At 41.9% G+C, this 144,179-nt stretch overlaps 3 protein-coding genes across 4 annotated transcripts; 2 read left to right on the top strand and 1 right to left on the bottom strand.

The window, feature by feature from the left end:
- The first annotated feature begins 21,414 nt into the window (after nucleotides 1–21,414).
- Nucleotides 21,415–43,101, top strand: GTPBP4 (GTP binding protein 4). Its single transcript, XM_065398576.1, has 17 exons — nucleotides 21,415–21,506; nucleotides 24,368–24,538; nucleotides 25,930–26,033; nucleotides 26,113–26,249; nucleotides 27,642–27,742; nucleotides 28,107–28,199; nucleotides 30,577–30,768; nucleotides 30,858–30,923; nucleotides 31,675–31,764; nucleotides 33,377–33,487; nucleotides 36,153–36,230; nucleotides 36,351–36,402; nucleotides 37,012–37,112; nucleotides 39,021–39,218; nucleotides 40,524–40,589; nucleotides 42,021–42,164; nucleotides 42,931–43,101. Exons 1-17 carry the CDS (start codon nucleotides 21,459–21,461, stop codon nucleotides 43,081–43,083), a joined length of 1,905 nt encoding a protein of 634 aa, XP_065254648.1. The 5' UTR covers nucleotides 21,415–21,458; the 3' UTR covers nucleotides 43,084–43,101.
- Nucleotides 43,102–47,406: 4,305 nt separating this feature from the next.
- On the bottom strand, nucleotides 47,407–57,594 carry IDI1 (isopentenyl-diphosphate delta isomerase 1). 2 transcript variants are annotated; one of them, XM_065399143.1, is made up of 6 exons: nucleotides 57,444–57,594; nucleotides 56,422–56,508; nucleotides 54,015–54,178; nucleotides 52,868–52,960; nucleotides 48,627–48,757; nucleotides 47,407–47,738 (listed from the first exon to the last, which is right to left on the bottom strand). In XM_065399143.1, exons 1-6 carry the CDS (start codon nucleotides 57,524–57,526, stop codon nucleotides 47,421–47,423), a joined length of 876 nt encoding a protein of 291 aa, XP_065255215.1. In that variant the 5' UTR covers nucleotides 57,527–57,594; the 3' UTR covers nucleotides 47,407–47,420. The 2 variants fall into 2 exon arrangements, with proteins under 2 accessions (XP_065255215.1, XP_065255214.1); XM_065399142.1 differs by lacking the exon at nucleotides 56,422–56,508.
- A 20,664-nt stretch (nucleotides 57,595–78,258) lies between these two features.
- WDR37 (WD repeat domain 37) lies at nucleotides 78,259–140,723 on the top strand. Its single transcript, XM_065398947.1, has 14 exons — nucleotides 78,259–78,450; nucleotides 88,226–88,403; nucleotides 95,747–95,843; nucleotides 99,542–99,637; nucleotides 99,800–99,864; nucleotides 104,983–105,118; nucleotides 106,742–106,813; nucleotides 108,933–108,977; nucleotides 112,001–112,077; nucleotides 116,998–117,235; nucleotides 117,814–117,955; nucleotides 135,991–136,125; nucleotides 136,488–136,602; nucleotides 140,101–140,723. Exons 2-14 carry the CDS (start codon nucleotides 88,266–88,268, stop codon nucleotides 140,230–140,232), a joined length of 1,488 nt encoding a protein of 495 aa, XP_065255019.1. The 5' UTR covers nucleotides 78,259–78,450; nucleotides 88,226–88,265; the 3' UTR covers nucleotides 140,233–140,723.
- Nucleotides 140,724–144,179: the final 3,456 nt, after the last annotated feature.

Raw genomic sequence — 144,179 nt, 5'->3', positions numbered from 1 at the left:
CTCTGCCAGCCCTGGGAGTGAGCAACCATCTGTGGAAATGGGAACCATGTGCCCCTTTCCTCACCTCAAATAATAATAACTACAGGGCTACTCGACCAGCCCCAGTGTTGCTTTTATATGGGGAGCAAAAAAGCAAGTAAATTTTAGGACTTAACAGCCAATCTTCCAGAATTTGTTTTAGGCTTGAGATATATATATATATATATATAAATTTTTTTTTTTAAAAAACTCTGTCCATGCTCCACTTAGATTGTGTGTGGGTTGGAGGAAGGAGAGGGTGGCTGGAAGCTTGCCCAGCCCTTGCTCAAGGTAGGGTCGTACAATGACTTACACCAGTGGTCAGGGCCGTCCCTAGCCATTTGGGTGCCCTACGTAACTCCCCGCGGGGAGTCTGTGTGGGGCCCCAGGCCTCCCCCCCCCATGGTCTGGGAGGCAGGAGCTGTGGGGGGCCACTTTTGGGGGCCCCACAGACCCAGAGTGGCCCGGAGGATTAGTGGGGTGCTGGGAGCAGCCCACTCCGCTTCCCTTGCCCCGGCCCCAGCGTGTCGCTTGGGGGAGGGGACTTGGGGGAAGGGATCCCCCACTCACCGGCAGCGGCAGGAAGCAGAGCAGCCCAGCCCCAGCCCACTCTACTCAGCCAGCTCCCAGCCGTGGCGCTCCGCTTCCCGCCGCAGGTGAGAGCCGGGGGCGGTCCTTTCCCCAACCTGAGCAACATGGCTGGGGCAAGGGAAGCGGAGCGGGCTGGGGCTGCGTGTCTCTGCTTCCCACCGCCTGTGAGTGCAGGGGGCAATGGGGGAAGAGGTGGAATGGGAGTGGGGCGGAGCAGGGGGGAAGGGTAAGAGGCAGGGCGGAGGGAGTTGTCCGGGGCCCCACACCTCCCTAGGGATGGCCTTGTCCCTTGCAGGGTGGGCTGGCCGAGAGATAGGGCTGGTCGCCAGGGCTGGTGCTGCCACATATGCAGCACGTAGCTGCCTAGGGCACCGTGAAATTGGGGGCAATTTGGTGGGACAGCCCTGCCAGTGGTGTAATGTCCCTCAAAGGCCTTATGCCAGCAAAGGACTGGGTATAGGAGAGCTTGGCTCCGCCATGCTCCATTTCATCTCTGTCCTGACCTGACCTCTAATGCATTTCTGACTGGGATAAGGACACTTTGTGCTGCATAGGAGAATCATGTAGCAGACTGGAGAATCCAGCCTTTCACCACTTTTGTTCAGCCCATCTGTTTTCTCCAGTGCTCTTACAGTGAAATAACTGCTGGGGAGACAACACAGGGCACAATATATCTTTATTACGTTGCTTGAACAAACTGAAAAGTTTTCCCAGGACTAGGCTGTAACTGCAATAAACTCATGTTAACGTGTTATACTGCATTAGTGAGAATGATCCTAAAGGTATCTCCGACATGTTACCATCAAAGAGATTAGAATGCATTACCTATTTACTGGCATTCTTCATAACTTTATGATCCATTATGGTGCCTGCCCTTTGTAATAATTTAATGACTAAGATATTGAGAATCAAACTCTATCTTGACACCTTCTTCCTGCCCTCTGTGTGTACTTATGTGAACTGGCATTTGACAGTACTTTGAAATAAAATCATGAGCACAAAAACATTTCAGATACAACATGGACGCAACTCATGTACTAATGCCTGGCTATGGCTTTATTTTACTTAAGGAATTAATGAAACAGTGCTGGACTGGCAGCCCTTAGACTGATGTTATCTAGTTAACCACAGAACTGTTACAATAGAGGAAGCAATAGGCAGTTTGGGAAGCTTGTGCTGTCAGGACCCAGGGCCTGCAGCAGAGCCAGTCTCTGGGCAATGTAACGAGCACAGCAGGACTGTAATAGGCTGTCAGGCTACACTGCATGACTGGTAGGGTTGCCAACTTTCCAATTTCTGGAAACTGGACAGCCTTGCTCCACCCACTCCCCCTGAGGCCCTGCCCCTGCTCCACCCCATCCCCCAAGGTCCTGCTCTCTGCTCACTCCTCTTCCCCGCCACCCCTTGCATAGGGTTGTCAACTTTCTAATCACACAAAACCAAACACCCTTGCCTCGCCCCCTTCCCCCGAGGCCCTACCCTGCCCCTTATCTGAGGCACCCCCTCCATCCCCCCCTCCCTCCATCACTCGCTCTACCCCACCCTCACTCACTTTCACTGGGCTGGGCCCACGGCGTTGAGGTGCGGAAGGGGGTGAAGGCTACGGCAGAGGGTGCAGGCTCCAGGCTGGGGCCAGAAATGACAGGTTCAGGGTGTAGGAGAGGGCTCCAGACTGGGGTAGGGGGTTGGGGTGAGGAAGGTGGTGAGGGGCTTGAGCTGGGGGTGCAGGCTCTGGGGTCAGGCCAGGGATGAGAAGTTTGGGTGTGGGATGGGGCTTAGGGCTGGGGTTGGGCTTCAGGAGGTGGTGTGGGCTCCAGGAGGGAGTTTGGGTGAAGGAGGGGGCTGGGACAGGGGGTTGGGATGTGGGAGGAGGTGTGGGGAGCAGGCTCTGGGCAGCGCTTACTTTGGGGGGGCTCCCTGGAAGTGGCGACATGTTCCTCAACTCCTAAGTCCAGGGGTGGCCAGGCAGCTCTGTGCTGTGCATGCCGCAGGTGCCACCCCTGCAGCTCCCATTAGCTGCGTTTCCCAGCCAATGGGAGCTATGGAGCCGATGGGCTGGGGCAGCGCGTGGAGCTTCCCTGATTGCCCCTGCACCTAAGGGCCACAGGGACATTCTGGCTGCTTCCGGGAGCCACGCAGAGCCAGGGTAGGCAGGGAGTCTGCCTTAGCCCCACTGCACCACTGATCGGACTTTTAACGGCTTGGTCAGCAAAGCTGAGCGGAGCTGCCAGGGTCCCTTTTTGACCAGGCGTTCTGGTCTAAAACCGGATGCCTGCCGCCACCCCCCACAGCCAGGCTCTCTCTCAGGCAGCGCAGCCGCCACACTGGCTCTCACGTCGACTCAGAGCAGCTTGTGGGAGAAGTGTGTGGTCCACCCCGCCCTTTTGCTCCCCAGCACGTTTCCGGCTCACTCAGCCTCTGACTCTGGCAGCTGGGTGCAGGTGGGGAGTGGAAAGGGCGGGACCACCTACTTCTCCCTCCGGACACTCTCTGCTCTGGGTCATTGTGAGAGCCCAGCCAGCGCAGCGGCTGCCTGCAAGAGAGAGACCCTGGCTGCGGGCGATGGCGGCAGCAGTGGGAGAAGGACAGAGCCCCTCTCCCTGCCCTGGTAGGCCAATCTGGGGGGGCACTTGCCCCTGCATGTTCCCCCTATGCGTCGCCCCTGCTCCTGCAGGCAGCAACCGGACTTTTGGTGTCCGGTCAGTGTTTCTGACCGGACACTGTCAGGTGCTGTTTTCGACCAGACTTTCTGGTCGAAAACCGGACACCTGGCAACTCTACTGACTGGTGGGAAGAATCAGCAGACGAGCTCTTAAGCCCTTCAGCTGCTCAAAGTATTTGTCCAGGGCTGTGATAATTCCTCTTTGCCCTCTGCCTGGGACCTATCCCTGCCTCGCAACAGGTAACCAGCTGAGCTCTGACCCTTGTTTCCTATTCCTGACTTTGGCTCTGCCTCAGACTCTAACCCTGGGTTCCTATTCTTGGCTACTGACTCTGTCTAACCACTGGGCCTGACCACTCAAGTCCTGGTCTCTGACACTGCAAGGGCCTCAGGAGTAAGACTGAAACAACACTGCCAACTTGTGTGATGGCTTCTGTGATCTGATCATTCATAATCTGACTGGCAGCACAAATCTCTTTTTGTCTCTTCTGATCATTAATTCTGAGTTTGAGTCAGACTGGTGACACCTTAGGGAGCCTTTCATACTTTACATTGCCACTCTTCTGAGTCTCCTTATTTTATCAATTGAATGGGGTTCAAGTGCCCTCTTCTGATAAAGAAATGCAGGACTAGGACTTTCATGCAGGTAAAGTTCATTGCAGTCAGTGTTTATAGGTTAGCTTAAATATTTTGACACAAACTAATGAAATGAAACCAATGTCTTGCCTACATGCACAGGGGCTGATTCTGACACCTGCTAAACCATTTTTATTCTGGTGAAGTTGGAGCCACTCCTGATTAGACTGAGGTATCTGAATTTAGATCAGGCCTCCTAGAATCAAAGAGACCTATAAGGCCATTAAGTCTTTTCCATCTGCTGGGGCAGGATGGCCAAAATTTTCTGAGGTGGTGATGATTTTGGATATCCTACTGAGACACTTTGGGCCTCTTCCTTCATACTTGCTGAGCACCTACAATTTCCATTTCCATCAATGGGACAGACAGGTGCTAAGCACCTCAGACAATCAGACTCAAGGGCATGGATCCATAAAGATACTTAAGGGCCTAAATCCCATTTTTATGCACCACCATGATCCACAAAACTCCCAGTTGGCTGCTGCCTAACTCTGTAGGTGCCTAAAGTCATTCACTGCCTATGTTTTTGCAGTAAAAAGTTCCCTAGGTGCCCATGTTACTGCCTCTGGTCATGTGCACTGCTGCCTCACTCTAGGTGCCCAGATGCCTATCTCCTGCCTAAGTGTCAAAGCAATCTACAAGTTGGGGTGGAAAGATAGGTGTTGGGCCCGTATCCAGTAAACCTGTTCAGAGGCTACTTAATTCAGAACAGCCATTGGGGAGGGAGGAGGAGGCGGCCCGCCTGTATAACCTTTAACCTAGTGGAGAGGGTACTCTGCCAAGTCCCAGGTACTGATTCAAGTCCCCCTTCTGCCGGATGAACAGAAGGGATTTCAACAAGGATCTGTAAGTCTCAGGTGAGTGCTCTAACCATTAGGCTATAGAGGGAATCTTACATTGTTTTGGCTCAATTAAGATTTAATTATTCAATTAAAGTGGAACAACTTGAATAGGGGAGATTTGATGGAGCCCCACGTCAGGCTATTCTCTTGCCTAGTGGTTAGAGCACTCAGCTGAGAGGTGGCTGAGTCCTGTACTCATCTCTTCTCATCAGGCAGAAGGGAAACTTGAACTGGTCATCTCTCACACCTCAAGTAAATACCTGAACCATTGGGCTAAAGGCTATAAGGCAGCTCAGCCTCTTCTCCTCCCCCCTGCTGTTTTGTGTGGAGTTAGGTGGCCTCTAAGCATGCTTACTGGATCAGGTCCCACATCCAAGTTAGGTGGTGATGCGCTCATCTCCCCCCAGTTTATGGATCACAAGCAGAAATAGGCACCTCCCTGCAGCCCAAACTTAGGTGCCTGGCTCCATCAGAGGGAGGGGGCACATACATATCATTGGTCTATCCCATCGCCTAGCTTAGGTGGCTCCCTGCCTTTTGTGGATCACGGTCAGAGGCATCTGTCTCTTCCCATTCTCTGTATAGGGGGTCTAGGCACCTAACTCAGGCTGTGTAGATTGCAGTGTTGTTCCAGTGATATATATATATATTTTTAGGTGCCTAAAATTAAGCATTGCAAAGCTCAGTGTTGCAATTCTTAAGTCCCTTTTGTAGATCCAGCCAAGATGTCCCAAATTGGGCACCTGTAACCTAAGGCATTTCCAGTGGCTGCTTTTGAAATCTTCAGCTGACATCTTAGAGAATGTATTGGGTATTAAATCGATGCCACCTCCAATTTAGTCCAAGGGCTCAGAAAATGAAATCTCTGTAGATCCATTCTCTTCATAAACACAGACAAAACAACTGCTGTTGTGGAAATAACACACATGCCTGCAAGTCTTTCTGGAGCTAAAACCATTAATAAGCCATGAATAGTTCCCAGGAAATGGCAGCATCAGTCTCAAAATAAAGCAGCACCACTGACAGGTGTTCATTTGACAGGAATGCACAGAGATGTTGGGCTGTTACGAGTTTCTTTTGAGAAGCTACATTTCACAGATGCTGCAGTCTCAGGAGTTGTCAGTCATCTCCTCAGTGCTTGCAATGGTTTTATAAGGGGCCACGTTTAAAAAACAATATATATACTGGTACTTCAGGTTTCTTGCACTAGATTTATTGCATTTAGGAAGGATTAGGTTTTTGTCGTAAATGACTTCACTGTACAAATACAAACCAACAAAAAAAAATTCCATTGCTTGAAATTTACAGATAAGCAAAGTAAGAAAAATGCTGTGTGAGAACTTACAAGAGTTTGATTTAAGGATATTTACTTTGTATATTTTGACATGGGATGTTGACAACTTGTGATTTAATGGTTATTGTTTTAACTTTTTGAATCTCAATATCTATTGTTAAACAATTGTCTGATCCTCTCCATAACTTTAAATTGATGATTTTTAAGCTTTTAAAAATTTTAATGCTATATGTTAATTTGTGGGGCGGAGGGTATTGAATTCTGCCAAGCACACACAGGTCATTCCACTGTTTTAAAATATTGTGCAAGACTTCTTTCTATCATTATTGTGAATTATGACATGCATAATAATAGAGCTATTAGTTGGGCAGATAGGAAAATGTCTTTGCCCTACATTCTGGGAACTGTGGTTATCATTCAGTCTTTCTAAGAAAGACAGTAAAACTGTACCTGAGACAACCTTGGAGGTCCCTTAATATAATGGCTCCTTATGAGGGAAGCACTGAAAAGCTGGGATATCATGGCATCAGAGAGGAATTTGTAACATAAAAAAATTGTAAAGACTGTATCCACTAAAAAAACTAAAACCTCTTCTTTGGATGGCTGCTGTGGATGGGAGAAGATGACTCTCACTCTTCAAACACAAACATTTGTGTTTTGTTTAAACTTTGCTATTTAGTGGTCATCTGCAAATTTATCTTCATTATAAAATGTAACTGATTAATCTTAAAGTGCATGTATATGTAACTCTGCTTTTAATTATTAAAAGCAGAAAAGACTCTTTCCAGCTGCCAATCTCTGGGATTCTGAGAAAAGATCTTGATAAACCAAGTTAGAAATTCTACAAACACAGGCTTTGTCAGAAAGTGAATTCCAGAACTAAGGTTCTCCAGTGAGAACACCCATTGTCCTCTCTCTTTTCAAGCAAATATGCCGCCTTTCTCATGAAAGGCGATGTGATTTGTTCATGACAGTGAGCTGCTTCACCTCACAATGATGTAACCTGTACATAAATCTGCAAATGTTCAGTGGCATTACACCACTGTAAGTGACAGATCTTGAGACTTATCTTTATTTACCTATTTACTCACCATCTTGTTCACTTTGTATGCATGATATAGAGAACAACTTATATGCATTCCATCAAGATAATTAAAAATGTTCTTGCACCCAGAACTACATATAAATAAAAATGGCCACTTGAACCTTCTCACCACTTCAAGAACACATGAAGTACTTGCATTAAAATGTTTATGAAGCAGCATGCTTCAAGATAGATAGAAAGATATCCTGATTGTACAAGGAGATTGGAATGTTAAAGTGGGTACTGACGCACAGGCAGATTGGCGAGATTATTGTGGCCCTTTCTGTAATGCGGTAACCAATGAGAGAGGATTGAGACTTTTGGAGTTTGCCAGCTATAACAATGTGGTTCTTGCAAACACGTTAGGAGTACATAAAGCATCCAGTCGATCAACATGGTGTGCACCTAATGGTCCACATCACAGCCAGTTCAACTACATCATGATGCAAAACCGATTTCGTTCTGGGATTAACAGAGCTAAAACAAGGAGCTTCCCCGGTGCTGATATTGGAAGTGATCATGCCCTTGCGATGCTAAATTTTTGGCTGCAGCTAAGGAAAATCGTCAGCCCAAAGTTCACCAGAACCAAGTTTGACTTAGAAGGACTCAGAGACTGAAACTTTGCAGAGTCATTCCAAGCAATGATCAGCTGAAAATTTGCCCCGCTGCTTGCTCTAGAGGAAGACATAGAAACAATGACCAGCAATTTCAACGCTGTAATGAATGAGGAAGCAATGGACATCCTTGGGAAACATCATAAAAAGACAAAACCAGGGGTCACAAATGAAATACTACAAATGTGTGACATTAGAAGGGAACTTAAGAGAGACAAGAACATCACTGAGGGAGCTGATAAATACAGAGTGATTAGCAGAAAGATCAAGAAAGGAATGAAGTGGCCAAGGAGATATGGATTGAACAACAATGCCCTAAAATGGAAGAAGGTATCAATAATAAAAATAGCAAATGAGCCTTCAAGGTCATAAAAGATCTGATGATGGAAAGATGGACCAAAGCTAACGCAATTCAAGACAAAGAAGGGAACAGTCTTACAGAAGAAAGGGACATCATCAATATGTCAATAGATCAAACTACTGCTCTGATCTATACAACCACCAGACAAATGGACATCTTAGTGTCTTAGAGAAGGATGACTTTCCAATACTATGTGAAGAAGTGGAGACAGCTGTGAAATCACTCAAGAATGGAAAGGCTACAGGTATTGACATCATCCCAGCTGAACTGATGAAATTCGGAGGAGAAATAGTAATAGATGTACTCACCAAGATCTGCAACAAGATCTGGCAGACCGGTGAGTGGCCCTCCACATGGACCCCGTCACTAATCATCACTCTGCCAAAGAGAGGTAACCTGCAATTGTGTCAAAATTACCAGACCATAAGCTTAATTAGCCATCCCAGCAAAGTAAGATTGAAGCCACAAGCAGAGAATATCATTGCTGAAGAACAGACTCGCTTTCGTGCTGGAAGAAGTACCACAGAACAGATTTTCAACCTTCATGTTCTGTGTGAGAAGTACTTACAACACCAGCAGGACATCTACCATGTCTTTGACTTCAAGAAGGCATTTGACAGAGTAAGGCATGAAGCTCTCTGGGCAACCATGAAGAAGTACAATGTTGGTCGTAAGCTTATTCTAACCATTAAGCAACTGTACGCCAAGGCCAGCACTGCAGTTCTCGTCAATGGCACAATAGGAGAGTGGTTTCACACCACTGTTGGAGTCCGGCAAGGCTGCTTTCTTTTGCCCACGCTGTTCAACATCTACTTGGAGCACATAATGACTGATGCCCTAGAAGATCAAATATGCACAGTCAGCACTGTGGGGCGAACAATCTCAAATCTTTGGTTCGCTGATGACATTGATGGCCTGGCAGGCAGCAAAGATGAACTTGCCAACCTTGTGAAATGATTGGATGAAACCGCCGCAAAATATGGCATGGAAATCAGTGCAGAGAAAACCAAGCTGATGACAAACAAACGTGATGGGATCAGCTCACATATCACTGTCAGTGGACAAGAGCTGGAGACAGTGAAATAGTTAAAGTATTTGGGGATAGTCATCACTGATGAAGGATCCAAGGCAGAAATTTGGGCAAGAACTGCACAAACAACCGTAGCAGTGGCAAAGCTAAAGCCAATTTGTAGGAATAAGAACATTTCCCTAGAATCCAAACTGAAACTGCTGCACACATTGGTCATCTCCATTTTTCTGTATGTGTGCGAGACATGGAGCCTTATGGCAGAACTTGAATGGAAAATAAAGGTAGCAGAGATGCGATACTTCCATAAAATCATGGGCATCTCCTACTTCAACCACATCACTAATGAAGAGGTCTGCAACATCATCACTCAATGCGCTGGGTCATATGAAGACCTCCCGACGACCGTGAAGAAGTGCAAGCTGAAGTGGTACGGCCATTTAACAAGATAATCTGGCCTATCCAAGATCATCCTTCAAGGGACAGTTCAGGGGAAGAGAAGAAGAGATGGATTGACAACATAAGAGTGGACAGGAATGGACTTCACGGAGACTCAAGCACTGACACACAATCGTCGGGTGGAGACAATTGGTTGATAGCTCATCAATGACGGTGCCCCAATGACCAATGCGTTATGGGAGTGATGCTGCTGCTGTTGATGCCTCAAGATAATAGGGCAACTGTAAAATAGTCTTGAGTGGTTTTATTAGCATGTTTGCAATAAGTGGTGTTCATATATTCATTACTGAAGTTAACTTGTGGAAAAGATTAACTGGTGACTCGACAGATTCGATGGATTATTATTGCTGAAATACCTTGAAAATTCCCAGTTCATTGACATCTGCTTGGAGCATCCTAGCAAAACCAGTAAGACAAACAAGGTGAGGAAAATGCAGAAGGAATAATTTATTTAAAAACCAACCCTTAGCATTGTAGAAAAATGTGCATTCTGACAGAATATTACACACCATGGCTATACACCCAGGTGGAAGGCTTCACTTTCTGTATGATACAGGGAACAAAAACAAACAATATTTTTCATCTTTAGTCTAGTTTTCATTGTCCAAATATCCCAGAAAAATTGTAATTTATTTAAAACAAATGTATTTTAGTGGCAAGTATGATGGTTTCCTCTGGGAATACAGAACCATGTGTGAGAGAGAGCTATGCTGGGCTTTAAACCATCAGCTCTTTGCCACACCAGTCTGTTCACCACAGTCTTATCCTTGCCTTGCAGATAACAATTAGTGAATTAGTTCCTGAGTTTCCCCCAGAGACTTCTCTCTATAGCATCCAGTCCCTCTCAAGGGATGCACACACAAATTAAGTTTGCTGTCTCCAAAGAGACCATGCATACACCAGCTTGTTAGGTTAACTGAGGACTCACTCTTTGCTTCAATATAACAGCACTGAGCTGGTCTATAGTAAAACCAAGGATAAGTTTATCAACAAAGACCAGCAATTTAAGTGATATTAAGCAAGAGAAAAAGACAGTTGGGTTACAAACAAAACAAAACATGCTTTCTAGTGACTAAAACTTAATTTTAGCAAGTTACAATCTTCGTTTAAGCAGTTTTCTCAGTTACATCAAGTTACTGGCATCTCCAGCTCTCCAGGCTTGAGGATCCAACTGTCACAAAATCTTGTGAGACTTCTGCTTAACATTCTTTCAAACATCCATCCATTCTAGGTATATATTTTTTCAAATATCAATTGATTTTCTTTTTTTCCTGCACTGTTATGTATGGGAAAGGAAACATGAAAGGGGGGGGGGGGGAGATGAGGAATAGTGGCAAGAAGTACAGACCATTAAATGTCTACAACGTGTCCTTTAGCTGCACCAGGATGGGTAAAAGGTGCTGATATGAAGTGCAAGCTCTGATATCAGGGTACCTGCCAGTTCGCATTGCTGCCCGGGGCTCCTGGGGGAGCAGAGGCTTTCAGCTTCCACTCAAGGAGCTAGTGGCCATATAATAGCCTCAGGATGAGTGGCGAGCGTCTGCAGGCTTGATGTTTGCTCTTTGTAGGCTTGTTCTGTATCTGTCATTTTCTCTTTGCTTTTCTTGATTTTCCACTCTGAGGCCTGCCTAGATTAAAAAAATGAGCAGTGTTTAGCAAAACGTGTTCATTAACCCCTGTGTTGGATGATATTTAAATCAGCTCACTGCTCCCATCCAGAGTCCTCATTCTCCCAAATCAGTGCCCCAACTCACTGCTTCCCACCCACAGCCCCCCTCCATTCTCCAGAACCTGGGGGAAACAGGATGGTGTGCTGTGTTACCAGAGCCAAGACACGAGACACCTCCCTAAGACAGGATAGGCTTCTTACGTTGATGGACTAGGATCCACGGGTGATGGTGCATATCCATACTAATGACACTGCATCATGAAATATCTCTCAGATTACTGAGAGACTACTTCAGGGAACTCAGAAGGGTGCTGAGATAGAAGAATATTCAAGTGATTTTCTTGGAGATCATTCCTGTCCCATGAGCAAAGGAAGAAAGGAGGCAGAACGTTCTGGAAGTGAAAAGCTGGCTAGGTAAGTGGTGTAAGGTAGAGAGGTTTTGAAAGGCCTCAAACTAACAACAAAAGGAGAGAGTAAAAAGAGGGAAGAAATGAGCACTTATTTAACACACAACTCAGGTGGTGAGAACAAAAATAATCAAGAAACCAAAGGACGTAATGAGAAGAAATTATTTAATTGCCTATATACCAGTGCTAGGAGCCTGAGTGACAGACAAGAATTGGAGTTGCTCACTTGAGCATAAATTTGATCTAGCTGGAATGACTGAAACCTCGTGGGATGATTCACATGATTGGAATGTGAACAATCAATGGTTTATAGCTAAGGCTAAGATTTGTCATGGATATTTTTAGTACAAGTCATGGACATGTCATGGGCAATAAACAAAAATTCACAGAAGCTGTGACCTGTCTGTGACTTTTGCTGTTGCAGCTCCATGGTTTCCCCCACCACCATGGTGGCTGGAAGCTGTGGGGTTCTCCCTCCAGCCACGGCGGCTGGGAGCTGCAGAGTGACCATATTTCCCAAAGAGAAAATGGGACACCCCTAGCCACTTGCCCAAGGCGTCGTCCTCCCCCTGCGCAAGGTTGTCGCCTGTCGCTGAAACCCTGAGAAAGGCCCCCTCAGGAGTCTGTCACCCGTCGCTGTAACTTTGCAGGGCCCCCCCTGTTGCTTGTAACTGTTGTTGCCTGTCACTGGAAACCCGCCAGGGCCCGACTGGCTGTCAGCTCCAGAGTCCTGCAGCCCCTGGGACTGAAGCAGAGAATGTCAGGGAGGTCTCTGGAAGTCACGGGATTCCATGACTTTCATAACCTCCGTGACAAACTTAGCCTTAGTTATAGCCTATTTACGAAGGCTCAAGTGGGCAAGAGGGGAGGAATGGCACTCTGTCAAACATGGCATAATCTGTTTCTGAGTCACTGTTAATTCCGAAGAAAATGATCTTGAATCCTTATGGATCAATGTTGTAACAGATAAAGCACAAGATGGGGGTATTAGCTGGTGTTTGCTACCGCCCACCAAATTTCACTGGGGAACAGGATGACAAGCTCCTTAAGCACTTCTCTCTCATGGGTAGGGCAAAAAAAGCTGCATAATCACGGAGGACTTCAGTCTGAGTGACACATGCTGGAGGTCTCATGCTGCCAGTACTAAAACATCCTGAGAATTTCTAAATATTATAGATGACAGTTTCCTAACTCAAAGTGTTGCATCCCATGTACAGGAGTTCTATATTAGACCTTGTCTTGATAGATAAAGAGAAACTGATCACAGAAACTAAAAATTAGTAGTAGCTTAGGTACAAGTAATCACGACCTGATCACATTTGTTACGTACAATAGAATAAAGTCCAAATCAATAATGGTGACCCTAAGAGCACCTCAGTGCCAGCTGGTAGAGGGCACACTGTTCTGTAAACTCCTAACATATTGCTGACATACTATTTATCTGTAAAGCATGTTGTATGAAGTATCAAATGAAAGCTGGTGACACACCAGTCACTAATATTATAGGAAGTTATATACAGATGGTGTGTAAAGAGTTATGTATGTATGCTGGAAATATGTTCATAAAATACATTTTGGGGGCATACAAGTTTGTCTTAAACAGTGGAATGTTTTGCCTGTTTCTCTAATGTAAATTGAGCACGGAGATGCCAGAGACAATGGACAGTTAATTTGCATATGAGGTAAACACCAGTTATCAGGAGGAGGAGGAAACTGCATGTGTCAGCACACTGGCGGACACCCTGCAGCCTGAACCGCCAGGGGTCATCCTGACTTTTAAGACTATGACAATGAACTCTGGGAAAAGCAAAAGGACATCTGGTTATCCAGCACTTAGGAGACACAGGGGCCAGCTCTCTAACTTTGAAGAGTGGATCCCCTTCCATGTAGGAAAGTGACACTGAAAGGTTGCTTTAGGTAAGAAGCTTATCTTAGACAAGGATTGTGGCTTGTTGAGTTACTTTTTAATCACCAGAAAGCATGATTATACAAAAACAATGAGGAGTCCTTGTGGCACCTGAGAGACTAATGTGCCATAAGGACTCCTCGTTGTTTTTGCTGATACAGACTAACATGGCTACCACTCTGAAACCTGTCACCATGATTATACAGTAGAACCCTGTTTATCCGACCTTCCATTATCCGGTTCTCCGTATTAACTCAACAACCAGCGCACACACGTCCAGAAGCGGGTGATCTTTCCTGTGCCACTAGATGCACTACAGCCTCACACTTTCCCATTCTCTGGATTAGCTGCATTTTTGATTATCCAATCTGGCCCTGGTTCCAATTAGATTGGATAAACAAGGTTCTGTTGTACTTTTTGTTTTATTTGTAATCATTTTCTGTTTCTATTATCTCTACTTAGAATCACTACAATCTTTGTTCTTTATTAATAAACTTATTATATTAGAAATTCAGTTCAGTCCTCAGCTGAGCCAACAGGCTGGTGTGTATGCTGTCTCTTTAGAGGCAGCAGACTTAGGGTATGTCTACACCCAGCCGCTAGTTCGGCGGCTGGGAATCGAAGTTCTGGGTTCGACTTATCGCGTCTTGTCTGGACGCGATAAGTCGAACCAGGAAGTGATCGCCGTCGACTGCGGTACTCCAGCTAGACGAGAGGAGTACCGCGGCATCGACGGGGGAACCGCGGCGTCGACGGGGGAGCCTGCCTGCTGCGTGTGGACCGAGGTAAGTTCGAACTAAGGTACTTCGAACTTCAGCTACGTTATTCACGTAGCTGAAGTTGCGTACCTTAGTTCGAATTGGGGGGGTAAGTGTAGACCAAGCCGTAGTAATTTCTGTAAGTGTCCAGTGATGGGCTGGATACTGCAGAAGAGTGTTCTTCCATGGCATTCAGTAACTGGAGGCTTCAAGTGTAACCTGCAAGAAAAGGACTGGCAAAATCATGAGGAGTTTGGTGGTGTGACAGATTTTCGTTACCAATGTGCCTGGGCCACAGTTGATCAGGCTGGGCCAGAGGATCTTTTCAGGGAGGAGATGACGAAGCACACCAAGGGTCTAAGTTTTAAAGCTTTATTAATAAAATACAGCAGAGAGTGCTGGGAACGCTCCCACACCACTCAGGGGAAGAAAGAAAGCATTAGAGCCCCAAGCCCTAACCCACTTTCATACTCACACACGCACTACCCCAAACTGGCCAGGCCTGGGTGTAACGTAAAAAGAAGAGGCGGAGGGTGGACGGGAGTTCTTGCCCTGGGCCCAGGTCGTCCGGGGAATCCACTGTAATCTCCTAATTGCTCCAGCTCTCGGGAGGGTTTTTAAGTCCTGGGTTCCTTTGGGGGTGTCGTCATCCAGGGCCCTCTGTGCCTGGTGCTCTTTGTACCAGTCCCAATCGGCTTACTGTGGCCTTCTCGGCTGCCCAAAACACACTGGTTCGGGAGAACTTGTTTTCCCTTCTGTTGGCCTTCACCGTCGCTGCCTCATTCACTCTGTTTTCACTGCTGTCTTTGCAGCTTTGCTCCACTTAGTTCTCCTCTTCTCACGACTGGGCAGCTGTAGATTTCTCATCTGTAGATTTCTCGTTGAGACCATGACCTTGGGCCGGGGCCAGCGTCTTATCTCCACACGGAGCGAGCTAAAGTGCCAAGTTAACCCGTTCTCTGCTTTTTCTTTCTTCCCCCCCCTCTCTTGGCCTCTCGTACTCCTGCAAAGGAATCTTCCATTCCCCACTCACACACCTTTGACCCTCCCCAAAATGCTTTGCAATGCTTGCAACAGCGTTAGCCACATAGAATGCTGATCTGCCTTCCCTGGGGACTCCCTGAGGGAGGGGACCATTGGGGTGTGACAGTGGGCTGGCTAGCAGACTGCAGTCTCAGGGAGCTGACATAGTTTAGCAGCAACAAATCTCTCTCTTGTGGAGGCAGAGGTGTTACAAGATGATTCTCCCAGTTCTGGACACCCCGAGAAAGCATCACAGCAATCTATATTTACTTGGTCCACAAAGCTGAAAACAACTACGAGCCAAATCAGCTGAAAGGAAGAACTTAAACAGAAAAATGTGAATGACAATTGGGCAGTGTTTAAGAACACTTTATGAAATGCCTAGAAAGCCATAATTCCACAACTGAGGGAAGGCCACACTGGTTAAAAAACCCAATTTGGTTTAGAGGGGAAGTGAAGGTGGCTATAAAAACAGTATATAGCAATGGAAGAAAGGGGAAACTGAAGGTAATGAATATGGAACAGAAGCTGGGAACTGTAGAAAATTGATAATAGAAACAATGACTAGAAGAAACCTATGACCAGCATTGTTAAGGACAACGAGTTATTTATATTAGGAACAAAAAGAATCTTAACAGTATTGTCTATTACTATATAGAAACAGTATTATTAGTGCAGAAAAAGCAGAAGTGTACCATAGATATTTCTGTTCTGTGTTTGGGAAAGAAACTGATGTCATATCATGGGCTGTTGATACACTTTCCATTCCCATTTCCCATAACTCAGGAGGATTTTTAAACTGGAGCTGCTAAAGGAACACATGGTTAAATCAGCACATCCCACCAGGGATTTCCCTACAGCCCCCCTGAATTTCCCCAACATCTCCCCCCCCCCCAGTTTTGTGAACTAGTTACATGCAGTGTTGCCAATTTAGTGATTGTTTGGAAATTTGAATTGAAATTGAAACATTAATACACACTTTAAAAGCATATAAAGTGTATGATAAAATATGTATCTGAAAAAGTATAATAGATTTGAAAAGTATGAACATAGACTAGCTTCCTTATACAGCTGTTATTTTTTATGACAATGTCAGTGCATTCATTTCGGTGATGTTGGCCAACCTAATAATTTCAAATTATGATTTGTAAGCAAAGTCTAAATGAGCTCTCCTTGACAGCTAGTGATGAACTGGGGGCTGGGAGGAAAGGCTTCAGGACCAGATTGTATTTACATTCACACCTAATCTACCTAGGTATCCAGCAAACAGAGCTGTGTTGCCCAAGTGATAGATTCTGGCTTGGGTTGGGTTACAAATCACTTGAATGCGGGTGTGTGTGTGTGTAATGAAATGTTAAGTATCAGAGGGGTAGCCGTGTTAGTCTGAAGAAGTTAGAGTTGCATCTGAAGAAGTGAGGTTCTTACCCACGAAAGCTTATGCTCCCAATACTTCTGTTAGTCTTAAAGGTGCCACAGGACCCTCTGTTGCTTTTTAATGAAATGTTGTTATTCTTATTGTATGAGTAAAGGGCAGTAGAACTGTACTTAGACTGGGCTGATTGAGGGCATCAAGAGAAAGGGTGGGGACAGGTGTTTTGCTTGATGGTCTGCCTGAGTCACAAATACTATTTGACCTGCCCCTCTCCACTGTTTAAAGACAGAGCTGATTAGGCTCCATAGATAGTCTTTTGTTTTGTTTAGTGACCACTACACTGAAATCACTGATAATCAGGTCTAAGTGCTTAGACCTGCGGTGGGACAGTGTTTCTGTGGAAGAGATGGCCCAGTCTGCACTAGCAGCGAGGTTCCCCCACTGAGAGCTCAGCTGAAATCACTGAGAGCTGGGTGGAACCTCAAGAGACCAACTGGCAGAGGTCACAGTGGCAGGTGGCAGCAGAAGGTGACTGCGCAGGGCCATTGGCAACAGAGCAATGGAGTGAATGGTGGCACAACAAACAACTGTGGCCAGAGCGAACAGTGAGCAGCTGAAGGAACGAGCAAGATGCCTTCTTGCCCCCCCACCTGGAAGGTGAACTCATGTGAAAGCACCTCTGAATTCTGAGTCTCCACTGACCAAGGACAACACCGGTGGCTGTTAAGAATGCTGGAGATACAACACAGTTCTTGCGAACAAACATGGCTGTGGCATCATACTTTCTATTTAAGTAAGAGATACCATACACTACAAACTGGAAGCCAATGTTAAGTGCATTGTCACTTGTTCATCCTGAAGCTCAACACTGGTTCTGAACAAGACCAGCAAATGCTCACTATCTTTCTGCAAGAAACGCAACTGACTGGCTAGAAGCATGATCGGGTAGAAGGCGACTGTTGTGCAACAGTGAAAGACTCAACAGTTGAAAAAGTGACGAACTCTCTCACCACATTCAAAAAATTTGCATACATGGCTGATGAATGCACCGATGCAAATGGGCATCAAGTATTAAGTCACTGTGTACATTATCTTGATGTCAGTGGTAGGCCAGTAAATGCATTTCTAGATGTTCAAGTTATAGAAGACACATCAGCTGCATCTGTGACAACCCACATCTTAGAAGAGTTGGACCCCAAACAGATGGCTGCTTGTGCATTTGATGGAGCTGCAAACTTCTCTGGAAGATATGGTGGAGTACAAACTTTTCTGAGAGAAAAGTGTAACCCTAATCTCTCCAATACACACTGCAGAGGCCATCTACTCCAACTAGCACTAGTACGAGCTGCAGACTCTTCAAAAGACATTTAAAAAGCTATAAATGTAATGTCTTCATTATATTCTTTTTTCAGCAAGAGTCCAAAAAGACTGAATATCTTGGAAAATATAGAAGATACACTGGACTGAAGTTCAAATCAGTCCAACCTGGGAAAACCCTCTGGCTTTCTCATGAGTGATCCTTGGCTGTTGTCTTAAAATTACTCCAGCCGTTATTACTGGCTTTGGAAAGTATCTACCAAGATGGGATGGATCTAAGTAGTGAGGCTGGCGGATTACTTTTGCTACTACGTTCAGAGAAGACTATTGCCATTTTCTCTCTTGTAAGTCTACTGTTGAAACCACTTGAGTCATTAAACAATGCCATCCAGGCATCTGCTACAACAAGTAGTAGATCTTTGTCCAGCAATAGAAGCTACATTTGGATCAATCAGAGAGCTATCAATTGAAAAAGTACTGGAAGAAGCAAAGACTTCAGTCCAGAAGTTGACTAATGAAGGCATTTATATTGAATCCTTAAGGGAAGAGGACAAGGAGTGTTTGTTAAGACAACTGAAAAAGTACACAGACTTGATTTTTAAAAATCTACAACAGCGACTTCTAGATTCTACTCAACCTCTTTGTAGCTTTTACAGATCCCTGTCTTATAAAACACCAACAGTTGAGTGGAGTGAGGCACTACCAGCAATGGGGCTGCCATGTGCTCAGGACAGAATAGAGAATTTGAATACAAAGTGGAATATCATACGACAAATGAATGAAGATTTGACTTCAACTTCTTTTTTATCATCACTTGTGGCTCGACCCAATCTTTATGCTATGTTTCCTGGGATGAAAGAAGTACAAATTCATCTCTTGCTACTCCCAGTCACAACAGCTACAGTTAAGCATTCTTTTTCATCATTGAATAGAATTTTGTGTTCTGAAAGAAGTCGCCTTCTGCCCGATCATGTGAATGAACTAAAGAACATATCCATTGAAGGAATGGAGGTACTGGACACATGAGAAGCCACCAAAGATGAACGCATTGCATTCAAGAATTTCATTAACAGAGTTGTGCAAAATTATAACAAGAAACCAAGAAGGTTGTAGATGTAGTGCTTCATAGAAGGCTTGTGTAGCCAACTTTAATTTGTGTGATGATTTTAAAACATGAGTTAAATCTAATAAAATGGTCATGAAAAAGTTTTCAGTTTTTACTATCGTGCCGTACAGCCCACCTTCACCCTTACAGTCTCACCCCTCATTGGCCCTGACCTTCCCTCCCCCCGTAAATTTGAACACCCGCACTAATTTCAATTCCTGGGGAAAACACTGCATCCCATTAACTTACATCCAAGAGTTTTAAAAGAGCAGGAGCTTGCTGGACAATCAATGTAATTTTTCAATAAATCTCGGACTACTGCAGAAGTTCCAGAAGACTGGTAGAAAGCTAATGTTGAGCCAGTATTGAAAAAGGGTAAACAGGATGACTTGCATAATTATAAGACTGACACTGATCAAGGGCAAAATAATGGAACAGCTGATATGAAAGGAGAGCAATATAATGCCAGTCAACCTGAGTTTATGGAAAATAGATCTTGTTAGGCTAACTTTATTTTTGATGAGATTACAGGTTTGATTGATAAAGATATTGGTGCTAATGTAATTATATTTAGATTTCTGTAAGGCATTTGACTTAGTGCCATGTGACATTTTTAGCAAAAACCTAGAATGAGCCAAAATGTACATGGCACACATTAAATGGTTTAAAAAATGACTAACTGGTCTCTAAATGTAATTGTAAATGGGGAATTATCAAGGAGCAGGTATGCGTTTAGTGAGGTCCTATAGGTCTTGGTTCTTGGCCCTACACTAATTAACAATTTTATCGATGACCAAGAAGTAAACATAAAATCATCACTGATCAAGTTTGCAGAGGACCCAAACAATGGGAGAAGGGTAAGTTATGAAGATAGGTCACTGATACAGGGCAATCTGGATCAGGGGCGGCTCTAGCTTTTTTGCTGCCCCAAGCACTGCAGTCAGGCAGCTTTCGGCGGCACGCCTGCGGGAGGTCCCCGGTCCCGCAGATTCGGCGGCATGCCTGTGGGAGGTCCGCCAGTCCCGCGGCTTTGGCGTACCCGCTGCCAAATTGCCACCGAATCCACGGGACCGGCGGACCTCCCGCAGGCATGCCGCCGAAGGCCGCCTGACTGCCGCCCTCACGGCGACTGGCAGGGCGCCCCCCACAGCTTGCTGCCCCAGGCATGCGCTTGGAGCGCTGGTGCCTGGAGCCACCGCTGATCTGGATTGCTTGGTAAACCAGGCACAAAGCAACCAAAATATGCCTTTTTATATGGTTAACAGTAAAGTCATTCATCTAGGGAACAAAGAATGTAAGCCCTACATACAGCAGGCGGGACTTCATCGTGGGAAGCTGTCATAGTAGATAATCAGCTGACCATGTCTGTGACCAAAAGTGCACTTAATGCAATCCTTAACTGTTTAAACAGCTGGATCTCGGGTAGGAGTAGAGAGGTTATTTCACCTGGTGTGCTCACTGCTGGAATGCTGTGTCCAAGGCTGGGGTCAGCAGCTGCAGAAGGAGGGTGATCAAGTGGAGAGGGAGCAGAGAAGCACCAGCAGGGTGTGACTAAAGGATTAGAAAACACCTCCGGGCAGGAGCTCGATGGTTAACCCAAGCGAGGGTTCAGACGTGACTGGACCCGCGCTGGCCAAGGGGCTCGCCAGCCCAGGGCCACCCGGGGGGGGGGGCAAGTGGGACAAATTGGCCCGGGCCCCGCAGAGGCCCCCAGGAGAATATAGTATTCTATAGTATTGCAACTTTTTTTTATGGAAGGACCCCCCGAAATTGCTTTGCCCCAGGCCCCCTGAATCCTGTGGGCAGCCCTGCGCTAGCCTGGCAGAGAACGGTGGGACACACGTGGGGGCTGAAGCCAGACCCATGCGGCGTGGCACCCAGGCGCACAGTTAACAGCGGGGTGCTGGGCCCGGGGGGTTGTTTTACACCGGGATGGGGGGCTCCATCCTTCCCAAGGGTTCGAGCCAGCTGGACCGCCTCAGTCGAGGCAGGCGCTGAGACAAGGCGGCTGAGGCCAGCTCTAGGCATCAGGTCAGACTAGATGCTCCTGCAGCTTCTTTCTGCTTCACCGCCCCCGGTCCCGGACCCTTTCGCTCGGGCTCCGTTCCCGGCCGCACAGTCTGGCCGCAGGGCGGCGCTGCAGTTCAGACCGCCACGGCAGGGGGCGCTGTGCCCAAGGCGCGCGGCTGACAAAGGGCTGATATTTTACCTCTTGGCCCGGACTGAGTATCTCGTCGGAAGTCTCGCGAGACTGTACGCGGTTGTTCCGGACCCGGCCAGCCAGGCAGGCAGACACGCGCGGAGGTTGCGGCCATGGCGCTCTACAACTTTAAGAAGATTATGGTGGTTCCTTCCGCCAAGGTGAAACTCTTCTTCCATCCCCCGTCAGCGCCATCGCAGTGGTAGCGGCGGGGGGCGCGCGCCCCTTTTGTCCTACCGGCCGCTGGGCGGCAGCTCTTGCTGAGCTGGAGCCATGTGTGCCGGGAGCGCTGCCCCGTCCCCAGCGCGTGGGACCTTCACTGCCCCGTGCAGCCTCCGGCCGTGTACACGGGGGGCGGAGGGGCCGGGACGGGGGAGGAGTTGAGGGGACCGGCACAGGGCGGGGAGGGGCCAGGGGCCCAGCAGAGGAGTGGGAGCTGGCGGGGGCCTAACAGAGGAGTGGGAGCTGGGCGGGGGAGGAGGCAGGCGGGGGTCTAGCAGAGGAGTGGGAGCTGGGGGGGTGGGGTGACGGGGGCCCAGCAGAGGAGTGGGAGCTGGGCGGGGGAGGAGGCAGGCGGGGGTCTAGCAGAGGAGTGGGAGCTGGGGGGGTGGGGTGACGGGGGCCCAGCAGAGGAGTGGGAGCTGGGGGGGGAGAGGCAGGCGGGGGCCCAGCAGAGGAGTGGGAGCTGGGGGGGTGGGGTGACGGGGGCCCAGCAGAGGAGTGGGAGCTGGGGGGGGGGGGAGAGGCTGGGGGGGGGGAGAGGCAGGCGGGGACCCAGCAGAGGAGTGGGAGCTGGGGGGGGCGGGGGCCCAGCAGAGGAGTGGGAGCTGGGGGGGGGGAGGCAGGAGGGGGCCCAGCAGAGGAGTGGGGTGGAGGAGGAGGAGTGGAGTATTGGGCTGCGTGCATGTCACAGGCACCCCTGCTCTGTGAAACTAACACAAGAGCGGGGTGCCTCTCTGGTGTGGGTAGATCCAGCCCCTCCCTCCCCCCCCCATCCCTGAGTGCAGTTCTATTCCAGTTGTGATAGAAAACCACCTCAGCCCAACAGCCGGTCTAGTCCTTGGCTTGTCGTGGTGGCTTCAGGCTGGTTTCACAGAAGCAGTGTTTGCACTGAACACGTGTGAAATGTACTGGGGAAAGGTGATGGTTATCAAATATCACTGTCTTGTGCTTTTCTAGGGAGCTAGCAAAGTCTTCGTCAAATTTAAACATAAGTACACATTTTCTGTAACAGTCTCTCCTACATAGCAGAAACTTGGAGCTTGTTAGTCTTTAAACCAAACTACAGTTTGACAGGCAGGAATTTTCTAAATTGTAATCCTGACTGTTACTGACTTACTGTCTGGCCTTAAACAAATACTTGTCTGTACCTCAGTTTCCCTTTCTGTAATATTTAGTTACCTGACAAAGATTAATTACTCTATTTAATATTTATATACTGTTTTTAGTATGTAAGTGCTCAGTATTAACTTACAGGGAGAGAAATTAAACAATGAAAATCTGCAACACAAAGGGTAAAGGACTGAACATAAGGTACTATCACAAGTAGTGGTTATAAGAAATTCATTGTTTTATGATAATCTGAGTTATCATCACTGCTATGTGTGTAATCCTGAATATGCAGGAGAACTCCCTTAATGGGACCTATTATTCATGTTTGAAATGTGAATAAAATTGTCCTAGTTAAAAAAAGACTTCAACAAATTTAAGGTTAAAAGAGGTAAATTCTTGTGACTAAACATAGCAAGTCTCTCTCTCTAAAGGCTCTCTGGGGGATAGCAATATAAAGTGGTTACATCCAAGAGAGCTTATAAATTTTGGTTTTCTCAGGACAGTCACCTTTCGTTTTTCTTTCTGGCCATCTCTTTTCTAAATTCAGAACAGAACAGGCCTGCTTTCAATCATTATTTTGAGCTTCAGAAGTTCTGTGCCATTTTCAGAGGCATATGTAAATACCGATGACAATGCTGATGAGTGCCTGCCTCCCTCAGACTTCTGCTGACTCTTCTTCTCCCAACCTTTCATTACCCCTCTTCAGAGACAGTTGCTTAAAATCTGTTAAAATTGTTTGAAATTGGCTTTGGAGTTTCATCAGGCTTCAAAGCCTGAGTGGGGTGGTCAGATTGTTGGAGAAAGGACAGTAATGTGCATATTATAAGGAATTGCCCCAACAGGAAAATATAGAGAAATGTTTATATAAACAATAACTTATTGTTTCATATAGTATCTATTGTGAGAGTATGCAGGTGCTGCACACACATAACTCAGTACACAACTCAGTGTGGGTCAATAAAATACCTGGACAAAAACCAAACAACTCCTCTCCCCCTATTTAACATTGTCAAAAGTCGAGGAGGGGAGGAAATGAAGCCTTTCATTATGATCTGTGCCTCACCAAACTGGGCCTCTGACAGGCCAGCAGAGAGGGAGGGAGCTGTAGAGATTTGGGCCTTCAACTGAACACCTTACTGCCCACCCCAATCAGTTGAGATCTAGCACTGATAGTGGATACATTGCAGTTCCCTGAAAGAATGTAGGAAAAGGAGGCTGTCTCTTAAAATAGCTGAAATGAACACTGGATAAAAGAATGAAAGGTTCTGCTTACAAACTTGTGGGTGGTGCATGGGACTGGAGGTCTGAACTTAATTTAAATGGAAGGACTTGTTTAGATATCTTAAAATTGGAGTGACATGCTATCCATGTTTTTTACTGATGCCTCTGAAGCTCCACAACAGCTTTTTTCTTTCAAAAAACTTGGTTATCCTACACCATGTGCAAAATTCTTTACTTCTACAACAATGATAGAAAGTGGATGCATTGTATTCCATCAGCCTAATTGCAGGTAAAAGTGTGATGTGATATATGAAGTCTGTACTGATTCTTTCAATAACTACTTAGGTGTCATTTTAAAACACTTAACTGCTCTGTTTTCCTTTTCTAAATAACTTTCATATTAGAAGATGGGTTCTTAGTAATAAGTAATACAGTCTTTGCTGATAATTGTACTTTTCTTTAACTTCAGGACTTCATAGATCTGACATTGTCGAAGACTCAGCGAAAGACTCCGACAGTCATTCATAAGCATTATCAAATCCACCGCATTCGACAGTTTTACATGAGAAAAGTTAAATACACCCAGCAAAATTACCATGACAGACTCACCCAAATCTTAACAGATTTCCCAAAATTAGATGTAAGTGACTTTGGCAATTGATAAATGAAAGAAAATGTACCTTAAATTCATCAGATCTAAAGCTGTGACTGTAAATTGTGGTCTTGTGAGGTTTTGTTGGCTATGCAAAATCAGGCTGACTTACTCCTTGGATAGGAGACTTTGGAAGAAAAAATTGTATCTGCAGGAAGAGGTATTGATAACTCAGGTGGCTCTATTTCTTTTGAGTAAAGTTCTGAATCAGGGCTCGAACAGGGTTCTAGGGCAACTTTTTCCAGGAGCTCACGTCTTGTAGACGAGAGGTAAAATCAAAGTCTTAACCGCTAGTGGTGATTAAAGATCTCACAGCACTTTTTCCAGGAGTGGGAGTTTTAGCACTAACTTCTAGATACATTTAAATTTGATAGAAACTTCAGTTGAATGGTGGGTAAAGAAATATAGGCTGTTAAAGGACTTTGACCTCCTATTTCTAGTGAAAGGTGTTAAAGAAACATAAGATATTATTTTCACAGTTATTGCCATCCAAATGTTTTGTAGGAAAGAATGAGCATCCAATATAGGTCTGATCAGTGTGTTTACAGTCTAATGCACTGATCTTGCAGTTGGAGATGTGCAGTCTTCAGTGGGGCTTTGTGTATGCACATGAATCTGCCTGTACTTAATCCGATCCAGAATTGAGACCTTAGTTTGCATGGGGTTTTTTCTGACTTCTATTTCTAATGGCTGATCTCCATTACAAAGTTCTGAAGTACAGCTTCTTTATTTGCTTAACTACTTTGGCATCTATGTCACGTGGTTAAGTTTCTAAAAATAAAGCACGTAGATGGGTAAAATATTCTCTCTGATTCTTTTACACAGAGATGAAGGGATGTGTTGTAAACTCTCTTCAAAAAGAATTGATGTGAAGAAGGTGCACTCTTCATATGCTGATGAGTTTATTCAGGCGTGAAAAATTGTCTGCCTAAAGAGAGATGAATCTTACGGAATTTAGGGTTCAGTGAAAGAGAGGAATTACTTTTCTGTGCTCCCATAATAGCAGAAGTATGTTAGAAAAAAAGCTGGCACTATACAGTATGCTTGCAGTTTCCCTCTATACAATATAATCTTGCATTTTTTTCCTTTTTAACAAAAAATATTCTTACAAAGGAACAGGCACAAGCAGAACTTTAGCTTCAGTCCAATGAAATATAAAGCAGGAAATCAAAGTTATGGAAAAAACATTCAAATGTATTGATAAGCAGATTTTCTTTAGAGAATTTTAGATATGGAGAATGGTCTTCAGTTTGTACTTGTCAGCTGTACCACTGGTTTCTTGTATCTATAAAAAAGTTGAAATTAGTAGTAAGAAGTCTACGTTCATGAAAGAAAACATTCAGAAAAGGTTTTGATTAATTTATTTTATGCTTTTTTAGGATATCCATCCTTTTTATGCAGATTTGATGAATGTTCTCTATGACAAAGATCATTACAAGTTGGCCTTAGGACAGATTAATATTGCCAAGAATCTGATTGACAAGTAAGATATCTTAACTTATTTTTCAGTGGCTTGTTTTTGTCATAACAACAGATTAACCTTTTCTTTCCTCCCGCAATAGTGTTTCTAAAGATTATGTGCGCCTGATGAAATACGGTGATTCCCTTTATCGATGCAAACAGTTGAAACGGGCAGCTCTGGGACGTATGTGTACAATTATCAAAAGGCAGAAGCAAAGTTTAGAATATTTGGAACAAGGTACGTATTGCAAATATGGTAAAATGAAGCATTTTGAAGAGAGAATTTAAAATACAGACTTATGCATGAAGACTTTTTACCAATTGTTTTTATAAATAGCATCTAACCTTACTTTAACTGAAAGAGGTTTGAGGAAAAACATTTTTTCTTTTTTCAATTTATTTACTTTGGGAAATTATCAACATTTTGTGGTTAGTTAGTTTCACTATTTCTCCTGAATAGTCAATCTAATACACTGCTTTTTCTGAGATTTTTTTGCATGGCAAGAGGAGAGGGAAAAATATTTTTAAAAAACAGGAAAATATAATTGGCAAAAATAATTGGTGCAGGAGCCTTCAAAAGATTAAGTACCTTGAAGTATTCTTAGCTTGTTTCTAAAACTGACTAGATTTCTTGTTATTTGCAGTGGTGTTGTAGCCCTGTTGGTCCCGGGATATTAGAGAGGTGAGGTAATATCTTTTATTTGGCCATCTTTTGTTGGTGAGAGAGACAAGCTTTTGAGCTTACTTAGAGCTCTTCAGGTCTAGGAAAGGTACTCGGAGTGTCATAGCTAAATGCAAGGTGGAACAGATTGTTCAGCATAATGATCCCCTGAAATGTGTTAACTACATTTGCTAAACAGTCTGTTCTACCTTTTATTTAGCCGAGACACTCTGAATACATTTCCCAAACCTGAAAGAGAGCTCTGTGTAAGCTCAAAAGCTTGTCTGTCTGCAACAGATGATGGTCCAATAAAAGATATTATCTCACCCACCTTGTTGACCGTGTCTTAAATATTGCATTCACAGTTAATTACGTTTGTACAGTGCATTTTTCCTAGTATTTGATTTACTTTGACTAAATGATATAGGCTGTCATTATTTATCTGTATCAATTCCCTGTGTCTGATTTAATAGAGGCCAAATATTTTTTATACGTTCTTCTCTGTAACCCTCTTTGCCTCTTGTTCACATTATATCTAATTGAGGGGGTGATGTATTAATTAAAACATAACATTTACAAGAAACAGTCACACTTTATATTAAGGTTCCATTTGTAAATAGATTATCCAGGTTAATAAATGTTTTCATAAATGGTTAATTGTTAAAGGTCCAATAGGTTGTTTATAACCATCTAGAACATCTTCTACTGATGTATGTATAACTATAACATATTCAACTCATTCTTGTAACATGCTTTTTTAATAATTTATTAGCACTTTATGAACCACTTACAAACGGAAACTTAATGCAAAAATATGTCCAAATTAAATGTGGTTTCTGAATAATGTTGTTTCTGAATAAAATCAGAAGCTTTCCCATCTACGAAGAAAGATACCTTCCCTTCTATTTTAGTACATTTGAACTTTATTTTATCACCATGTAATTCAGTAAAGCTTTTTAAACTTTTCAGTGCGACAACATTTGTCCCGTTTGCCAACTATTGATCCCAATACACGAACTCTTCTGTTGTGTGGCTACCCAAATGTTGGAAAATCGAGCTTTATAAATAAGGTTTGTGAGTTTGTTGTAAAAAATATTACTTCAAAGTTTAAATAATTTGAAATATTGGGACTCTTCCCAAGGATCTTAGCAAGCAGGTCTCTGTACAAGGTTAGGGATTTAGTATGAATCTCAGGGCTGTAGAAGGAAATGGAAAAACAGATTTATTTTTAAATCAATTTATTGTATCATAAGCTTCCCCAGCGTGGTGAAATCTTTCTCCCAGATAGATCAAAAAGTGTATCAACCTTCTATAGCAAACCATTGAGAATAACCACTTTGATGGAAGTGCATTATAATTGATATGCTGCTGTCAGGAAAATAATTGTCTCGGTAAATGAAAAAATCTTTATTTGGGGATTTTTCTTGTTTTAAGGTGACAAGAGCAGATGTGGAAGTGCAGCCTTATGCCTTTACCACAAAATCCCTCTTTGTGGGACACATGGATTATAGGTATCTGCGTTGGCAGGTAAGAGCTATTGCTAACTTACTGCTCTGTTTCCACAGGACTGAATTGGTTAGGATCCTGTTGCTGTTGAGAATACCATTTTACTTGCTGATGGCTGTTTCTAAAGTACTGTACCTAGAGAACTGCTGTGTAAGAGCTCTCTTTACATAATGTGCTGAGTAAGGTCAGCTATCAGAAGCTATTCTAAAAATGTAGATCCTGGGGTTTTTCAGTTGCTGGGAGGGACAGGGCACTTGAATAACTCCTGAGTAGTAATGGAAAGTGATTCATCTCCAGACTGGATCAGGTCAGGGCAGGTCTCCCTCCCTCTGATTCAGTCCAAGTGAAAATGCACACAAACTACAGGTAGTCTTTCCTTGTATTACTTTTTTTCTCTGACTATAATTTGAAGTACTCAGTCTCATCTTATTTTAACACGAATACTATTGTCTTCTTACTCATTTTTCATGTTCTTACTTCGAATGAATTTACAAACTCGTGGGTGAAAGGAAACAATATGTATAGTTGCTATTGTCAGCGTCTATTCTTTTAGGTTTTTATACCAGTATCTGAGCACCTTCCAGTAGTATATTAAGCCACATAACTACACATCTGTCATACGTTGTTCTCGCATTCTTTCCCCAGAGAGAGAAGCATGTGCAGTAGAATGTCTTGTTTTGGCGGTCTCTCTCTCTCTCTCTCTCTCTCTCTCTCTCAATATACTTGTTGCTATGTGTTTCTGTTAGAGAAGGCAGGTCAAAGAAATGTGCGTTGCACTTGAAGCAGAAAATGGTGAGGTTCCTAAGTCCTTGGGGGTGTTCATTCCACAGTCTCGGACTGCCCCCAGAGAAAGTGCACACTCATGCACATACAAGCGTTACTCTTATTGTTGAGAGTGCCATTGTGCCAGAAGAGCATAGTTTACTCCTGGGGGAATTCTGCGCCACCACTCGTGCGTAGAATTCATGTCCCCTGCAGATTTCTTTGCTTCCCTGCAGAAAATGATGTGGAAGCATAGGTAAGCTGTAAGAGTGGTCACATGCTCCACCCCAGCAGCGCTGATGTGTCATTTTGGGTGCCCGGAGCAGCGGGTGGAGAGGTAAATCACTGCGGGGCTGGGGATGCCCCGGCCGGTGGCTCCTACCCTGCGCCAGGCTCACTTGCTAGTCCCAGCTGGGCTGGGGATGGAGGAGGATGGGACTGTCTCTTCCCCCTGCTAGGAGCGGCTGGGGCTATGTCAGACCCACCCCTAGATCCTTTCCCTGCAGGAAGCTCCGTACCCCCCCTCCCACCATTTCCTGGCCCCATCGCTCCCCAGCCTTGGGGGGACGGGTCACTATGCGGGAAGCTGCTCTCCCATCCGCTCAATCCCATGCATCTGGCCCCCCTATATCCAGACCCTCACCCTGCCAAGCCCCACCCCCCTGCATCCGTACCCCCACCCCTGCACTCAGCCAGCCTGCCCACACTTGAAGCCCCATCCCACTAAGCCCCACTTCCCCAGCACCTGGAACCCCCCTGCTGAACCCCATCTCCCCACACCCAGACTCCTCTGCTGAGCCCCAGCCACCTTCACCTGGACCCCCTGCAGAGTCCTGAACTCCCCACCTAGCTGCCTGCACACAGATTGCCCCACACAGAACCCTCTCATCCCACACCTGGATCCCCCCACATGGAGCCCCTCCACACTTGAATCTTGCTGGGCTGAGCCTGCTTGCCCCACATCTGGATTGGGGGCCAGGGCTGAGTGTGCATGAGAGACTCTATTCCTCTCGCTTACTATCTTGGTGCAGCAGGTGTGGAGGGGCAGGGCCCCGGAGTGTTTTTGGGGCAGGCCCAGCCCTTGTGCTGTGTCAGGGTTGGATGCAGCCTCACCACCAAGTCCATGTCCGGGGGGGGGAAGGGAGAGCTGCAAGGGTGATCCTCCACTTCTGTGCAGCCAATGGCCTGTGCTCCCCACTACCATGCTTGGAGCATCCACATTTATTTATTGACAAATGAAATATGCAGAATTTTAACATACTGTGTGCAGAATTTTTATTTTTTTGGCGCAGAATTCCCTCAGGAGTAATAGTTGTTGATCACGGTCTTTGTCCTGTAGCTTTAGATGATTGTTTAGATATCCTGGGGCCTGGTCATGGGGGGCTGTGAAAATAAGGACTGAGACCTTGCACTTGATTTGATATTCTGTGGGAAGCCAGTGTAGATTGCAGAGGACAGGTTTGATATGTTCCTGCTTTGCTTCTTTCCTAACCAATAAGCACAAACATACTGTGAAAGATTGATTGGTCCATATCACTCCATCTCCCCCCATCTCTAAACCCCACAAGCTTATTACTTCTGTGGCTAATATATGTTATGTTAAGGTGTGAGCTAATTATGTTAATCTAAATTTTAGGTGGTAGATACCCCTGGTATTTTGGATCATCCTTTGGAAGAGAGGAATACCATTGAGATGCAGGCTATAACAGCGCTTGCACATCTTCGTGCTGCTGTGCTTTTTGTAATGGATGTGTCTGAGCAGTGCGGGCATAGTCTGGAGGAGCAGCTAGAACTCTTCAGAAATATTAAACCACTATTCGCTAATAAGGTAGATCTGATTTACAACATTAGTCAAATCTAATTTTTCACAATGTGAATCAGTAAGCTGAATAATATTGTTTACTTTCTTTCTATTAGCCTCTTATAATTGTAGCGAACAAGTGTGATGTGAAGAGGATTTCTGAACTTCCTGAAGAAAATCAGGTTAGAAGGCCTTTTCTTCTTTTCGTAATTTACAAAAGCATTTTATGCCTCTTATCGTGGAATAATATAAGTTTGTTGTATAACTTGTTAATTGGACAGTTTAATAACCCGATGAAGAGTAAGTAGGTCTTTAAGTCTTGATTTTTGTTTTGTTTTTTAAATCATGAATCCTTCCTTGGGGGGGGGGGGGGGGTGTAAGAGAGATTAGCCTGATTTTTTCATAAGTGCAAAGCACCCAGAGCTCCTGTTGATTTCATAGATAGTAAGGCCAGAAAGGGTCATCTGATCCGAACTCTTGCATAACACTGGCCAATGAACCTCACCCAACAGTTTCTGGGTAGAGACAACTGAGTACTAGTGTGAGGCACACTGTCTTGAACTGTCTGAATGGAAGTTATGGATGAAGCAGTATCTGCACACACAGGCCTGATTTTTCATATGCACACAGGTTACCCTGATTTTCACAAGTTCTGAGCACGTATCTAATGTATATATTTTTTCTATTTGTTACTTAACTTATTATTTACATCTGATCTCCATAAAGTATTTATGTGTAAAAGTTAGTCTATGCAAAGTTTCTGTAGTTCCTCTTTAGGAAAACATCAATTAATACAATTTGTTCAATAATGTCAGAAGAAATTTTTATTTTGAGATGAGATTAGACGTTTGACTTTGTTTAATGAGATGGAAACTCTGATCTTTAATAAATAATCAGAACATACTTTATTTTTGTGTTCTGTTTGTTTTTCAGAAAATGTTTGAAAATTTAGAAGCAGAAGGATTTCCTGTCATAGAGACAAGTACTCTAACAGAAGAAGGTGTGATTAAAGTTAAAACAGAGGTGAGTTTCTTCTTTCACTTACACAAATTTTGTTCCAAATAGATATCTAAATTTTGTTTTACTGCTTGTGAATCTAGTCTTTATTAAAGTAGTGGACTGGTGCTCTGGCTTGAGACAGATATAGCAAGTTTTCCTGTGTATCTGAGGAACTATGACACTCGAATGTTCAAGTTTTGGGTCTCCCCGGGGACAGATACTGCCAGATGAGCAAAATTGTTCTAACTTTCTATGATGTGTATAAATGGAGATTAGGATGAGACAAGCAAGCATGATTTTTACTTCTGACATATTTATTGTACAGTTTTGCTTACTGAAATCGCTTTATGAAAATTATTGCATTTTTTGAGGATCCCAGGGGGATGATAGCCACCCTCTCTTATCCCAGCATATAACAAAGCAGTAGAAGTAAAATAGATTGTAGGACACAAAATCTAAAATGGCAGAAAAAACTATACATATTAAAATGAAAACCCTGGATCTAGATTTGGACTGAAGAGTTACTGTTTGAAAATTGTTAACTCCAATCCAGCAGTTCTCAAACTGTGGGTCGGGACCCCAAAGTGGGCTGCGACCCCATTTTAATGGGGTCACCAGGGCCAGCATTAGACTTACTGTGACCCAGGGCTGAAGCCTGAGCTCCACCCCCACCCGAGGTGATGGGGCTCGGGCTCCTCCCCTCCGCTTCTGGGGTCATGTACTAATTTTGTTGTAAGTAGGGGGTCGCGGTGCAATGAAGTTTGAGAACCCCTTCGAATCATTGGTTAGATTTATATAAATTCTATGCAGTGTCTTTAATCATGGTGGAATTGCTATGTACTGGGAACTTCTCCACTGTCTTTCAGATATTAATCTTAAATTTACTACTTGTTCAGATGCTGTTTGGTCATTTTTTAGACCAATGTCTCTCTTGCTACACAGAAATAACACATGAGGAATTCCCATCTACTTTGAACTCTTGTCCCATCAGTCTTTTTGTTAGCAGGGATAAAAAAAGATAGTCATTAATTTGGCCCTGCTTTTGGTCTGGGCAAGCAGAGAATTGTTCTCAGCTAAAAATAAAACACTCCCACTAGATATTACATAATAGCAAAAGCTCAGGTTTGAAAAGGTCCTGTGTATCTCTAGAAATAAATCTGAAGACTGTTTTTTGGGAACCATTTTCCAGACATTACTCATGCTTTACATTGGAAACTATTTTCAAATTCCATTTCCAAGATTGAACAAATATGACAACCAGATCCTTAACTATAATTCATCACACTTCCTTGGCATGATTTTCCAGATCTCTTTAAAATAAAAAAAAATTGACAGATTTTTTTCTTCTATAAGCCTTTGTTGCTCTGATTTTTCTTTCTGTATTGCTTGTAGATTCTCATTGTAGGAGATTTCATTCCCATTTAGTTATGGCTTAAATATGAATATTGTTACATAACTGCTCTTGATATTTTTTTATTTTAAAACTCAATACAAGTATTTTTTGGGGGGTGGGGGGGAGACAGTGTCTTAAAATGGGATTTGAACTGGGTCTCCATAGGTGAAAAGCCAGTGTATTAAATCAGGCTGCCCTCTCTCTGTCCCTGACAATAATTAATGACACTTTGTACATTTTTAGGCCTGTGACAGACTGTTGTCCCATCGTGTTGATACCAAAATGAAAGGAAATAAGGTGAATGAAGTGCTGAACCGACTACATTTAGCTGTACCAAGCAAAAGAGATAATAAGGTAGGATTCGAGATGTGGGCGTACCATCGATTTATATAAGGGCAATAATATATTCTGTTTTATTCTCTATCCCCTTTTTAATGATTCCTAACATCCTGTTTGCTTTTTTGACCGTCTCCGCACACTGCGTGGACATCTTCAGAGAACTATCCATGATGACTCCAAGATCTTTTTCCTGACTTGTTGTAGCTAAATTAGCCCCCATCATATTGTATGTGTAGTTGGGGTTATTTTTTCCGATGTGCATTACTTTACATTTATCCACATTAAATTTGCCATTTTGTTGCCCAGTCACTTAGTTTTGTGAGATCTTTTTGAAGTTCTTCACAGTCTGCTTTGGTCTTAACTATCTTGAGCAGTTTAGTATCATCTGCAAATTTTGCCACCTCACTGTTAACCCCTTTCTCCAGATCATTTATGAATAAGTTGAATAGGATTGGTCCTAGGACTGACCCTTGGGGAACACCACTAGTTACCCCTCTCCATTCTGAGAATTTACCATTAATTCCTACCCTTTGTTCCCTGTCTTTTAACCAGTTCTCAGTCCATGAAAGGACCTTCCCTTTTATCCCATGACAGCTTAATTTACTAAGAGCCTTTGGTGAGGGACCTTGTCAAAGGCTTTCTGGAAATCTAAGTACACTATGTCCACTGGATCCCCCTTGTCCACATGTTTGTTTGACCCCTTCAAAGAACTCTAATAGATTAGTAAGACACGATTTCCCTTTACAGAAACCATGTTGACTATTGCTCAACAGTTTGTTTGTCTATGTGTCTGACCATTTTATTTTTAACTATTGTTTCGACTAATTTGCCCGGTACCGATGTTAGACTTACTGGTCTGTAATTGCCGGGATCACCTCTAGAGCCCTTTTTAAATATCGGCGTTACATTAGCTAACTTCCAGTCATTGGGTACAGAAGCCGATTTTAAAGGACAGTTTACAAACCTTAGTTAATAGTTCCGCAACTTCACATTTGAGTTCTTTCAGAACTCTTGGGTGAATGCCATCTGGTCCCGGTGACTTGTTAATGTTAAGTTTATCAATTAATTCCAAAACCTCCTCTAGTTACACTTCAATCTGTGACAGTTCCTCAGATCTGTCACCTACAAAAGCCGGCTCAGTTTTGGGAATCTCCCTAACATCCTCAGCCGTGAAGACTGAAGCAAAGAATCCATTTAGTCTCACCGCAATGACTTTATCGTCTTTAAAGCGCTCCTTTTGTATCTCGATCATCAAGGGGCCCCACTGGTTGTTTAGCAGGCTTCCTGCTTCTGATGTACTTAAAAAACATTTTGTTATTACCTTTTGGAGTTTTTGGCTAGCCGTTCTTCAAACTCCTCTTTGGCTTTTCTTATTACATTCTTGCACTTAATTTGGCAGTGTTTATGCTCCTTTCTATTTGCCTCACTAGGATTTGACTTCCACTTTTTAAACCTGGGGTGTCTTTTACGCTGCTTTGCTGTAAGAGCAACCACTCCTGGTCTTCTCCCACACAGCCTCCAGCATGTAAATCACTCCCAGCTATACTGTATGAGTGCTATAGCCAGCCACTGATGAATTACACTGCAGGGAAACACCAGCAAACTCCCACTGCCAGACTTTCCCCCCAGAGATGTGCATAGTGTACTGACCAGCACCCTCCTGGACAATACAAATTAATGTAAAGTCCGTCATTTTGTTAATAGAAAATAATATGCACAAATCTTGTTATCCCAAATGAAGTTTTCCAAACACTTCAATCCAAATACATACTGGTTCAAATAAAACAATAAGAAAAGTTTATTAACTACAGAAAGATAGATTTTAAGTGATTACAAGTAATGACGCATAAAAGTCAGTGTTGGTTGCAAAGAAATAAAAGGTAGAACATAATTAACTCCTAACTTAAGCTAAATGAATTCAAGAGAAACCTTTGTTTTACCACATGCTTTCTAAGTCTTACTGTCTGGAATCCTTTCAGGCAGGACCCCTCCCCCAATTCAGTGTTAATTTCCTTGTCCTTCAGGTGGTGTTGATGCCTTGAGTAGAGATGAAGGAAGAGATAATTGGGGGCATCTGTTCCCCTTTTTTCTATCTTTTCATCCTCTTTGAGAATCATCTCCAGCTGGGATTCAAGAGACAAAGTCTGTGGGACGGGAACTTCCAGCTGTTTTGTTTTGTTTTGTTTTTGTTTTGCCAAGATGTAAATTTCTCACTCACACCCTTTTCCCTGCCAAATAATGGCCGCTTCACCAGGGATAGTCCATTTAATTTTGTTGAAACCTGGCTGAGGCATCAGTTTGCCTTTTGATTTTGAGGAAGCAGTTTGTGCCTGCTTTTCTAAACTTGGTATATGTCTCAATATTATGCAGTAGAATCTTATAACTTTACATACAATATTGCCACACACATTTTACCAGGACAAAATGATCGGCACACTGAGTTTTCAAATGATATCTCTCAAGGCATATTTTGTAAAAATCCATTATAGTTTTTGTAAAAAGCGTGAACATAGGGATACAGACTGTCACAATCAGTGAAGATTATTGAAAATTTTTCTTACAGAGAAACGCATAGTGACAATGTTTTATTTGAATTACAGAAAATTTGGGATTCCCGCATTATATTAAAAAAGAAAAGAAACACATGCTTTTGTGATCATGTTTATTGCATTAATTTCAGGAAAGGCCACCTTTCATTCCTGAGGGAGCAATAACACGTAAGAAACGCATGGAAGTAGATGCACCTAAAAAGAGGAGGGTAAGTGGCTTACAGAACAGATCTGACACCCTTGAATTGAGGAATTAGTAGTGAAATTAAAAAAATCAAAACAAAAGAGTGATAATTGAAAAGTACAATATTCTACGTATGTCTTTTCAGGAGAGAGATCTTGAAATGGAAATGGGAGATGATTATGTTTTGGATCTTCAGAGTAAGTGTTATTCAAGTCTCAGTATAATTATTTTAAGAAGTGAAATTGGGCTGAAGTTGTCTTTCTGTGTTTGTAGCAGAAAGTTTCAAGCAGGAAAATCTTATCCTAACTATTTCCACCTTAAGTGTCCTTGCTGATATTTTAGTGAACACTACCAGACTTTTTCTCTAATTCCAAATTTGTAAAAATTGGCTTTCTGCTCTCACTTGTGTTGTGATGTAATTTGGAGTGTCTTCCAGTTTGTAGAATTACTGAAACAGAATGAATGGCTTGATGACTCAGCTCTTCTGTTTCTTTTGTCCTGCTTGGACATATCTGATACATATTCCAGCATGATCCTTGACTTAAGGAAAATAGTTGATTTGTGGAGAGAATAATTTGGTGTGTTGTTTTTCGCTTGTATTACTATTGCTCATTATTTGTGTTCACATGCATCATGACTCTTTGACAAGACTTCCAGTGTGTGTGGCACAGATTCTGTATTCTTACGTTTTAGAGAGAGATTTGTATTTTTTATGATGCAAATCTTTTCTCCCATCACAGATTTTTCTATAAAATGTTTCAATGGGTTAAAGTATTGGTTAATTTTTGCTTAATTTCTTTTTTTAGAATACTGGGATCTAATGAATTCATCTGAAAAATATGATAAGATACCTGAGATCTGGGAAGGACATAATATAGCTGATTATATTGATCCAGATATCATGAGGGTGAGCTTTATGCTGTTTGTTTTACAATGTTGAGGATATTCTCTCCTGTTTTCATTGAATTTAATTTTTCTGTCTTCAAGAGGTATGAATTAAGATTGTATAAAGTTAGTAAAACTTTAGTTTATTTCTCTTCTGTTTTGCATGCATAACTGATACATTTTCTTAAATTCATAAATAACAGACTATAGTTTTGTAACTTTTCTTAGTGTATTCTTGGAAGGAACACAATATTTATCATAGGTCAAGATGATATTTTCATACTGAGTGGCAGTTTTGTCTATAGTGACTCAGCAAATAGTTTGCTTTGCCTTGCCATCAGAATCAGTGTTGTTCTCTTTTTCATTATAACATCTTAAAAAATAAGGTTTGTTAGAGAACTTGCATTCCTTCCACTGTCTGACTCTGCAGTGACAGGAAACAGTCATCATCATTTTTTTAGTGAATTATTACTATTATTATTATGCATTCACTGCCAGAATATACTGTGAAAGTAGTTGGAGTGTTAATCCTAAAGTGTTTGACAGCATCCTTTTAATTTGACTAAGCAGTAGAGAACTCCTGCTGTTTTCATTTCTGTTTCATGATGATCTTGTTTAGCCAAGGAGAAATAACAGGGAACTGACTCTGGAGCTTAGATTGGTTAGAAGGATCATCATATAGTAACATGAGCTGCTCCCTTCTTCAAGAGCTGTGTGTGCTGCCTTCTAGTGCCCTCTGGCCCAGAGGGTGAGACTGACATTTGGAAATTGAATCAGGGTTTTTTTACATCGAAACAGTCTGACCACAAGGTTGTGATAGTGTCCCCCTGTAAACACTATAAACAAGATGTTTCTGATCCTAAATATGGACTGTGACAGACAGGATATCCTATATGCACTCTATATGCATCCGAAGAAGTGGGTTGTAGCCCACGAAAGCTTATGCTCTAATAAATTTGTTAGTCTCTAAGGTGCCACAAGTACTCCTGTTATTTTTGAGGATATCCTGCAGTATCCTGGACAAGCCTTATGGAATTAAGATAAACTTTAATGAATTAAGTTAAACCTTGCTGAATTAGGTTTAATATCTTTTGAGTCCATTGTATTAAAAATGCAAGTGTGTGTGTGTGTGGTTGTGGAATTGTATGTAACTCCTAGAGGAGGAGGAGGAGGATGCTAATATAATTCCTCCAGTTATCAGCCCTTTGAAGTCTACCCCCTTGGACAGGTTCACATATATTAGTTCAAACTGGATACTCCAGGGAACAACAAACAGAGGATGGATTTTTGGATAAATAGCCTAGTTTTAAATAGGCTCATGGCCTTCTTTCTGATCCAGCAAATGGACAAGACCCCTGGTCCACAGAAGGCCCCAATCCTTAGGGAAGGATTGGAAGGACTGCACCTTCTAAGGCTACATAAGATGGTGTGCTTGTTCTGAGCTGAAATGGTGATGAACTTGAAACTACAAGGAAACCCCTTGGGTGGGGTTTGGAAGGGCTGCTTCTGCTGGAGCCAATATTAGGGTGCGGTGATCTCTGATAAGCTTATTAGTATGCATGCAAGTTTTTATTTTTAATGTTTTCTCTGTAGTGCTTGTTACTTTAAGAATAAAATAGACTTGCATTAAAAGAGCTGTGTGGTAACTAACAAACTGTGGCAGTCCCACTTTTAGCCATCTCTGAAGAGAAAGCAAGCAGGTCTGTTTGGACAGCCTGTCTCTGCTGAGATAAAACGATATTGTCGGACTGTGCAGCCTGGAAATATTCTGATCAGACGGGAGTCAGACACAGGCCTCCAGCAATGGCTGGGGAGCTGAAAGCTTGAGAGTGGGTTCCCTTCATGGGTCACTGCAGGGAAATACAGGTGCAGTTGCCTTGAACTGTGACACGAACAACTGGTTTTTCATTTGATCTCTTTACATTTTAAGAAACTGGAAGAGTTGGAGAAAGAGGAAGAGCTGAAGCGAGCTGCTGGGGAATATGACAGTGAACCAGAAAGTGAAGATGAGGAAATGATGGAAATCAGACAACTGGCACAACAGATTCGAGAAAAAAAGAAACTAAAAATTCTGGAATCCAAGGAAAAAGATACTCAGGGTCCAAAAATGCCCAGGACAGCTAGAAGGGTAAGTGTAAAATACCTTCAGTAATATAGTCTTGTTCATGGATAATATGCAAATGGAAAATGATTATTATTAGGTGTGATTTCAGTTACAAGATTCTACCAATCAATGTAGCACTTTCTCCTCTACCCTACCCTACCCTACCCCGCCTTTTCTTGCCAAAAACAGGTTCAGAGAATGCCACTAGAGCTCTAGGAATAGTTACTGTGGTGGTAGGTAAAGAGATGTGGAAATATGAGGGAAAGGGTGGGAGCCTCCATAAGACATGGATCTGGCAAACTATATAATAGAGCTATATAATAGAACTATATAACAGAGCTGTAATTCCATTAAGGGGATCTGGTGATGTCATAACACTGAAAACCTAAAACAGAATTATGGCAGCATAAACCAAAATTTGTCTGTTTTATAACAAGTGGAACTGATCTCCCCCATGGCTTCTTCCCTGTTGTTCTGCCCCCTCTCGCTTCTTTCCTGCTGCTCACTCCCTACCTTCTCTCCTCTATATTACCTCTGGGCCTGTTGTGTCCAAAACTCTACTTAGTGAGTTATGTAGGTCATGCCAAACAAATGCCAGTAGTACCGACACATTATGATATATATATTATAGGAATTTATTTAAAATTTTTGTAGTGGGTTTGGTTTTCCCTCTTCACCTGCAAACCCAGTGTTCTTTAGTTGTCATGAGTCTAACTGTATGTGGCTTAAAGAGAGCCATGAAAACCTCTTGCAATTATATAAAATAGCAATGTATACATAAAAATGTCACTAACTTAAAGTCTATTATTTTAGACCATTCCTGGGCTAGTTCCCTTTAGGAAGTTCGTGAAACTCCCTTTCCAATTATATAAAGCAGCTGTGTCTAGCCCAGCAGGGTAGCAAGAAGTCATATTGTAAAGCTGTGACATTTTTAGAAAACTCTTACTGTCCTACGTTAGAATGTTGCCAATAGTGGGTATGTCATTTTGGTAAAAGAGGGGAATTTTGCACACTTTGGGAAGAGAAGGAAATATTTATGTAACAAGTTGATTTAAAAAACAAACAAACAGCAAAACCTGGCAGCTATTTGAAGTTGCTGTAGAGTTTGGAATATTAAAATAATCCCATGAAGATGCATTAGTGGGCAGAGAGCCAGTAAAGTGATCAAAAGTGCATGATAAATCACGTGGCTCTTCAATTTGTCGTATATGTCCACATCATGGTGTGTGTATGTATAATATATAGACATTTTGTTTGATCAAGAAAACATACGGAAACACCTTTTTAAAAGAAACATTCTCTTTATTATCTTTTTTTTTTTTTTTTTAGGTCCAACGGAAGATACTAGAGAAGGAGATGAGCACTCTTGGTCTTGACATGGCTGGTAAAGATGAAGTAAGACTTTTGCTAATTAAGTATTACAAATGTATGAAGAGTGAGGGTTTGAAAACCCATTGGAGTTGTGTGCTGAACTCCTTTTGTATGCCTTTGAAAATACCCCTAAAATGTCAGTCACATCTGCAGTTGATAAACTGAGTGAACGGAACCATTAATTCATGTTGTTGCTTTATCTGGCTTCAGTGATCTATACAGTTATGCCATGCTAGTTAACTAGAAAAGATTTCTTTGCCATCTTTATTCAGAATGATATACTTGTATTGGCACTGCTGCCTTATACTAGAACACTCCATGTTGATTTGGGTGGGATTCCAGCTCTCCAGAATAAGCTTAATGTACAAGAGTCAACTTTGGGGATACAGAATTAAAGAGCAACAGTTTTTAGTATGTTTAATTTTTGAGGACATAATATTTATTAGGATAAATGCCCATTAAAAATGTGGCTTAAAGACAGTGACAGATTGAACACGCTCATCACACATCAGCACCATAAATTACTGGGTTTTAAGTGAGACAAGGTGGTTAAGGTAATATCTTTCATTGGATCAGTGTGTGCTGGGGAAAGAAGACAAGCTTTCAAGCATACACCAGAGCTCTTCTTCAGGCGTGACGTTAAGTGCCTGACTAGCACTTAGCAGGTAATGCAGTCATGGAGTAAATTATCCATCCCTGGATTTTGGGGTCCACTTTATTGTATCACAAGATCCCACCACCCCTTTTTATACTCCTAACATAGCACAAATATACAGAGGTCTCACGTGAGACCCAAAGCCTTCAGATAATGAGGGGTTGAGATGTTAGGAATAATAAGTGGTGCCATTATACATTTGAAGTAAATACTCATGGTCTGCAGAGCTTGGAATCCAGGTTTATTTAGCAGCCATATTTCCCAAAGGCCTGCGGTCTCAGCCAGACTCTATAGGGGAAGGAGCCTAAGACTTGTGTGGAGTGATGCTGGTCGTAGTGACTTTGAAGCCTTTTCGTGCTCTATCATATAAAGCTACTGGTAGCTACCTTAGTCTGGGTTTCCCCACTGTGTAAAGTTTATTTTTGTTTGTTTTTGCTGAGCTGCTGTAATCTTTAAAATATATCATTCAGAAAAGTGAACAGATAATAAAGTCATCTACCTCAAAAGTCTGATGCAGAAAGCTAGACACCGTGGTATTTTAGGGGAATCAGTATGAGAATGTTGAATGAGTGATACTAAGTGCATGTTGGTGATCTTTTGCATAAGAATTGTTGGAAATACAGCAGAGAACTTTGATCAACAGTTGACTTAAGGACTTATCCAATGGTCTTTACCTTAATGAGGAAGAGCCAAGAGTGCTGTATCACAGGAAGCCACAGGATGTCTTTTTACAATGATTTTTAAATTATTCTATTTGAAATAGACAATAGCATCTCTAGTGCTTACTTTGTGAATTTCAGGCACATTACGTGGTCCAAGCAAGAAGATCCAGGACTGTTACTAGGAAACGTAAACGTGAAGAATCTGAACCCCCTAAGTCTGCAGCACGCAGTCGCAGTTCCTCTCGCACACCACGTGACACTTCCGGTCTGCGAGATGCAAAGGTTTGTTTTAACGTTATCTAAACTTTACAGTAACTGCTACAATACATGGTCACATTTACAGATATTTTTAATAGAATATAGATGAGGATTTACTATTTGTACAAAGTTTCAAATGATCTTCAGTGAAACTTTGCTCTGGTCTCTTTTCAGTATATATTTTGTGGAGGGATATGTATTCTCCATGATTTAAAGTCAGATATTGATCTGATTCCATATGCACACTGAAAAATGACAACATATAAAGATAAAATGTAGTAATACAAAATGGTTTAAAAATGTTTTTCACAAAACATACTTGGTAACGCTCAGATTTTAATAAATTTATTTTTAGACACCTGAGAAGGAGAGGCAATCTAAATTGAAATGGAATTCATTATTAACTTCACACATCTCAGAATCTGACACTTAAATCCTGTGTCTAAATGTTCAGATTCCCAAAGCTATCATTAGGTCACTCTTAATATATTTGGAAATAGGATGCTAGCCTGAGTTTTTCTCACAGAAGGAATTTCTAACTGAACTAACTTTGTTTGGAAAGGAGATTCGTTTCCCTTTTGTCACTTTTTCTTACATGTGGCCTTGAAAACCCTCTCTTTGTCTCTAACTGCGGAGATGATGTTTGTGCTTGGCCTTTGTTTTGATATCTCCTTCCTGACGTTCTGCAATTTGGGTTTGCTAGACTTTTAAATAGAATTTTGTTTCAAGTTTCTTGCTTAGGAGAAGAAAGAAAGAATCTCTCTTAAATGTTTATTTCTGTTTCAAATAGATGGTGAAGAAGGTTAAGACTATCATGAAGAATTCTCAAAAGAAAATGAATCGCTTGGGCAAGAAAGGAGAGGCAGATAGGCATGTGTTTGACCTTAAACCCAAACATTTACTGTCTGGGAAAAGGAAATCTGGTACAACACAGAGAAGATAAAACATTTTTCTGAATTAAAACTACTTTGCTGTCCTGTTTTTTTCCCCCTAATAAAAACTAGACCGTATAATCTGGAAACAAAAATAATTATTAAAGAAATGCAGAAATCTTTCCTTGGGTAACTATTTAGATCTAAATGTACAGTGGGAGAGTTTGACATTTTGGTTCCATAGTCCAAAGTGGGTTAGTAGAACCATGGGAAATTGATATGACTATCACCACTAGAACCAGAGTTTTGAATGGACGTCAGGTTGGCATCAGTCCAGATGAACCGTCTGAATAACTACAGAAGTTGAGGGTATTAAACCCAAATGGACTTGAGATGTTGTCATAAGAAAATAACCGTAACGAGAAACTTCACATTAGCTTGGCCAGTTAAAATGGTCTTAAGGATATTTTACATCACAGTGGTTCCAAAAAATACATTATTAACAATAACAAAATAACAGTAATATTTCGCATTATGCCACATGCACAGTATTACAAATAGCTTGTTATATGAGATTACATACTTATTCAGCACATGCAAAGCTGGAGATTTTAATACTGTCTTAAATTTAAAAAAAAATCCAATGCTATAGAGCACTTAGGTTTTTTTTAATGATCATGATTGAAACATTTGCTTGTTTCTGTACTAATTTGCATACGACTTGTTATAAATGAAAAATAGGAAAGAATACATGTTCTTTAGTAAATCAATAGGATCTGTTATCTTTGTTCTCAGCTCAGCAGGAACTTGTTTCATTTATTGTGTTAGGGCATTTAATTTAATTTACACTGTAAGGTAGAGGTGTTTTTTTTAAAATGAGGTACTTTTTGCAGTAATAGACGTAAAACAAACTATTAAAGACTTCATGTTGGGGAGCTTATGCTTAGACTTTCCAAACTATAGAGGAGCACAGTGCTAATTCTCTACAATCCTAAAATAAAATAGCAAGTATATTTTCTCCTGGCTCTGGGAAAACTGTTGATGGTCAGAAGGGCTGAGTGATACTGGCTATCTCCGTCTGACAACCAAGCCCCTCTTCCCCACCACGTCCCTAAACGCACACACGCTAGCCTCATTATGTATAGTATTAAAGTAAGAAAAAAGCAGATGTTAAAACCTCCAGCACTAATATAAGGAAATATTTTGGCATAAGAATTTGATTAAAAAGTATATAATAATTTAAAACTTGCAAGAGTATAATGTTTAGAAAGGGGAGACTAGAACTTTGCCTTTTACACTCTGGCCAAAATCAGGGCAAGTTTAGCTATAGTACTTTTGTTTCGACATGTTGAAAGTTTGCTCTTTGGCTTTCAGTATTTGTTCCAGGCAAGGTGTACTCTCCCAATTGCTGCATCTGCCACTTTTTATGCCAAAGACATAATCTTGTCTTTAAGTAGTTGACAGTGCCTTTCATCCCTTCATTTGAATTGGGATGTGAATACTCTGTTGTGTGAGTGGGATGTATTTTTTTTAGTCTATTTGTTTAATGAATCAGATAAGCAACATGCACTTTCCATTATTGAACTGTTTTTATAGTCAGCTTATTGTAACATCCCTCTGTTATGGAGTAGAATGGTCTTCCCCATCTTTGGTTTCATTCTGATAATCAGACTTTGTGTAAAATCTTCAAAAGCAGCTAATGGGACAGTTTTAGTGAAATATTCCTTTAGTTTAATGGGGTATTCATTGAAATGTCTCTAGAGGTACACAAATGCAATTTCAGCAGATGTCCTCTACACGGATATTTCAGTTCCTGTTTTAATGTGCAAGAACATGATTAGCTTTCACTGACAATACAGTAGTGAAGCACTAGTTGTGATTGTACTGTTGAATTTCTTCTCCGTTTTTTAATGTTAGTGAGACAAGTTGTGCATTATACATACATAAACGTATTCCTTTCATTTATGAAAAGCAATAGATTTTTTTTTTTGGCAGCTATGTTAATACAGCACTTAAGTGCTTTCCCTAGAAGTGCAGGTTATTGTAAATTGAGTTTAGTTTTGTTTATTAAAAGTGTTTAAGCTGTTTTTGTAACAAAAGCCCTGACCTGTGTTAAAATTAATGGTCTTCTTGGGAATCTGTCTTCTTGCCAATGCTCTGGCAAAACTTCAGAATGGGTAATGCAACTGGCAATTGCATAAACTGTCACTTTTATCCTAGAGTGGTTGCCAAGAGTTTTACCCAATGTGACCATCAGGGTCGGACAGAGAAAAGACAGTGATAACTTGTGAAATTTTATTTTCTTATGCTCCTACAACTGCATTGACTTCATTGAAGCAGAATGGATTTTACAGAAGGTAGAATTTAGTATTCAGTTTTCAATGCCTTCAGAGCTCTTACACTTAAATGTCTCAATTCAGATCACACTGAGCAAAAAAGCTTATTGTCTTCTAGTTTTGGTTTGAAAAAACTAGTACCTGAATAAACAATATTTTGGTACAAACGCTTTTAATATACACATCTTTATAGCAACATGGCTCTATTTTAGTGTACAGTATCAGCCAAAACAGCTGTCCTTAGCACCTCTCAATAATTCAAATCATAAGTGTTTTGATATTCCACCATGATCCACTTGTATGAAGTGTGAGACTTGCGTAACCACAGTAGGCTCAGTTTTGGGGGGTGGCAGTTCCATTTTGGTGTCCACAATGTAAACTGAAGGGGGGAAGAGGAGGAAACTAAAGAACCAGGAAAACACTTGGCTAAAATTAGAAGTGAAGAACAGTGTCAATGGTGGCTTGACCCAAAACACAATCACTCTCAAAGGTTCATGTAAAGGACAATATTTATTTTTGTCATCAGAAGAATTTTAGAAATGAAGCTACTTAATCTTCTACAACACTTCCAGGGTGCTCCATTAACGATAAGGGAAAAGATGTCACGTGGTCACAAGGTGTTACCTTTAACTAAACCTTTCAAGAAAAGGGTAATAGCGCTTTCCTTGTGCTCTGATTCTAATGGAGAACCCTCAACCTATTTTTACTTTCTTCCACTGTACAAGACTCCCATCACATCACCAATAGTAATTTTAAGTGCATTTAAGTTCAAAGAACTTAATGAATTACTAAGGTTCTTATATTTGCATTCTAACAATGGTTACGTTTCACTTCTTTCTGTGCTCCTAAATGTCCTTTTAAGGACTGCAGTTAACAGCCTTGTCATTCACTTTTTTTAGGCAAGAACAAACATTTCCATTTTAGTTGTAGTTGCCTTGTATGAAAACATTTAAGTTGAAATTCCATTTTTTGCTTTATAATACCAATAAAATGTTAAGTTATTAAACTTAGTGGAAGTCTTCACTGATATTAGTATTCTACTTCAAACTTATACAAAAGAGCACAGGAACCAGTCACTCCAGGTGATTTTCATATAACTTAGCTATGAGTTTATGTAACTTACATTTTCAAAGGAACACATACTTTAAATTTTCATGACAACTTCTAAATATTACTGAGACTGGCATAGTTGTGAAGTTTGTGATCTGTTTACTTTGTGCATTTACCTTGTAAATCAGTTTCCCGCCCCCGATGAAAGATGAAGAAATGCTAGTTATGCTGTGTCCTTGAACTAGTATAAATACAAGTTAAAAAAATTCCTTTAATTAACCTAACTACCAAAAGCCTCTGGAAGGAGAAGTCTCAGATTAATTGCCACTGGATGGGTGTTTACATCAGAAGTGGCACTTATTTACAGTCACAATGGAGACAACTAAATGGAGTTAGAGACTAGATTATCCTCCATTCATTGGAGAGAATCACTCCCTGTCAGGTTATAGGCACTGCACTGGAAGGCAATGCAGGGAAGCTTACTTTGCTGTTGCCTATTTGTGTCTATCTCCTTGTACAAAACTCATTTCTGCTAATAAGCCTCATTAAATGTATTTCAGTGCCCCTCAAAATAAAGGTTTACAATTTCTTTTCTACACGGGCTTTCTATCTTATTATTCATTAAGTATTCATTAAGCCCCAAACAAGTTCATACTATATCTACTGTTATTTACTTATAATCATCAAGGTTGGCTTTACACTTGAAACTTTTTTCAGCACTTGGGTAACACCACAGTTTGCCTGCTCTGAAAAGATGACTTAAGTTTCCCATGCTGTCAGGCCAGCACCATTCATCAGCTGTAAATTAACTAAAAAAAAAACCAACCCCCGCCTCCCACCCAAAAAACCCCCAACCCAACTGCCACACCATCACTATGCATAGGTACAGAAATTCCTACAACAGGTACTGCTGATGTACCATTTTTGTCAGTATTCAAAACCTTAAGGATTAAAAGTTACCTTACTGCTTTTAAGACAGCATCCTACTATTACCCCTCACCACTACATTCACTTAGAGCTTTTTACATTCTGTGTATTTTTTCATGATCCACAAATCTATTTAAATTATGCAGGTTATCCCACCATTTAAAAAGAAAAGTCTCTGCAATTAATTTGAACCAAGGAGTAATCTTGATTTCATTTTTTGATGCTTTTTCCAAGAGTTGTTTTAGTTCTTCCTGTGTCACATAACAGTAGCTTTTGATCTCATTTGGATCAGGATTCAGCGTTACATTCTTCTGCACAAACAAGATGTAATCAATTTCATGTTCTCCCCAGATCCCATCAGAGCGGGCCTTGTAGTGAATTCGCGTTAGATAGAAGATTTCTTCTGGAGTTACCTACAACCAAAATCCTTAATTAACTAATCAGTAAGAGATAGGGAGATACAGCCAAGATATTTTAATGAATATATTTTGGAAGTGGAAAAAACAAAACAGTTATGGATCACCTTTCTGAAGGGACACTGTCAGTTTAAAAACTACTCCAACATATATTTTTGGTCTGGAAAAAAGTTTGAAGCTTATTTCTCATACACAAATAGAGAGAAAAATGCATATTTTTTTTTTGTCCAACTTGGTGCACGTGACAGCATGCCTGTTGAGTTGGCTTCACTGTTTCCCTATACAGCAGTATGCTTTCTCGTTTTGTGTGGGTTTTTATACATGGAAACAGAATAAATATTTTTAAATAGTTAAGTAATTACAAAAATCCAACACTGCCATGGGACTCAGGGACAGGTATCCTACTTGTTACTCCTTTTAACTTTCATAATTGAGTAGGTACAGCAGCCCTACCCCTCATTGCCAATTTGTATTTTTAAAATCACTGAAATATTGTTGGTGACTAAGGTTGGTGATTAAATGTCCTTTCCCATGTTAGTAAATATTAGAGGATTTAAACTGAAATGAGGAAGTCTTACTTTGCACCATGTTATTTACTTTTTGCCTTATATTTAGGTTGAAGGAAGAAGTACTCATGAAGGATCCTTTAGTAGGCAGTTAGACAAGACTTTTAGAATCTGGAACACACTTGTGCCAATTGACTCACCAATATTTACATCTATCCCTAACCAACTGGACCTACAAGGTTAAAAAATTCCTCTTCAGTGTAAGCTTTTGCATACAAGTCATAGCTGGTAGTTATTTTGTGCCAAATTCAAAAGTCTATTTACTGTTCAACAATTTTTCTTCAGGTAAATTATAATCTGTAGCAACACCCTCTATTACCTGTTCCAAGGGAATGCCTAACTCTTCTCTTAATCGCCTCTGTGCTGCTCGCCGAACACCATGGGCATTATTTTCTTGCAGTTCTAGTGGGGTGCTCAGTGGATGGCTGCAACAAGTGTTGGTAAAACAATCTGTAAAAAGTTGGTGTACAGTCAATGTTCAGAACAGTAATATATGTTGCAGAAATCCAGTAAAGAACTAATGCATCACCAGTCAGCATGTTTTTAAAAAGATGTCTGCAATACCCTCCACCTTAAACCCTGAGCATCTATTCCTGCTCCCTTTGTTTGTATTTGACAAAAAACAGAAACAGATTTCCCCATATCAACTATTTCTAACAGAAGCTAAAATTAACCTGACTTTGCATGTTAGTGCCTTATTTGTGCTGCAGCATCACCTTGGATAACAAATGTTGTCCCCCCTGAGGATCTCATCCACTGTTGCAAGATCAGCAGGCAAAATCCTGTAGACTTTACCTGGAGTGTTTGAAAGTTTAATAAGCAACAGAATCCAAAGGATACTCTCCAGCAGATGGTGCAAATCAGCTCTGAAGAGGCAGGACAAGTGAGTATGAACTGCAAATGCTGCTTGCTTATTTAGGGCTTTCCTATACAAAACTTAGGGCTTGCTTGTCTTCACTACCGGCTGATCAACGTTGCTGCAATTGATGCAGCAGGTATCGATTTAGCAGGTCTTCACTAGAAGACCTGCTAAATCGACAGCAGCGCACTCTCTGGTCAACTCCTGTACTTCAGCTCCCCGAGAAGACTAAGGTAAATCGACCGGAGAGTGTCTCCTGTCATCACAGCGAAAACACCAAGGTAAGTTATTCATGTACCTGGAGTAGCGTAACTTAGGTCGACTTATCCCAGTAATGAAGACAAGTCCTTAGCTTGCTGCAAGCTGGGGGGTAAATATACCCCATGCTAGCCTGCTGCCGCACACTGAAATTTTCCCAGTGCATTTTAATTTACTCTAGTTTCAAAGTGAGTTAGATCAAGGTGCACCAGGGTCCATATAGATACTTAATCCATGGCAGGAGTAGAGTCACACCCTAGTTTGCTGCAAACTAAGCAGTTGCATAGACAAGCCCTTAGATTGGTAGAAAAGAGCACCCACCCACTGCACTGAATGTTTTCACATTAATTACAGATATTGGAGCATGGTAAATGCTTCTAGTTGACCAAACCAGTCTAAATAATCATTAAAACCCAGGTGCAAAGCACTTAAACACATGCTTAAATCCTACTGACCTGAATGGGATTTAAAGCACATGCCTGAGTGCTTTGACTGAAGCAGCAGTCTCATAATACAATGAGATTTTTCTGGAGCAGACAAGATTTAGACATTTTCAAGTCTAAGATGAGTTTCAGAGTTCTAAATGGAAACAGGCATATTTAGGTTTCTCTGTAAGTTGTCTTGCCTATTGTTTTGACATTAGTAAAGAACTAGACTGTGAGAAAACAGACCAAAGCCGAATTTTTTTAGTAAAAAAGGGAAGCACCAGAGAAGGGTCGCCTTATGAACAGGTATAGAGAGGGAGAGGTGGGAAACAGCCCCTCCCCCCAACAGAGGGAGCAAGGAGAGGCAGCAGAGCCAGAAGGGAAGAGGCGGGGCCAGAGTCTCTCCCCTTCTGGCCACGCTGCTCTGCCCCCAGGCTCCGAAGCAGCTGCAGCTCTGGGGCTGGCAGGCTGCAGCTGTGCTGCTAGGCCCCACCCCCCGGAGCAGGCTGTGGCCGCGCCGCCCAGCCCGCCAGAGCAGCTCCAGCCAGGCCAGAGACATCCTCCCTTGGCCCTCCCCAGATAAGGTGGAAAGAGATGGGATGGGAAGAGTGTGGGGGCTCCGGGCTAGGGGTGGGGTCATGTGGGGGATGATCACTCCCCTGAATCCCAGCTTCTCCCCCCCAAAAAAATTTCCCCACCAGTTGCTGTCCCGGCCCATCAGGGTAAGCAGCTGGCGCGCCAGGACACTTTGTTTACCTAGGTTTACCTCCGTCCCTGTGGACGCTCGAGGTAAACAAACCATCTCGGCCCCCCCAGCGGCTTATCCTGATGGCCCAGGAACCAAAGTCTGCTGACCCCTGAATTATAGGGTCGGCTTATGAACAGGTTATAAAAATTTTCCATTTTTACTTATCCATCTTGGTGCGGAAGGGGGTCAGCTTATAAACGAACTGGCTTCTGATCGAGTATATACGGTATGTTTGCTTGCTTTAACCTGTCAATAATGCTTATTTCTTTTTCCCAGGTAATAAACCTTTACTTAATTTGTTACAGAACTGCCTTCAGGGATTGTCTTTGACATGAGATCTAGAGCAGAGGTCTTAAACACGCGGCCCGCAGGGCTATTTCCTGCGGCCTGCCAAGAGACCCCCCCACCGCCTACCTCCAGGCCAGGGGTGGGCAAACTACAGCCCGTGGGCCGCATCCAGCCCACGGGAATGCCCCCCATGGCCCCGCGCCGCTCCCTGAAGTGGCTGGCATCACGTCCCTGCGGCCGGGGGAGGAGGAGGGGAGAAAGCAGAGGGCTCCGTGGTGCCCTGGCTTCCAGGCACTGCCCCCCCGCAGCTCCCATTGGGCAGGAATAGGGAAGCGAGGTCAACGGGAGCTTTGGGGGAGGTACCTGGAGGAGCGGCAAGCAGCGCGAGGAGCCCTGCGTTCCCCCTCCCCCAGGACATGGTTCCAGCTGCTGCGCGGGGGCAGGGCAGGCAGGCAGCCTGCCCTGGCCCCGGTGTGCGCTGCTGCCACCCCGGAACCCTCCTGCACCCTGCCCCCAACTCCCTGCCCTGAGCCCCCTGCTGCATCCCACACCCCTTCTGCACCCCGAGCCCCCTGCCTGCACCCCAACCCCCTGCTGCACCCCAACTCCCTGCCCTGAGCCCCCTGCCTGAACCCCAACCTTCTGCCACACCCCACACTCCCTCCTGCACCCCCCACCCCAACTCCCTGCCCTGAGCCACCTGCTGCACCCTGCACCCCGACCCCCGCCACACCCCTCACCCCTTCAGCACCCCACACCCAACCCCTGAGCCCCCTGCCACGCCCTGCACCCCGACCCCCTGCCGCACCCTTCCTGCATCCCACACCCCAACTCCCTGCCCTGAGCCCTCTGCCACACCCTGCACACCCTGCCCTGAGCCCCTGCCACACCCCTCCTGCTCCCTCTGGGGGCAGGGAGGGGGCGGAGTTGGGGTGGGGACTTCGGGGAAGGGGTTAGAATGGGAGCAGGGAAGGAGTGGAAAGAGGCGGGGCAGGGGCGGGGCCTCATGGAAGGGGTGGAGTGGGGGCAGGGCCGGGGCAGCAAGGGGTGTGTGTGTGTCAGTGATGCAGCCCTCGGGCCAATGAACTAGTCCTCATGGTCATTTGAGTTTGAGACCCCGAACTAGAGTACCAATTGATCTGGGGCAAGTGACTGGCTTCTTGGAACTGGGAGCAACCTGAATATTTTAGTGTAAGTGACCATTTATCACTAAGTCCAGCTTGTCTGGACGGCAAGATAGACCGAAGAGTCTAAGGGGACTGTGACTCCATGGTAACACCGATACAGTGATTCAGGAGTTCACTTTTGTTACTGGCTTGGTGAAATTATAATTATAATTATAGTACGTACCAACAGTCTGGGTTCTATTTTTGACAATCTGCCCTGAGATAGGCCCTCTCAGTTGTGAGCCACTCTAGACAGTGTGATAGGGGCACTGTACCTTTTGATCAAAAGCAGTATTTTTGCTACCTCGTGAGTGGGGTGGGGTGGAAAGAGAACCACTAAGACAGCAGGGTCAAGTAAAAGGAGTCAGTTTTTAGATTCAACTCAGGATCACCTTCCAACAGCTAAATATTTTTTTTCCTGAGAAACTTCAGTTGCACTTCTTTCCAAGTGGAATCTAAAGGATCAAATTCCATTTGTACAGGTAGTTGCATGGCTTTCCCACTTTGTTTCTTAGCTCTTCTCTACTGAAAAAGTTAGTTACAAGCACTCTCTGCACCTGCACAAACATGTCTGTACATGTCCTAGGACAATCTCTCCCTACAAGCCTCTAATCCATGCTATAATTATTCTCTAATGCAAGAAACTGATGTGCCTATACATTGCCTTCATCCCCTGGAAAAGCCCAAAACTAATTAACTCTCTCTCCTCTCCCCAAGGAAACTGATCTTAAAGTCTGTAGAGGAAGTAATGGTGGGAAATGAGAGAGGGACACAAACACAGCTTTTTACCTTAGCATGAAATGTTTACATACTAACCTGGAAAAGTAATTTTAGCATCTGATCTCTGCTGCAATAGCAACTTATCTTCTGTATTGAATAAAAAAACACTGAAAGCTCGGTGCAATAATCCTAAAACAGACATAAGAACCATGAATATTAGTCTCTGAAATAAAAGATTTAAGAACTGCAAGTAGAATAGCAAAGATCACAGAACCAGAATAGGTTTATCTTTTAAAGGTTTTTTTCTCAATCATATGTGCTAGAAACTTTTCTTAAGTAAGAAGTGGAAAAAAAGAAACACTTTCAATTTTGTATTTTGACTTGTTAAATGTTAACTTTTCCTATTCCCAAACATGCACAAGTCTCTAAGTATCTGCTTCCAATATATTATTGCAATTAAGCTCAACATCGCTGAAGCAAGTTTATCTATGGCATGTTTGGGCAAGTCACTACCGAGGCTTAGTCCTTACCTGAGATTTTATATCAGAGAGAGAGAGAATGTAGAACAGGCTGTTAAAATCCCAAACTTAACTTTGGAAGGCATCCAGCTCTCACAATAATGGGCATGGAATAAGAAGTAGAATTTAAAAATAGAATTTCCCCAAAAATGTTAGCTCTCCGTCCTTCTGCAGGACAAGCTCCTTACTTTTTACTGTGAGTACACAAGAGCAATCTGCAAACCCTTACATGAAATACCATGTATTGGGCCACCAAAAAATATAAGGATAAGCATTCAAGAAGTATACAGACTCATGTTTCCAGTAGACACAAACCAGCATATAAGATTGAGACAAATTCCCTTTTAACACCCCTCTATAAAGTGGTTATATTTTGCCATTTGGGGAAAAAAAAAAAAAAAAACCCTACTAAAATAAAAGTTAATTACTGTCTTCTAAAACTTTTATTTTGTTATAATATATCTATTTGCTTATATTTTATAAGTTAAAATCTAAGTGAGTCAAAAGCATCTAATACAGCACCTTGGCTAACGTTCATGGCCACATGTTCCTAGTACTATTGTCTTTATTCTCCCTTCCTTATTGCCTCCAATTGTTTGTTATTCCCACTGTAGCATCTTGCTTTAAAATTAGATTGTAAACCCTTCAAGGCCAGGTTTGTGGTTTTTATATATATATTGCACACAATTATTGTTAACATGATTTCCTATCAATTTAAACTGTACCTTTATCAATGTTTTCATTCAGATGGCAGTTTTTCTTGGTATCTGCACCAATCTTCTTGTCATTTTCATCAATAAGGATACACATCTCTGCCAAAAGCTTCACCTGCTGCTCATCAAGATTATCTGTATTTACTTCAGGCATAGCTGTGGTACTTCTCTTTCCACTGAAAACAGTGATCAAAAGAGACAGTCACTTGATGAGACTGAGAGCCAGCAAATTTAGAACAAGTTAGAAAGAATACTTCACACATCACATGTTCAGCCTTCAGAATTTGCTGTGGACTCTAATACTGTGGATAGTTTTACAAGAAGTTATATTTATCATTATTTTGTTTAGAGAAGGATAAGCAAACCTTATTCTGCTAAACGTAAATGGATTGGCACAGAGATGAAAGTATTGGCTACCCCACAATATGTACTGTACTGCAATATTAGCTAGATGCTTTATGGATTTTTGTCACTCTCCTCTGAAAGAGCAGGTATTAGCCCTAGAAGGAGGCTGGATATGTGATCTGATATAGGAAATCCCGCATCACATGCTACAGATCAGCTTGCCCAAACCAGGGTCAGTGAACTAATCATATGGCCTGGACCAGATGTACATATATGTATGTGAAGGGGACACAGTTGCTTCCCAGATAAAAACACCCAAGGACATACTTGAAAGACAATGGGGCAATCCATTAGCTTCAAGGACCCAGTCTCCAACAAGTTGCAAAGATTATTTTCAGGGTGGATTTGATTTAAATTTCTCACCTCTATATAGTATTTATTTATTTAAAAACATTTTTGCTGTTAACAAGCAAGTTATCTGTGGAGACACAAATCCACAGTTTGAGAACTGCAAAACTAAGCATCTCTGATGGTATCTTCTAGACTGAGCACTGAGTCCCATTGGGTAGATTGAAAGATTTACCTAAATAATCTATACAGAAGCCCCTGGAGTCCCATAAAATTGGGTTCCTAATCCATGAACTACTGGAACTCATTTACAAAACTTTTCTTAAACATTCCATGAATATATTGTCTCATACTATAGAATTAGAATTTATAATCCCTATTCCATGATGAGATATCTTAGAGCTATAATGTATCTTAATTAAAACTATGTTTAGATAGATTTTTTCCTCAAAAAGCATTACCAAAAAATCTGATTTAAATAAAAAAAAATCTTTTTTAAAATCATTTTTATCCACCCTGATTGTTTTGCCAAAGCTAGAGGTTACCAGATCAAAGGACTATAAACAGCTAAAAAGTTACATGATTCCTGCAAAGGAGGGTGGAGTTGCCAGCCTGCTTAGGGCGTTGTCAGTAAGCTCCGCTAGGGAGACAAATTGAGACAGAGAGAGGCTCAATGGAAGACTCTATAGGAAGTCAGATCTACATGTGAAAGATGGTTAAAAATCTGATAAGCTACACATGTACAATCTGTTTTATTATTTTTTATGATTTTTTTTTCTGACATGCTTGCTTTAAGGAGGTTGTTTGGTCACAGATCTACCATTGTCATTGCCCCACAGAGGGAACAGAATTGCAAAGTCTGGACATAAATCAGATCTGCTGAGATAATCAACCTAGGGTCCCTGTCAGAGTGGGACAATTGCATGATTCCACCCTGAGAGACATGAGACAACTACAGGCCTGAAACCAAGAGGGCGCGTGCTCAGAGTGTACATCTACACTGCGATAAAAATAACTCACAGCATTGGGTCTCCGAGCCAGGGTCAGCTGAGTTGGGCTAACGGGACTTGAGCTGTGGGGCTAAAAATTCCAGTGTAGATGATCAGGCTTGCGCTGGAGCCAGGGCTCTGAGACCACTGTGAGATGTCTTTTATCGCAGTGTAGCAATAATGAGAGAGAGCAGGAGTCTGAGGTGCAGTATGCCCAGAAACTGTAACGTGGGGCAGTGTATTCTAAACCATTTTCTAATTAAACAAATACCTTTTTCATCCTGTTTTTTTCCTATGCCCAAAGTGCTGCAAGATCAGCCCAAGATGTGACAAGTTTATACAGAGACTTTATTCTCGATACAAATCGATTTATACTTTTTAAAAAGGAATTAAAGTTAGTTATAGGTGATTTGTCTTCCCCTATGGCTCCTACAACTGACTGAGGGTTTTGCCCTCACCTTTTGCTATTTTTAAAAACTGTTTCATTTTTGCTTTGTGACAAACCCACACTACCGAGTGGAAACAGTGATGACGACTAGACAACGAGTACCATCAAATGCATCAAGGAAATATTTTCCTTTAATCTCTCTGTTACAGGGACTCTTCAGTATTGCCAGCAACACTGAGAAGCAGGTCTCCGACTGAGGTATGAGTTAAGATGATGGTTAAGAGAGACGATCCGAATTCTCTATGTGAAGGTTAGTTCCACTGCAGCAGTGCCAGCCTCACACACCAACCTACGCAATGGCATGAAAACATCCAGCACAGAAAGATACTCCTGGGCCCTCAGGCTGGGACCAGATGAAATGGATGAGGAGTTACAGCTAAGGAGGAGATTTGCCCGCATTAGAAAGAGCCAGGGGTGTAAAAAGCCCTTCCATGCAAAATCCCCTCAACCCCACCTATATCCTCCAATCCTATGACACCCCCCTAACCTCCTGTTCCCCTTACACTCCCAACGCACCCCAGTCCCCAATACCACCCATCCTCCCTTCCCCGACACCCCATCTCAGACAGCCCAGTAAAAGACCCTATAGAAAGTCAGATATACCAAGGTCTCCCAATCCTTTGACACCCCCCAATCCTCTCCCGACACGCTCATCCTCCTAACTCCTGACACCCTCCATTCCTGTCCCCCTGACATCTCCAATCCTATCCTCCTATCCCGACACACCTACTCCTGTCCCCGACATCCCCACCCAGCTTCCTGTCCCCCCAACATCCCCATCCTCCTATCCCCTGACACCCCCACTCCAGTCCCCTGACATCCCCACCCCCATCCTCCTATCCCCTGACACCCCCACTCCTGTCCCCCTAAATCCCTACCCCCATCCTCCTATCCCCTGACACCCCCACTCCTGTCTCCCCAACATCCCCACCCCCATCCTCCTATCCCCTGACACCCCCACTCCTGTCCCCACAACACCCCCATCCTCTGACACCCCCACTCCAGTCCCCCCAAATCCTCCTAGCCCCTGACACCCCCACTCCTGTCCCCCCCAAATCCCCACCCCCCATCCCCTGACATCCCCACTCCTGTCCCCACAACATCCCCTCACGGCCTCCTATCCCCTGGCGCTCCCAACCCCCGCATCCTCCAACTCCCCCGCATACCCTACATCACCACCCCCCGTCCATACCATGCCCCCGCTCTGCTCCCGTTAGCGCCCCCCCCCTACTGTTCCCCCGCCGCTCCGTTCCCATTACTCCCTCTCCCCGCGCCCGGAGACGGTGCGGCAGGCGCCGCCGCTGCACTTACCCGACGGGCAGTAGCGGGGTGGGAGCGCGTAGGACCAACCTGCCAACCGTAGTCCCCGGAATCGAGCACAGCGCGCGCCACATCGCCCGTCACCCCGCTCCCGCCAATACCACCGCCCCGAAACCCGCACGTCACCGCATCGCCCGATCGCGCCACCGCGCCTCGGCTTCCGGGCTGGGCTCCAGGTAGCCTAGCCAATCACAGCCAGGTACTGACTAACTCGAGTGAGAGTAGACGGAACGGGTACAGCCAATGGCGAGCGAGGGTCAGGCAGCGACTGACCAATGGGGAAGCGAGGATTAGGCTGCGCGTATGGCCGCGGAGAAGTTTGACCCTGTGTCTTTGCCGCAGGAAGGAGCTGCGGAATCTACGGGGTTAATCATTAACCCCTGGCGGTGAAGATGAGCTGGAATGAGTCTGAACTATGAGCAGTGCGGTGCTGGCCTGGCACGGCCTGGGCTGTGGGGCCTGAGACTTTCTTCACAATGGAGCATTAACTCTGAAACCTACAGAGGGTACAGCAAACCTCAGCACTAGGAACCATCATGCCACTAATGGCCATTTTAGCAAAAACATCCAGCGAATGTATTTATTCCCCATAATCCTGATCTGTCCATGCTTTAGGTGTCCCCCTAAAAAAATGCTGTGGGAGCTGGGGAGGTTCTTATTTGCATTGCATTAGCATGTAGGCACCCCCTGTTGTGGACTAGGACCTGGTTGTGTTAGGTACTGTACAAACACAAAACAAAAAGATTGTTCCTACCCCCAAAGAATTTACAGTCTCAGACAAGAGACACCAAGGAGATACAGACATAAGGGGGTGCATAAAGAAATAGTGAAACAATGGGGCTTCCTGCAAAATTTAGTTTGATTTTGCGGCAGCATATGTGAGTTCTTGGTTAGACTAACCCAGGGGCTCTCAAACACGGGGCCCGCGGGTGGAGCTCCCCCCCCGTTACTTCCTGTCACCGCCAAACTCCCCTCACCCCTGCCCCCCCCCGAGTTATTTTCTGTGCCTGTTAAGCTTCCCGTGCGCTGCTCCCCAATGTTTGAGGCACCTGCCACCGCCGGAGTGTCTCCCGGCACCCACTTGCTCCCTCCTCACTAGCCTGGAGCCTGCAGCACACGTTGAATCCGCTCTGCTCTGCAGGCTGCCGGCTTCCAGCAGGTCCTAGTGTCCCTCTTCACTAGGGCCAGGGCAGGCTGCCCTTCCCCTGCCCTTCTGCCCTAGTCCTGAGCCTCTCTCTTCAGTGAGGTGCTGCCACCCTGGAGTCGCTCTAGGTAAGCGGCGCCAGGCCGGAGCCCGCACCCCAACCCCCTGTCCAGAGCCCCCTGCCACATCCCACACCCTCCCGCACCCCAACTCCTTGTCCTGAGCCCCCTGCCACACCCTGCACCCCAACCCCCTGCTGCACCTCTCACCTCTCCTGCACCCCAACTCCCTGCCCTGAGCCCCCTGCCGCACCCCGCACCCCTCCTGCACCCCACAGCCCGATTCCCTGCCCTGAGCCCCCTGCTGCACACCTCCTGCACCTCAACTCCCTGCCCTGAGCCCCCATCACACCCCGCACCCCTCCTGCACCTTAACCCCCTGTCTGGAGCCCCTGCCACATCCCACACCCTCCCGCACCCCAACTCCCTGCTGCACCCCTCACCCCTCCTGCACCCCACACCCTAATTCCCTGCCCTGAGCCCCCGCCGTACCCTACACACCTCCTGCACCTCCACTCCCTGCCCTGAGCCCCCATCACACCCCGCACCCCTCCTGCACCGCCTGAGGGCAGAGAGGGGGCAGAGTTGGGGTGAGGACTTCGGGGAAGGGGTTGGAATGGGGACAGGGAAGAGGTGGGGCAGGGGCGGGGCCTCATGGAAGGGGTGGAGTGGGGGCGGGGCCGGGGGCAGCAAGGGGTGGGTGTCAGTGATGCGGCCCTCGGGCCAATGCACTAGTCCTCATGCGGCCCTCGTGGTCATTTGAGTTTGAGACCCCTGGACTAAGCAATACAATCATCATATGGAGTACTATAAAGCTATGAAATTAAAGCACATATAGGCCTTTGCTTATCAGAATTAGGGTTTAACATGTTTAGTTATGTGAATAGTGTAAAATATGATGTTCTTACTTGCTCAAGTCCTTGTTTTTAAGTGCTTGGATTTGTAAATGACATGCTAAGTAAGTTTACTGTTGCTTAGCGATGTTAAATAATTTTGAAACTAAGAGGGTTTTTTGGGTGGGTTTCCCAGAGGGTTTATTAAATAAAATGTATTCAATAAAATGTAAAACAATTAAATGAGCTGTTCGCCAAATTAAATTAAAGGTGATGCACAAACCTCTAATGGCTTCTGAGTACCATTGTCTCATTCAGTGCACACTCACCAACAAATTCACATAGCTGCTGACATTCCAAAGAGCTCAGCGTGGACAGAGTTCACCACCACCTGTGGGCCTCTCCCCTAATTCTGTAGGTTGGAGTGTCTCACAGCTAATGCCCTGATCCTCCCATAAACTCTGCAGAGATGGACTCCTGCACTGCATGAGCCCTAATACCTTAAGGCACTTGAGACCCCAACACACATCTCTGTGGTACAAGAAGTGTCCTAGTTTTTTCATTTTGAAAATCTGGCCACATTCCTCAGTTGCAAAGTGCTACAAATGGAGTGGATACCCCTTCTTAGCACCTCTCAGTTCTCAGCAAAAAATTACTATTATCTGAGAGTTGCCAATAAGCAAAAGGTAGATTTGCAGGGCTGCAGCCAAGGAAGGAAGCATAGGAATGTGTTAAGGCCTGGCCCATGGTGCCAGGGCAAAGTGCAGGTCAGAGAGCGCAGCAAGAGGTACCACGCAGCCCTACAGGCCCCCATTGCCCTGCTCTCCATGGAAAGGCTCCACTCGCAGGCTGCTGCACCCCGCCCCGCCCCCCGCTGTCCTGCCTGCAGCCTTACCTCCTGTGACATTGCACTCCATATGTTTTATGAAAATATGCTTATGAATGTGAATATAATGTAACTGGAATATGCTTTATGCAAAAGGTCTCTTGTAAGGTATCATAACAAAGGTTATAACCTACTGAACCATACCTATTTGTATGTATGTATCATTCTTGTATCTGAAGCTAGAAATATGAAGTATAACTCTGAGGTCCTATTGTAATTATGCAAAGTATGGGCCATTAATGGTGGTTGAGAATCTTGATGGCTCCCATCCCCTGGCTCCCATCCCCATTGACTAGGACAATTGGTTGTGAATGGGTTTATTTACCTGCAAGCCTTCCTGTGTACCTGTGGGCTAGCCTGTGGGTAATGAAGAATGCGGTCTCACGGGACATGTGACCATGTCACATGATACTGGAATCCATCTTAAATCTGGTACTTGTCCATTTAGAAGGAGGGGTGGGGACCCAGAGAAACAAAAGATTGTGCCAAAGCTATAAAAGGGGGTGGTACAGAACAAAGGGGCAGCCAGTCATGAAAAAACCCCTAGTTTCCACCTAAGATGTCTGCTGGAACTAACAAGGACTGTACCAGGGGAAAAGACTGGGCCCAGACTAGGAAGGAGTCTAGTCTGTGAAAGAAGCTTATTGGAACATCTCTGAGGGTGAGATTTTACCTGTAATCTTAATGTATTAGGTTTAGACTTATGTGTTTTTGCTTTATTTTGCTTGGTGACTTACTTTGTTCTGTCTGTTATTACTTGAAACCACTTAAATCCTGCTTTTTATACTTAATAAAATTACTTTTGTTTATTAATGAACCCAGAGTAAGTGATTAATACCTGGGGGAGCCAACAGCTGTGCATATCTCTGTATCAGTGTTATAGAGGGCGGACAATTTATGAGTTTACCCTGTATAAGCTTTATACAGAGTAAAATGGATTTATTTGGGGTTTGGATCCCATTGGGAGCTGAGGGTCTGGGTGCTGGAGGCAGGTAACCTGCTAAGCTGCTTTCAGTTAAGTCTGCAGCTTTGGAGGTGTGGACCAGACCTGGGTCTGTATTTGCAGCAGGCTAGTGTGTCTGGCTCAACAAGGCAGGGTTCTGGAGTCCCAAACTGGCAGGGAAAACGGGCTGAGACGTAATCTCAGCACGTCAGGTGACAGACCCAAGGGGATCTCTGTGACCAAATCCGTCACACCTCCCAGCTTCTCTTCCTGGCCCTTAGCACCAGGACTCCAGCAGGGCTCCCCCACTGGGTGGGGATGTGGATGCGGATGCCTCAGCATATTGTCTCCTGTGAGGGTGGTGGGTCCCCAAAAACAGACCAGTTAGTGGGACTGCAGCAGGGAAGGAAGCTGTGGAATGTGCTGAGCCTGAGAGCAGGATGCAGCTTAAGAGCACAGGGAGAGGTATTGTGCACATCCCAGCACTTCCTTCCCTAGCTGCAGCCCCGCAAAGCTGTCTGTGGCCAGGGCCCTTTTTCCAAAAAGTTGTCAATAAGCAGCATGCCTGTTGCCAGTAACTGAATGCCATTAACATGACAGTGTGATGGGGTATACAAACCCCACAGTGGCAACAAGGGATTAAGGAACTGCTCTGGACTCAGCCAGCCCCTCCCAGCCACACCTGCAAGAGATGCACAGATTGGGGGAGGAGTTAAAAGGGAGCAGAACAGCTCACTTGGTGATAGACCATGGCAGAGAGTAGACCTGTAATTGCTAAGGGAAGGCAGGCTCTCTCCCATCAGCAGTTGTTCAAAGGTCCCTCCCTGAGAGAAGGGAGGATCTGTTTCAGGTACACCCTGAGAGGGAGGCACTTCCCCATCCCCCCCCTCTCTAGTATGAACTCTGTTTGTGTTAATTCCCATTTGTGGTGTTTACGGACTACCCTGACAGGGGAGAGACTTGGAACTGACTGGGCCAGATGGCCAAGTCACAGGAGGAGGCAGCTACTACCCTGAGAGGGAGTGCTCCCATGCCAAGCCTGGACATGAGGAGGCACCCAGCAGTGAGCTGACCCGCTTCACACCTCCTTGCTGCAGACTGAACTTTGGACAATAGTGAGGTGGTAGGAAGTGCCCAGGAAGGGCAGCCTTAAGGTGCTCCTGGGTGTTAGACCTTTCAGATCTCACAGGGCCCTGGAGGGGAGTGGGAGGGCTTGGGCTCCCCTACCAAAACCCTTACCCCTTAAGTCCTGACCACTAGGCAATGCTCCCCATGAGCACAAACCATCACATACAGGCAATGGGAAGGGATTTGTTCCCAACAAAATGTTGCTGTAAACCAAAAGTTGTTAATAAGCATTTATTTAAGCAGCATCCACTTAACTAGTCCTCTTGAAGGTTGCAGAAATACATGACTGGATCCCCAGTCATAAATTCAGTTTGCTTCCTCTTGTCCAAACATAGTCTATGCTCCACTTCCTTCACCTACCCACCCGAATTATCCATCATAACCCTGCCATCTTTTCCTCATGCCTCAGCACCTCTCTGCTATGCTACTTAACCCCAATTACATGAAGTCATGGTGGTTCGCCCTCCTCTTCTGCCCTAACACTCCTGGTGTTATCACTACCCTGTGGTGTAGCCTGTTAGACTAGCTGAAGACTCACATTTCACTTTAATACACAGCAAGACACATGGTCTTGTGATAAAACAAGAATAAGTTGATTGATAAGGAACAGAGATTTAAGTGCTGCCAAACAAGAAAAAGACAGGTATGGTTCCAAACAACACAAAATACAATATGCTTTCTAGTGTCTAAAGCTTAACAGAGGGCAATGTTTGTCTCAGGCAACTTCGCACGTATAGTCAGTTCCCAGAGACTTCAAACCACATGTTTGAAGGATCCACCTCTCAGATTCCAAGAGCACTAGCCTCTTTTGTGCCTTAAGTGATGTTTTCCCAAAGTCCACTGTCTCTGCCTCAAGAGCCAAGAAGACTTCCTGGGGCGCAGGCTCTGTCCCCCGGTGTGCTCACTAAACTCTCTTGTTAGCTTGATGGCTTTGTTTACCTTCAATGTACTTTCATTGTCCTCTGCCTGTAATCAAGCCAGGCAGACAGGTAAATGTACATTCCTCAGTCTAGGGCAGGCTAGATGTATGCACTGCCTCCCAAACACATTTAAGAACATATTTCCAGCACACATATAACTGTACACAATCTGTACATACCTCACAGTAATTTTCAGAACCAGTGTATCACCAGTTTACATATAATACCTTACAAAATTCTTTTTATATACATATGACAACAATGTTGGGGTAGTGAGTGTGTCAGGCCTGATATGAGTAATAGTATAGTGCAGGCATGACCAAACCGTGGCTCACGAGCTGCATGTGGCTCTTTGACAGGTCAGCTGCAGCTCACGGAGCTTGGGGCTTCACCCCGTGGGTGGGATGAGCTGGTGCTCGTGGCTTCAGCCCTGTGGTGGAAGGGGGTGCCAAGGCTCGGGGCTTCCCTGTGACAGGGGGATGAGCCAGCATTTGTTGCACCAGCCCCGGGTGTGTGTGTGGGGGGGTGCTGAGGCCCGGTGCTTCCTCCAAAGCAAGGCGCTCGCAACTTCAGCCCCGCGGGTGGAGGGGCGCTGACGCTCAGGGCTTCCCCCCGCAGCAGGGTGAGCCAGCGCTTGTGGCTCCAGCCCTGCAGCGGGGGCACCGAGGCTCAGGGACTCTTAAATTAATTTCACGGATAACAATGACATCTTCAAACTGTAAGAAATGCAAGTATGAAGAAGAAAACCGAAGTTTTCAGCCAGAATGGGAGGAAGATTTTGCATTCACTAGTAAAGGTGGCAAACCCCTGCTGTGCCTAATCTGTAATGCATCGCTCTCTCACTATAAAGCAAGCAACTTGAAACGTCACTACGAAACGAATCACAATAACTTTTCGTCTATGTGCCATCCTGGATCAGAATTAAGGAAAAACAAGCTAAGCACATTAAAATACACCTCAACAATCAACAGACACTACTTTCTGCATTCAGTAAGGAAGCTGACACAACGACTGAAGCTAGTTTTGTTATGGCATTGAATATCGCTCGTGCTAAATGTCCATATTGTGATGGAGAATTTGTTAAGAAGAATATTACAGTAGTGGTTGCAATTTTAGATCCAAGTAACACAAAACTTCAACGACTAATACAGCAAATTCCAATTTCGTGCCACACTACAAAGAGGCGGATCTCCCAGATTAGTGGTGATGTTGCAAGGAACATGCAAAATGATCTAAAGAATTCTCTAGCATTCAGCCTAGCTGTTGATGAATCCACAGATATTCAAGATAAACCACAACCAGGAATATTTGTTCGCTATGGTTCCACAGATGTAATTGTGAAAGAAGAAATGTTGGACTTAGTGGTGCTAAAAGGAACAACTGGTGGTGTTGACATAAAGAATGAACTTGACAAAACATTGACAAATGCTGATGTACCACTGGATAAACTTGTCAGTGTTGCAACAGATGGAGCACCTGCAGTGGTGGGGAAAAAAGTAGGCCTTATCGGACTCTTGAAAAGCGAACCCAAATTTCTGGACTTCTCTCTGTTCATTGCATCACCCATCATGAACATCTCACAGGCAGATACTTCAAGTATGAAAACGTTATGAAAATAGTCCTAAAATTGTCAATTTCATCCGCTCGAATGGGAAGACTCATCGACAGTTCAAAAATTTTATTTAAGAGCTGGATCTTGAAGACAAACCTAACGACATCTCTTTCTACTGTATTGTGAGGTGGTTATTAACCAGCAATATCTTAAATAGGTTTGTGGAACTGTTGGAGCCTATTGGTGCTTTCCTTGAAGAAAAGGAAAAGTCCTATCCACAACTGAAAGATGAGCAATGGATGCAGGATCTGATCTTTTTCACTGATATTACGCAGCATCTGCAAACTCTCAATTTGGCACTCCAAGGGAAGGATAAAATTATTTCTGACCTTACTCAGACAGTCTTCAGCTTTCAGAACAAATTAAAGCTTCTGCAAAGAGACATAGCATCAAGAGACTGCAACCACTTTCCCCATCTCAAGAGTAGGGTAAACACATTCCCTGAGATCTAAGTAGAAGATCACAAACTCGAGGAATACAGAGATAAATTACAAGGACTGCTTGATGACTTTCAGGCCAGGTTTTGAAGACTTGCAGAAGGTGAGATCCTGCTTCGCCTTTCTTGCAAACCCATTCATGATTGATGTGATCAATGACGGCTGTCCGATTCCCAAAACCGTGGTTAACAGAACCATCTACTGTAGAAATGGAACTATTGGAACTCCAGGAAGACCAGGCTCTAAAGATGATGCATAAATCACAGTTTACAATTGAGTTCTGGAAGCAAGTGCCAGGAACGAAGTGTCCTCAACTCAAGAAGACTAGTGTGCAACTCATTTCAATTTTTGGCACAACATACTGCTGTGAATCGCTGTACTCTGTGATGAAGTTCGTAAAATTGAAACATCGTGCAGTCCTTACAAATCAGTATCTGACCGAGCTCCTCTGTACCGCCTTGACAATGTATCAACCAGATTTCTAAAGACTTACGACCAGGATGGAGACCAATGAGGCCTCTAGCTCTAGCAGAAATTAGCCGTGATACAGTAAGTAGGATGTTCATATTTTAAAAAATACACATGTAGAGGTTGTGCATGTCCTGTGGCTCTCGAACTTCTAAAGATTATCATATTCAGCTCAGAGGGTCAGTAAGTTTGGCCATGTTGGTATAAGGGCCCACGGCCAGTTGGCAGTGAGGAGCTCTTAGTGTCACCCCTTACTTCTTTTGTCACCTGTTCCCAGCACCTCTGCTGCCCTATGATGCTCCTTCTCAAAAGAGTCTCAGCCCCATACTCCTAGTTCCTTTCCCCTCAGCTGGGTTACTCCTCTCTCTCTCCAAACCACCTCCACTATTTCTACAACCCCTACCCATAATAATATATGGAGATATACCTAGCTCATAGAACTGGAAGGGACCCTGAAAGGTCATTGAGTCCAGCCCCTTGCCTTCACTAGCAGGATCAAGTACTAATTTTGCCCCAGATCCCTAAATGGTCCCCTCAAGGATTGAACTCACCATGTTGGGTTTAGCAGGCCATGCTCAAACCACTGAGCTATCCCTCCCCCCTTCTTTGGGTTCATCTTCTTTGGGCTCTCTGCTCACAATTCTCTCAATCCCTGTTCTCAACCCCTCATGCCCTTTCTACAACCCCTCCCACTATCCCCAAATTCATGCTTCCACTTCTGCCTTTTTTTGAGCCCCCTCTTTCCTTCCTGACCTTCACAAACTCATACTTCCAATTTGTCCACAGCCTCTGACAACTATTAGTTGTGCTGATGGTCTCTTATTTCCCCTAAACTTTGGAAGGGAGAGTGTTATGGTAGATAGCTTCCCCATACGGTGCTCTGTAGTATAACACTATGCTTATATATAGGGCAACCTCTAGAAATTGAGAGACCAGCATGTAGCGGGGGGTGGTTACGCACTCCTGACCCGAAAGGGGTTAAAAGCTAGCCCTTGGAAAAGGCTGGGGCTGGGAGCCTTAGGCTGGGCTGATTGGGAGGCAGCCTCAGCTGTGGCCACGCCCCAAACAGACTCAGCTGGCCCTATAAAGGCAGGGAAGCCAGGGGCAGACACACAGGCTCTCTTTGGTCTGAGAGGGAGCAGGGTCTGGTTGCCTAGCAGAAAAGGTACTGGGAATGAAGCAGGGCTGGGGCAAGCCAGAAGAGCAGGGGAGCTCCTGGCTGGCAACTCCCCAGGCTGCATGGCCTGGTTTAAGGCCTAAAAGGGTACTGGGTGGTAGAGGAAGGCAGCAGGTCTGAACCCCCTTGCCTGTGATGAGTGGCTTATACTGCAGTCTGTCCCAGCGAGTGGGGCTAGATGGTGACTGGCAGTAGCCCAGACTGAGGTGGGGTTAGTGAGCAGCCAGTATGTCCCTCGGCCCGCGCTGCTTCCAGCAGCTCCCATTGGCCTGGAGCAGCGAACCGTGGCCAGTGGGAGCCGTGATTGGCCGGACCTGTGGACGCGGCAGGTAAACAAACCGGCCCGGCCCGCCAGGGGCTTTCCCTACACAAGCGGCGTCCCAAGTTTGGGAAACACTGCTTTAGATAATAGGAAAACCACGACATTGTGATGGGGCTAGGTATAAAGGGAAAAACAAAAGAAGAGCAGCTGTATTATTAGAAGTAATGGTCTGCAGTTACCACATGGTCCAACAGCATGTGGATATGGCAAGGGCAGCAGACAGAGGACCCATGTCAAATCCTAGAAGCACGGCAAAAGCATTGTCAACCCACAAAAAATATCATGTATGAGCTCTGTGTGGCTCAAAAGCTTGTATCTCTCACCAACAGAAGTTGGTCCAATAAAAGCTATTACCTCACCCACCTTGTCTCTCTAATATATGAAAGGTGTCTTTACAAGAAGTGTAATTCGGAATCTGGAGAAATAACACATCAGTATACTGCCAAACTGCACAAAATGGATGACTCATGAGGTTATCGAATCTTAAAAGATAAACTAATTCATTCTAGATTAGTAATAGGAACAAAAGGTGCAAGAACTTGAAGCAGAATGCTTAGACTACCCACATGAGCTCTGCCAAGAGCCATAGACACATGCAAAGCTAGTGAACAAGCTCGCATCCAAATGTACAGTATAAGTGGTGCAGATGCAGAGATAATTCACTGAGTAGCAGAAGGAAACCATGATATTAAAAAGAAGAATACATCTAAATTTATGCAAAAATAACTGCATAAATACAAAGCACAGGAAATAAACAAAATGGAAAGAAAGACTTGTGAGTATTTTGGAGAAAAATATAATGGAAAATGCCCTGCATATGGGGGTCACATGCAATAACTGTGGCAAAATAAATCATTAAGCCAAAGCTTACAGACAAGAAAAACCAAGACAAAAAATGCCCCATATCAAGGAAGCAAGCAATGATGCTGAGGATGAGATTTTGCATATATGACATTAATGAAGTGCAAAACAGAAAAAAAAAATCAAGATTTGTAAAGCTCAGACCAATACCAGATGCAACTACAAGGCACCAGCACACAAACAAACAGGACATTGAATGCTAAATAGGAAAGTCATATTAAAATTATCTTATGGCATGAGCATAACACCTCTAGGACAAAGCAAATTACAAGCATAATACCAAGGAAAAGTACAGGATGAAATTTCTCGTAGTACAAACAACACAGCTCTCAGCTAAAACAAGTGAATGCTTGAACCCTGTGACACTAAACCTGAGACAAAGCATTAATATAACAGACACACAAGCAAAATAAAAAAAAAAACATATCTGGCAGACAATGCATTGTGGCATCAGCAAAGCTGCTGAAAAATTACCAAGATAACTTTGAAGGACTGGGATGTCCTCCAGGCATGTAACACCTGGAAACAGATAAAATAATTCAACCAGTACAACGCCTACCTTGCAGAGTACCCATTGTATTCAAAGAAAAAATAATGGGACCAATAAAGCAAATGGAAAAAGAAGGCATCATTGCTGGAGTCACAGCCCACAAGTTGGATAACCAGCATGGTAACAATGAGAAGCCAGGCACAGGAGTGGCAGAAGCTCCCTAAAAGTAGGGGGGCCACCGGTGCCCAAACCGTGGCCCCATCCCCCTGCACTGCCCCTTCTCCCTGAGTCCCCACCCTCATGCCACCCATTCCTCCAAGGCCCTGTTCTCACCCCACCTCATCTCCCCGAGGCCCCACCCTTGCACTGCCCCTTCCCCGAGGCCCTGCTCCCGTGACGCCTCTTCCCCGCAAAACCCCGCCCTCCACTCGCTCCTGTCCACCGCTTCCCCTTCATCCTTGCCCTTGGGGCCAGTAAAATATGGGAGGATACAGCCTTCCCACTTTTAAAAGTGATGGGGCCCTGCCCCCCCTTGTTCCAGCGTCCCTGGCAAGGCAAGCTGTACATTTACACAGACCTGAGCAATTTAAACAAAGTACTAAAAAGAGCTTACTATCAAATGTTTACTGTTGAAGAAATATCTGACTTGGCAAAAACAAAAATATTCTCAGTACAGTACTTGATGCCAGACATTGGAAAGTGCTACTGGATAAGGTAAGCAGCTAAATCACCACATTTTGGACACCAATAGGTAGACACATATGATTGAGAATGCTGTTTGGAATGAAACCTGAAGTGGAAGAATATCAGTGCCCCTAGCAAGACATACTAAGAGGGCTCACAAGGAGCAGCATCATGGCTGATGGCATTCTGGTGTCTGGATGTGGAGATAATATGGTGGAAGCTGTGGCAGATCTTGACCACAACCTCATCTGCTTGCTAGAAAGGGAAGTAAAGCTAAAAAACAACATGAAATTGAAATTGACTGCAGTAGCATACATTGGACACTCAGGGTATGTCTACACTACGGGATTAATCCGAATTTATATAATTCGAATTTAGGAAACCGATTTTATAAATTCGAATGTATTCGGCCACACTAGGCACCATTAATTCGGTGGTGTGCGTCCAAGCTACCGTAGTAGCATCGATTTCCAGAGCGTTGCATTGTGGGTAGCCAATAACATTGAATTGCCAATAACATCGAATTGCGGCCACACTAACCTTAATTCGGATTAACAATACCGATTTTGATGCTACTCCTCTCGTCGAGGAGGAGTACAGAAATCGAATTAAAGGGCTCTTTAATTCGAATTAAATGGCTTCGTTGTGTGGACGGGTCAAGCGTTAATTCGAATTAAAGCAGCTAAATCCGAATTAAAGTCGTAGTGTAGACCAGGCCTCACCAACCACACACAGGCTATAAAAAGACCCCAAAAAGATACATGTAGTACAACAGATGCCCACAGCTAGGAATATCAAATCAGTTCAGAGACTATTGGGATTTGTAAACTAGCTGACAAAGTTTCATCAGGTCTTTCAGATGTGTGTGAACCCCTGAGGTATGATGCAGTATGGATATGGTTACCTCAACATGATGCAGTCCTCTCATTATCAAGGAGCTGGTGACCAAATATCCCATCCTGAAATACTATGATGTGAATGAAGAGGCAACCAGGGCTTGGGACATCACTCCCACAAAAGGGAAAGATGTTAGCCTTTGCACCAAGGTCACTATCACAAAGGTATCAGCCAAGCTATTTATGTGCCAGTTTCAAGGCTGAAAAGAATCAGTGAACAAATTATACAAGACAATGATTTACAAGTGTTCATATCCGTCATTCTGTCAGGCCGGCCAGACACCAAAGGGGAAACCTCGTCACCTGCCTTTCAAGAATACTGGAGCTGTCAAGATGAGCTCAATATGCAGTATAGCATCATATATAAAGGCAGTCGAATCATAATACCCAGACCACTGAGAACAGAAATTCTCTCCAGAATACATCTGAACCATTCTAACCATTCTGGAATAGAAGCCTGTATCTGGAAAGCTAGAGATGCCATATATTGGTCAAACATGACTAAAGATGAGAAGATGTGATACATGTGGGAAATGCAGGCCAAGCAGCAAAACAAAAACAAAAAGGGTGTGTGTGTGAAAATATACAGCATCCCCCATAGACTTGGAGCAAAGTAGGAATGGACCTTTTCACCACACACCATACAAACTATTTCATTATTGTATATTACTATTCAGACTTCTGGGAACTAGACAAACTGTCAAACACTACCACAGCAACTGTCATAGACAAAGCAATGAAACATTTCAGCAGGCATGGTGTGAAGGAGTGTACCAGCCTTTTAAGGAACAGACTGGAGCCTACAACCAGAACAACCTAAATGTAATCAAGGAGGCTGCCTGCCCTGCCCTGGGCCTGGGGCTGTTGTGACCCTAAGAACCCCATGATGCCAACTGGCAAAGGGTTCACTGTTCGGTAACAGCAACTCCTATCAGGCTTGACAAACTCACTGCATCTAACACTTTGCTGTCATAGTATTTATTTATAAAGACTATTGTGAGTGACCTTAAATGAAAGCTAGGATCACGCTGGTCATTACTATCATTGTGAAATGTATATACTGAGTACATTGAAAAAGCTATGCATACACACTGCAAATAGATAGTTGACAAATGGGTTTTCTGCCAGACAAAGCATGTCTATCCCTGTCTCTGATGTAAATTAGCATTGTAAAGCCAACACAATTAAAGTCCCATTTACATGTGAAAGTCAACAGGAAAAACAGGTCTAACGGGAGATGTGAAAAAACAGGACTATGGAAAGACATCTTGAAGCCACCACTCCTGGAAGGAAACCACAGGCGTCAGCCTGTCTTTGGGGGAGAAATAATGAGTTTTGGGAAATATAAGGTGAAGGAAAAAGCCATTTTATCATCCTTCACTCAGGAAGCAAAAAGGACAGTGCTTTCGGCATTTACGAAAATCGGATCTTGGCCATGTGGTAGGGTTACCATATTTCCACAATCAAAAAAGAGGACACTGGGGGGGGGAGCCCTGCCCTAGCCCCGCCCCCATCCACTCCCTCCCACTTCCCACCCCCTACTGCCCCCCTCAGAACCTCCAACCCCACCCTGCTTCTTGTCCCCTGACTGCCCCCTCCTGAGAACCCCCCATCCTAACTGCCCCCCTAGGACCCTACCTGTCCCCTGACTGCCCCGACCCTTATGGGTGGCAGGTTTGTAGAAATTTTGGTGGTGCCCAGAACCCGCCCCCCCCCACCTGCCTAAGGCTCTGGGAGGGGGGTTGGGTGGGGGGAAGAGGTCTGGGGTGCAGGTCCTGGGCTGGGGATTAGGGTGCAGGAGGGGTGCAGGCTCTGGGATAGAGTTTGGTGCTGGGTGCGGGCTCCGAGCTGGGGCAGGGGGTGGATGTGCAGGAGGGGGTGAGGGGTGCAGGCTCTGGGATGGAATTTGGGGGTGGGAGATGGTGCAAAGGGAGGGGGTGCAGGCTTTGGGAGGGAGTTTGAGGGCAGGAGGGGGTGTGTGGGAAGGGGGAGGGGTTTGGGAGGGAGTTTGGGGATAGGAGGTGGTGCAGGGGTGAGGGCTGTGGGTCTGAGGATGAGGGGTTCATGATGCAGGAGGGGGCTCACGGATGGAGCAGAGGATTAGGGTGCAGGGGGTTGAGGGTTGGGGCTGAGGGGTTCATGATGCAGGAGGGGGCTCAGGGCTGGGGCAGAGGATTAGGGTGCAGGGGGATGAGGGATAGGGCTGAGGATGAGGGGTTTGGGGCATTGGAGAGGCTCAGGGCTAGGGTGGAAGGGCAGGGTAAGGCAGCCTGCCTTGCCATTAGTGGATGGGGGGCACTAGGACCCTGGGGCAGCAGACAGCAGTTGCTGCCGGGAGGGCGTAGGAATGTGCTACTCCGGCAGCACAAGCAGGCACGGGAGAGGGGCGCGCTGCTTTCTTTCGGACAGGGACGGGGGGGGGGGGGGGGACACATGCGTAGAGCGGGGGTGGCAGGTGGAGGCCGGGGCCTGCTCCAGGCAGGGCCGGGGGAGAGACCCAGCTCCAAATATTGCTGGAGTAGGGCCCCCAGCCCTGGATATTACTGGAGCTCGGGCACCACAAAAGAATATAACCTGCCGCCCCCCCACCCCATATTCACACCCCCACTCCCAGACAGGCCCATTCAACCCTCCCCCTGCTCCCTGACTGCCCCCCGGGACTCCCCTTACCATGCCCATGCCGGTCAGATGCTGGCTCCACGTGTAGGCAAAACACGCTGCCATTGGGGCTGTTTGTGTCATTACACCGGGCTGCAGGCAGCAGGGGGGGAGCAGGGGAGGGGCTCTGGCTGCTGGAGGCCAATGGGAGCGGCTCAATCAGGCCCAGCCGCCCAATCAGCTGCGCCGCACTCTGCATGGAAGGGAGGGAGGGAGGGGAGGGGGGAAAATCCCCGACCTTTAAACCTTGTTACCAATTCCTCCCGGACGGCTATTTAAAGACGCAAAAGCCGGACATGTCCGGGGAAATACGGACGGATGGTAACCCTACCATGTGGGCTAGTGGCACTGGGAGGTTTTAGGTGAGAAATTGCTTTCAACAAGGATTTTAGCCTGTTAAAAAGTAAGTTTAGACTTGAAGAAGCGTTACACCTTTTTGTTTTATAAGTAACCTCTTGTTCTTATCCTTGCTGACTATCTCTTAAATCTTAATCTCTGTTAATAAACTTACATTTATTTTCACTGTAATTAGTTTACAGAGTTGTGCTATTGTGAAGGACCTGATCCTGATTTGTACTAATCAAGCTGTGTACACACTGTCCTTTGGGGACAGCTTACCTGGTAATCACCATGAGTGTCCAGTGACAGGGGCTAGATACTGCAAGGAGTGCTCTGGTGTTCATGTGTACTTAGGACTAGCTTGCACAGAGAGGGTGAGGCACCAAAGGCTGTTGGTTTCAGGGAGCTGAAGCACAGCAGGCACAGACAATATTGTTTCACACTAAGGACAGGTAGTGGTGAGTTACTTCACAACCCTGAGTTCCCTTTTGAAGCATCACAGCTATTTAAACAGGAAAGGTGGTGACTAGAAGCTTTGCAGGTTATGGTCTTAGGTTCCAGAGGACTCATCTGACTGGGCCCTGGGGGCTTTGTTTGATGACTCTAAGGTTGGGAGCTGTGAACCAGAGTCTTGAGGTAAGGGCCTTATGAACTTTAAGACTGTTCTTTCCCTGAGATCTTCTTAAAGGAAACATATTAGTTTTGTTTGTTTTTTAGCTTCCCCTTCCTTGAACTGTTAACACCTGGCATCCCAAACTATGTTTGTGCAGTTTACCCAGGAATGGAAATTCGTTCATATCACACCATCACCATAACACAGCCTGTCAAGTGGCAAAGCTGAGCGGGCAGTTAAATTGCCAAGACTCTACTAAAGAAAGCGGAAAAAAACAAAGAAATTTTATGGCAAGCCATTCTTGAATGGAGTAACACGCCCACAGAATAATTTAATAACAATCTGGTACAAAGCTCGATTTCAAGCTGCACATATATCCTGGTTCTTATAACCTCCGCATTACTACAAACAGTAGTGGTGGAAGGAGCAACAGACAAAAAGGAAGAGAGACATGCAAAGGCCAAAGCCTACAAAGCTAAGCTAAGACCTTCCAGAATTACAGCTGGGAGACCCTTTTAGGATCACATTATTTCCTCAGAACAAATCATGCCCTTTGGAAGCAAGCTATGCTTGTTGAACAGATAAATCCTCATTTATATAATGTAGCTATGCATTGGCATGTATTGCACTGAAGTCACAAACGAATACATTTACCCACTATAAACACAAGACAAAAATATGTCCTTGGAGGACGGTGAAATATGCACTCTGCTGACACTTGATCAGCAGGACACGGAAGGGAATACAGGCTAACAAGCAACTGACAGACTCTCAAAACACCACACCACCCGAAGAACCAAATGCAAGGCAGTCTCTTATCATCACAAGACTCGCACTGTTTCTAATATTCAACCACCTGTAAGATGTAGACAAGACCTTGTACGATACTAAGGTGTGAAAGAACAAACCTCCCAAACCCAGAGGAAAATATCTTAGTTGCCAAGCAAGTTAAGAGTTAATCAAAAGAAACCCCCCCACTAATGTTAAATTGTATGATGAGATAGATTTTAAGGGAAAGCAACAGACTATTAACTATTTAAGGAGGTTATGGTATTTGTTTAATTTTGCTATCTCAAATGTGGTAAAGGGGATGTTACAATAGAGAGTACCCCTTGTTGAGAAGCTGTAGTCTGATAATATGCTTATGTGTAGGAACCTAGAGAACACTAGTTTGAGGAAGTGCTTGACGAGAAAGGACTGTACATGTGGAGGAAGGAATAAAGCCTGAAAATTGCACTGTCTTGGCCCTCTCTCTTCCAATGCTTGAACACTGAACAGAGGGGGCTTTGCCTTCTTCCTTTAGCAGGTTTTAAGAACTTGAGCCCAGGAGATGCAGCTCTCCCTCCAGATCCTCTTCTTAGTTTCCTAAGTCCAAAGCCAAGCTACTCCGCAGTGTTAGATGTGGCCATTCGGGAAAAAGGAAAGGAGGGAGTGTCTGCTTTGCCACCTGGTGGCTGAGGCTGAGAAGCAGTAATAGCTGCAGTTCTGCTCCCTAGCAGCTTCTACAGGATGTCCCGTCTCTGGCTCCCAGGTCCCCAAGTACCACAGGGATAGTTGTTACATCCTTTGTCCTCCCCTTATTGCTATAGGGCCTGATTCTGCTTCCATTTACAAATCCTGCATCATCCTGTTGCTGTTGTTCCATAGGAGAGATAGAACACTCTCTAGGCCCCTGCCACAGGACTAAGAGTATTGGCTCAGAGGGGGAGGGATGCACCACATGTCTCCAAAGCCTCCACCAAATATGGAATCTTGTGGTCTGCTTTTTAATTCCTGGATGAATCCATATGCAGGTGGAAATACTTGGGGTGAAGGGGTTATCACGGTGTATGGAGTGGCTCACAACTGAGAGTGCCAACCTCAGGGCAGACTGTCAGAAAACAGGTCAGACACCCCAAACTGGTGGTGTGGTCTATAATTAAATTTCCCAAGCCACTAACAAATGTGAACTCCTGGATCACTATACCAATCTTACCACTGAGTCAGAGACAGTCCCCTTAGACTCCCCAGACTCTTACCACCCAGACAAACTGGACTTTGTGATAAAACCAAAAATCACATCATATCAGGTTGCTCCCAGTTCCAAGAGAACAGTCACTTACCCCAGATCAATTGGTACTCTAGATCTTACACCAAAGACAATGCTGGTAGCCAATTCTATAGTAAACTAACTAAAGGTTTATTAGCTAAGAAGTGAGAGTTATTGAGGTTAAAGCAGGTAAAATATATGCACAGGTGAGTCACAGTCTATAATTCTCAATGGTTGCAGAGATGTAGTAATCTGCCAGTTTTCCAAAAGTCTCTCAGGGCCACCCAGAATAATTCCGGAGATTTCCATCTTCTTGTTCAGTTGTTCTGCCTTGTTAGAATCCAAACAGTCCAGAGATGCAGGATCTTTCCTTGAATCCATACTTATAGCTTCTTCTCACAGAAAACAGCTGTTTCACTACCCACGTGGGCTTTTCCTTTGATGACGGAGTGTGAGGAATGCATTTTGAGTCTTTGACCTCCGATCATCACACACAATGACCACTTGTTTTGAAATTAGCACTTTTCTGTTACAGTTAGGGTGACCAGATGTCCCGATTTTATAGGGACAGTCCCGATTTTTGGGTCTTTTTCTTATATAGGCTCCTATTACCCCTCACCCCCGTCCCGATTTTTCACATTTGCTGTCTGGTCACCCTAGTTACAGTTCTTCAGTTGCATTTCACAAGGCTTCTTTCTTATTTGATGGGTTATTTAGTTAAAGGGGTATTCACAATGTAAATGTTTGCTATTACATTATAATAGGATACAGATAAGTGAAAACAATGCAAGCAACTTCACATTAGTTTTCATGAAGTTTAAACACAAATACACTCTTATACATTTAACAATTACTTTGATCTATACTAATACAAAAGTGAATTGAACTGGGGCTTCGGCCTGAGCTGGCACCTGGTCTGCCAGCATCACAGGGATAATTATAGTATGGTGGTGACTGGGGTAATTGGAGTAGGGTAAGAGAGTCAGGAGTCAAACTGAAAAATGAAGTGATGGGATTCTATTCATGCTTCACTTCGCATGCTCCCTTTCCTGGGGATCCTTGTTGTCTATGCAGTCTCCATTTTTCCTCATATCTTCTTGAAAGGCTGTATCCCCATTTCCCCCGTAAGGTCTGAGGCCGTTTTCTTTAGTAAGCAGCCGCCACATTAGGACAGCAGCAGTCATGAGTTAAGAAGCAGAAAATCACATCTAAATTGCATCAAAAAAATGCAATATTGGGCTTTTAAGAAGGTGCCCCTCTTAATAGTGCCCACCATCACCAGAAAAAGAAACAGCTCTTAAGATGTATAAGGAAAACTTTATTTGATAGCATTCTGTCTGGCAAGGAATCACTTATCAACAGTTGTGATTGTGAAATATATACTTTATTGTTTTTCCTTTATGATCCCTACTTCTCTATTGTTTATCTGTGTGGTTTCTGATTATTTGTTTGTCTGTTGCATAACTAATTTTGCACGATTAAAATTAATTAAGGTGGTGAGGTCTGATGGGTTAAAAATTGTTTTGTAATGGGCTACGATTGGTGAAAAATACTGTTTTGTATTTAGTTTAAAATGATTGGTTAAGGTATAGCTAAGCAGGACTCAAATTTAACTATATAAACTGGGGTCCAAAAGGAAGTTCTTTGCAACCTAACTCCAGGACACAGCCTAAGATCAGAGTTGCCAGATCTCAACACATGCCAATCACATGTGTGACAGAGTGGGGATTCAGCCTGGGCAAAGTCTATACTGCATTTTACCCTAAATGCCTGATCCCTAGTCTCATTTGCCCAGGCTGCTGGTATCACCTGTGTTGGGAGCTACACTGTGATTTTTTTAAAAGTATTGTTACAAAACCTAATACAATTAAAAAAACATGTTTAAATATTTTTAGGAAGTACTTAAACTGTTAAAACATTATGTATGATGTAGTCTCATTTTCATATTTAATTATACAAGAGTTCAAAATAGTTTCCCCTACCTCACCCCCATGGCAGTAATAAACCAGCATTAACTGCTCTCTAAGGTGCCCAACGCATGCATACCCTCTGGCTTGGGGTGTGCACACGCTGCCCCACTGAGCTGTGCAGACACCGACCCCTGACAGCCTGCGGGCCGCTCTGCGTCTGTTGTAACCTGCGGCCCGAACACAGCAGACAACAACCTCCTGGTCACGTGATCTATACTGTGGCTGTCCCTCGGCCCGGCCCGGCCCGCCCCCGCTCTGCCTGCAAGCTACGCTCTGCGCAGTCCCCCCTTTCTCTATGGTGCGGGTGGAGGCGGCGCTTCCGCTCGGAGCCGGATGTTGGCGGGTTTCTCTTGCGAGCGGTTTCTTGGTTCTTCTCAGCTCTGAGACACTTCGGACCCCGGCCCAGCTGTCATCTCCTTCTGCGTGTCCTGTCCCCCTTCCGCGCTAGGCCCCGCCCGTCCTGTTTTCCCGTGTCCGCCACTTCCTCCGCGGCGCTCACTTGCAAGTCGGCCCCGGCCGTTGGTGACAGGTGAGTGCGGGGGCCTCGGTTCCCCCCTCCCCGAACCTCCGCCATTTTCCCGTCCGAGGAGGCTGCCCCCGGAGTGGGGACGGGCGAGGCGGCCGGTGGGGGAGAATCTCAGAGCAGTTCGAACCCCCCCCCCCCGGCTTCCTTTCCCCGGGACATCCTCCCTTCTCTCCCCGTGGGGTGGGGCCCTCGCCGTTCCTCTGCGGCTGTGGGCACAGCCGCCTCCTTTCTCCCCTCGCGGGTGGGTGATGGTGGGGAGGGGTCTGAGCGGGCCCTGGCTGTGGGTGAGGGGCGCGAGAGCGCTCCGTAGCGGGGTGGAGGGGATGTCACTGGGGGGCACAGCTAAGGCGGCACAGGTGATCTGAGCCATGGGTGAGGGATGTTGCCAGGGCCCCAAATGCTGTGACGATTGGGGTTTTAGACAGGTTGAGGATGGGCCCTGGCCGTGTCCTGTGAGCTCTTCACTGTCCGGAGCTATTTGATTTTACAGTTGTTGCCCTGAGCTGCAGCAGAAATAACCTCCCCATTTCCCCTTGCTCAGGGCTGAGTGCTGATCACATGCCCAGTACGTGAGGAACAAGCTGCGTTGAAGAATTTCCGTTATTATATTTTATCTGTTAAATGACGTTACAGACTCCACATGCACAGCACAAGTCAAATGCTGCCACTACTCAGTTAGCATACAGTACAGCAGTGTCATCAGGAAAAAGTTTATGGACCCAGGCAAATCATTACTCTTCCGAAAATGACATAAAGATATTTTAACTGTGTTTATAAATTAAGCTTTTAAAGCTTCACCAGCTATGTTTCTCCCTCTTTCTCTGGAGTGGTCCCTTTGGAAATGAATTTCCAGGAGTTATCAGCATGTTTACACTGTTAAGTGAAAGAAAAGGTGTTTCATTTCCTTCCTAAAATTAGGAAATAGAAAAGCTTTATACAAAGACTAGAATAAGTGTTGTGTTTCAGGAATTAATGCAGGTATTGTATCCCTAATTGTTGTTTGTGGCAAAAACTTTTACATGTTTTATCTTTGACAAATTGGAAAAGCTGTGAAATTCAAAAGTAGACACTTAATTGTAGTCATCGTTTTAATACGTCCATGGAAGGTTTATCTAATGAACTGGCATAGCTCCTTTGAATTTATTTCAACTCCACTGAGTAAACCTTTCAGGGAAACACAAATGTGTGGTGTTAAAAATATTCCTTCATTACAGCAAAATCTCACTTCATTTATATATAACAAGTAAGTTTAGAAAAAATGAGTACCTTTTACTATGTTTGCATGATAAAAACTTGGTTTCATCAGTAACATACTTAGTTTTAGGAAGCTTCCAAACTGCACTCACTTTTCTGTTGTTTTGTGTGCTCTTCTACAGCTTGTTTAGGTAAATGCATCATGCTAGGAAAGGCTTGTGTACAAACTGGAACCAAATTAAATCAGTTTTAATTCACAACTTTAAAGTTGTTTCAATGTAAGTCTGTGTGAAGTCTTATTTCAAATAGTGTCCCATTCTAATTTAATTTAAATTGTTCTTTTCCCAATTTAAATTAAACTGAAATAGGAAACTCTTAATCTGAAATAAGTATCCATATGTAGATTTGCACTAAAACTGGGAATTAAAACTGATTTAGTTACTCTGGTTCCAGTTTGAGTATAGACCAGCCCTTTGTGTCTTAACAAACATTAAATGTAACTTTGTCCTTGATGTGGACGAGGACAGTTGTTTAAAAATATGTTAGCTGGTTATAGTTAACCCTAGAGATTAGTGTTAACCATGACCAGCTAATGTGTTCTTAAAGATCACTTGTCCATGTCTACACTAGTTACTAAATTATTTATCATGTTAAGTAAAACATATTAGTACTGTCTAATATAATGTACTTTCCCAGTGGAGCTGTGGCCTAATGCTGCACTTCATTTTAAAACTTAGGTTTCAGAGTAGCAGCCGTGTTAGTCTGTATCCGCAAAAAGAACAGGAGTACTTGTGGCACCTTGGAGACTAACAAATTTGTTAGTCTCTAAGGTGCCACAAGTACTCCTGTTCTTTTTTAAAACTTAGTTTGCTTAAATAGATTGTGTGTACTGAAACTGTTTTCTTGAACATGGGATGAAGTGGTTAGTTTGGAACAGAATACTTTATTCACATGGTAATACTTGCATAGCTTGCCAAAGTGTAAAAATGACAGAATCCTAGGATTGTTGTAATAATACAGAAATATTCTGTTCATCGGTAGATCTCAAAGTGCTTTGTAAAGGAGGTAAGTGTCAGATGGGAAAACTGAGGCACAGAGAGGTATATTGACTTGTTCAAGGTCTCCCAGCAAGTCAATGGCAAAGCTGGGAGTAGCCCCAGTAAGGTGCTCTATCCACTAGGCCACCTTCTCAAGCATTTGTTAGGAGAGACTCACAGTATGCTAGGGGTTCTTCCAGTAACCATTGGTCATTGTTGTCTATTCCTGATTCATTGACAGATGCTACATTATGTGGTGTTGAGTCTACAGTTTTTTCATAATTTAAAGAGCAGTGCTCAGTTTGGATGTTCTCTGGGTTATGTTTGACCAGTTTTAGAGTTTCACTTAATGTTTGAAGTTGGGAGGATTGGGCATTGCAGTGTTTGTGTGTGCCATTTGAATAGCGTTTGAGTTTTTGTGATGCATAGTGGATATGTTAGAGCGCTTACAAATGCTTTGAGACAAGGTGTTGTATAAATGTTGGATTATTCTTGCTAGTACTTGAGTGAGCTTACTGAGAAGTATTAACCCTTGGAGAGTCCTTGCTATGTGTTTTTTGTTAACTGTTTAACCAATAAAGCACAGTAATCCAATAGCCAAGTAATGTACATAAGAGGTTTATTGCTGTTAGAGATTAGTCTATTTTAAAAAAATAAAGCTTAATAGCATAATAGCAATTTAGCTACTGAGGGTTTTCAACACCCAGATACACCTCTGCCTCGATATAACACTGTCCTCGGGAGCCAAAAAATCTTACCGCATTGTAGGTGAAACCGCGTTATATCGAACTTGCTTTAATCCACCGGAGTGCGCAGCCCCGCCCCCCCGGAGCACTGCTTTACCGCATTATATCCGAATTTGTGTTATATCGGGTCGCGTTATATCGGGGTAGAGGTGCACTGTTTATCCAGTACTTAACACAGTGAGGTCTTGGCCCATGAATGAGATGCCTAAGTTCTACCCAATAAGAATAATAACTCCTCAAATACTGATAGCGTTTGTATTCACCTGGATTCCTCATTGCTTCTTGATGATCAAATAGCTGTAGCCATAAAAAAAAAAAAAGAAGCCCTTTTCCGTTTGATTTACAAGAAGACTGCACCCTACTGTTAGATTTGCATTGTGATGCATGAATTTGAGACATCCAGAATTGTTTGGAGGGAGGTAGTTTGTATCTTTCTAAGAAATTAAAATCTGTTGAAATAGCATGGAGGCCACTTAAACATATCTTACTGGAATATCAGGCAACGATTCACTGAAGAAATGTTGTTCCTTCAAAACTCTTGGATAAAGCTATCAGGTCACTGTCATTAATATGAACTAGTGTGCTGTTGGATAGCCAGTGTTGTACCTAGAGAGGTGAGCTTTATTTCCAGGGCTTTGGAGCGGAGCCCGGAGCTGGAGCGCGGAGCAGCAGGTTTTTGCCTGGAGCTGGAGCGGAGCCGGAGCACAGCGCCAAAGCCCTATATTCTGTCAGTTAAATTGAAGCAATAAAGATGTGCTATGAATTTGTCTACTGGGTAGATTTAGAGATTTGTCCAGCTTCAGTATATCAAAATTTTACATTTTCTAGGTCTAGCTGTTGTCAGAGGCTAGATATTGCACTGTGAGACCATATTTAAAAAAAAAAAAAGCCTTCAACACTTCTGTATTACTATTCCAGGTGAAAAATAATCCCTTGAGAGAGAATAAATTCATACATTTAAAAGGATGGTGTCACTTTGCTTTACAGTGGGAGGCACTGAGTCGGTATCATGTGAGGTAGAGCATTAGACTGAATCTCAAGAGACCTACGTTCAATTCCTAGCGCAGTCATAGACTTGCTGTGTGAGAGACCTTGGGCAAATAATTTAATCTACCATTTGTGTCAGTTCTCCATCTATGAAATAGGGATAATAAGTCCTTGCCTTCCATATAATTATGAAGCACTTGGATACTATGATGATGAGATCCACATAATTGTTATTGGATGATAAATATATGCTTCAGATTTCAGATAGGCTAATGAAAGTTGGAGCCCTGAGATGGGTCTGGGGCAGTATTTACTGCCTCTTCAGCACATGGGAATGAGGTCTGGGCTTTTCACCAGTACATTGCACTTGCACTTCACGGGTGGGTTCTCTTCCTGTCTTTCACATTGGCCTTTGTCTAGTTGGCTGAGTCCTCTGGCTAGTAGCTGCCTAGTTAACTTTTCAAGCCATGGCATTTATAAAATTTATAACAGAGTCATTTGTCAGCTGGCCTAATGGGAAGTTCACAGTTACCATCCCTGGAGAGGTTCCTTTCTCCTTTACGACCCTTCTAAAAGTAACCGAATGCTGAAAAAATGTAGTAGGTTGATACAGCAAGTAAATATGTTGTCACAATAGCTACTGAGAGTTTACACTATCACTGTCAGGGTTTTAAAGAAAACTGCAATGTTAGTTATGCCATAATTAAATGTATGTATTGTGTATGTAATGTTGAAATTGACATTGCCTGTGTTGCAGTCTATAATTTTGTTTTCTAAATTATAATATGCTACTATGTATGTTGAAACTAAATTAGTCTTGTAATAAGTGTCAAGCAGATTAAATATTTGATCACCCTTACAATGATTATCCTTAGCTTTAGCATTGTTACTATGATATCTGATATGGCATAATGTTTAAATTTGTATTTATTAAAAGAAACAACTATTCTTTTATCCTAAAAAGCCAGTTGGCCTGACTTTCAAATCTGCTGCATGCTTGGAACTCCCACTGAATTCATGGGAGCTGTGAGTGCTCAGTGTCCCTGAAAATAGTGTTCACAGAGTACCTCAAAATGGAAGCATTTTGTTCCTTCTAATTCCTAGAGCTATATGCACACTGAGAACATAGCTGCATAAGCTAGGAATTAAATTAAAAACTTTTGTTAATTTCAAAATCAGTCACATATAATGAAAGGCTTGCCAAAAAATAATTAATCACTCTTATTTTCAAACATGACCCGTGGGAAAACAATGACTTAAGTGTTTGACATCAACATATTTCATGGGACTTTATTTTAGCAATTATCCTCCTGTTCAACAGTAATAAGGAACTTTCAGATCTACTTTATTATGCACTGCACACTAAAATAGCTGGTTATTATTCTGAAACTTAATGTTTGATAGGGAGATATTCAAAAGTACTTAAGGGATATAGGAGCAAAAGGTAATGGGACTATTAAGTTCCTTATTTGCTTTTGAAAATCTTCCTCTAAAGTATTCAATATCAAAATAGACAGAACTTAACAAAATTGAGCAGGGAATGAGGAAAATGAACTTGGTTCTTAGGTAAAAGAGATCTTGCTGCAAACTCTTCACATTCTCCCTGACCTCCTCCCTGTTTTTTCCTCAACTCTTACGTTGTTTTGAATTAACAAAAAAGGAGATGCAGTGCTTTAGTCATTCCATCTGCACTCTGACACTTCCTACAACGGATTTCCTCTCTGGCTTGCAGCAACAAGCTTGCCCCTTGCATTCTTTCCTTTCATTACACAACTTGTTCAACTCCTGAACAATGAACAACAGAGAAGAAACATGCAAGCAGAGTAGGTTGATTGTTGCAGTGAGTTACTTTCTGAAAAGAATGGAAGTCTAATTTTAGTTTGCACCTTCATTTGAATTAGTGACTGCTGCTTCATCATCATAGTCCAATAAAGCACAACAGTAATTTGTTACACGAATCTATTCCAACTCTAACAAAATACTATAATTGAGTCAATATATGGTAACTTTCAGTACAGAAAGATAGGTAATAGCGCTTTACTTTCTCACATTTTAAAATATTCATTAGTCATATCAAAAAAGGATAATTGAAATATATGAATAATATGGCATTGTAAGAATAGGTGATTATTCACAACATAGGCTGTTCTCTAGAGTACATCATTTGTCCCTACTTGTGCTGATTGGTAGCAAATAATAAAGATGTGCATCAAACTCATGTCAAGGCTTTGACTAATCACTATGGGAGAAAATACTATCCAGGCATTTATTATAACACTTGAACTGTCCTAAGCTTCTTGGTAGAATGAGTATAGATAATCATTGTGCTGATTTTGTAATACATGTGTATTACCACTCAAAACAGCATTCTAGCTGCATTTTAAACAATATTGCATTATTAGATCCCACTGATGTTTTCAACAGATTGTTTGTTTATTCTTGATCAGCTGCCCCCCTTTTACACTAAGAATTAGCTTTGAGAAGTTCCATTTGTTTTGGGATCAGGGTTCAGGAGGCAAGTGGATCATTGACCCATGCTGGCTCTTCAGCCAGGTAGTTCTGTCAGCAGAGGAGAGATGGGTATGGCTCTTTTCAAAAACCATTGATACCACTCCTTGAATCAGCAGGAAAAAAAGCCAATATACTTGACTAATCAGACTAACTATATAACATGACAATTTTAAGTCTTTCTCCTTGTTTGGGTCAAATATGGTGCTTAGTATTGACGTGTGGTTATTTTTTTTTTTTAAGTCTGGCATGTTTTAGTTACTAAAGAGTTCAAGCTAAAGATGTGAAAGACTTCGGTTTATGTGCTGTTTTACTAATCAATATTTAATATGGTTTTCATAGGATATGTAACATGACACTGATACTCTGGACAGGTAACTTTAATTGTTTGAAAGCATTACTTAATAGGGGGCATCCAGGTAACTGCCAGTAATGAGCACCTTTATTGTTTTATGCTGTAGGATCATATTGCCAAAGATCTTTTTTGTGAAGCCTACACCAAAGAAAATATAGTTTATATTGTGATCACACGTTTACCTTTTTGACTAAAAATCATTTTTACAACTTTGAAAATGTTTTCATATTTAAAACATTTAAAGGGATACTGTCAACTTAGCTAATTCAAACAGTCAATTGTTTAAACATCTTAAACCAACACATACTATTTCAATTTTAAAAAAATCCTTAATTATCGGGGTTTTTGTTGTTGTGCTTTGCTCCTTTACTCAAGGTTTTTATGGTGGGCACGGGAGCAACAACTCTGAATGTACTTAAGCCGGTCCCTTCTATTTCCCCTCCCCTCCCTCTCTATGCACATGCTTGCCTGCTGCCTCTTCAATGTCAGCTTTGCTGCTGCTGTACTAGTAAACACCTTCATGCAAGGGCTGGGGAAGAGTGTGCATGTGAACTGTCTCCAGAGTAGTGCATGAGTCTTGTGGTTGTGCTGGTGCATGAGAAAGAGTGTGCAACTGATCGTCAGTGAAAGTGTTAAAATACTATCAAGTGGACAAAATAAACTGAAATAATAGAGAAATATTTTCCTCTAATCTTTCAGTTATTGTAATATTAGGTATAACAGTAGGTACACATTTTTCAGAGAAATGATTTTTTTCTCCCATTTGACTGTATCAAGTTATTAGTCTGTTTTTTTCAATGTGAAAACTATTGGGGGAAAGAAGTCTAGAAAGGACTGTTGTGAAGCAGTCTGTAAAGACCTATCAAAATGAAATACTTTGGCAACACAATGGCAGATGAAAATTAATAAGCCAAGGCGGTGCACATTGAAGGGAATAGTGTAACCTCAATGCTACTATCTAGGCATCCTTGTTGATCAAGGACAATGACTCGAAGTGAAACATTTAAAACTGATGAAAATAAATTGTTGGGTGTATCTTAACATCAATCCTATTTTTATATGTAACTACGTTTCCTTTTATGTGATAAATAAAAAAGGAAACTTGGGTGAAATGAGAAATATCCTACACAAAAATACAGTTCTCTCCCTCCTCCATGCATCCCAATGATTTTGTGAACCTGGTTGTGACTAGTTTCTTCTAATAAACCACAGACAAAAGAGAGTGAGGGGGCAATGTGAAGTACCCAGTGAGACTTAGTGGAATCATTTTAGTGATGCCAAGATCCTGTTGTAGCCGAGTTTTATTTTAGATTCATTGTGGGTTTGGTACTGGAAGACAATTTAATGGGACTCATAGAACTGAGATGATGCATCAAGGGGCCCAAAACCTCTTAAAAAAAAAAAATCTTTGTATTTTAAGTAAGAAGTGTGTGTGTGTGTGTGAGAGAGAGCGCATTCAAGCCTTAACTAACAGTTGGAGTCCATCAGATTTTTTTTTTTAACTACAGCCCGCTTTTTACACTGTTTTTTTTTATATATATAAAAAAATCAAAGCAAATTGAAGGACATTGACTACTTAGCCCATAATACTTTTCAGTAAGTTACTTTTGTCATTGGCTGAATATCTGATAATGCAGGATTTAAAAATGCTGAAAACCAAATGAGTTAACATGTAATCTTGTAAAGAGTGTGACGGTGCTCATTCCTAGCTTGCTCACGCTTTAGTATTTTGGCAGATCTTTAAACTGGAGATGGCCATGGATTTGATTTAATTTTTCTTCTGATTAACTTCTTTAGGAAGTTCAGTTAATAGCTCAGCCTTAATAGCTGTGCCAACTCTGCTCTCCTTTTGCTCTGCAGACTACTGCAGCTATTCTTTGGGTTGTGATTACTTTTTCAGAAATCATTAAGGCTGGAGAATGAATAATGTTTTCAGTTACCTCAATGTTACATTATCAACAAAGTTTTAAATCAGTGAGAACTTAAGATATTTGAATTGCTTTATAGTAAAACTGAGATTGCATGAAATTAAATGTTTTGAAACTGATACTGAAACCAGTTTTAAAACAACTGTTATAATTCCTGGATTTTTTTCAAAATTAAACTAAATTTTTGACAACAAAGTATATATTCTCCAATAGTTTATGCAATAAATAATTTGATTTTCTTAAATTGAGAAACACCGTGGGTCATGCATAGTAAATTTAGCTGAAGAGATACTGTCAGGTATATAACTTGGCTTTTGTTTAAACAGCCTTACGAAACCTAATATTTATAGAAATGTTTTGACTACCTAAAAATTAAATGAAATTGACTATAAACAAATGTGAAACTGACAAGGCTAGTTTCTCTATACAAGCTGAGTGAATGTTGGAAAAACTAGATTTTCAAATTTTTCAACCTTATTTTAAATTACTAGCATTAGAGGTAAAAAGCAAGCACGCTTATGGAATTGTGTAGACTAACAAAGAGTGGTTTTATATATTTTTAACCTGACAGTGTCCCTCAATTATCAAGTCCCTGTACTTTCATTTTCCAGCTGCGTTTTAACTTTGCATGTGTTTCAGTGAAATACAATATGAATATTGGTTGTTTCCTGGAAGCATTTTGGAACTATCTCTAGATTTTAATTTGGAAAGTGGTTAGTAATCACAAGATAGTGAAATTATTGTTTTCATTTTGTGGAGGGTTAGTAATGAATGAAAAAGTGCAGTGTAATGTGATTCCATTCTCTACTTCTAATTATTCAGATGCATATATTTAAACTCTTAAAAATTAGTTACTTAAATTACAGCTGTAACTTTAATAGAAATCAGTCCCTCCTGGAAGGGCTTAATGAAATCTAAAACAAAACTAGAATTCAATAGACCTAAATGTTTCCATTCCAATAAATACTTTTTACTGTGGCCTGTTATGTAGAGCAAATTGTAATGCTTAATACTTGTCCTTAGTTTATCATAGGCGCCTCAGTGAAGTTATTTCCTTGAAGTAATGCCCACAGAAAGTGGAAGTTGTGCAACTGCTCGGCAAGCAAAGCAGAAGCGCAAATCACACAGTCTTTCTATACGAAGAACCAACAGTTCTGAGCAAGAAAGGACGGGATTGCAAAGAGAGATGTTGGAAGGGCAGGTAAACTAACAGATTGATATTCAAGAACTAATTTCTTAAAACTCTTTACAAATAAATAATGGGACTGTCTTATTTCTTTGTGTACAGAAAAATAAGTACAGACTTAACTCATGAAGAATATCTAGTTAAACTGGAACTTTAAGTGGACGATGTTAATGGAAAAACTTTACAAATTATGCTGTAATACCCTGCCATAAAATAAATGCCCCTAAGAACATAGCCTAGCCACATTTATTGGGAAACTGGTTTTAACAGTCAAGCCATGTTAAAAACAGTATGTACAAATCATGCTCAAGTATAAATGAGATCATTGTGCACTTCCTTTAGGGCAGGGAATGACAAATCCAGGATTCTTGTGTAACCTTCATTTACCTGCCCAGAGCTCTGATAACAGATACAAACTTGACTCCATTTTAACTTGAAGTGATTTTGAATGCTTTAGTAACACACTTGCAATACAAATGTAGAGTTCGTAAGGAAATGCGGTGGGAAGAACATAATGCAAGTAAGTTCCAAACAGCCATTAACTTCATATACTGGGCAATATGGACTTGGCAAAGAATATCAAACTTCTAACTGGATTGTCCAGGAGAGATGACTGAAATATTAAAAACAAAATATCAGAAAAAGAAGTTTGAACTTCTTTGTAGTCACAAATCTTCAAAGGAAAAATAGGTCTAACTGTGCGAGGCTCTCTGAAAAGTTACTCTCTCTGAGGAGACAAAGGTATATTGCTTCATTTTGCTAGACAGAAGCAAAAATCCTTGTAACATTATGGGCTTGATTACTCATTTAGAGTTGGTAATGAGCTTTTTCTAAGTTTTGGGTTAGTTTGTAACTTACTTATAAAGAAACCTGTACTGTGTTTAACTTTATAGTTAGTCTGTATTTTTTCAGCTCATTATATAAAACATCCATTTTTGTGTGTCTCATTTTCTGAAGTACTGAGTTAGGTAATGTCCTTTTTGAGACTATTTTCTTACCTTCCTTCCTGACGTAAACAAGCAGTGATAAGGGACAGCTGAGATACTGGCCTAGCAGAAAGGGCACATTGGATTATTTTGGATTACTCCAGGCATTGGTCTAAAAGCAACCAGGACAACAAGGGCAAAGCTTGAGAGGTTAAGAGCTGCTGACATTTTTACTTTTGTATGGTAAATATTAAAAGAAATTAAAGATGGGTAGTTTTGTTTAATATCAAAGAATACAAACAGTTAGCAGGCTGTTAAGCTAAGGGTATGCCTACACAACAATGTAAGCATAGGGTTAGTGGAACTTGAGTTAGCTGACCTGTGTCAGGGAACCCTGGGCTTGAGCATCTACATTACATTTTAACCCTAGGTTAAGGATTTTCTGACCTGTACTAAGGCTCTTTCTTTAGTTGTAGGCTCCCGGGAAACTTGCTAAACTCTGCTGACAAGCACATGTGTGTGATACTGTCTAATAGCTGGTCTACATACACACTTTTAATTAAATCTGTTTCATAAAACAGATTATTTCAGATCAAGTCTGTGTGTGAACACTTATTTCAGAGTAAAAGTGGTTCAAGTCATTTTTAGCTAACTTGCACTAAAGGTAACTAAATTGATTTAAATTCACATCTTTTGTTTCAGTATAAGTTTGTTTGTAGACCACATTTGATTTGTCTCCTTTCTTTAACAGTTGTTCTTGTCTATCCCCAGTTCTGTCTTGTCATAGATTGTGCTGGGACATTAAATTGTTGGGTTTTTTTGTTTGTACAAAACCGAAGTAGTTTTTGAGGCTAGAGGTTGATTAAAGGTGGCATGTATATTGGGTCATCTAGTCAATCCCCTTGGTATCCTGATTAGATGAAATTTTATTATTTTATTAAAATATATGGTAACTTGTTCCATTGCTGAAATTTATTCTCCTCTCCCCCCGACCCCCCAAATTTCTAACCTAGATTTTCCTTTCTGTGGTGTTTCTCCAGTATTACTTGCTCTGTCCTCAGTGATTGCTGACTGTAGTGACTTCACTTCCTGGTTGTGTGCACTTCCCGACCAAGTGAAGTAAGCTGTTGTTGCCTCTGTAGAAGCCTTTTATCCTCAGCCTAAGCATTCAGATGAAAGGCTTTCTCCTTAACAGCCTTTGAAGCAACTGACAGTGCAGCCTGTTGGTAGTGCCCTTTTCCCTGTTGGTTGGTAGGTTCTGACCTAAATTTTAGAGTGCTCCTATTTTATTGTCCGCTTCACAACAGAAGTTGGGACTACACTCACTTGCTTTTGTTGCCTGGCTCTGTTTTTCTTTTACCTGATACAGTCTGCTCAGTGTGCTCTTTGTAGCTGCTTAAACTAGGAAATAGAGGCAGAGGTTTGAAATTTAAATGATTAAAAATTTGGATTTTGCCTCTTCACTTTTCTTTTTATAAAAAGTTTTGTGATGAATCCCATTCTGAAGTTTGCAAATTGAAACGTGAGTCTGGAAGTTAGTTAATATTCTCGATGTAATTGTGGCTGTGTTGCACGTATTGCATATCTTAACCTAAGCTCATCCAGGTGTGCATAGCATGGACCAGTAGGTGAGTTAATGTTAGATTATTTTCAGTTTTCAGCCTTAACATTGCATTAACATAGGATTATGTGGATTTAAGAGATGCTGTCACTTGGTGGTCTTTATCCTATTTATAACATGTCTTGCTAGTTCCCATTTTTCCAGAGACATCACCATTTGGAGTGTCTGATAAATCTATCTTTGGAGAAACTTAAGTTTGCTTACTTTTTACTGGCAATTGGAACACCTAGGCAGGCGATTGTGGTTTAAGGGCTCAGAGTTTTGAGCTATGCAAATTATTTCCCATCTGCTTAAAACACCCACAGGTATTACTAAATTTGCTTCTTTATATCTTGTGAGTGTAATAATTCTCAATTTAGTGAAAACTTCTCTAAAATAAAACATACAGCTGTCAAACTGAAAATGTAACACACAATTAATAGCTCACCTTCAGTTATTGTGTAATATCAACAACAGAAGAAAGGAAAGAGAAATGTCTCAGCCATAGTGCAAGGATGTTTTACAGTTAGAGACATAATGAATTGCAAAACTGTATATTTGAGTCTAGGTAACTGATTTGCATAATCATGATGCATAGCTGTTTTTCACTCTGTTCTGGCTATTCATAATCCCCCTTCTCTAGTACACTTTGTATTTAGCAGTTCTAAGTAGTTTGTCTTCAACAGGCAGTTGCTTCAGCTTCACTCCATCTAAAGAGATTCCAGCATGTATGAGAGAAGATTAAAACAAAAAATGTCCTGTAAAACTGATGAAAGTGAAATGATATCTTTTAAAGAAGCTAAATCCTTTTGATTCATTACCTACTTTCTTCTGTTTTACTCACCATCCTCTCAACAAGGCAGCCAAAGGGCTTGGTAGCAGAATTTATTTGTATTATGAACAGCACATAGAAATCCCACTGCTCAAACAGAGTGTGAGAAAATTGCTTGTCCCAAAGACATTACTATCTAAATACATAACACGTAGAGTGGGAGAAAAGTACTCTGTATCCCCATGTTGCAGATGGGCCAATGAAACAACAAGAGATTTGCCCAAGGTCAATACAGGAATTCTGTGGCAGAGCTTAAAATTGAACCTAGATCATTTAAGTCCCTGTCCAGTGCTTTTACCACAAGAACACCCTTCCTCTCTTGAATAACTGTGTATACAGGGGAGTATCCCAGCTCATATTTGTGTATACATGGGAGTATCCCAGCTCATCTATTTGAATTCAGTTCTGAATACAGCGTAAAGAAATGTGTTGCATTTACTATGGAGAGAAGAGCCTTGATGATCTATCTGTAGGGAGGGAAGGAGATTATTAGAAATAATGAGATGAAAGGAGAGAGGAGATGGAAAGAAGTATGGGCTGGATGAATGGACTGTAAGGTGGATAGAAAACTGGCTAGATCGTCGGGCTCAACGGGTGGAGCCATTGATCACTATGTCTAGTTGGCAGCCGGTTTCAAGCGGAGTGCCCCAAGGGTCGGTCCTGGGGCCAGTTTTGTTTAATATCTTTATTAATGATCTGGAGGATGGTGTGGACTGCACTCTCAGCAAGTTTGCAGATGACACTAAACTGGGAGGTGTGGTAGATACGCTGGAAGGTAGGGATCAGATACAGAGGGACCTAGACAAATTAGAGGATTTGGCCAAAAGAAACCTGATGAGGTTCAACAAGGACAAGTGCAGAGTCCTGCACTTAGGACGGAAGAATCCTATGCACTGCTACAGACTAGGGACCGAATGGCTAGGTAGCAGTTCTGCAGAAAAGGACCTAGGGGTCACAGTGGATGAGAAGCTGGATATGAGTCAACAGTGTGCTCTTGTTGCCAAGAAGGCTAATGGCATTTTGGGCTGTATAAGTAGGGGCATTGCCAGCAGATCGAGGAACGTGATCGTTCCCCTTTATTCGACATTGGTGAGGCCTCATCTGGAGTACTGTGTCCAGTTTTGGGCCCCACACTACAAGAAGGATGTGGAAATATTGGAAAGAGTCCAGCGGAGGGCAACAAAAATGACTTATGAGGAGAGGCTAAGGGAACTGGGATTGTTTAGTCTCCAGAGGTGAAGAATGAGGGGGGATTTGATAGCTGCTTTCAACTACCTGAGGGGGGGTTCCAAAGAGGATGGAGCTCGGCTGTTCTCAGTGGTGGCAGATGACAGAACAAGGAGCAATGGTCTCAAGTTGCAGTGGGGGAGGTCTAGGTTGGATATTAGGAAACACTATTTCACTAGGAGGGTGGTGAAGCACTGGAATGCTTTACCTAGGGAGGTAAACCTTCCTTGGAGGTTTTTAAGGCCCGGCTTGACAAAGCCCTGTCTGGGATGATTTAGTTGGGAATTGGTCCTGCTTTGAGCAGGGGGTTGGACTAGATGACTTCCTGAGGTCCCTTCCAACCCTGATATTCTATGATTCTATGGTGATTCTATGGATGATGGGTGACCAGAATAACTAACTGTTTAAAGTGAATGTGGTTTTTTTTTTTTTAAATTTGGCAACCCATTTTGTTTTATATATATTTAATTTGATACTTTATTACAATTGGAAAGTGCTTCCTGTTTTAGGTAATAACCACATCTTAAGCTAATAAACTCTTCAACTTTTTTAATTCATTTTTTGTACTTCCAAGGTATGACTACTTCATAAACTGGAAACACCTTAAACTATATAATATAACATGCACACTTTTAATTTATAAAACCATTTACACAGGAAAAAACAAGCAGCATCTTGGTATAAATTGCCCTCTAGCAGAAAATAAGAAATTCATTTAACCCAGCAAGTTTGATATTTATCCTTTACAGGCAAAAGAGTGTGAAAATTAAGCCATTATTACATATGTGTAAAATACAGCCCAAGAGTTTTCTTGCTTGTGTTTTACATTACAAATTCCAGTTTTCCTCTGTACTGGAGAATGGGAGAACTGCTGAGATTGATTTAAGAGATTGAAATTGGTGCTGTAGTTTCCCTTTTCCAAGGGGAGGTTTAGTCAAATTGTTTATACTTTTGAGTTGTTTGTTGAAACCTGTTTAACTGAAGACTCCAGATTACTAGGTGAAAAAGCTCTTTCTGAAAGCGTGAACATTTCCTCCCCTTTAAGTTAGGTCTGGGAAGCTACACTTAGGTTTCAGTGCCACTCACACTTGTGAGTCTTGTGTTTTTGTTGAAAGTTAGGAGAATAATTTTCTTATGGTGGTTAACATGGGTAGGTTTGGGGAAAGTTGGTGGATTTTCCCCCTTTTTTAAATAGGGATTTGAATGAAGAGAATTTAGAAGGCATTAAGGTAGCATAGAATGATACAAAAGGAGCAGTGGGACAGGAGGCTTGAACAGAGTGATGGTAATGCGGAGGAGTAGGAAGAAATGAGCAGAGACGTGGTAGGCAGGGGATAGCTGTGCAAAATCTTGAAGCTGAGAATGAGGAAATTTTGATGTTGAAGCTGAAAGGAGACTAGGGCTTTGTCTTCACTACCCGCCGATCCGGCGGGTAGCAATCGGTTTATCGGGGATCGGCTTACCGCGTCTAGTGAAGACGCGGTAAAATCGATCCCTGATCGCTCTGCCGTCGACTCCGGAAATCCACCTCGGCAGGAGGCGGCAGCGGAGTCGGCGGCAGCGCGGCAGCGGTCGACTTTCCCGCGTCCTCACCGCTAGGTAAGCCGACCTAAAATACGCAACTTCAGCTACGGTATTCACGTAGCTGAAGTTGCGTATCTTAGGTCGGACCCCCGCTGTAGTGTAGACCTAGCCTAGTAGAAGACATGAGAGGGAGTGGTGTTAGTCTTGGAAAAGAAGATTTTAGCTATGGCATTTTGCATAAACTTGAGCAGAGCAAGAGGGGCTGTAGTAGTCAGTGTAGGAAGCAAGAATTTTCGCCATGGAGGTGTGGATGACTGAGATTTTGAGATGTCAGGAAATCAGATGTGACTTGCTTACAGCCTGTGTGTAGGGAGAGACCTGAATAGAATCACAAGTTGAAAACTTGAGTAATTTGGAGGATGGTGATATCAAATGTTGTAGACGAGAGGAAAATGGAGTCCAGTTTTCAGCTACACTGTGTTTGGGCTGGTGCAGAAACATTACATGCTAGATTGGCTCCATTCCTATTCCCTTTCTTTCAGTTCAACTTGAAAGTTTATCTTGGACAAAGAAAATAAACTCCCTTCTCTTCAATTTAATTTCCAGTTTTCCAGTTATCATAATGCTGCATTATTTGGAGTGCCAATACTGCTGGAGAATGTTTTGTTAAAAGCAAACTTTCCTTTGGAATTTAGATTAAAAAAAAAATCTCATGCAGCCAGGAGGGTGTGAGTTGACAGCAGTTGAACTTGTGATTCCAAGAAGTCTTGGGGTTTCAGGTTTTTAATTATTACAGCTAGAATTACTTGAAGAATTTAATGTTTTTACTTTTGGCCGTGTATCTGCTTAAAAATGTAATAAGAAATTAAAATATATGGTGGTGTAAGTTATAGAACTTCATAGGTATTGAATAGCTTTATAAATACCAGTTAAAAATCTCAGGTCACCACAATGAAGTACCATATTTTGTCTTACTCTTCAGCATCAGACTAAGTGAAAATATAAGCATGCTACAGTAGAAAAATAATGTAAATGTTAGACTGTGATTTTTTGCATTGCAAGCTTGCTGCTCTGCTAACAAACTAATGTTCAGAAATGATTTTCTTTATTAAAACTAATGTCTTTGGTCCTCAGCAACGCAACATTCATATTATATCATAACTTCAGTATTTACAGAATTAACTGCTGATAGTTTTTTAAAAAGTAAACTTAAAACTTGGTATCAGTGTTAACATTTTTTCCCCTCTAGGATACTAAACTTCCTTCATCTGTTCGGAATACACTTTTGGAGCTTTTTGGGCAAATAGAGCGAGAGTTTGAAAACCTTTATATTGAAAATTTGGAATGTGAGTATGATTTTCTTATAACTTGAAAACAACTATGTGGAATTAGATTATAGTAGGATTCATTGTGGTCATAAAATACTCTGTATGCTAGAAAGTAATGTACCCTTATTTAGGACGTTTCAAATGGCCCAAAATCATATCCCTAAATTGGAGTCTGCCCCTTTTCTGAAAAAGTGCCTTGGGATCTTTTCCCCAAGGAGTTAGGACTCCTGTTGTGTCTTACCTGAAAGAGAGAACGCGGGCAGCATTGTGCTCCTTAGCACCATACTGGGGAATTGTTTCAGTATTGACTCAGAAGGGAAACGTGCCGTCTCCCATATCAGCAGTGCAGCTTCCTGCATGACACAGGTGTTCTTAGAGGTCTCCAATCAAGGTATTAATTGGACCTAACCCAATTAGGTTGTGAGATGAGATAGGATTATAGTTCTAGTATGTCTACAGGCCATTATTTTTTGTTAGTGTGGGCTACTTTAGTAAAGAGGATTCACAATACATATACACCGCTACCTCGATATAACGCGACCCGATTTAACACGAATTCGGATATAATGCGGTGAAGCAGTGCTCGGTGGGGGCGGGGCTGCGCACTCCAGTGGATCAAAGCAAGTTCAATATAACATGGTTTCACCTATAACATGGTAAGATTTTTTGCAATACCTGAGGTTTCCTGATTAGTTAGTATATTATACACAAAAAACATTAAAAGAACATTGTTGCAAAGTCAAGCACTCAAAACTTGGGAAATGCCTAGGGTCTTGTTGAAAAAAAGTATGTGATCATATAATTTAAGACTGCATTATAATGCATATACACAAGGGCTCAAATTAAGGTTGCACAGCAAGCCTTAATTCTGATATTTCCTTACTTTTGATTGTTCAACTCTGCAGCCTTAAAGTTCTTTGAACAGTGTGTGTGTAATTTCTTGGTATTTTTAAAAAGCAAACCGAAAAAAAAAAAAATTCTGGCATCTAGTAGACATCCACATCATTCATTAGCAGGGTTGGAACTTTTAGAGCCACCATACACACCTTTGTAATTAGGAGTAACTGGTAGCAATAGTAGATTGCCATCCTCTGTGCGAATTAGCACTAGAGGAGAATATGGGACATTTTGCCAGTGGGTTTTGCAGGTATTTGCTGACGACTGGAATGATGAGACCAGGTTGTCTTGGGTTCCATTCCAGACTCTGGAGGGGACTGTGCTCTCCCCTCTTTTCCCCCACAGTATGACCCCTTCTGTCCCACTCCCTCCACTCCAGTCTGTCCCTATTCCAGTTCTCTCTTTCCCACCCTGGCTCGGTGTCTCAGTTCCATTCTACTCATCTAGCTAGTCCCACTCTCCACTCCTCAGGCTTCTCATCCCAATCCCAGTCTCCTTGTCCAGTCATTCCCAGCTCCTTGTCTCCAGCCGTTGTGCCCAGCCATTCGCAGTTTCCCCTCTCAGCTCTTCATCCGATCTCTGTCCCTGCCCTGGCCAACCATTACATCCCATGCATGTTCCCCATCCCAAAGCTCCCTGTCTAATTTCAGTGTCCGTCCCGTCCCCCCCATATACACACACTCCTGCACTCACTGTCAGTCTCCTTGCCGGGGCTCTCTCCCCAGTTACTTATTAGATATGTCTCCTCTTCCACCTACTGGCTCCCATTCCTACTCTCCTTGTCCAGCCAGTCCCTCCTCCCTTTCCCCCTGGGCTCCTTGTGCCAATTTTACTGAACCAACAGGTCTGCTTTGTCTCCCTCTACATTCAAATCAACCAGCTTCCTCCTCCATGCTGCTACCAGCCCTGCTTATAAAAATTTTTATAGTACAAATGGTGAGTGTGGGTAGTTTAGAGAAGTAATGGTAAAAGTACATTGTGCAATACTGTATGCACACAGTATCAGAGGTAATGTTGAGATTCTCATTCATGTTGTGAACATAGTTTTTTATGCTTACATGCAAAAACTACTTTTGTATTACAGTAAATGTTTATGGAACACTTGAATGAAACACATTAAATGTATAGTACAAACATCGAATTTTTCTTTTAAAAAATAAGTTAATCTTAATTAAGATACTTCTAGGAATAAAATGCATTACTGCTGGGAGAATTCTGTGCCAAAAAATTAAAAATTCCGCACACAATATTTTAAAGTTCTGCGTATTTTATTTGTCAAAATAACACAATACAATCACACCAGTTTCAATTATTTTTGGTCATTTATTTCAAAATACCTGTCAGTGAGTATGTTTGTAACAATACAGACAACAAAGTTTCAGGAAATGTTTTTTGACAAATTCCTTATTAGGCATATTAATACAGAACTCTGAGTAATAATTCATTTAAACTACAATACAGAACAGTATTTCCTGCACTCCATGAAGCAGTGCAAAGGCTGGGGGGAGTCAGGGGTAACGGAGGAGCTGAGGGAGAGGGAGGTAAATTGCTGGGAAGGAGCCTGGATGTGAACTTGGAGGGTTGTTTGATATGGGTGGGGAAAAGTATGGAACAGGTTTTTTGTGGGGACAGGGAGGGATTGTTAGGGGGCTTCCCCCATGCAGATCCTGGCTGACTCCTAGCCTCTCCCATTCTGTCAGGTACATCTGCCCTGTCCTCATGTGTTCCTGCATCCCCATGTGTCCTTGCACCCCCTGTCCACATGTCTCTCCATCCCAGTCAGACACCCACTCCCTCCATCCCCATATGGCCCTGCACCCCTGTCCCCATGTGTCTCTTTGCCCCCACACAGCCATTCCCTCGTCCCTATGTGTCCCTGAACCACCTCCCCATCCCTGTGTCCCTGAACCACCTCCCCTATCACCATGTGGACCTGCACCTCCACTCCCATTCAGCCCCTGTCCCAGTCTGTCCTCCCCCACTAGCCCTTATGAGCCCCTGTCTGACCCCCCCACCAGCACCCCCATGCTGTCTGTCTCTCCATAGCCCCTGTCTCCTGACCTGTGAAGAAGGCTCTGCAGGCTCTTTCTCTTCCCTAGCTGGCTGGGAGCTGCTGTGTTCTAGCACCACTGCACCCTATGGTGGGCAAAAGGTGGAACTGCAGCAACATTTTGGCAGAAGCTTTTTTTGAGCAAACAATTTAAAATATGGCTCATTAATTATATGCATACACAGTAGTGCAGAATTCCCCCAGGAGTAATGAGTGTTCTTGTTTAATCTTATTAGCTTCAATATGCTGTTGCCCTACTGTATCTTTTTGATTTTCAGCAATGCACTAACTTCAAATGAATAGCATACAGAAGGAAAAACTCTGCTTTATAACTTAATAGAACCTAGAAATGACTTGCTAATTGTGGATGAAATAACTGCTATGAGGCCACAGACTTCCATTCACTTCCTGAATTTCCATTTTTTGAGTGGAGTTAGTTTGATGCATGGGTTCTACACACATTACAGGTATTGTCCTGTTAATGTTCAGTCACATCTGCTAGCAAACTGTAATGAGAAGTGATGAGACTGTTTGTTTGGCAAAGTTTCCTTGGAAGCTGGGTCAAGGTTTATCTTTGGTTGGGAAGTTCAGCATGACATTTTGTCTTTGTTTAGAACATGCAGACTGCTTTTATAAGATTATAATAAACTACTCTTGTGACTCATAACATAAAATAGATGACTTAATACCACAAAATTCCTTAGAGTACAGTATTTTAATTATGTGCTTTTAATTGCGTATTTATGTTAACTTTTTTTGCTACTGTTAGTACGTCGAGAGGTCGATACACTTAATGAGCGCTTAGCAGTTGAAGGACAGACAATTGACGGAGCTGAACTGAGCAAAGGACAACTGAAAACAAAAGGTAAGATAAATATTAACAAATATTAGGTTTTCTGTAGCTTGCTTTTCCTACTTAGCTTAACAAAATTTACAATTTCGTTAAAGGGAATTAGTACAATTGCACAAATAAGTTAACAAACCTATTACCCGAAATATTTTCCTTTGAACTTATTTGTCTCAACAGCCAGTCATAGTACCAGTCAGCTTTCACAGAAATTGAAGACCACTTACAAGGCATCTACCAGCAAGGTATGAGACAAACTAAACCTCTCCTTAACGTTCATGTGTACTTATGAGACTAATGTGGCTGTTTTTACATTATAATGTATTGTGTGTTAAGCAGTATAGTTCCATTTCTAAATAAACATGCCTAGTAAAGAATAGTATCTATCTTGGATTCAGCAATTATCCCTCACTACAGAAGTGCTATACTAAACTTCTGTAAGATACGATTTTTAAGAAGGCTAATAGAAATTGGAGTATGGGGGAAGGGATTTTATGGCAGTGTAAACTACAAAAGAGTTACTGTATTTTCATGTTGAAAATACAAAATTAAATAAGTTTTGACTATGAGGACTTCTTTGGGAATGACCTCTAAAACTATCCTTCGAAGGCCTTGCAGTTGAATTGATTTAAACTGGTTGATTGTCTATGTAGTGTGGTTTTGAGCTTTGTCCTATCACAGGTTGTCTATTCTTGATCTTCAAGTATATGATAATGGATATGTTCCCAACCTCTCCATCATGCTCCTTTCCAATTGGCAGATAGTACAAGAAGGGGTGCCTATCTCTCTGCACAGTTGCCACAGTCTTCCCATTTATGTCCAGACTTTGACATTTCTCTCCATTTTTGGTCTTATTTTTGTGTGTGTGTTTATCTACCCATCTTTTCTCCCTCCCATTCCCAAACCACTAGGTGTCTACACACTGCTCTTTTTTTGCTTGGTGTGAGGGTCATTCATTGGTAACTTCCTGGGGAAGGGCAGCAGAGGTGTTTGCAATGAAAAATGGTGCCTGACCTTGTAGATTAAATACATGAACTGTTCCCATGATTAGCTGCATTATGTGCTGCTGTGGGAGTAGAGAGGCATTGTGGGAGGTTTTTACAGGCACCATTTACTACTCTACTTGTTAGTGTGGGAGCATGGATACAGTATGGTGAAGCATACTGTCAGACCCTTGAATTGGTCTGACAGTCGCAAAGGCCTGCCAACAAGCTGGGAAAACATTAGTATAAGAAAGTAAATGCTAAAAATTAACACACTGCTAATTTTTTGGATGATTCAAAGTTAACATTTTGTATATAATCTAGATAAATAAAAAGTAAGATGATGCACTGGGCTGACTTTAAAGTCTGTATTTAATGTGCATGGATTTCTTTAGACAAAATTCATATACAGGGGGAAAAAGAGGATAAGAATGGGATATTGTTTTTTTTATTATTTATTTCAATCTAACAAGTTTGTTCACTTACTCTCTGAAGACTTTTATATAGTTCCTATTGTCGTGGATCAGTGTGCATGCACTGATGTGATGAGAATATACCCCCATTTTTTGTAATGCATAAGTTGCAAATTCTTTAACTAGGCTAGTTAAAATATGGGCAACATAAGATTAGTTGTACAGCTATTTTGTAGTCACAGAATAGTATTTTTCATTTTGATGAATATGCAGAAATTACAGTTTGTAAAGCAGGTATTGAATACTTATCTTCTCTTAATTGCTTGCAATGTAGCACTCAAATTCTTTCCTAGGCAAAGCAGGTGGATCTCGCAACTTCTACGTGGGAAGCTGGGAAATATGGGGTGGAGACTCATGGGTAACTGCTTTGCTTCCCAGTGTGCCAATATGCATGTACAGCTAAGTAGTGGCGAATGGTGGAACATGCAGAATCTCATAATTTTTCATGGGTATCATATCTGTCAACTGTGTGCCATGTCAGAAGACTTTACACTCTTCATTGTTACTCATTTACTGCTTTTACTTGTAGATACAAAACAATGAATCAGAAGAGTAAAAAAGACTGCAGAGCAGGTAGCATCTCTTCCCACTGTGTTCTGCAGAGTTTAACCTCTGCAGTTGGTGGGAGTATGCTCATTTTGAACGGTCACTTTTTTGAGTGGGAAGGTAGTCACTCTTTGGCTTCTGTAAAACAAAGAAACTGTAATGTGCTTAGAGACAGAAGTTCAAGAAAGATGTACATAATAATATCTGGTTAAGAAAATAAAACTTCTCTTGCACTCAAACTCCATAGGAAAATCTGCCAAAATGCTGTAGGATAGCAAGTGCATGGCTAAGTCAGAGGGAATGGAGCCTCAATTTTCCACTTTGAGTGTCAGACTGCTACATTGTGCTTCACTGATCAGGTTCTTCATTCTTCTTTCTACTTGATGCTGTAGTGTAGTTAAATGCCATTTTGACATTCGCCTTTTGAAATGGAAATAACTTGTAACTGGTTTACTATTAAGATGTCAATACAAGATCAAGAAGGTGAGAGTGAGCAGTTCTATGAAAGAAGACTTTATCTAAAATATCTTAAATAGCAAGTGGCAGGGCATATTTTTAATAGGTAGATCCCAAATTAATATCTACATAAGGTATATTTGAAAGTTTTCTCCCGTGTAAAGTCCTTTTTTAATCGATTCAGTGGTATTTGAATAACTTTTTTGCTTCCTATTTGCACTGTAGTTCATGAAGGTGGAAGAAGTAGTAAAATATTCCAGTAAATAAAACCACCTGTGTTTGAAGTGGGAGAAAGCAAAGGAAAACAGATTTGGTTTATCTCTCCTGTAAAGATAATATCTGGTACAGAATTCTTATTCCTGAGTTTTAGCTCCTCAGTGTGGCACAGTAAAAACTGCCCAGGCTCTAAAAGATTTTTATCACTTGGTCTTGGGTGTGAATCAACCATCAGTGGTGGCCACACACCAATCTGAAGAGACAGACACAGTAATTTCTTAATTGGTGGTCGTGGGGCGCTGGGAAGGCTCCTTCCAGAAAACTAAGACAATCCCCAAAGAACTCATTCATAGAAAAAATCATGACTCAAAATCAGAAACCACAAATTTAGAATTCTAACATAAACACCACCTGAAACAAACCCATCAAATCTGTGGGAAGTGCCAAATGGTTTTCAGAGAAGCAGAATTACAAGGTAAATAACTAGCTCTTCCTTATAGGCACCATTTTTTACAGAATTCTTAGTCTTGAAGAGTAAGTAATTTAAGGATTTTTCTAACAGAAACATGTAGCAATGACTACTAAAAAGGGCTTTAAAAATGAAGGCAAATGCCAGATGCTCAAAGTATGGTGTGTCTTAAGTACATGGCTTGACAAGCCTGCCTTGTTGAAGCTCTTTTCCAGAGAGACTTTAATGACAATGGGAAGAAAATGCATAAGAACTTAAACTGACACAATCTTTTTCCAAAACTGAAGATAAAATTGCTTTGCCTAGGTTACTTTGTAATGGCATTTTCAAGAGGGGAGTGTGGGCTCAAGAGCCAAAAGGTGTGTGTATATGTAACTTTGAAATTTGATAAACAGTTGAGAGGTATGTTAGTCCTCTTTCTGTAACTTACTTCTACTATTCTGCTTTGCATACATGGCTCCATTTTGTTTTAAGGAGTATATTAAATCTGAAAGCTGCATTTTAAGATTGTCTTGAAGGTTTTATGATTAATTCTGCAGTATGGTTAAACTACTAATCTCTACCTTGTTTTGTGAGGATTAACCTGTTTCCTTTTAAATGCATCCTTAAGTGATTGTTACTTCTGTTGATTTGAAGCTGTTCTGTTTATTAACAATTTAATTTTGACTTTATAGAGGATTTCGTCATTAGAAGACAGACATGCAAAAAAACTTGGAATATTTTAATTTCCAATATTCTTCCAGGCTTTCTCTGTTTTTATAAAGTCTCTCTTTCCTGGAACAATTTCACTTTGTTTTAATCACGTGATATTTGAATGCCATGTCTGCCTTGCTCAGTCATCACAGATTAATAGAATTTCATTTTTAGTAATATTTTTCCTGAGTAAAACCTCTGATAGAGGAATTTCTTTGTAGCTGAAATGTAGAATTAATTATTTAAGAACCTATTTGCTTTTAAGTCCAGACATTTTAGGGTTTGAATTAACCCGTGTCTGACTACATAACTTAAAATATCTGTTCATAATTATACTTCTGTTAAGAATTTTTTCAGGATGTATCATTCACAGAGTTTGTATCCAACTTTGGGGTGCCATCTTCCTCATAGTACCCTTGTTAAATGAGCCCCAAAGCTTGTGAAAATGAAGGAGTAGTACCTACAGCATAGATGAGCAAAGCTTGTTTTTATCCCCTTTGTATTGGGGGATTTTCTGTTTATACATGCTTAGTTTCAGCATGTCTCTGGACATCTGTCATGTTCCGGCAAGGCAAATTGTATTTCTGTCTTGCTTTCTCTTCTTTATATACTTCACTTCCCTTTGATCTGGAATTTATCCAATTCAGATACCCTAATATGGATGGGTCACCATTGTTTTCAGCGTTCCTGCACTAATATAATGATTTATTTTCCTGTAAGATGGGTATATTTCCCCTAGGTTCTGTTATCTGCTTTCTTGTTCTGTTAGTGCTTATCTAAATACTAATTTTGATTTAATAAAAAGTTCTTCATAACAGCACTGAATCTAAGGGAATGTGACCAGCAAGTGGCTCAGATTTTTTGACACTTTTGTGAAAAAATGCTTCATTATCATGCAAATAGAACTGCTTGCATATGCTTCCTGGTTAATTCTTATATACTGCAAAATGTTAAAGATTTAAAGCTAATTGAATTTTTTTTGCAATTTTGAAGAAAAAAGTGGCTCAACATTTTTGGATTTTTTTTTACACGTTTTTGGCAGCTCTACATATTGTATGGAAACAAATTTCCCCAGACTTATATAATACAATATAGTTCACATCAGACAGCAAAATACAAGCTATCCTCAGACCCTCAGGCACATAACCATTTGTGGGGAGGGGAAGGGAAATTCTTTTAGCCAAGGACCTCCTACCAAACTGAATGGAAAGCGTAGACATTGGGCCAAATTCTGCTCTGTGGTATCTGTGCAATCTCATTGTATTGCATTATTCTAACCCAGGACAAAATGTGTCCCATTGTCTTTATAAGAAAACATCTAGCGCATATGCATCAAAAGACTTATTTTTCTGCAGTTAAAGGTCAAGAAACTCTTGAAAAATAATGAACTATAAGAAAAGTGAGAGCTGATTATAAAAATCTTATCTATTTATGTTAACAAAGGCTGTGCATACTGCCTTTTTGGGGGTGATTAATAATTATCTGCAGATTGATAGGAAAAATAAATTGTTCTCTCTGCTGTTATAGATTGTATCCAGTTTCAAAACTACAACATCAAGGGCAATCTGTCAACTGGTGAAGGAGTATGTTGGCCACAGGGATGGTATTTGGGATGTCAGTGTCACGAAAACTCAGCCAGTGGTGTTGGGGACAGCATCTGCTGGTAATGTTTTGTTTTAACTCCGGTAGCTCTCACAAAATGTTTGTGTTAGATTCAGTAAGAAGTGTAATTAGATTTAAAGCATAAGTGAAAGCTTAGTTGCATTCTATATATGAGAATGTCTTCATGGGTCTTTTATGTTAGATCTTAATTTAATTGCATTTGTTTGGCTAACTGTCCGTTCAAGTAGTTTATATAGTTACCCTGATAATAGAATTATATTAAGGAGGTTCAGCATCTTAAACTCTCTAAACAAAATGAAATGGATTTATCTGAAATTCTGTTTAGCCTGGGCATATGTGGGAAAGTTCAAGCATCCTAGTTGGGTGTTAGCCGTCAACCCTGTGTTAGCGGTGATCCACTTACAATTTAATGGCTATTCAGTGTGCTAAAAGGAATGGATTTAGTATCATTTAGGGAGATCCTTTTTTTCCCACTCAAAAGTCCTATAAGGTGGTTTTGGGTTGTTGTTAACTTTGAGGGTACTCACATGGGATACCACAATTGAGGGAGATGACTTATTGTTAACTGTGTACATATAGCCTGTGTCTGGTTTTGTGTATGTTAATGAGCCCTTTGGGAAGCAGTATCATTAATATAGTGATGACAGTTCTCTTCTTTGTTTCTGTGGGATCCAGAGGTGCAGTAGTGATTGCTTCCATACATTTAATTGTATGGTGTCTGAGCCATACAACTGAAAGTAATCCATGGCTTTTGATGCTACTTAAGCATCTAGAAACAGCTGAAGGATCTGTAAGCATCACAGATTGAGGACCTTATTAATACATATTCTTCCTCAGTTGAGAGGCAGATACTACAGCCATCAATTCACACTAGCATCACCTCCATATGAGCCCCTATCTTGAACGGGCACTGAGAAAGTAAAGCTTTGTTACTTCTAGGTTGGATAATATGTTCTAATTGGTGCTACCTTAGAGAGTAGATCAGCATGTGAAGATGCTTAGTGGTCTTCAGTATATGGAGCCTATGTGCACCACAGACTGAACTGGCTATTGCTTCTAGGTACAAATGAGTTGTTTTAATTTACAAAGCCCTGTGTGTTTTAGGTCCTCATTGAACTTAGAAACATCCTTTTCTCCTTTTGTTGCATCTCCGCAACAGATCAGCATGGATGCTCTTTACTTGCAATCTGAGGACTCCTATCTGTTGAAAGGCCTTCTTGAGTGAATGAAGGAAACACTCTTGTGGGTTCCGTTTAAGTTGACTTATTTTTTCCCCATTACTTCAGTTGTGCAGTGTTTTTAATGGCATAAAAACATCCTAAAATTGATGGGTACATAGTTGCATTCATCTTTTTCTAAGTAATAGAATACAACTTCTAGAAGTAGATCATGCCTGTTAAAACTCATCTCAAAGTAACTTGATTTAAAGTAGCAGCTTCCTGTTAAATTTTATAATTGACACTAACCATTTCAAGTTGCAGTGAATGGAAACTTTGAAAATACAATGCAGCTTTCCTTTAAGTACTTAGTCAATTGAAGCTTATTTCATTTGTCCTGCTAGCAATTACACTTTTCACTGTAAGACTTGTATAATAGTAGTTGAAAAATAAAATTTTGCATATGCTTGAAATGCTTACACATGCTTCTGCTTTAACCTTTGTAGACCATACTGCCTTGCTGTGGAGTATAGAAACAGGAAAGTGCCTTGTCAAATATGTAGGGCATGTTGGATCAGGTAAGAGCCTACGAGGTGCTTGGAGTGGTGTGTGTGTGTGTGTGTGTATACGTATACACGTTAATCTTTCTATAATGGCTTCCATTATAAAGGTTCCCAACTCTATTAGAAAACTCCATTGTAAAGGTTTCAGAGTGGTACCCATGTTATTCTGTATCAGCAAAAACAATGAGGAGTCCTTGTGGCACCTTAGAGACTTACACATTTATTTGGGCATAAGCTTTCGTGGGCTAGAACCCACTTCATCAGATGCATGAAGTGAAAAATACAGGAGCAGGTATAAATACATGAAAAGATGGGGGTTGCTTTACCAAGTGTGAGGTCAGTCTAACGAGATAAATCAATTAACAGCAGGATACCAAGGGAGGAAAAATAACTTTTGAAGTGGTAAGAGAGTGGCCCATTACAGACAGTTGACAAGAAGGTGTGAGTAACAGTAGGGAGAAATTAGTATTGGGGAAATTAAGTTTAGGTTTTATAATGACCCAACCACTCCGTCTTTATTCAGGCCTAATCTGATGGTATCCAGTTTGCAAATTAATTCCAGTTCTGCAGCTTCATGTTGGAGTCTGTTTTTTAAGTTTTTTTGGTTGAAAAATTGCCACTTTTAGGACTGTTATTGAGTGACCAGAGAGATTGAAGTCTTCTTCTACTGGTTTTTGAATGTTATGATTCCTGATATCAGATTTGTGTCCATTTATTCTTTTGCGTAGAGACTGTCCGATTTGGCATGCATGCATGCATGCATACATACATACATACATTTATTTAGTTTATATGCAGAACACTTAAACATGATGAAGGTCCTAAATTATCATGTTAATACAATTCTCATTGACTTTTATCTTTGTGTATAAACTAGTCTACGTAGGTTTATGTGGCTAATAGTTTTAGAATCATAGAATTGTAGGACTGTAAGGGACCTCGAGAGGTGGTCTAGTCCAATCCCCTGCACTCAAGGCAGGACTAAGTATTATCTAGATAATTCCTGACAGGTGTCTGTCTAACTTGCTCTTAAAAATTCCCAATGATGAAGATTCCACAACCTCCCTAAGCAATTTATTCCAGTGTTTAACCACCCGGACAATTAACAAACTGTTACGTGCTCCCCATAGTTTTCTCCAGACTAAACAAACCCTTTCCCTCATAGGTCATGTTTTCTAGACATTTAATCATTTTTGTTCCTCTTCTCTGGACTTTCTCGAATTTTTCCTGAAATGTGGCACCCAGAACTGGACATAATACTCATAGTTGAGGCCTAATCAGCACAGAGTAGAGCAGAAGAATTATTTCTCGTGTCTTACATCCCAGAATGTTTTTTTTTTTTTAATTTTTTTGTATTTTTATTTTTTTGCAAGTGTTACACCGTTGACTCATATTTAGCTTGTGATTCTCTGACCCCCAAGATCCCTTTCCACCGTATTCCTTCCTAGCCAGTCATTTCCTATTTTGTATGTGTGCAACTGATTGTGCTCTCCTAAGTGGAGTACTTTGCATTTGTCCTTATTGAATTTCATCCTATTTACTTCAGACCATTTCTCCAGTTTGTCTAGATCATTTTGAATTTTAATCCTATCCTTCAAATCACTTGCAACCCCTCCCAGCTTGGTAACATCCGCAAACTTTGTAAATGTACTCTCTATGCCATAATCTAAATAATTGATGAAGATATTGAACAGAACCAGACCCCACTCAATATGTCCTTCCAGCTTGACTGTGAACCAGTGATAAATACTCTGAAGGAATGGTTTTCCAACCAGTTATGCACCCACCTTGTAGTAGTTCCATCTAGCTTGTATTTCCCTAATTTCTATATAAGAAGGTCATGTGAGACAATATTAAAAACCTTTTGAAAGTCAAGATATACACATCCACCATTTCTCCCCGTCCACAAGGCTTGTTACCATGTCAAAGAAAGCTATTAGGTTGGTTTGACGTGATTTGTTCTTGACAAATCCGTGCTGACTGTTACTTATCACCGTATTATCTTATCACAAGCCTTCAGGATAAAATTTGACTCTTCACTACTTTACAAATGTTTTTACTATTTAAGCTGACTTCTTTTCTAAAAGATTTTTCCCCGTTACTATGGCCTAAAATTTGGTTTTGTTTTACGCAGTAAATTCTATAAAGTTCCATCCAACGGAGCAAGTAGCTCTTACAGGTATGTAGAATTTTTGTTTCATACATTGTGTTTGTCATAAGAAAGTAAAAACAAACCACTCTTTTTACTGTAACACTGTGTGTTAGCTCTTGCTGAGTAGCAGATATTTTTGATGTTATCCCCACCTTTCCCTCTCCAATTCCCTACGATTTATTAACTCATTGTAATTTAATACGCTTTTGGTGCAGAGATCATGTCTTTTCTGATTTGGGAAATATCTAGTAGTCCTTAGTGTGCAGATGGGAATAATAAATATCACATTGCCATTTTACATTTTTATTTTCTATTCTAATTTTCTTCAAATAAAGAAAAAACTAATGATACTTTTTAATATTAATGAAGCAATTATAGACTTCAAAAGGCAATAATGGAAGGATAGTCTCTGTATAGTGGCTGATGCATGTTATGAGTGTGACAACTTTCTCATTGGCCATAACAACAACAGTACAGCGTTGTGTTCAAATCTGTAGGATGTGGTTAATCCTATGGTTCATATGATTCAGCGATAAGGTGTTAGCTTTAGGATTCAGGAGACAGATTCAGTTGCCTGTTTTGCTACAGGCTGCCTGTGTGACTTCTGGGGCAAGTTACTTAATATCTCTGTGCCTTACTTCCCCATAGGTAAATGGGCATAATGGAACTTCCCTGCTAAACAGGGGTGATGAGGAAAAACATTTTCAAGATTGGGAGGCATACAAGGGTTCTGGGGACCATATACATATCTATGAAAGTGAATATTTCTTCCCAGCCAATCTTGTGGTGTCTTTTCTCTAGCATTTATAGTTGACTCTGCTCAAGCTTAGAGTTACATAATAGCAAGGACCATACCAAAATCACAGGTCCATTTAGGTCAATTTCACGGGCATAGAATTTTAAAAATTGTAAATTTCATGATTTCAGATGTTTAAATCTGAAATTTCAGTGTTGTAGCTGTAGCAGTCCTGACCCAAAACTGGGTTCTGTGGGGGGGATTCGCAAGGTTTTTGTAGGGGGGGGGGTCGCAGTATTGCCACTCTTACGTCTGTGCTGCTGCTGGCGGTAGCGCTGCCTTCAGTGTTGAGCGGCTGGAGAGTGGTGGCTTCAGAGCCCAACTCTGAAGGCAGTGCTGCTGTCAGCAGCAGCGCAGAAGTAAGGGTGACATGGTATGGTATTGCCACCCTTACTTCTGCGCTGCTGCTGGTGGCGGCCCCCCTACAATAACCTTTCAGAGTAGCAGCCGTGTTAGTCTGTATCCGCAAAAAGAACAGGAGTACTTGTGGCACCTTAGAGACTAACAAATTTATTAGAGCATAAGCTTTCGTGGGCTACAACCCACTTCTTCGGATATGCATCCGAAGAAGTGGGTTGTAGCCCACGAAAGCTTATGCTCTAATAAATTTGTTAGTCTCTAAGGTGCCACAAGTACTCCTGTTCTTTCTACAATAACCTTGCGATTCCTCTCTCCCCTCCCCCCCAGTAGCCCCTTTTGGGGATGGGACCCCCTCCCAGGTCTCCCCCATGAAAATCTGTATAGTATAGGGTAAAAGTACACCAGATTTCATGGGAGAGACAAGATTTCATGGTCTGTGACATGTTTTTCACGGCCATGAGTTTGGTAGAGCCCTAGTAATAGCAGTAAGGTTGAAATATTGTTGCAATTATAAACCTCATTTTCCTTCCTCCAAAAGCCAAAGCTGAGTTTTCTGTTTAATCTGAAGTTGCTCAAACAAGCCACTTTTGAGATATGGGATGCTGAAAAATGGCAAAGTTCTTAACCTCTACACCAGTGGTTCTCAAACTTTTCTACTGGTGACCCCTTTCACATAGCAAGTCTCTGAGTGCGACCCCCCCCCCCCTTTACAAATTAAAAACACTTTTTAATATATTTAACATCATTTTAAATGCTGGAGGCAAAGCAGGGTTTGGGGTGGAGGCTGACAGCTCGCGACGCCCCATGTAATAATCTCGTGACCGCCTGAGGGGTCCTGACCCCCAGTTTGAGAACCCCTGTTCTACACTGTCCTCTAGTGTGAAGTGAATTTATAATTGAAAAAAATAAACCCAGAATGCTGAAGGTAGGAAATTATCAGATAAAGTTTTAACACCAACCTTGATTGTGCCCTTGTTTCTACCAATCCTCCTCCTTCTAGCATTTCAGTGTAGGGCCACAAATCCTCACTAAAATATGCCAAAGAATACTCCTCATCTAGATCTACCAGCCACATGTGCTGGAGATTCCACTATGAGCCAGAAGCCATCTCACTTCATACTTTCTCATAGGGGCAGTAACAGAGACCAGCCTGTACCTTTTTCCTAATTACATAGATGGGCAGCAGATCCCACAATATCCTGTGCACCTTCACATGAACTTGAAATCCTCATGGAATGTACCTTGTATAGGCCACGGGTGTGGGAGAGTTATCCTTATGCAAAGAGAGGCTATTGTTTCTAATTCACATATGCTATCGAGATTTAGGTTTCCTTTATGCAGCAACCGGTAGGTCTGTAGCCTTACAGAATTTGATGCTACATTGAGCTACTCAAGGTAGAAACATATTTGTTGGTTTGGATTCTACTTAGAAGCAGACTTAATTTTTGTGTCTGATGATAAAAATCCTTGGATGACAATGGGAAAGAAGAGGGGGAGAAAATTCCTTTTTACTTCCTAAAACATTAAGGACACAACGTCAGTTGTTTTACTAATATAAAATCCATATTTAAATTTGCTAGTAACATCTTAGTGTTTTGGAACAGAAGACTAATAAAATGTTGGAAGCATACACTATTTTCAATGGTATGTTTTCCCTAAAAGAAAGTGAATGTTTTCATTTTAGGAGTAATTAAGTTGGATTACTTCTCCCCTTTTGCATAATGAATCATGTTCTCAGCAAACTGTCAAGCCTGGGAAACAACCATTTATGCTGAGTCTTACCAAAATTTGTTAGAAAAAAGTGTTATTCATGCAGCATAGCCAAAATGTGAAAACAAAACATTTTCTTTATTGTGTTTATGGAAATATACTTATTCAGTTTATTTCTGTGCAGCATCTGGAGACCAGACGGCTCACATTTGGAGATATATGGTACAGTTGCCCATGCCTCAGCCAACATCAGACTGCAATGTAAGCAATAAACTTACACAAACTAAAAATTGATCCTAGGGCAACTTCATCCAATTTAGGTGGTATGATTACATGTAGAAGTGTAATAGACACTTTTATTTAAAGGGATATTTTCAACTCAAATTTGGCCCAAATGTTACATTTTTGTAAAAAGACAATTATAAAACTCTGTGGTCAATAGATTAATTTCTATGGCCTTCCTTTAGTGTTTCCAAGCCGTATATTGCAGCACTGAATCTGAAAGTGCAACTGACTACATTGATTTTTTTTTCCAAATGAAGAGAATTGCATAATTAAACAGAATAGTGACAAGTAAAATTTTGCATTGTAATCCAAAATATAGTTGTTAATAAAATTGTATAAAATAAGATTAAAGTTGAGTGCACCTCTAACCACTTTGTAAAAAAAAATTGTGTAGGCACATTAGTAGGTTGTTCATGGGTCACATATGTATCAGTCTTAACTAGCATGAATAATGAACTGGTATTCAGGATTTAGCTTTATCTTGTATCCATTCATCAATATTTAGACTGAATTCAGTAGAAGTTCACTAATTTGTACTAATAACAGCGAGACCTATTATGGATTACCAAACTTTCTGAATTAGTCTCTGATCCTGCAAATGCTTAAATACATCCATCCATGGGACTATTCACAAATGTAAAATTACTCACATTTAGTGAGTCTTACAGTATCTGGGCTTAAGTAAGTCCCAAATTCAGCAAAGCACTTATGTATGGGCTTCAAAGAGTCTTAGACATGTGTTTTAAAGTTAAGTGTGTGCTTAAGTTCTTTTCTGAATTGGGGCCTTAGAGAGCAAATATAATAAGGATAATGCCTCTATGTATTTCATTATTTTAGTAAGTATAGATCAGTTTTAGTCTACGTTTTTTATTTTAAAACATTATACAGATGTACTATAGTACATTTTCTAAAAGTAGTGTAATATTAGTAATTATGGTCTCACTTCAGTCTTTTGCTATTAAATCTTTGCCAAGAACTAGGGAGAGACTGTCAGTTATTTATATAGTTATATAACAGACATATGCTAACTTAATTTTGCTAATCCACAAAGCTGCTGTGTTCTACTGTACAGATTCTGGTGCAGTGTTTTATTTGAACTGCCAGATAGACAAAATCTAATGAGACTAAGCTCCATCAATGTATTTGAATGTGCTATACATTTTGGGTATGTCTACACAGCAGAGGAAAACCCATGCCAGCTGACTCGGGCTGTGGGGCTGTTTAACTGCTGTGCAGGCTTGGGCTGGAGCCTGGGCTCTGGGACCCTGCAAGGTGGGTGGATCCTAGAGCTCAGACTCCAGCCAAGCGCAGAAGTCTACACAGCAATGAAACAGCCCTGCAGCCTGACCCCGTGAGCCTGGGTCAGCCTTGGGTTTTTCTTTGCTGTGTGGACATTTCCTTTTAGCCTGAAATGTACCAGCTACCACCCAGTAACCCTATTTTTTTGTTGCATGTATAAATTAAGGTATGGTCTTCCATTGTATGAGGTATCTTCACCCACCTTTCTGGTCTATGGTACTAGTGTATCTGGATTTCAGGCCCACTCTGATATCTGCGACCTATGTGTAGGGTAGGTTAGATGGTGTACAGGTTAATGTCCAGTCTGTCCTTGGAGGCTAGGGTATGTAGGAATTGTCAGTGCGATAATGGCACAGTAGGCTTTCTGATGTGTGAGACTAGTGTGTTTTAACTCTGATTCTCATGCACTTGTGCTGCAGTGTTTTGGTTACAAAAACTGTAAAGGAATGTTTCATTCCAACAGTTTCTTTGACATGTTTAAAATTTCAGTGAAAACGCTTCTAAAGGTATTTAAAAACTTTTTAATAACTGAAATTTGGGGCCCAAAGTGCTAGTGTTTTATTGATTTTTGTTAACCACATAACCTTTTATCAATCCCTCTAACTTGTTATCAAACCAAATACTCCTACTTAAAAAATAAAGCTGTGTAAAAGTATGTTTAAACTGGATATTTTGCTAGTGGATTTCTGTGCAAAGAATCCTATACCCTAGTTCCAGAAATTAGGGGCAAAACATAATAGTGAGCTAATATGTGACTTAGTCAAGACACTGTCAATATTTCTATTGTAACCTTCCATTTTTAGTTGTCTGAATGCCGGCCATTTCAGATAATTTCTCACTGATTTGTCATGGCAAATATAAATTCCCTTTCAAGTTTGCAAGGATCTATTTTAGATTTTCAGAGAGAGAGTCCCTTTCCCCAGTGAGTTTAGCTAGTGGCAAAGGTTGGGTGGAAATTTTTACGAAACTCAAGGTGAAAATTTTAATTATATATGGTGGTTTACTTTTTTTGGCCCTTTTCGTTTTCAAAGAGATATACAAATGCTCCTCCTAGCACCCAAATCTGTTAGGAAAGTAGTATTTTCATTTTGCAGATGAAAAAACTAAGGGGATGTCTACACTGCGAAGGCTATACCGGAATAGCTACAGTGCCATAGCTATGCTGGTATAACCCTGTAGTGTAGAAACAGCCTACATTGACAGGAAGAGGTTTTTTCCATCGGTGTTGGAACATCTCATCCCTGGGCAATGGACTTAATGGAAGCCTTCTTCCATTTACCTGTTTGCGTCTATACTGGGAGTTAGGTTGGCATAGGTACATCGCTCAGGGATGTGGATTTTTCACATCCCTGGCCTACGTAGCTATGTTGACCTAAATTTTAAGTGTAGACCAGGCCTCTGGCACGGAGGTTGATTTGCCCAGGGCCAAAAAGGGAATTATTGTCAGAATGAAGAATAGAATTTTGGCGTTTCTAGCTCCCAGTCTCTTGCTGCATACACTGGGCTGTGCTTGTGTCAAAAGAAATGTACATTTAGACTTACACACCCTGGCAAGACCTTCTGATATAGTAATTAATGTAAACTTGTAATTACTTAACATAAATTACAAGTAAAACTAGATGCTTTGATAGCCTCTTACAGGTCTTCCTCTGTGTAAGGTGCTTGCTGGGTAAGAATAGATGCGGTACAGTACTAATTTTAAATTTGTAAGTCTATTTATACTTTCACTACAATGAGAAAATCTCTGTTCACAAGAGATTGGCCACTAAACAGTGTATTTAAAGATTACAGATATTGCAGGATTTTTCTTGGTATGACCAAGATAGCAGGGAAGAATTGCGGGGGCGGGGGTGGATGACTAAGGGTAAGTAAAGGTCTGTTGAAGAGTTAAAGGGGTAATAGATTCATAGATTCCAAGGCCGGAAGGGACCATTGTGATCATCTAGTCTGATGTCCTGTATAACACAGGCCATAAAACTTCCCCAAAACAATTACTAGAGCAGATCTCCAAAACATCCAGTCTTGATTTAAAAATTGTCAGTGAAGGAGAATCCACCAGCACCTTTGTAAATTGTTTCAGTGGTTCATTACTCTCACTTAAAAATTATACACGTTATTTACATCTAACTGGTACGTGTGCACCATCCATTCATTGATCCCATGTCTTGTGGCTCTCTCTCATACCGTGTTGCACTGTGTGTGCGCACATTAATTTCATGTCTTGCTGTGTGTGTCATGGATTGACACTAAAATTGGATGCTTTCGCTTACTCCCACCTGTCTTCCCTGCATCCCCAGCCTTTTCTGCATGGGAGACCAAACCCCAATATGATTGTGGATGAGAACAGGGGAAGTTCAAAAATTCACAGACTGACATTTGACTTGCCCAGTGTGTGGAGGAGGAGTGGGGTGTGAGGGGAGAAGAGTGTCTGGTGTTTGATCTCAGCTCATTATAAGGCTCAGGATTCTGAATCTCTCTGACCTCCCAGATCTTGGGGGTGTTGGTAACTCGGTAGGAAGATGCTGGGGTGTCTCTATTGGGGGGGCTGCCTGGGAATGTGGTTTGGCCCTGGGTGCTATCGAGTCCTGTTCCGTTATATGGTGGGATTTGTCAGGAAAAGCGAAAGTAAAATGAGAGAGGCTTGGACTTGGTCCCCAGAAAGCTGCTTGGCGTGCTTTGAAGTCCGGAGGATGCAGAGACTCGATGGGGAGCGAGGGAACCCCCAAAGCTCAGCCCTCTGGGGAGAAACTGCAGTTGAGGAGGAGGCACCATCACCATGTGCAATCCAAGTCAGAGTGGTCCTGGGGATGTAGCCACCGGGCTGATCAGGAGCCCAGCCATCCCTGGTGGAAGTGCTTGGCCCTTGCCTTCCTCCTGCAACCACAGCCCCCCAGGAAAGGAGGCTCAGCATTGCCTGGTGCTGGTGGATACAGGGGGGATCTGATTTGTAGCTGGGACAAGGCGCAGGAATTGCTGTGGGATGGGAAGCGGAGCAGTTGCTTGTGTCGGGGAGGCACTGGGATCCTAAACACCAGCTGCAGACAGGCCACGTGGAGTAAGAAATGCGGAGGAGCAAGGTCTATGGTGACTGTGACTTGATGCCTCCTCCTAGACCCCTTTCTGCCTCCACATCCTCCCGTCTCCTGACTTTGCCCCTTACATCCCTCTGTGACTCTACACATACTTGACTTCAACCCCTCTGCTTCCCCCTACATTCCCTCAGTAATACTGTAAATGCTATTTACCCTAATTATTTAGTGCCTAATCATAATATACAGCTCAGTGTCTTCTGAGAGCTGCATAAGTTCTAGTGAAATATAGTAGGCTACCCCTTGGTAATGCACACTACAAAGGCTTTGCTGGAACAACTATACTGGTATAGTTATACCAACAGAGCCCCTTAGTGGAGATGCAGCTTATGCCAGCAAAAGGAATACTCTACGGTTAAACCATCTCCCCTATGTATAGCTGTCTGTGTATCGTTGTTGGGTTTTTTGCTGGTATTGCTATGTCAGGAGAGTGTTGTTGTTTTTTGAAGTACAACTTCCCATTAATAAATAGAAAAATTGTTCATATTTATACTCTTGTGATTAACAGCAAATGTCTGGGGAAGATGAAATTGAGTTTTCAGATAAAGATGAACCTGATGGAGATGGAGATGGTTCCAGTGACTGTCCCACTATCCGAGCTCCCTTAACCTCCCTGAAAAGCCATCAAGGAGTAGTCATAGCAGCTGACTGGCTGGTTGGAGGGAAGCAAGCTGTAACAGCTTCCTGGGATAGGACAGCAAATCTGTATGATGTGGAGACATCTGAACTTGTCCATTCGCTAACAGGTATCTCTTTGCTTATATGAAAGCTTTTTAAGATTGCTGGTTTGTTTCTTAGTAATGATCACTCTTTCCAAACATCACAATCTTCTGGGTGAGTAATGTGTCTTTTGGGGGCAGGAAGAGACTTAAACATAAAGCTTAAGCTACAAGGAGGAGCATAAATATTACATCACTATTTATGTATGATATTAATTCATTGAATGCCATGAACATGTCATTATTCTCCTTTGAGCATGGGTTAAAATGTATAAAATTGAGCAATTGTTTTTGAAACTTAGTGCAGCAGTTTTTCTTAGTACTTCTTAACAATTTCATTTTTCATACCTCTGCTACTTCAGGTAGCAGTAATATATGACTACTTAATGGTCAGATGAAATGACTATTCATTAAATTGTAACTTTCAAATACAGCTCTAAATGTCTACTACAGCAGTAACATTACTAATTACTATTACCAGACCAATTACTGTTTTTTACTGTTTTTGCAAAAATTGTGTCTGATCAGCATTTCATTCCAAATGTTTGTGGAAATGAAAAGTCTTGCGTTTTCGTTACCTTATATGTTCTCATCTGTGGTTGTAGGGCATGACCAAGAGCTAACCCATTGTTGTACACATCCCACTCAACGTCTTGTGGTGACATCATCACGTGATACAACCTTCCGTCTGTGGGATTTCAGAGATCCTTCTATCCATTCTGTGAATGTCTTTCAGGGCCACACAGAGTAAGTGACAGTTGCTTCACAGGTTTTTTACATATTTAGAAGGGATGAATGTATTGAGTTGATAAACTGTACCAAAAGATTCCTGTACTTTTTGTGATATTAAGACCATCTTTGTGTTAGTTTAGGAAACTTTGCCTTTCACAGAAACCCTTTAATACTCTCCTGCAAATGTAATACTGTGGCATTTAAATACTAAAAAAGCAATAATTGCACTTGCTGTGTTGTTGCTTACACAATAGGTCTCTTTTTAATTAGGCATCTTTAATAAGTAGTTCATACTCTTTACATTTAAATTTATTGTAAATTCTTGTTTAAGCAGTGCTGTGTGTAGTTTAGGAACACTGCTGTAAAATATTGATGAAGAGAAATTTCCCGTCCCTTATTTGTTGTAATCTTAACGGTGAAATAAAGGTGACTTGTACAGAACCAAGAAAACAAATTAAAGACAACATTTTAAGTTTCTATACTCCTTTTTCATTTTGCAGTCATTTTTAACTTCACAGTTTATACTTACAAATTAGAAGCATGCAAATATTTCAGACATTGTTTCACCTATCAAAAATGACTGATATGTTTTAACACCTTTTTGATGAGTTTTGGGATTTGATGCTGATCTGCTGGCTTCTACTGAAGATAAGCAGAAGTAGCTGTATGAGTCTCTGAATATGGTGGCAAAGCATACCCTTTTTGAAGTAAAACAATGATGAGGGAGATGAGGAAAGCAGAAGGCAAACGTTCTAAATATTTTACCCAAATTAGAAAGTGGTATAGATTTAAAAGCCCTTGCTGCTTGCGAAGTTTGAAAGCAAAGCTTGACTACCAGAAGGTGTGTGTGTATGTGGGGAGGGTTTCCCAAAAGTTGAGCACTGACTTAAATAGGAGTTTCCTTTTATTCTCAATTAGATATTTCCATGTTGCTGCTTAATAATTTGAAATTTTGCTATATCAATAGTTTTTGTAAGTGCCCACCTCCTTGTTCCAAACTCAGATACACTATCTCAAGAGTGTGACTTCCAAACTCTGATGGGTGTCAGTGTATCACAATTAGCCATTTACTGATCTGTTTTTTCCTTACAGTAGAGTAGACTGAACCATGGCCTGAGGGCTGGAACTGGTCTGTGGCCTTGTTAATGGTGGCCTATACATAAGAGGAATTAGGTTTTGTGCTGCTCATACTCCTTCCCCCTGTGCTTTAATACTCACAGGTTATACATACAGAGCACAGAGGGAAGAAATGTGATTTGAAAATTAATGCTTTCATGATGTCAAATGGCATGGATCTTGAGAGGCTGGAAAAGATGAAAAGGATAGAAGATTGAAGATGAAAAATTACCATCTGAACTATTGCAGATTGTGGTGGGGGCTATGTTTTTAACACTAGAGACAACTTTTGACCATTCTTTGGTCACTTTTCCTTCAGCTTCAACTACCACTCCTGTCTCCATTTGTCTTCTCTTTTTTGTGTCTCATTCTTTTGCATATTTGTCACCTTTAGAGTCCTGCATCAGAGTTTGGTCAGCATTATCTTACTGATTTGATATAGCACTTTCTCTCCTGCCAATAGTTAATTTAAAAAACTCTTACTTTACTGTATATCAGTTATATTTTTATCTACTTTATTTTTGGTACCTTTTATGTCAGAAGAATGCTTTTACAGCCTTAGATCCTAGAGATGCTTACAATTCATACTTTGTGGAAGAGATGATGCTTTGCTCTAAGCAGGATATTATACCTGAGAGATATCCTAAGCTTGCTTGCAAGAGGAAAGCTCCGTAGTTCATAGATGACATACTTCTGGTCCGTGTGTCTGTTTTTATGTGCTGCACATAAGTCCCACAATGTGCTAGCACAGCTGGGTATGCTCTGCTCCCATTATGTAGTATGAGAGCAGTTCTTTTGCCTTCTGGAATGAGGTATAACAGAAGGAATTGATGCAGGTATAAGTAATCCCATTGTAGCACTGAGTATTTTATTAGGCTCACACATTAAAAGGAATAGTGCATTTGTCATGGTGACAGGGCTAGCTGCACCTCTGTCCCCCTTGTGATCTCTCAGTGTAGCCCATCAGGTGTTGGGCCTCTTGTGTCTTTACCTATCCAGGTTTGGAATTTTGCAGTTCTCCCACTAGTAGCCCACGTCATGGCTTGGAGTACTTGTGTATCCACTGTTATCACCCAGAGGTCGGAGTTAGGCACCTGTGATTCTTCCCTTTGGAAGTCTTGACCAGTGGTATATAGTGACCATAAGCTTTCTTACATCAGAAGTACTGTTTGTTTAGCAGTAGGAACAAATCTTTTAGAGAAAAAGGATTTTCAGTCTGCTTGTATGTCTGTCTTACTTAAAGTCTTAGTACTCCTTGATGGTAATCTAGGTAGGCCTAACTTCTTCTTCATCCCCAACAGTTCCCTTTGTGTAGCTGGTTCCATTGAACAACTACAGGCTCTCTTAAGAGAGTGTCACTTTAAATTCTGGGAGTGGGTAGTTTTTTGTTGTTTGACCTGGTCCTTGGTGGTTCCTAGTCAGTACCAGTTTTGTAAGCTGGTTGAAGACAGAAGTAGAATCATCAAAGCTTGCAGTTCTAGCATTGTTCCTTAACAATTTTTTAAGTGTCAGTTGATGGGTGGGTGACTGGAGCAATTTCCTTTTTCCCTGCGTGTATTCCAGAATTTTTTTCCCTAAGATACTATTCACACAACATTTTCAAGAACTGTCATGCTATTTATAGGTTGATCAATTTGGGAATATGTAACCTATTTTAATCTAAAAGATCCAAGGGAACATACAAGTACTTTTTAAGAATTGTGTATGTATATAAAAGTAGTGTGGGTGATGTAGATGGCGAGGAATAGATAGTATTCATATAAATGATTTAATTTGCCACTTTTGTGTGTTTCTTCCTGAAGTCACAGATGTTATTCCCACTTGTTCTGGTTGAGATTCAAAACCACTGTTGGATCCTGTTGGTACACGGATCAGAAATACATTTTCCTTCCCCCATTGGAAGAAATGTTTTTTCAGTCATTTTTATCTTTAAAGTGGGAGTAAAACTTTGCACTTCCTGTTCAGGTGGGGCCTAGCATCTGCTTGGTCATCTTAATCAGTAGGAGATAGTAAGTAATCTGAGGCTTGGTCTACACTAACCCCCCAAGTCGAACTAAGGTACGCAAATTCAGCTACGTGAATAACGTAGCTGAATTCGACATACCTTAGTTCGAACTTACCGCGGTTCAGACGCGGTCCACACGCGGCAGGCAGGCTCCCCGTCGACTCCGCGGTACTCCTCTCGCTGAGCTGGAGTACCGCAGTCGACGGCGAGCACTTCCTGGTTCGACTTATCGCGTCCAGACCAGACGCGATAAGTCGAACCCAGAACTTCGATCCCCAGCCGCCGAACTAGCGGCTGGGTGTAGACCAGCCCTGAGACTAAATGTGAATTTCTGTAAGATTATAATTCAGAGGTATTCTGAATACCCTTCTTACCTATGCCATGTAGAGTGTTCATCACAGAGCCCTACAGTTAAATATTTGCAATATTTTGTTCAAACTGCTTTGAGATCATCTTCCAACAGATGGCACCATAATCCTTTATTAAATGCTGAAAATGTTCCGTGACAATACTTGGGCACTCAGCCTCCAGAAGAGTCCCAAATTTAGGAAAAGAGAAAACAAACCAGAATGAGATTCTCCTCAAACATCCATTGCTTTAGCCGCTTAGGGCTGACACTACAGTTTCTCTGTTTTAGATAGGTTTATGCATCAAGCAGCTGCTTGTTTAAAAAAATTGGAAAGATGCATGAGGGAGGGAATCTAAACTAGATGTTACCATAAACAGCTTTTTTTCAGCACAATATTAAAACTCAAAATGTAACATGGCTTAAAAGTACAGTCTCTCTGTCCCCATTGAAGGAAAACAGTCTTTAAAATCACTTGTGTTCAAAGTGTAATGTCACATGATTTTTGTTCGAGCATCTTTAAAATCATAAATTGCAGCTAACATGTTTCCTGAGAGCTATCCTAAGTCTTTCAAGTTGAACATTGAATTATTATAATGCTGCACATGTGCTAAGCTAATTCTAGAGCATGTTACATTTTTATAAAAGCACTCTACATTAAAAATACTAATTGAATTTTTGCTCTCTCTCTTAAAAGGGTAACATAATGAAAAATTAGACTACCATTCATGTTTGATCCATGTAAACCAGACGTAATTAAGAGAAATCAGTAGGTGCAATTCTCAAAAGTAACTAAATCAGACTTCCAGACTTGATATCCTAGGCACATGATAAAATGCTAGTCTTACTTCCAAAGAATGCATCTGTTTTGGTGAGGAGTTCCAGTGGTTAATTACCTTCACAGTTTAAAAATTTGCACTTTATTTCTGGTCTGAATTTGTCTAGCTTCAGCATCCAGCCATTGCATTTTGTCTGCTAGATTGAATAGCCCTCTACTATCAAATTTCTGTTCTCTATGTAGTTAGTTACAGACTGATCAAGTCATCTCTTAACCTTCTCTTTATTAAACTAAACAGATTGAGCTTCTTGAGTCTTTCACTATAAGGCATTTTTTCCGGTCCTTAAATCTGTCTCATGGCTCTTCTCTAAACCCTCGCCTCCAATTCTTCAATATCCTTCTTGAATTGTGGACGACAGTACTGGAGTATTTCAACAGTGGTCGCATCAGTGCCAAATACAGAGGTAAAATAACCTCTCTACTACTACTCCTCTTTCTTCCTCTGTTTATGCTCCTAGGATCTTATTAGCCCTTTTGGCCACAGCATCACACTGGGAGCTTGTATTCAGCTGATTATTCACTGTCATCCCCCAAGTCCTTTTCAGAGTCCCTGCTTCCCAGGATAGGAGTCCCATCCTGTAAGTATGGCCTACATGCTTTACATTTGACTGCTTTGAAATGCATATTGTTTGCTTGCAGCCAGCTTACCGGGCGATCCAGATTGCTCTGTATCAGTGATCTGTCCTCTTCTTTACTTCCCATGCCCCCAGTATTTTGATCATCTGTGTACTTTATTAGTGATATTGTTTTCTTCCAAGTCATTGATAAAAATATTAAATAGCATAGGGCCAAGAACCAGTCCTTGAGGACCTTGTTAGAAACAAACCACTTGATGATTCCCTATTTGCGGTTAACCAGTTTTTAATTCATTTAATATGTGCCATGTTGATTTTGTATGTTCTAGTTCTTCTTCGAGTGCTTGCTCATGTCCATTCCATATTAGGGGTGTGTGCTCGCCACATGCACCGGTGCCGCAAGTCTTTTCCCTCAGCATTATCCGTAGGGGACCAGCTCTGGTGCCCTTTGGGGTGGCACCTGCATGGCGTGGTATAAGGGGCGCCGCCGGCTCCCCCGCGTCCTCAGTTCCTTCTTGCAGTGTGTGAAGGTGCTGGTACGTCTGCTGCTTTGGCTAGCCTTTTTTCTTTCTCTGTTCTTGCGAACTTTGAAATGCTGTAAAATAGTTATATAGTTAGTAGTTTCTTAGTTATCCTTAGTAGTAGTTCTTGAATTCTTCGTTAATCCCGGACGGGACCCAGCTGGGGGTCGGGACATGCCCCGGTCCCCAGGCTTTAAGCCCTGCGCTCGCTGCAAATGACCTATGCCCGTCAGCGATCCACATATCAGATGCCTAAGGTGCCTAGGCAAAGGGCACATAAGTGACAAGTGCCGTATCTGCAAGTCCTTCAAACCTAGGATGAAGATGGAGCACAATATCCGTCCAAGAGCACTCCTAATGGAGTCGGCACTCACTCCGGCACTGGAGCAGTGGTCCGACTCCACACCGAGTGTGACCTCCGTGCGTAGTGCTCCCCCGGCGCCGTCCACGAGCTGGCACCGGTCTCCCTCCATGGCTCCGCTTAAGAAGCCAAAAAAGACTGTGAGGAGAAGGTCTCCTGCCTCCTGCAAGGAACAGAAAGGGCAGGGGGAGAGCCAAGACCCGTGTCAGGCAGCTCAACGTTCCCCTCGGGGAAGTCGAGTCCCAGCTCAAGTTGAGCGGTGCAGCCCACCCTATGCTTTGCCTGCGACTCCAGATAGCGACGCCTGAGGCCCTTCAAGCAACTCAGGAGATGCTGACGCTCTCTACTTAGAACATACCAAGCCTTTCTGTAAATCGACTCAACGCTTTATTGCTACAGCGGATAGAATGAAGGGTCATTCGGTGTCCTTGCAGAGGATTTCCAATTGGATTACCTTGTGCATAAGGACCTGTTACAACCTGGTGGGGGTTTTGCCACCACTCAGAGACCACTCGACGAGAGCGCAGGTGTCTTCGGCGGCCTTCCTGGCGCACATCCCGATCCAGGACATCTGTAGAGCCACAACATGGTCCTTTGTTCACACATTTACGGCACATTGTGCCATCACTCAGGAGGCCAGGGACGACGCTGGGTTCAGCAGAGCTGTGTTGCAATCTATGCGTCTGTGAACTCATACCCACCTCCAGGGGTACTGCTTGGGTGTCACCTAATATGGAATGGACATGATTAAGCACTCAAAGAAGAAAAGACAGTTACCTTTTCATGTAACTGGTGTTCTTCAAGATGTGTTGCTCATGTCCATTCCATGACTGCCTTCCTTCCCCACTGTCGGAGTTTCCGGCAAGAAGGAACTGATGGTGGGGGGGAGCTGGCAGCACCCCTTATAACGCGCCATGTGGGCGCCACTCCAGAGGGCGCCAGAGCTGGTCCCCTACAGATACTGCTGAGGGAAAAACTTCCAGCACCAGTGCATGTGGCGAGCACACACCCCTAATATGGAATGGACATGAGCAACACATCTCGAACACCAGTTACGGAAAAGGTAACTTTCTTTTTCTTAATTAAAATACAGTTTCGTATCAGGTCAGAAGCCTTGAATGAGAGTTGCTGAGTGCTCTAAAATCCACATGGTGACTCAAATTGTGGAGGTATGATGGAGGGAATATTGGAGTTGGAGCACTGCCTGAGCATTTGGAAGGGGAAATGGGGAGAAGGAGAACGTTGGAGGTACTGGAACTGTGCAGGGAAGAGTGGGGTGGAAGGGAGGGAAAAGACCTGTTCAGTGGGAGATGTTGGGAGCTTCAGCACTATCCTTCATAACTCCTCACTGCACCCATGCTGTGAAAGCTTGATCCTCTTTCAAAACATGTCCCCACTGACTGCTTGTCCCTGCACTATACCTGCCTCCTCATTCTAGCACTTCAGCCTGCAAGTTTCACTCCAGCACCAGCCTCTGTATGATGAGGGTTGAGAAGGGAGGACTAGGCTGTTTGGGACAAGTGGAGAAACAGGAAACAATACAGGAACAGTGAAGGGAATAACATACAGCCAGTGGCATTCAGTTACCTGGATAATCATCGCTAAGGAGCCAGAAGTGGTGGAGAGGGAGAGTTGAGCTGTGACCGATGGGGCTGTTGAGGAAAAAAAATTCTTTTTTTAAACAAAGGGAATTAAATGCCAAAAAACTTTAACATAGAGTTAAGGTTGCTCAGTAGCGTATCAAGCCCTCACAGGACTCATTCAGATATGCTCGCACCTCTGAAAACCAGGAAATAGAGTTAAGGCACATGCTACTCTACAACACAACTTTACTCTGCCCTCTTCGAGTGATGCCCCAACATTCCAATAACACACACACCCTTACAGATGCTATGGACTGCTCTGGGAACAGAGTACATGAGCACTCGGACAAAGTCTAACACCTTAGCTCTAAGGCAAAACTTGGGGTTAGGTTAGGCATAGTCAACATGAGTTGTCAGACTCACATTGAGCCTGCCTACTCCACCCAAACCATGCCTTTACCCTTGACCTGAGGATTCCTGCAGAAACATTGCCTCTGCGTACCCCTCACTATGTACCAGAGACCAAAGTCATGTGTGCCACCAGACTGCTGACAATCCCCATAACAAGACTACCTCCGTGTGCAGCTGCTGATGCAAACTGCAGAACTCCTCACAGAAACGAGGCATACTTGATCCTTTAAAGTACATGTGAACTCCTCATATCTGTGACAGTTCTTCCAGCCTGCTCCTACCAATTCTTCCATCATTCAGTATAGCTACCTCAAAGACAGTGCATGCAGACAAATGCTATCTGTTCTCTTCCGTTGTTTTACAGTCAGAGGTCAGACCTTTGAAATCATGTAATTCCCATTACCAGCTTACCTATTTTCATACTCCAGCTGCAATATTATGTAGCTGTCTGTACTCAATTCCTATCGCCGATTCCCAAAGTATCATTACAGGATCTTTAGCTCTTCAGGAGAGATTAGCTAATAAAATCACACTGGAACTGAGGAACATTCGTGAGGAAGAGAATTGTGAAAGTTTGGAACTGTCAGAAAATTGTGACCCCTCCTCCTGTTTGACAGTATACTAATTCTCTGTGGTGGTTCTAGGCAAAAAATACCAAGCTTTATTGGAAAAGAGAAATTGTGAAACTCTGGGAGTCTCTTTCTGTGAAAGAGAGCCTTTAAATTTCATTTCCTCAAGAGAAATGGACTTTAAAAACCCTTATTAATGAGGGAGCTTCTGATGCCTATATTACAAAAATGAGTGGCTGCCTTGGAGTTATGCTTTTAGGCGTACATTGACTACAGGTTTTGGGGCTCTCTCAAAAATTTCAGCAGAAACTAGAAAACCTCCTCTTTCTTGTAGAGGACCTGCTTCTGGGGTTTGAAAGGCACATGTTAATAAAGCCATCCTTTGTCAACTGGGTGCAATCATCCAACCCTTGTCTTTTTTTCAGTATTTAGAATTAAAATTGGGCCTAATGCAGTAGTAGGAATTCAGGGGTGTCCAGAACATCTTGCAAATAACCCTTGTTGGTTCCAGCCCCACGCTCCCAAGCAGTACCAACCCTTTGTTCATGAAAGGTTATAGAACAGATAAGCAATCAGTTTCTGACCTGGAGGATAATCAGCCTTCTACCATCATTGGCCCTAATCTTTGGAGACCTGTGGGTGCTAAGTATTTTTGAGGGATACTGAATCAGCATCTGGGAAAGCCCACGAATTTTCTCCCACCAAGCTCATGTGAGTACAGTTCTATCTGGAATATCAAATGATGGAAAAATCCATTCCGTTCTTGCAAAAATGTCTAATCCATGCTACCTACAAAGTGTTGTGTATTTTTCCAGCTACTTTCTGATACCAAAAGTCCAATATCACCCATCCTGGATATTGGAGACTTCAGCCAGTATTTGATCAATGAAAATTTCCAAATGAACGTGTCTAAGCTGTAATTCCTAACCTTGCTGGAAATATCTGCTGGTTATGTGCTTTTGAATGAAGTTCACCTCTGTGCAGAGGACCTGGACAAGGCCTATGCACAAACAAAACATTGCAAAGTCAGATTTAAGTTGACATCAATACAACTGGTTAAAGTGTGTCTACTTCTCGAGGTTATTCCCACTCCTCCACTCTGCTAGTGATGCTAGCATTGAGGCTTTGTTCTCCATTTCTCCTTCATCTATGACTGCGTAGTTACTTACTGTCCCTGTGCATGGAATGCCCTCCTGGACTGGTTTGCCAGACTACTTTCTCATATAACCTCATTAAGACCTCTCTGTTAATGCAATATCCATAAGAAATTGGTCAAGTGTTCGTATATGTAACTTTTCTTTTTTCTTAAAACGTTTGGTTTCATGTTCTGTTCAAACCCCTAATTAATACCTGTATGATCCTATTATTGTAACCCTTCGTCTTTCCTCCTTCGTTTTGTTTGTTTTTGTTACTCTGCTTCGCAACTCATCTGTAAATGGATTAAGTGTTCTGGACAGGGACCATGTATTTTTGTCTGTACTGTAAAGAACTTGGCACACTTTTTTGAGCACTGAAAATAAGTTCTTAGCCCTGAACCTCGAATCTTCTAGAGTCAGATTTTCCATGTACACTTTCAGGGTCCTAAACTTGTACATCTAAATTCTAGATGTTCATTCACAGATTAGACATATGCATGTGCACATGACAACGTGCAGTGATGCTAACTTAAGACAACTGTTCCATGCAAATTGCAAAACAGCAGTATCAAGTTGTCTATACACTGTATATTTAGCAGTATGGTTTTGACTCTTGCCAAATTTAGGGTGTCTCCCCGATAGCTTCCTGACATTTCTGGATAGTATGGCCAACATATCTTGGATGTCTCTAGTGCAGTGTTGTGAGTTGTGGTATCTTACTTGTTCTTGCACATTCTTCCCACGCACTTGTGTAAAAATAATTTCCAAGCTTGTTTACCTAGTTTTTATGGCCTTTTTAGAGTCCTCTGTGGAGATGTTGAGTCTTTATATTGGGTTCTAATACAGTATATGCTCTGGAATATCATTTTCCTACTGCTTTCTGACAAGAATTACTACAAGTATTTGACACATTCCCTATGTGCTCACCCTTCCCCATCTTCTCTGTAGAGTTGGGCATAATAGTTTCTTTAGTTTTTCATTGCAACTGCAATAAAAAGAAACTGACAGTTGAGACAGTTACTGGCCATTAAGCCTCACCAGCAGGTGGGCTAAAGACTCTATTTGTACCAGTTTTGACAATATATATAAGTGGACCAACATTTTGGCATTTGATAAGATTTTAAATTGATTTAGGATATTTGAGATACACATGAATGGAAAAGATCATACATTTCCTCCCCTGTCAGTAAATGGACACATTTCTCTCCTTTCATTTCGTTTCAACTGACTTGGAATAACTCCAATGAAGGAAAATAAAAAATTGTCATCACATTTGCTGTAATAGTACAACACATTTTGGTTTGTAAACCAAACTAATTTGAAATTAATAATTAATGCTTACAGTGGGAAATTACTATTGTCACCAAACTAATGGGGAAAATATTAAAATGTAAACTTAGCAAATTATTTCAAATTTATAATTTGAGATATACAGATTTATAATTAGAATTTAAATTTGTCTAACTGTACTTTCTCTACTTTTAAATAATGAAATATGTAATGTTGGTTTTTACTGGGCGCATTACACTGAATTTTTAACTAGACATTTTCTTACATCGTTATGTCTGTCCAGAGAGCATAATCAAATAAATAATCTCAAAGTGCTTTAATAGTCATTTTCTATAATAGTGGTGTACAGCATTTGTTATAATTGCATTAAAATTAGGTATATGGAGGAGTTGTTACAGGAAATCTCCTTTATGTTCTAAATAATTATTTCGTATCTTATTGCTATACTATGGAATAACCAGCAATGCATACTATCTGAATTAGAATAAGAATCAATCATGCTAGAAACACCATTGAAAGAGAGCCTTTTTTGTGAATCTAGAAAATGAGCCAAGAAATTCTAATAACATAAGAACAGCCATACTGGGTCAGACCAAAGGTCCATCTAGTCCAGTATCCTGTCTTCTGTCAGTGGCCAATGCCAGGTGCCCCACCCCAGAGGGAATGAACAGAACAGGTAATCATCAAGTGATCCATCCCCTGTCGCCCATTCCCAGCTTCTAGCAAACAGAGACTAGGGACACCATCCCTGCCCTTCCTGGCTAATAGCCACTGATGGGCCTATCCTCCATGAACTTACCTAGTTCTTTTTTTGAAGGGTTGCAATTGTGTGGTTACTTTAAAACGTGTTCATGACAGGAATAAAATGAGATGGGTTCCTTGCCTTGAATAGCTTACAGTTTACTAATAGGACATGTAAAGGGGCAGTAACACATCAGGGATGTACTACTGGGGTGACAAAACAGTGGGGAAATAAGTGACAAAGGAGGAAGTTTAGGATATTTTGGGGGTATAACTATTGGGTTGTATTCAAACTGTCATCACCTAGCCCTTTAATTTATGATGGTCAGATAGGGAGTGCTCGGCCGATGGTTAGTGGTAGATGTGCACTGGCTTTTTTACTTTTTAAATAGTTTTTTGTTTGTCCTGTGCTGGAGCTATTCTTAGAAAAAAAAATTACTTCCAACTTGGCTAGAAGGGTTCTAGTCTAAATTTATCTAGAGAATAAGTGCAATGAGAAATACTTTTTTATCTAAGAGAAAATTTTTTTTTTCAACTGTCATGTTTCTAGGTTTTATAACTTGTACTTGTATAAACATGGTAATATCTTTTATTGGACAAACTTCTCTTAGTGAGAAAGACAAGCTTTCAAGCCACACAGAGCTCTTCTTCAGGTCTGGGGAAGGTAATCAGGAGAAGAGCTCTGTGTAAGCTCGAAAGCTTGTCTCTCACCAGCACAAAATGGTCCAATAAAAGATACTACCTCACCCACCTTGTCTTCCTAATATCCTGGGACCGACCGACTGTAACTATACTGCATTTGTATAAAAATAACACTTCTGAGTAGTTATTTATTAAATAGCAATAAATCAGTTAATCACGATGTCCAGGTTGTCTGTCTTTGTAAGTCCAGTTGCAGAAGGAAACTCAACTGGCTGGCCTGAACGAAACCCTAGTACCTGGTCATAACTTCTCACAAAATATTTAGTCTTCAAGACCATACAGGCATCTTCCTCGATACGAAAAGCTGTATTATTGTTATATGTTTAACACTTTCTAAAATAGTGTGTACTGCAAATAAAGGAAACTATAGTGTTAATTTTTTTTGATATGGTGCCAAAAAGCATACTGTATCAGCATTTCATGGTCCAACATTTTCAACATCATTTTTTTTCCTGTGTGTGTGAAATTTCAGCAGATTGTTATGCAAAATAGTTTTGGGTCTCTGTGTGACTGGGGAGACAGCTGTTAGTCCTAATGAGGAGTGCTAGCATCACAGTATTTCCGTTGATTGAGACCCACGGAGGGAGCAGAATGTTCCAGATCAGGCAGTGGTGTGTGGTGAGAAAGTGCCACGCTGTCAGCTGGAAGTATATGCTCGGCTGCTCGCTACGACAAGATAAATGAGTTTTGCTGGGGTTTGGCAGAGTCTGAAGCTTTCCTGGAGAACAGTAGTAGCACACCAAACTCCCTGTGGGACCCACAGTTTAAGGTGTCATAAGACGACTGCCTCTTTGCCAGTTTTTTGTCCTACAATGCCTGTCATCCTTTTGAGTTATTAAAAACCTAATGTCTTTTAGCATTCCATTAACACGGGGTCTAATGATCTTTTGTTGATGCTTTTTATTAATTTAGCCAAGGGGATGTTAACTACAGTTTTAACTTGGTTAGAACCACTTAAAGGCCAGTAATAACAGAAAAAGTGAGAAGTTACTTAATCTTTTCCTTTTTTTTCTTACATTAATATTTTGTATTCAGTGCAGCTAAATCTTGATTTTTTTTTTTTTTTTTTAAATTTTAATTTTTTACTTCCAGGTCTCCAAATCTTCGGTGCTAACACATTAACTGGCTGCTTCAGCAAACCCCCTGAGTTCAAGTTCTGTTTTAGTTTGTAACTGAAAAACATTGGCTTTTGTTGTTCCTATTTTGTCTAAATTAAAGAACCTTACAGTTTGATGTGATTTTTACCAGTCTCATATCAAGAAAAGTCCCAAATTGGAATAGTAGGGAGTTTCAAATGAGCTATGATTTGAATTGCATGAGAACAGCGCAGCATCGGCCCACACTCTTAAGCCAATGGTATTATTTGTACCCATTTCTGAATTTAATTTACAAGCAATTTAAATGTTTCACTGAATGCGTTCCACCTTAAAGAAACTTAGGCTTGGTTCTTAGGCCTGGTCTACACTAACCCCCAAATTCGAACTAAGGTACGCAACTTCAGCTACGTGAATAACGTAGCTGAAGTCGACATACCTTAGTTCGAACTTACCGCGGTTCAGACGCGGTCCACACGCGGCAGGCAGGCTCCCCGTCGACTCCGCGGTACTCCTCTCGCCGAGCTGGAGTACCGCAGTCGACGGCGAGCACTTCCGGGATCGATTTATCGCGTCCAGACCAGACGCGATAAATTGAACCCGGAAGTTCGATTGCCAGCCGTCGAACTACCGCGGTAGTGTAGACCTGGCCTTAGTAAACTTGTTTATCTAGCAGTAGTTTAAGCTCTGATAATTTACTGCTTGTTGTCTGTCTGCAGGGAGGTGGTGGCAACTGCAGCTTCTCTGGGTATGTCTACATTGCAATTAAAAACCTGTGGCTGGCCCATGCTGTTTAATTGCAGTCTAGATGTTCAGGCTTGGGCTGGAGCCTGGACTCTGGCCCTCAGTTAAACAGCCCCTTAGCCCGAGCCTCACAAGCCCAAGTCAGCTGGTATGGGCCCACTACATGTGTCTAAAACGTACTCTCTTTGCCTCTCCATTGAAGAGATCCAGGAGGGGAACGGTTCATGTGGTGGAGGGGGAAAAATCTCATTGGGTGGCTTTTGGGGAAACCCTATGACAAACTTACTACTGAGGAGTCTCTTGGTTGCATAAAGAGCTAGTGTAGCATCATACAGAAACCATGTATTTGTAGGTTATACTTTGGAGGAAAGATTTTCTACTTGTTTAACTCTGTTGCATGGTATGGAAAAGACATGTACCATATAAAACTCTCTAGCCCTATAGTGAAGTAATTTTACCATGAAAGGGTATTCATCCCAGTCATCTAGGGCACCTATTACTTTGCTATCCAAGGGCTCCATCTTGCTCTTGTTGGTGGGAGCCAGATTGTGTCTTCGGTATTTGTGACCCCAAAGTACTGTGTAGGTGCATAGATGCTGCTATTTTTGTGCTGGGGAGCATGGAGTTCTGAAGATTAGGTTGTGAACACCTTTGATTCATGCTGTGTAAATTTCCCTGGATAGCTTAGTTGCACTCTAATAGTGCATTAAGAAACTTTGTATCATTAATACAGTGGAGTTGAGTCCTAATTAGAGTTTAATTTGATGTCAATTTAAATTAAGAGGGCTTGCGTAAACTGGTCCGTTGTGACCTGGATAGTGCTAATCTCAATCAGTAGTCTGAATAGACATGAAATCAAATTCTCACAGTACAACAGAAATGACAGGAACAACTGACATCTTAAATTAAAATTACTAAATTCCAAAAAATTGATGTGCCTGACCTCAGCTACAGGATAGGTCATTAAATCACATCCATGGAAACTGAGCTGAGAAGCATACTTTAATGATTTAGGAGAGGGAAGAAAATGCCTTGAGCACATTGGATAGGTGGAAACTAGCCAACAAATTTTTAGTTGAGAATTTGTGTATGTATTAATGAAATAAAATTGAAGAAATAGGCCAAAACCCCTGAGATCTGTCATTTCAAGTTTAACAACTAAATGTGTATTCCTTTATGGTCACTTTTCATAACATTATCATCCTCCATTAGCGTTCAGCAATATATTAGACATTCTGTATTTACCTTTCTTGGCAACATTGTTCTTCCTTTAAGGTGTGTGTGTGTGTGTGTATATATATATATTTTGTTATCATATCACAAATTTAGGTATAATGGGTCAGATCCTAAGTATCAGTAAATGACCTGGTCCAGTATGATCATTTACCATTTCTTTTGCTATATGATTATAAAGCAAGTGGAGAAAACTGATGACTGATGTCAAATCTTCTAGTAGTATCTGAAATGCACCCATAAATGTGTCTATATACCATTACACTTACATGTGTGTACAATAAAATCTAAAAATATTTTAAACTAAAACATTTTCTAGCTTCATCTGACGTCTCTAAAGGAGCTTAATTTTCTTCCTGATTTGGACAATACAAATGACTAAAGCAGTACAAAAATTCAGTTTGGCAGGAAAAATATAGAAACTTAGGTCTTGGGAGATTAAAATCTTCTCAATTTACCTTTAAATGTAGTATTCATTCCATTTTAATGAATACTGTAGTACTTTATCTTCTGGAAAGATGACCAGCTTGACTGCAGCGGTCTTCATTAGAGATGTTATGATTTGATAACTAAAATTAGAGATGGAAGATTGGGCAAATTGGTAGAAACTATAGTAATATATGGAGATATACCTATCTCATAGAGCTGGAAGGAAGCCTGAAAGGTCATCAAGTCCAGTCCCCTGTCTTCACTAGCAGGACCAAGTACTGATTTTGCCCCAGATCCCTAAGTGGCCCCCTCAAGGATTGAACTCACAACCCCTGGGTTTAGCAGGCCAGTGCTCAAACCACTGAGCTATCCCTCTCCCCTAAAGAACAGCATTTTCAAATGTAGATAAACATGATTTATTGGGGGAAAAGTCAACACAGTTTTTTGTATAAGGGGAAGTCATGCCTCACCAGTCTATTAGAATTCTGTGAGGTGTCAATAAGCAAGTGGATAAGGGTGATCCAATTGATGTAGCATACTCAGATTTTCAACCACCCTTTGACAAGATCTCCACCAATGGCATTTAAGAAAACTAGGCAGTCATGGAGCAAGACAGAAGGTCCGTTTATGGATCAGGAACTGGTTAAAAGATAGGAAACAAAAGATAGCTTTCAAGAGAGAGAGGTGAACAACAGGGTCCTCTGTACCGGGATCTGTGCTGTTCAGTGTATTCATAAATTATTTGGAAAGGGGAGTGAAAAGTGAAGTGGCAAAGTTTGCAAATAAAAAAATTATTCAAGATCATGAAGTCCAAAGCTGACTGAAGAATTACAGGGGGATCTTACAAAACTGGGTGACTGGGCAACAAAATGGCAGATGAAATTCAACAGTGATAAGTGCAAAGTAATGCACATTGGAGAAAATAATCTCAACTACACATATATACACATGGGCTCTAAATTAGCTTTTACCACTGAAGAAAGAGATCTTGGAGTCACCATGGACAGTTCTCTGAAAACTTCAGCTCAGTTCGCAGCACCAGTCAAAAAAGCTAACAATGTTAGGAACCATCAGGAAAGGGATAAGATAGAAAATATCATAATACCACTATATAAATCACAGTGCCCCCCCCCACCAGGATATAGTGGAATTGGAAAAGGTTCAGAGAAGGGCAGCAAAGTTGATCAAGGGCATGGAGCGGCCTCTGTACAAGGAGAGACTAAAAGTATTAGGGTTGTTCAGTTTAAAAAAGAGACAAGGGTGGACAGGGACATATATTAAAGGTCTATAGCAGGGGTAGGCAACCTATGGCACGCGTGCCAAAGGCGGCACGCGAGCTGATTTTCAGCGGCACTCACACTGCCTGGGTCCTGGCCACCAGTCTGGGGGGCTCTGCATTTTAATTTAATTTTAAATGAAGCTTCTTAAACATTTTAAAAACCTTATTTACTCTACATACAACAATAGTTTAGTTCTATATTATAGACTTATAGAAAGAGACCTTCTAAAAACATTAGAATGTATGACTGGCACGCGAAACCTTAAATTCGAGTGAATAAATGAAGACTCGGCACACCACTTCTGGAAGGTTGCTGACCCCTGGTCTATAGACTCATGAATGGTGTGGAAAGACTGAATAGAGAAGTGTTATTTACCCTCTCTCACGATACAAAAACCAGGAGTCACCTGATGAAACTAGTAAGCAGCAGGTTTAATACAAACAAGAGGAAATATTTTTTTTCATACAACATATTATTAACCTGTGAAACTCATTGTGATGGCCAAAAGCATAACTGGTTTCAAAAAAGAGTTAGATAAGTTCATGGAGGGTAGGTCCATCAATGGCTATTAGCCAAGAGGGTCAGGGATGCAACCCTGTGGTTGGGTGACCCCAAATCTCTGACTGCCAGAAACTGCAAGGGGAGGATGGGGTAGATCACTCCAAAATTCCTACTTAAGCTCTGGGACTGGCCACTGTTCGAGACAGGATACTGGACTAGATGGACTATTGGTCTCACCTGTATGGCGGTTCTTATGACCAGTTAGTTTCTCTAGTCTGTCTGTACCAGTGGAACATTTTCTTCTACAATGTTTTTTTTCCCCTAGTGCTTTGTCCAATCTAGCTTTATGTCCCATGTGACTTGGCTGCCCTGATTTCCACTGACAGTTTATTCAAAGTCTGATGTCTCTCACTTGAAGACTTTCTTAAGTTTTAGTCACTTTGGTTTAAAATTATCTATTGCAAATTACACATTTAAGAGAACGTAAGAATAGTTAACAGAAGAACTTGAAATCAAGGTTCCTTAACTCTTCCTGAAGCTTTGATTATTATTCTTTTTTACTCCCAATTGTTTAGCACCGTGACATCAGCTGTTTTCACAGTGGGTGACAATGTTGTTTCGGGTAGTGATGACCGTACTGTAAAAGTCTGGGACTTGAAAAATATGAGATCGCCTATTGCTACTATCCGTACAGACTCTGCAGTGAACAGGTAAACAAATAATCAATTGAGTTAACCTTAAAAGATTTCAATTAAAATGTATTGAACCTAAACTAAAATTCAATGATCAAAAGTGAAAACAAAGCTTGGGTTGGATTTGTAAAAAGCCTTAAAACGTAGATCATTTTGCTTTCCTGGAATTTCTGGTGGTAATTGTGCATCCATGTGCATGTGCCATAGATGATCAAGCTTATTCCAAGAAAAAAAACTTAGCTGTAATATACTCATTATACTGTTAAATTTAATAGTAAATATTCAACCACATCACTGTCAATGAACTCAGACTTGTACTGTCAAGTCCTGTTTGTCAGGCTCAGTTTTGTACATAACCTACTTTTATCTTTTCTGTGCAGGATTAATGTAAGTGTTGGCCAAAGAATCATTGCCCTTCCACATGACAACCGTCAGGTTAGATTATTCGACATGTCAGGAGTGCGATTAGCACGGCTCCCTCGCAGTAACAGACAGGTAGCTGAATTTCTGGACTGAAAATGTTATCAGTTACTGAAAATTAGCATTTAATACAAAACATTTTGAGTTTTCTAAATTTGGGTAAATCTCCTTGCAAACTTTGGAACAGATAAATTAATATATTGTAATTTTTTATTTTTTTTACTGAATCCACAAAATATGTATGATGTATATCTTCAGTTTAGCTGGTTTCACCTTGACTTCTCTGTGCTGAAGTGTTTGATTTTTTTCAATGTTATAAATGAAGTGAAGAATGCTTAAATACCACTTGAAGTCTAAATGTAGAGCATATCTTAGAACATGGATCTGCTCTGAGAAATGACTGACTACATAACATCTTGAAGTTCCAGGTCTCTCAGTGATTGCTTATTAAATTTGTTTAGTTTACAAGTAAAAAAATGTTGCTGTCCATCCTGCAAACTGAAGTTTTTGATAGTGATACTTTTTCCCCATGCTTGTGCATTTTGTACTTGGGACTTGGCAATAGAGCTGATGTGTAGGTTAAACCCCCCCCCCCCCCCCCCAACATTTTTCTCTCCTTTTGTCTAGGGGCTGTAGTGTTAACCTGAATAATGTAGTAAAAACAGTCATGAAAAATTTAGCTAGTATGACTGATAATAGACACAAAATAGATCTGAGTAATAAGGGGCCACTTTTATATAGTCACTTGTTCTAATAATAGCTACCATTTAAAATTAGAGTATACGGTACTTAATACTGCAATTCTATAGCATCTTTCAAGCATTCCATAGGACCTTAAAGCATGTTACAAACTCTGCATCTCACAACATTCCTGGAAGGTACATGTATAGAAATCACATCACTTGCCACTGAAATGCAGCCCACTCTGGGCGTGGAATGCAACAGCTGTAAAACAGTGCTACACAGTTTAAAAGAAGGGTTTTAAGAATAGCTTAACCATAAGGAACAGGGAAGGGAGTATTGAAGTGTCAGTATTTCGGTTTGGTTTTTTGATGCTTCAGCCTACAGTAATGATCCTTGTGATTTGAGGGATGGCAAGGATTCTGTTTGGGACTGCTTGCTAATTGATTTGAGGGGTAGCTGTTGTGAGACCTTATTTTTCTCCCACAATGAGACTAATATGATTCCACAATAGTATTAGCCCGTCTTGGTTAAGAGCATGAATGATCAGAAACCAAAGCCATATCTCTCGTGAGTGCAGAGCCAATGGAATGTCACTGAACAGGCTGCTATTATTTTTCTTACAGAAAGTAACTTTTGTTAATACTTTTTTTAAAAAACAAAAGTAGATTAAGACTTCTGGGTTGAGCACGATCAGTAATTAGGTAGGACCCAGGGTGCTGGTGATTCAGTTGGTGATACTCTTTCATATAAGCCAGTATTACCAGTGCCCCAGCATGGTTTTAAGGGATACTGTCTTGCTGAAGAACTTACCTTTCAGGTGAGACCAAAGGATCCCTATTAGGGTACATCTACACAGCAAAAAAAAACCCAACAACCATGGCAGTGTGTCTCAGCCTGGGTCAGCTGACTTGGGCGCATGCTACAGGACTAAATTTAGAAGTGTAGACATTCAGGCTTGGACTGGAGCGCAGGCTTTGATACTCAGTGAGAGTGGGACGGTCTCCAGCCTGAGCCCAAACATCTCCACTGCTATTTTTAGCACTGTAGAGCAAGCCCGAATCAGTTAATCTGGGCTCTGTGACGCTCTGCCACAGGGTTTTGTTGTTGGGTAGACACACTCTTAGGGGACAGTGTTTGAGAGAGAAGTGGTATTGGTCAGTTTCTGTCTTGTATTTGGTATAACTAAAAAACATTTTGCAATATAGCATTAATCCTGTTTTTAATTCTAAAATGTATCAGGAAAGCAATTCAAGCAGATCGCAGCAAAGCAGTTCAACCAAGGATGTAATACTTAAATTGAGGATTTTCATGCTACTTGATAGATATTTAAGATATTTAAGATTATAGAAATGGGGTGGGGATTGAAAGTTTTTCATAGTTTCATGCTCTTGCTGTTAAATTTGTAGATACATTTTTACAGGGAATAAGTAAAAGGAACAAAGTCCTTCAGAACTCTTGCTGTTCTGGAGAAACCATATTTACAAATATCTGAAATTATTTCTCTGCAGGATGTAGATTTTTCTAGACTGTAAATGCTCCTTTAGGTTAGTAGTACTTTAGTAGCAGCAGCACAGATCTGTACAGTCATAGTAAAATTATTGTGAAACTTTCTGTAGAAAGTTATTTATGTCCAAGGCCTGCTTTTCTAAACAAAGTTATTTTCTTTCATGATATTCCTAGAGATCCACATCAGACTTCATAGCTAAGGTTCCGTGTTGGTCACGGAAGTCACGGATTCTGTGACTTCTGCAGCAGCCTGTGTGGCTGGCTTGGGAGCTGTCTGAGCAGCTCGGGCAGCCCCTGGGCCAGGCGCACAGACTGCTGCTGGGGAAGTCTCAGCCCCTGGCCCCCCAGCTCAACGCTGGGGATTGGGGTGTGGGGCGGTGCTTACCTGGTGGAGGGGCTCCCCGGAAGGGCGACAAGAACTCCTCTCCCTCAGCTCCTAGCTCCACATGCTGCCTCTGCCCGCAGGTGCCGCCCCCGCAGCTCCCATTGTCCACGGTTCTCAGCCAATGGGAGCTGCAGAACTGGGGTTTAGGGTGGAGCAGAGGCAGCACATGGAGCTAGGAGTTGAACGTTGCTGCATCCCAGGAGCCGGATAGGGAACCTGTCCCAGCACCCATGGTGCCCCCACTGGGCCCCGGCCCCCCAGCACTCATGGGGCGGCCCCTGGAACACCCCATCCAGCACCCGCGGTGCCCCCAGGGTGGCCCCCCCGTCCCGCAAAGTTTTAGTCAGGGGTATATAGTAAAAGTCATGGACAGATACGGGCCATGAATTTTTGTTTACTGCCTGTGACCTGTCCATGACTTTTACTAAAAATACCCATGACTAAAACATAGACTAAAACAAGGAGTCCGGTGGCACCTTAAAGACTAACACATTATTTGGGCATAAGCTTTCATGGGTAAAAAACCTCACTTCTTCAGATGCCATCGGACTCCTTGTTGTTTGTGGATACAGACTAACACGGCTACCCCCTGATACTTGACACCATTCATGGCATTTAAACTTTCATTTTACAAACTAACTTGTTCTTGAACAGGGACCATTGACTTACATTTTTTTGTGCTCTAAAACTTGCCAAATGTACTTCATTATATTTGAGAGCTATTTTTTTTCTGATAAAAGTATGCATGGCAAGAGAGTGACTGAGACTTTTTAATAAAAATTAAAAACATTTTGTGTTCTGTTAAACACTCGAGCTCAAGATACTGGCAGGTTTATCCTGGTGTGACTTTTTAGATAATATAAAAAAATCTATTTGAATAGGTTTATTTGGTAAATGAAAACAGATACTTGTATCAGTTCCTCATGAATTAGTATAGTGAATAGGTTGCTAATGTAAAACCTCTTTCTTGTCTAATTTATTTATTTAAATTGTAACAGGGCCATAGAAGAATGGTTTGCTGTTCAGCGTGGAGTGAAGACCATCCAATATGTAACCTATTTACCTGTGGGTTTGATCGTCAGGCTATTGGCTGGAACATCAACATCCCTGCATTGTTACAGGAAAAATGAGATGCTGGAAGAATTTTTGCTTTTGTTGCCATGGACTTGTAAACTTTTGTTGTTGTTGCAGACTCTTCTGAATATTAGTCTGCCTTCATTGTAAAAGTTCTCCCTTAAAAGGAGCGCTTTGCAAATGTTGTTGTTACCACATTGTGCACCATTTGCATGTAATGTACAGAAAATGTGACTTTTTTAAAAATTAGTTTGTCTTGTGTATGAACTTTTATATCTTAGCATCCACTGGTCAGTTGAAAGGAGTTCACTGTTCTATAGAGCACATAAGTGTTCGTAAGCTATTCAGCATTTGCTAGATGAACATTAGGGCATTACATTTGTGACTTTAATGTGAAATTTATATACTTATTGTGAAGAATAGATAATAGTCTACTGCATTTTCCATAATTTTACATATCTGCCTTGTGTTAAAAGGAATCTGCAGGGCTGAACTTCAAGAAGTGTGAATTTCAGTAATAGTATCATGGTAAACATTTTCTTGTTTGCATCTGTCTGAAGTATGATTTTTAGTGCTGCAATGTAGTGTAACTTCAACTCCAATTTTATTCTAGTTACTGGAGAAATAACATGGATTTGAGAGAGAAAAAGCAAGCAACCTCTTGTAGTGTGCACAGAATGCTGCGTTAAAACATTCAGGATGGTTTTGCACATTTCTCTTGAAAAAGAACAAGAAAATGTTCTTTCTGCCCTTCATGCATAAAGCTCCTTCCAATCTTATAGCATCTCACACTAGCAAAAATCCAGAATATTATGATTCTAATCACTGAAATCTGTTCAAGCAAATTTTAAAGCACTTTAGTTTATAGCTATTGTTATAAACCATTTATGAATGTGAGTTGACTTATATAGGAAGGATTTGACACTTTTTGGTTACCTACCCAGAAAGGAAATTTTTTGTTTTTACACCTTCAATGAACATATTTTTAAATGGGTTCATTTCCCTAGTTTTATTTTGAGCCAGCATTATGTAGTAAATGAGTGCTACCTCAAAAAATGAATTTCGGTCAGGATAGGTTGAGTCTTTCCGTAACCTTGAAACAGTGCTTTTGGTCTGTGTCTGAAATACTGTCTTTAAGATGAAGAAAGACAATTATGCCAAATATGGTTTTTAAGATGATTAATACTTAAGGCTAATGGAGCAATACCACAGATAAACATCACGTGTCATCTTTCTTCTTGCAGCTCTAACTTGGGCTGCTGCAGTCCCTTCTCCATTCCAGAGGGAATAATTCTGTAGTTTTCCCCTCCTTACTCCCAAGTGATCTTACACTGGCTTTGCTCCTCACTGTCTTTAGCCTTGTTGTACTGGCATTGTGTTGAGTTATTGCCAGCTGTTGCTCAAATAAGCAAATGCATGTGGCAGCTGACATTTTCAGAAGGAAGAGGAAGGCTGCTTCAGACAGACCTTTTAGCTGCCCCTAACTGTCTGACATATCACAGCATAAGATGAAAGATCAAAGTAATTAGATGGTGTCTTTTTATATAGTAGGATGTTTAAAGTTGATTGCCATAAGATATTAAGTATTATGATATTTTAATTACATTCTTATGATTATATGAAACAATAGCTGAGCTTGAGTCCTCTACAGCACTGTTTAGATTGAAGTTGAGAGGCTGATTTGTTAACCATATCTTTCATTCATTAGTATATGAAGGCAAAGAGGTGGAGTAGGAGGGGATTATAAGTGCACCATTAAGTAATTATTAAAAAATTTGGGTCCTAACAGTAAGCTGAAGCATAAAACTATGAAAGGATAAGAAGGGGTGAGACACACTATAAGAGAATGTATGTGGCGACTTCATAGAGCAGAATGTCTTCAAGTAGCTTGATTTTTTTCAGAACACTTGTTTTTCTGAGTTACAGTATATATTAGACCGTGAGTCTTTCATAATTGCCACACTTCCATACCTGCTAGTGAAAGGTTCAGGTGATCAGCTGTAGGCTTTAACTGCTGGTATCAGAAGACTTTTATTTAAAGGACAGTGTCACAGTATCTACGGTAATTGTCAAGTAGTTTTTTGTTTCTAACAATTTGGAAGATTAAATTTAAACTCTCATCAGATTTTTTTTTTTTACTCTCTAGGGCATACACACTGGGTTGGTGTTGGGCTGCAGACATGTTTTTTTTACAAACAAGACTAAAACATCTTTTTGTTAGAGAGGAAGGAAAAGAAACATAAACACGGATGCAGTCTGGATACTTAAAAAAAAAAAAAAAAAAAATCCACACTTTTGCCATGTGCACCTCCTGCTAATACAATCAGAGCAATTCCAGGTTGCTCCATATCTAGTATCCTGAGCAATGATTAACCATTTCATTTGCATGGACTTGACAAACTTAAGTTGGAGGAAAGGTTAATAGTTTGATCCTACTATCCTAAACTGTATTTAACATATACATATGTAACACAGGGCCATTGGATTATATGCAGTTTAATTGTCATTGCGTCCAGTGGCTGCTGACCTTTATATCACCAGAGGGATCAACCTCCGACTTCAGAAAGGAGTATACACTAACTTATTTTCTCTGGGGATGGAGTGGAGGAACCAACCAAGGTGCTAGAGACAGGTTCTCAGGAGCAGACTAATTCTTAATCAGTTGAATGACTGTACCATCTTTTAACTTTTATATATTCTACTACTTGGATGTAATATTGAGGCCATAAATTTCCCCTTCCAGTAAGGCAAAGATTGGTGGTGGACAATGTTACACTGACTGAACATGTGTAAGCATTTCAGTTTTGGCCATGCATGGAATCGGGAGTGTTCTAAAGAGAGAATCAATGCTGAACTAATTATATCCAACATTTCATAAAATGGAGGAAAGTTGCTGTTATATATTTTCATTATTGATGCAGAACTTCACTTGGATGCATCACTGGACAAACTCAAAGATCTTTTGCGTCGGGGAGGGGGGGTTCCCCATAAGCAGTGCACATTGGTTTTCACAGACTCAAATTCTGTACATACTTTAGAGTGAATATAATTTGGTGTGAAACATCTTATTTGTTGTCTAAGTCTGTGAAAGCTAATTTCTTTTGGGAAAAAAATCCTGAATTTATAAATATGTGAAACTACTTGTTTTTATTGACTTGTATTCTGCTGATTGTTTTTAGATGTTTAGCGTTTTCTTCATTACAGTTTGAAAATGCATTAAATCATTCAACAGAGTTTTGTAACTTGCTGTTCATAAACTCTGTCCTTATTACCTTAGTATTGCTATTACCTTAGTATTTCAGCCCTAAGGGAAAGCAATCAAATGATTCCCCCCCACCCACGGCCGACGAGAGGGGGGGAAGCCGGTACAAATTACTGGGGCCTGGCGGTCCGGAAGGGGGCCCGGCTTCTCTGGCTCCCCCCCCCCCCCCCCGGTCTGCCCTTGCTGGGGGGGCCAAAAAACTTTTTTCACCGGGGCCCGAACCCGCTCTCGGTGGCCCTGCCCCCACCACCATAATTTTCAACCCTGATCCCTTTCTTCTCCTCTGATTCAGTTTCCAAGGCAATGGCAGGCAGATTGCTGCTGGAAAAGGGCTAAAGCTGTCCCTGAAAATATGACTTCTGTGTTGTAATTTGCTATGCTCACAGTTCAATATGGATTTTAAAAGGGCTCAAATGTCTTTTATTTCCATTTTTTCCCAATTCCGTATAAGCAAATCTTTAATTGCATCTTGTTGCACAGGTTATAAACGCCCTCCCATGTGACTTTTAAAAAAAAAGTTGTATAAAATTGATATTCATGCTTAAAGACACTACTTAAAACGGATACAGTACAATTTTAATTTCTGTGTAGCACTCCTCTGAGTATCACTTTAGAGATGGAAAGAAACCACTGATATCACTTACAATAAACTGAAATCAAGATTGTGATCTTGTAGATTAGAACATCTATGTAAAAATGAAGAATTACAATTGCTATGGAAACTCCTTGCAGAATTCAAAT

Source organism: Emys orbicularis, chromosome 2 (genome assembly GCF_028017835.1).
Source record: "Emys orbicularis isolate rEmyOrb1 chromosome 2, rEmyOrb1.hap1, whole genome shotgun sequence".
NCBI classification, from domain to species: Eukaryota; Metazoa; Chordata; order Testudines; family Emydidae; genus Emys; species Emys orbicularis.
The sequence above is the reverse complement of the archived record's forward strand: the minus strand, read 5'-3'. Positions and strand labels throughout refer to the sequence as shown.

Bases quoted from the DNA above. Each gene is read 5' to 3' on its own strand.
- IDI1 (XM_065399143.1), bottom strand. From the start codon at position 57,526: ATGTGGCGCGCGCTGTGCTCGATTCCGGGGACTACGGTTGGCAGGTTG. The intron at 56,509-57,443 runs GTAAGTGCAGCG...TCTCCTCCTTAG, and splicing joins ACCCCGCTACTGCCCGTCGG to CTGTAACTCCTCATCCATTT. The intron at 47,739-48,626 runs GTAATAGAGGGT...TTTTGGTTGTAG, and splicing joins TAGGCATTCCCTTGGAACAG to GTAACTCCAGAAGAAATCTT.
- WDR37 (XM_065398947.1), top strand. From the start codon at position 88,266: ATGCCCACAGAAAGTGGAAGTTGTGCAACTGCTCGGCAAGCAAAGCAG. The intron at 88,404-95,746 runs GTAAACTAACAG...TTTCCCCTCTAG, and splicing joins GAGAGATGTTGGAAGGGCAG to GATACTAAACTTCCTTCATC. The intron at 99,865-104,982 runs GTATGAGACAAA...CTGCTGTTATAG, and splicing joins ACAAGGCATCTACCAGCAAG to ATTGTATCCAGTTTCAAAAC.
- GTPBP4 (XM_065398576.1), top strand. From the start codon at position 21,459: ATGGCGCTCTACAACTTTAAGAAGATTATGGTGGTTCCTTCCGCCAAG. The intron at 26,034-26,112 runs GTAAGATATCTT...CTCCCGCAATAG, and splicing joins GCCAAGAATCTGATTGACAA to TGTTTCTAAAGATTATGTGC. The intron at 28,200-30,576 runs GTAAGAGCTATT...TCTAAATTTTAG, and splicing joins ATAGGTATCTGCGTTGGCAG to GTGGTAGATACCCCTGGTAT.